We start from the raw sequence: 144179 nt of genomic DNA, 5'->3' as shown, positions 1-144179 counted from the left end.
CGCCAATGGGTACAAAGAGCTGTATGTTTGTTGGGTAATGCCAACGCTTCGCTCTGTACTGAGAGAAGGAAGAGCCTTTTGTTTAAAATTGACCCAAAATTGGCGGATCTGGCGAGTAGAGAGTCGGGCCATTCGGCCAATGGCTTACAGTTTGGTGAGGAATTTGTAAAAGAGATGGCCAAGTTTTCTGGGGCCTTTAATTCTATTCAGAAGGCACAGAAAGATATTAGGAGAGTTTTTGGCACGGCCGGGAGATTACGAGGTCGATTTCCCGGCCGAGGAATTGGCATTACTAGAGGCTCCTTTACCAGAGGTGGTTTCCGGTCGGGAAATTACCAATCAGGCTCCTATTCTCCTGGATTCTATCCACAGAGACAGAGAGGAGGAAGAGGCCGTTTTAGAGGCGAGAGGAGAACAAGATTTCAAGGTATGTTTGCAAAAAGACCCTTTTGTCTACGCAACCAAAGGTGGGTGGCAGACTTGCTCTATTCTTAGACAGATGGAAGGAAATCACTTCAGATCCTTGGGTCCTTCAGACAGTTGTGGGATATCAAATAGATTTGGAAGGAATTCCAATTCAGGAAAAGAGACCTCCTCTAATAAGGTTCGCCAAGGAGCAGGAGGATTTAGTAAGTCAGGAGGTTTTGGAATTAGAAACAAAAGGTGCCATAGAGAAGGCAGGGACTTCATCAGGTGGATTTATAAGCAATCTCTTCTTGGTAGAGAAAAAAGACAAAACTATGAGACCAGTAATAAATTTGAAAGAATTGAACGAGTGGGTGGAATACAACCATTTCAAGATGGAGGGTATTCACATGTTGAGAGATGTTTTGAGGAAAGGAGATTGGTTGACTCGCCTAGATTTAGCAGACGCTTATTTAACTATTCCGGTTTGTGTGAATCAAAGAGATCTTTTGAAATTCATTTGGAAAGGGACAATGTGGAGATTCAAGAGCCTTCCCTTTGGCTTGACATCCGCCCCTTGGTGCTTCACGACCGATAGCAGCCTGGCTTCGGTCAAGGGGAATAAGATTAATAATTTATTTGTACGACATTCTTATCCTGTCGGAGAACAAGGATCAAGCACAGGAACACACTACACTAGCGGTCAGAGTTATAGAGGACTTAGGTTTTATAGTGAACAGGAAGAAATCTTGTCTGGTTCCAAGTCAAGAGAGTGTATTTCTTGGCTTTCAAATCTCGACCTTGGATTGTGTCTTGAAGTTGCCGATGGAGAAAGTCAGGAAGATCCGCAGGGAAGTGAGGAGATTGTTGAAGAGCGGTTGGGTTCCTTTGAGACAAATAGCGAGGGTTATAGGGCTTCTCACAGCCTCAATCCAAGCAGTCTTCCCGGCCCCTCTTCACTATCGTGCCTTGCAGAGAATGAGAACTTTGTATTTAAAGAAAGGGGTGTCTTACTCTCAGGAAGTAGAGTTAGATTCAGCAGCAAAAGTGGAACTATCATGGTGGTTGGAGAATCTTGTGGCTTGGAACGGGAAAGCAATTTTCGGCCCTTCCCCAGATATGATTATAGAATCGGACACCAGCCTTCAGGGTTGGGGTGCGAGATGTGGGTCAATGACTACAGGGGGAAAATGGACAAGGGAAGAGAAGAATATGCATATCAACTATTTGGAGTTATTGGCAGGATCCTTTGCAGTGAAGAGTTTCACAAAGGATCATGTGAAATGTTGTGTGCTTTTGAAGATGGACAACATTTCTGCAGTAGGATATGTAAACAAACTCGGGGGACCTCGGTCGAGGGCATTGGCAGGCATTTTTGTCTGAGCAGAAACATTATGCTTCTTTCTCAATACTTACCCGGCGTGAGCAATTCAATTGCGGATTGGAACTCACGGCAACTGCAGGATTTCAGCGATTGGAGGTTGAAGGGAACAATGTTCTTGGCTCTGAACAAGATGTGGGGTCCAATTACATTAGATCTCTTTGCGAATCGTGTAAATGCTCAGGTTCGCAGGTTTTACAGTTGGAGGCCGGATCCGTCTGCGGAGGCGGTAGATGCTTTAATGCAAGTTTGGAACGAGCCAAGAAGCTTCGCTTTTCCCCCTTTCGCTCTCATTCAGAGGGTCCTGCTGAAGGTGAGGAAAGACAGGGCGGAGTTAATTCTCGTAACACCATTCTGGATGACTCAGGTCTGGTATCCAGATGTAATGGAGATGTTGATTGCCGACCCGGTACTTCTTCCCGATGTGCCGGATTTGTTAACCAACGCTTCAGGGCAGTTTCACGAGATGGTTATTCAGGGTCATTTAAAGCTCATAGCTTGGTTGATTTCGGAAGAGCCTGGGAAATGCAGGGCTTATCTTCGGAAGCTTCAAAGCTCATTAAGGAATCTTGGGCACCAGGGACCGCAAAGGCATACAGATTGGCATGGGGGAGATGGGTTCGTTGGTATTCTTCGAGGAGTTTGGATCCGGTATCAGCTTCTTTAGTTGAGGTGGTCAATTATTTATCGGAAGTTTTCCGTAACGGTAAATCATATAGTACTGTCAATATAGCAAGATCTGCAATCTCCTCAGGCCATGATTTAGTAGATAGCATCACTGTTGGACAACATGATGTAGTCAGGAGACTTTTGAGAAGTGTTAGAATTAAGGCTCCTCCTGGGGCTAAGTATTCTTCACTTTGGGATGTGGATCTTGTTTTGAGGATTTTGATGAGTTGGAATGAAAATGAGTTCCTTAGTCTTAAAGATCTTTCACTCAAATTGGTTATGCTTCTGTGTCTTATTTCTTTCAGAAGAGTATCAGATGTTAGGGCATTAGAAGTTACAGGGCGTCGTTTTGTACCAGAAGGTGTTTGTTTTTCTATCTCAAAAAGAACTAAAACTTTGTCTAGTACGATTTTCTATCCGAGTCTTGATGATTGTAGAAAGCTTTGTGTGGTGAGATGTATACGTGAATATGAAAGGAGGACAGATTCGTTGAGGAAGGATCAAACCCAACTGATTATTTCCTTCAAACCTCCTCATAAAGCTGTTTCTGCACCTACCTTGGCTCGCTGGTTCAGGGAGGTAATGTTTAAAGCAGGAATTGATTTGAAAAAGTTTGGTGCACATTCTGCAAGAGGGGCTATGGTTTCTAAAGCTTTTATTCTGGGTGGTGGGTTAACAGCTATTTTAGCTGCAGCTAATTGGTCTTCTGACTCTGTTTTTAAAAAGTTTTATTTTAAGCCTGTGGATTGTACAGTAGAGAATATTATGGCAAGGCTTTGAACATGCATAATATTGGCCTCTGTGCCTTGCCATAAAATTCAGATTTTCCACAGCCAGGGTGGGTAGAAAATCATGATTTTATTAAAGACACGGAGGCTGATATTATCCCTCCCTGTTTTTATCCCACCCTCTTTAATGTTTTGTTTTGACTCTTTCAGGTGGGGACGTTAAGAAATGAGCCATTTTGGAGAAGTGTCGCAGGATTTTTGGAGTTTACCCTTTGGCGTGACAGTTCTTTGGTTTGGATCGAATTTAAAGACTTGTTCGCAGCATTAAAGAAGGAATATGGCTGCCTCTCACAGGATTTTGTGAACTTTGGAATGTTAAAGTGATGTTCTAAATTCTTTACATTGTTTGGTGTTGCTGCTGTGAGTTTTGCAATTAAAGATACATGCATAATATCAGCCTCCGTGTCTTTAATAAAATCATGATTTTCTACCCACCCTGGCTGTGGAAAATCTGAATTTTCCCCACCTGTCTTCCCGCCGAAAAGGAGGGAAGACAGAATGGGGGCCAACTCCTGATAGCAGGAGAGGCTGGGGGTTGCTTTACAAAGGCGACAAGGCCTTTGAAGCTCCTCTGCCACAGATAGCTCTTCCTGGCCTGGGGGAGGTGTGACCACCTCCGCCCAGGAAAGGCTTTGTTTCTGGGCTCAGGGAGCATAGCTCCCACCCCAGGGGTCCAGAGACATGTCTCATGGTGGCAGGCGGGTGTGTACCAGTCAGGGAACCTATCAGAGGCTGGCTGGTTTTCAGCAGGCATCTCTCAGATGCCCCCTGAGTGCACTTTTCATTAAATCCCACACTGACATCAGTGTGGGTTTAATGTGCTGAGAGGCTTGATACCAAACTTCCCAGTTTTCAGTAGAGCCATTATGGTGCTGTGGAGTTAGTGATGACAAACTCCCAGCACCATATACTCTTAATGGCATTACTACACTTTCAAAGTCTAAGAAGTGGTCTAGACACTATAGGGGAACAGGGCTCATGCACCTAGACCCTCACTACTGGTATAGTGCACTCAGCTAGAGGGGTTGCTGACCTATGCCAAGGCAGTGGGTTGTAGGCGTGGCACACAGGGATGTGTGGCATGTCGACTCTTCACTTTGTTCTGCGCCAAAACACGCAGCCTGCAATGGCAGTGTGTGTGTGTGTGTGTGTGTGTAAAGGTACAGTGCCTCTAAGGGTGGCACAATAAGTGCTGCAGCCCTTAGGGACCTTTCCTGGCCATAGTGCCCTTGGTACCCATGGTACCTTTTACAAGGGGCTGACATGTCCAGAGAGGTGCCAATTGGGGGTGCAAGGTAAAGTTTTTGGAAAGAACACAGGTCCTGGGAGGCTGATTGGCAGGGAGCCAGGGCACATCAAGTCAAAGTGCATCAGCAGTCTGGCAAAAAGAGGGGGTTACTGCAACAGAAACCCAGCTTTCTACACTCTGCAGTTCATGTCAGGGATTCAACAGTCCATTGCTCTTTCTAACTGTATATTGCGAGGCGGTGTAATAGATGTGAGGGGGCAATGCAGGCACCGGGCCTTGCTTTACAGTAGCATAACCCATCTCTCTGAATTCTCCAAACCTTCTAGGAGCACTCCTGAGAATCTGTGCCGGTCATAGCTTGCAGGAGTATGTGCATGCTTAAGCCATTACACATACGAACATTTAGGCAGGTGTAAAACCTTGGTGTATATGGATCTACTAATATTTTTTTCTTTGGAGGGAAAATATTTTACTTTGTAAAGAAACCCCTTCCGCTCCACCCTCACAAATTTCCGGCATGTTTTCTGCCTATTCGCACTCTGGGTAGGGATTTACGTCAGCAGTTAGCGGGAGTAAATCTCTTGCTATGTCCAGGTATGGAAATGGTGTGAAGCTGTGAATGACCACAATCATAAAAGTGTGTGAATGTGCACTAACTTTGCATGCTCCGCCACCTTCCCACACACTCCCTGCCTGGAACGCTCAGCTCCTGCCCCTAGAAGCAAAATTAATCCCACATGATGTGTGAGTAAACCATGTTACAAGTGAAAATGTGTGTTCTGTGAATCCATAGGATAAATTTGCACTGCAAAACCAACGCACAAACGAAACAAGCATTGGCATAGCCAATAGGTCTCGCCTTTGGGACCTTATAAGTGTTTAGCCAGAGCGAATGGTTTTGCCAAAGTCTTTAAACTAGGTTGTAGAGCAGTGTGGCTGCTGTGCAGCATGTTGAAAAGTTATAATAAAAATGTGTTATAAGCATTTTTCTTACCTTATATATAACCAAGAAGACATTATGTACAACTGAAAGACCCTATTAAAAACATAATTAACATAAAAAGTATCTTCTATTTGTTTTGTCCTTGCAATGCTGGCAACTTCCTCCTGTCTGTTCTGATGTTAGTTAGTTTTAGTTTTTTTTTTAGGGTTCGGGACATAAACAAGAGGGTGGAGGTTGTGAAAAGGCACCTGAATTACAACACTAGAAGTGGACGGAGACTAGGGGAGAATCAACAGATGCCAGAGTCTGAAGGGAGACTCAGGGTGGTGCTGAGTGATGCTGAGGTGGTGGTGTGCTGGTGCAGAGGTGATGCTAAGTGATACTGAGGTGGTGCTGAGTTATGCCGTGGTGCTGAGTCAAGCTGAGGTTGTGCTTGGTGGTGCTGAGCTGGTGCTCAGGAGGCGCTGAGTGATGATGAGGTTGTGCTGCACTGATGCTGAAGTGGTGCTCCATTGCTGCTGAACTTCTGCTGAGGTGGGGCTGTGGTGGTGCACTAATGCGGAGGTGGTTCTGTGCTGATGCTGAGATGGTGCTGTGGTGGTGCTGAGGTGGTGATGCACTAGTGGTGGTGCACAGATGAGGAGGTGGTACTGTGCTGGTGCTATGCTGGTATTGCATTAGTGCTGTGCTGGTGCTGAAGTGGTGCTGCACTGGTGCTGAGGTAGTGCACTGATGAGGAGGTGGTGCTGTGCTGATGCTGAGATGATGCTGTGGTGGGGCTGTGCTGATGCTGAAGGCGGAGCTGAGCGATGCCGAGGGGGTGCTGAAATATGCTGCGGTGGTGGTGCTGTGCTGGTGCTCAGGTGGTGCTGAGTGATGTCGAATCGGTGCTGCGCTGGTGCTGAGGTGGTGCTGCTAGAGCAGAGTTTTCAGTTTGAAAATAACTGGGTTTTGAAGCTCTGGTATGTCTATTTGTTATATTAATTTACTAATTATTAATTATTAATTATTTGTCTTGTGTAAGTGTTTATACTTACTAATCAACTCGTTTGTTTTAACAAGAGAGAATTACACGTGGGAATGCATAAGTGTGCTATTTAACAATAATATGCATGTTTTCATGTTTAAACGTTGCTGAGTGCTGTTTATTTTTAAGCACGAAACGCTTTTCGAATTAATGCTTTTCTATGTCGCAAGAGCTAGATAATTGCATACACATAAGGGTATTAGTGGGGTTAACACTGTTCAATCACTATGCTGTGGTAACGTTGTTTTTGTCTCTTTTAATTAAGATGGTCTATTGTGGCCTATTGTGGCCTAAATAAAGATGGCCGATACGAAAAGCCTGGCCTCGAGTAGAATTCGTGACGAGAGAGAGCCTTGCTGAATATGGTCCTGAAGTCAGCTGACCACAGTCCTTGCTTTGCCTGATTGAAATTTTCCGTGAGGACAGCAGCAGTTTTGGGCGATCTCCAAATGAAATGAAGCGTCCTTGGCAGCTTTGGGAAACAAAGGAGCTTTAAAGAAAGACTCTGAACTGTGATCTCATTGCCGAGGAGACGTGGAATTACACGATACAAATGTATTTTTTGGTTCCTGTTCCGTTATGTTTATTTTGTGATTTTTCCTGAGCGGAGATTTTTAAATGTAGCGATGTTACATCCTTTCCTTCTCGCTTTGCTCAGAGGTTTGACGGAAGAAGTTAATACAAATTATGTTTTTCTTTGTTCGACTTGCTATAAGAATTGTTAGCCTAGAGAGGGCTTTGCTACTTGCTATTTGCCTTTTGCTGCGTTCCGAATCTGCGTTGGTGAGGATCGTTGCTGAGAGGACTTCGTCTTGAGAGACTTTACCGAGAGACTTGTCCTGACCCGTTCTGACATTTAGCTAGAATAGGTAACTATGAGAAAAATGATTTATTCTGATTGATTTCCTTTGACTAATTTAAGATAAAGCAATATAATTTGAACATGGTGTTGGTTATTATTACTTGTCAATTATTGAGTATCCTATTTTGATTATTATTGTATGGATTGTTTAGATTATGTTTAAGGGCAGTCTCAATAACCAGATCTTATCGACCCCGATATAGATGCAGGGTGTTTAGGAGTTTTTCTTTCCACAGGTTATTGCTGGTAGAGTATTTGAGCGTATGTTAGTGAAATGGGCCCTAGTGTATGAAGAATGTTTGTGCGTGTAACTGTGAGATTACTCTATCCGTGGATGTAGGGATATTATATACACCCTGATCTCTATCAATTTCCTGGTAGCAGAGGATGGTTATTGATGATTGTCTTGATCTGATTAGATTACATATTGATTATTGATTATTGATGTTGGTATATGTACTAATACTATATGTTGGAGTTGTCATGTTGAGTTATATGTAGTGCTTCTGGAATTTGGAAGCTGGTAGCAGTTCCGTAGTAGGGCAGAGGGAAGTATATGCTGCTCTCGGGAAAGACGGGATTGTTGGTCCTGTATGTATGCAGGAGAATTCACATTGTCTGGGTTCGGAATCAGTGACATTATTGTATGTTACTATTAGAATATATTTCTGGTATATAAGGAGTGTGTATGATAGTGAAGGTTATCTGTGAAACTCTGGTCTTAAGTCCCAGGGATCCGTAAGGTTTACAGTTAAAGCTTATCGCGGGAGGAGTAATAGGTATTCTCTGAGCTTGTTTGAGGAACTGGGCAGGGTAAACTGCTTGGTTAACGTGTGTTATAATTCTGTAGTGGAGCAGATTGTTTGCTGTTCTCGGGAAGCAGGATTCTGTGTGTATGTACTATATTTTCTTGTATGAATGTGCGTGAATGCATATACATTTAGTTGATTGTAAGACTCTTTGGATAAGTCCTAGAGGAAACAGTTAATGAATGTATGTTAGAAGGGCAGAGTAGAGGGAAGTGCTACTGTGTCAACGAGAGGTTCTTGTGAAATAGATTTCTTTTACTATTCTGTGGTTAGCGAAGCAGACAATGGAGATGTTTATATGTCGTAACTAATAGATTTTGTAGAAATTTTGACACGAAGTCTACTGAAAAGATTTTGTAAAGGAGGGGTAGACGAGTGACAGGAGACAGGAGACAAGCGACTGCAGCGACTGCTGACGTCAGGAAGACTGCGCTCTGATTGGATAATAGATCAGAATAGTGTTCGCGCTGGGATTGGTGCGTTGGTGTGAGCCGCGCAAGGATTGGAAGAGCTATTCTAGTGACGTAGACGCTCCAGGATTGGTGCGTTAGTGTGAGTCACGCTATTATTGGTTGAAAATCTGTATTGTATATTTAAAATACGGAAAAGAGTAGAGAGCTTTGGTAAAAACTAAAATGTATTACCAAGAAGAGAAAAAGAAGAAAACATTCTTTGGAAAAATTAAAAAGTGGTTTAACAAGGATAAAGATGTTAAGACGAGAGAGGGTGAATTGTTACCTCCACCGAAAACACCTGCATCCTACATGGCTGCAAGATATGGGTTTCATACCTGTATATGGTTGGAGAATTGGGTTAGGTATACTAAAGAGGATGGTGTTCTAGCATTTCCAGAACATGGTTCATTTAATTTGGCCGTGTTGAGAAATTTACGGGAAAAGATGTTATGTCTTGACCCGAAACCAAGACCTACACAGTTTGAGGCTTTAGTAGAATGGGAAGAGGAAGTACATGAGCAAGAAAAACAGAGATCTGGAGGACAGTACAGGTACATGTTTGGGAGGAGACATGATCGTGAGACTCATCATGATCGAATGAAAAGGTGGCGAGATGCTAGTATGTCAGAGGGATTATATCCAATGAGAACAGTTGAAGAAGGAGCGGAGAGGGTTCCTGAGTCAGAAATGAGAAGATATGGAGTTAATGAATATGAGGATGAAGTCTTGAATGACATGATTTACAAAAGACCACCTCCATATAGACCAGAACCAGAAGAGAGTACACCAGTTGTTTCTCCAATAAGAGATACAGTTTGTATCATTGAGACAGAAAATGTGACACCTGAATCAAGAAATGATAATTCTTTCAGGGAGAAAGTGAATCGAAGTGGTGACGAAAATGCAAGAGAATTAGCTAGAACTACAACAGAGCTGACTGAAAAGATTAGGGAGTTAACGAAAAATCTAGAAGCTGTTACGGTGCCTGTAACAATAGGTCCGGTTATGCCTGTGTTTGACAAGCAGAGAATAGGTGAAAATGGTTTGGTGATTCCATATGTTGGGAATAATTTGATAAGTTCGGTTGGTCCTTCAGGAGATTCAGGAAAAAGGACAGAAAGTAGTGACCTGAGACAGTCCAGACATGACACATGTAGTGAAATATTAGATGCTAGTGAAGCTAGTTGTTCAGGGATGCCAATTTTAGAACCGCAAAAGAGAGTGGTTCCAGTGAGGAAACCTACTGCAATAACAGCTGAAGATTTGAATGATTGGATGAAAGTTCTTCAGAAAAAGGATAAAGATTCACAAGCAATTGATGTGGCTAGGTTACGGGTAGAATTAGAAGAGCTTGTTACAGGGACAGTTCCAACAGAAATTCTTAAAAGTCATCATGATGGTGAGCTAATGTTTATGTGTAAAAATATTACCTGGAGAGCGAGAAATACACATGACAGGTTAAGAGCAATAGCGAATGAGCAGGGAGTTGACATTGATAAGGTTAAAGCTTTGCAAAAAACCTACAGGATGGATTTTTCAGAAAAGGACATTGAAAATTTGAATGCAACTGGTAGAACAGGACAGATTAAAGAAATGGTTGCATTATTGCGAAGATGGGGAGATGTAGAAAAATGGAAGGATAGGTGGTATAAGAAAAGAGAGGAATCTGAAGATAGAACAACTTATTCAGCTTTTCCAGTGAGAGAAAAAGAGAAATCAGTGGATAATTATCCTATGAGAGAAATACCTGGAGGAGGATATGTACATGTTCCATGGACCAGACAGGATATTTTATCATTTACGAATGATTTTCCTCGATTGAGAGAAAAGCCCGTCGAGTGGTATAGGCAGGTAGATAGGTTTGTGAAATTGTCAAAAGTGCTGTGGATTGACCTGAATAGTCTGTTTGATATAATTGTTCCAGCAGATTTGTGGACTGAGTGTAAAATAGTTGTGAGTTGGCCTACTGAGGAATATCCAAGAGATCCAAGAACAGGAGCACCAGATCCAGAGGTAATGAGAAAGTATGATCAGGTGATGGTATACCTGAAGAGTAAAGTACCTGCAAAAGAGACAGATTGGGTAAAAATAGATAGAACACAACAGGAAGCAAAAGAATCAGTTCATGCTTTTTACGAGAGGCTGATACTGGCGTTTAAACAATTCAGTGGAGATGAACACCTGGGTGACAAAGATTTGAGTCATTTTGTATACAGATTTGTATATGGTCTCAGACCTGAAATTGGTGAGAGAATTCGTGAGCATACAGTGGATTGGCAGAGTAAGAAAATAGATGAAATTTTGAGACATGCTAAATACTTCAGTGATGAAATTGAAGCAAAACAAAGAAAGCTGAAAGAGAAAGCAATGTGGGCACAAGTGAAAGTTGCAGAAAGACAGGAAGCACAGTTGATGGAACAGGCGAATAATTCAGGAAATAATGCAGGGAATAGACCTAGATATGCAGGGAAAGGAAAGGGGAATCTTGAGGAAGCGAAAAAAAAGTTTCCTTGTCACAACTGTGGCCAATTGGGACATTGGAGGAATGATTGTACGAATCCACCATTAGTGAATAATGAGGGTAAAACCTTGAATCAACAGGTGCAGAACGAGGGGAATAATCAACAGCAGCAACAGCAGAAAGTTGTGAGAAAGCAGAGTCAAGAGCCAAAACCGCCCTTGCCGCAGAATAGAGGAGCACAAAAGTATAATCAGGATTCGGGATTCTACAATGATGAGCAGGTAAACAAACCAAGGCGTTCTAATCAGGTACAACAGTACTTGTTAAAGAATGAAGGGAGTGAATCTGAGGGTGATTATTGACGGTGCCGAAGAGAGGAGGAAGAGTGCATACTTGGTGCAACTCTAGAAATAGACCAGGCAGGACCATTTGTGGATGGGAAAATAAATGAAGAAGGTGTTACTTTTTTAGTAGACACAGGTGCGACAAGATCAACTGTCAGGTCAACAGATATTAGAAATCTTCCTCTCTCGGATGAAGCAATCCAAGTAGTTGGTGTAGCCAATACACAAATCAGAACACGTCTTACGGAACCAGTAAGAGTACAGATAGGGAAATTTTCAGACATGCACAGATTTATTGTCTGTGACACGAGTCCAGTGAACCTGTTAGGTAGGGATCTGTTATGCAAGATGAATTGCACAATTTTCTGTACACCGGATGGAATAGCTTTTGAAACACCAGATGAGGATGTTTTGTACCGAGTGACTCTAGAAAACAGGGAAAGTGAGTTAATTGGTGCATGTGCTGTGTTTGATCCAGAGGATTTGCCTCGAGAGCTGAGGGACACAGTGAAAAGGACAGTTTGGGATTTTACTGGAGAGGATGTGGGATTGATGAATAATGTAGATCCAGTGAAAATTGCAGTGAAAGAGGGAATTACATATCCTAACATTCCTCAGTACAAAATGACACCAGAAATAATTGAGGGAATAACTCCTATAATTGAGAAAATGATTCAGCAGGGAGTCCTGAGAGAACTACTGAGTAGTCCGTGTAATTCACCGATAATGGGGCTAAAGAAGCCTAATGGGAAATTTAGGATCGTACAGGATCTGAGGAAAGTTAATCAAATTGTGGTGGCATGTTGTCCTATTGTGCCAAATCCATCAGTGATCCTGTATCAGATTCCACATGATGCTGAGTGGTATACAGTGATTGATTTGTGTTATGCGTTCTTTTCAATTCCATTGCATCATGACAGCCAGCCGATTTTTGCATTTAGGTTTGGCCAGCGTATTTTAGCATGGTGTCGAATCCCACAGGGGTATACAGAGAGTCCTTCGATATTTAATCAGTTGTTGAAAAAATCGTTGGAGAGTTTGATCATGCCTGAAAGTTCAGTACTAGTGCAATATATTGATGACCTACTTGTGGCATCAAAGACACGAGAAGCTTGTGAAGTAGATACCATAGCTTTACTGAATCATCTGGCAGATGGAGGGTTAAAGGTATCTCCAGCCAAATTGCAATTTTGCAAGAAAGAGGTGCATTATCTTGGACATAATATTGAAAAAGGTCTGAGAAAAGTGACTGATGACAGAATCAGAATCATCAGGGAAATGAAAGCTCCAAAGACCCAGAGAGAAGTGAGGATGTTTCTGGGGATGGTGGGTTATTGTCGTCAGTGGATAATTAATTTTTCGCTGATAGCAAAGCCACTGATTAAACTGACAAAAAGTGAGATGACAGACCCATTGGAACTAGATGGGGAACAAATGGCAGCATTTGAAGAGCTTAAAAATAAAATGTGTGAAGCTCCAGCTTTGGGTATGCCTGATTACGAAAAGGAGTTTGAATTGTACTGCAGTGAGAGAAATGGATGTGCACTTTCAGTGTTAATTCAGAAGCATGGATTACTGAGAAGGCCTATTGCGTACTTCTCATCGACACTTGACCCTGTAGCTGTGGGATTACCAGGTTGTCTAAAATCTGTGGCTGCAACATGCAGGAGTCTGGAACAGAGTGAGGGAATCATAATGGGATATCCTGTAAGGGTATTCGTACCTCACAATGTGGCAATTCTTTTGACAAGAAGCAGAACTCAGTACATGTCACATAGTCGGTTGACTAAATATGAGAAAGTGATTCTAGGAGCATCAAATGTGACTCTTGAGAGATGTGTAAATGTGAATCCAGCGACACTTTTGCCGGATATTGAAAATGTGGGTGTGAAAACAGAAGATGATCATGATTGTTTGGATGTGCTTGAGTACTGTACAAAACCGAGACCAGACATAAGGGATCTTCCCTTACATGAGAGTGATCATGTGTTGTTTGTGAATGGTTCATGCCTGAGAAATGATGATGGTGTGCTATGTGCAGCATATGCGGTGTGCAAAGTTTCAGAGGTTATGGAAGCATCACCATTGAAAGGAGTGAAATCTGCACAGGTAGCTGAATTGGTGGCATTGACAAGAGCTTGTGAAATTGGGAAAGATTTGAGGACGACTGTGATGACTGATAGTCAGTATGGATTTGGAGTGGTGCATGATTTTGGCCAGCTTTGGCTACAAAGAGGTTTCTTGACATCGAGTGGAACTCCAATAAAGAATGCTGAAGCAATTGGGAAATTACTTGAGGCGATACAGCTGCCTAAGGAGTTAGCAGTTGTAAAGTGTGCTGCCCATGGACAAGGGGAGGATTTTATCACGGTTGGAAACCGATATGCAAATGACATTGCTCAATACTGTGCAAAATCGAATCAGTCGATTAATAGGGAACGAGAGGGGGAAATGTCTTTTTGCTCTGTGATGTTTACTAATGCCTTAGAGACATGGGATGAAGTGAAGCAGTTGCAGGATGAGGCAGGAGAGGAAGAGAAAAAAGATTGGATTAAGGCAGGATGTGCCCCAAGAGAAAAAGACCATGTTTGGGTCTACAGGGATGGCAGACCAGTAATGCCCAACTCCATTTTGTCATCAATGGCAAGGATGTATCATGGCCAGGGACATTTGGGGAGGGATGCGATGATAAGGTCGTTCAAGCAGACCTGGTACAATGCAAAGTTCAGGACAATTGCAGAGAGCATCTGTCAAAGGTGTTTGATTTGTCAGCAATTTAACACTGGGAAAAAGACAGTGGTGAGTCTGGGAACAATAGGCAGAGAAGGAGGTCCTTTTACAAGAATGCAGATTGATTTCATTGAAATGCCCCAAGTGAACAGACTGAGATATGTACTAGTTGTAGTCTGTTTGTTTTCAAGATGGGTTGAGGCCTATCCGACTAGGAGAAATGATGGAGTGACAGTGGCAAAATTACTGTTAAGGGAGTTGATTCCTAGGTACGGGTTTCCAGTGACGATTGAGTCTGATAGAGGTGGACACTTCTATAATGAACTCATGAGTTTGATTTGTGAAGCATTAAGCATACAGCAGAAGCTACATTGTGCATACAGACCAGAGGCTTCTGGTGTGGTTGAGCAGATAAACGGCACAATCAAGAATAGGATTGGTAAAATGTGCTTAGCCACTGGCATGAAATGGCCGGATGTCTTGCCTCTAGTGCTAATGACTATTAGATCTACTCCAGATAGAACTACTGGTTTAAGTCCGCACGAGATAATCATGGGACGTGCAATGCACCATGCATTTGTACCTGTCAATAAGTTGATGACAATAACTGATGACATGATTTTGGATTACTGTAAAGGCCTGGCTGACGCAGTTCATTCTGTGTTTCACCAGGTTGGAGAAGAAGCTACCACACTTGAGAAGAAGCAAGCTCATGATCTGAGTCCAGGAGACTGGGTGAGGATTAAGGTGCACAGAAGAAGAAATTGCTTAGTTCCAAGGTGGGGAAGACCGAGACAAGTCGTTCTAACAACGACAACTGCAGTGAAGTGTGCTGGTGTGAAAAACTGGGTGCATGCGAGTCATACTCTGAGAGTTCCAAACCCAAAAGAGGGAACTGGTAAAGAGTATTTTGAAGAATCAGATTCCAGTGATGATGAAGACCCAGAACCAGTGAGAAAAGAAGCAGAAAAAACTCCAAGAGAACCATTGGGAGTCTCAGAAAAGAGATCAGATTCTGTAAGAGAGCCGGAAGTTTCAAAAAGCAGTGAAGAAAAAAGAAAAGAAAAGAGCAATTCCACGGAGATTACTCCTGAATCAGAAGAGGAGGAGACTGAAGAACCACTTGAGATTATACTTGAAGAAGCAGGGTCAGAAGAAGATAGAGAGGGACAGATTGCGGAAGACCCCCGAGGAGGTGTAGGGAACTCTTCTAATAAGCTAGGTGAAGGGACAAGTAGACAGCAAGAAGATTGCGTGTCGGAGACCCGAGGAGGGACAGGAGTAGGGAAGTCTCAAATAGTGGTGAAAGAAACTGTGGAGGAAAAGAAAACTGCTAGAAAACAAAAACAGAAGGCACTTGAAACAGAATTGGATGAGAATGAGAATGAAAAAACAGAGGGTCGAGTTCTGAGAAAGAGAACTTGGATTGGAGAAAGAAACAATAAAGAAATTAGGCCAAAGAAGGTGATAAAAGGAGATTGTTGGCCTAACAACAGAGTAAAGAGATTGAGATACAGAGTAATAAGAACAAATACATCAAATGCTGAACAAGTGAATGAAGTATCGAGTCAAAATGAAGTGAAAAGAAAGGAGCAAGAAGAATCAGGAGAACCTGAGGAAATAAAAAGAATAAGAAGACCCAACCAAAAGTACAGATTACCGGAATGGTCTTATGTGGCACTGTCTGAAGAAGGAGAAGAAGAAACAGTGACTCGAGATAATCCGGAGGGGATCTTGAGAAAAGTGGTTGAGGAAAAAGAAGGAATCTTAAAAGTTATTCTGACTGACATTGGAGAAGAGTCAGATGCACAAGATGTTGTTGATGATCTGATACAATTTGATGTTGCTGAAGAAGAAGGAGTGAAAACTGATGAATATCCAACTTGAGTGAACTGAAAAATCACTTGGAGGAAAAGTGAAAAGAGAAAGTCTGAAATTCAGTTGTCTGAAGTAATCCAAAGCATAATAGTAGTGGAGTAGTAGAGGCTAAGTCAAAAGACAAGGTCAAAGTAATAAAATGGCTAACATAGAGGATAATAAAAGTAGATGTGCCTTCTTTAAAAGATGGTGTAGAATGTGCTGCTGCTGTACTGGATTATTAATGCTACTATGGGGAGTTTTAGTTTTATTAGTTACTTTTAAAGTTACATTTGAGATGCATACAGAAAATATGACAGATATAGAGAAGAATTCGCAAAAAATAGTTTTGAATAGAATTAGTAATACTTACATACACAAAGATAGGTCAATAAATAATTTTTCTAGTAATGTTTTTTTGAAGTTGTTGTACGAATATGTGAAAACAATGGAAGTAAGGGATTGCTACGTTTGTATGCAATTACCTGCATCCGTTTCAGAGGGTGTTACTTATCATCATTTTCCAGCTACATATGGTATTTCATGTAGTATATTAAGTAGTGTTTTTTATTTGTTAGGGAAAGTAGATTATAAGATGTCTAACAGAGATAGTATTTTTGGGCATTTGCCAATGAACAAAGAGCTGAATCCAGCTAAAGAAGCTAACACTTTTGGTGAAATTTTTATTGAAGAAAAAGGATTAACATTAGATTATATTTTTAAGAATAATTTAACTTGCAGTCTGAAAGAAGAGGAGAAAGCTTTCCTGGATATGGTAGAGGAAAGGAGATTGAACATGCATGAGAAAGCAGGGAAATATGAAGTGAGTGAAACAATTTGGGACGTTGAGATGGGAAAAGAATTGAGAAATGGGGCTAGTCCAACTTTAGCTCTAGATGTACCACAAAAGGGTAAACTATGCATTACAAGAAGGAAATCCCAATATGATACATATTTTGTTGGGACTAGTGAGTGCCATGATACATACTTCATTGCACCAGGTTGGGGTTTCAGAGGTGGAGAAGATACAGTTTTCCCAGGAGTATATTATGTTTGTGGGAACAAGGCTTATTACAAGTTGCCTGACCATTGGTATGGCACATGTTATGTGGGTTTGGTCTTTCCAAAGATTTTTCATATAGATAAAATAACAGATGTAGAACATATTAATTTACTAATGCGTTTCAAGAGAGAAACCTGGTCTGAAATTGTGGGTGATATTTTTGGGGTTTTAATTCCAGCAGTGGGAATTTCTTTAAATGCTTATGGAATTCGGAAACTGTCAACAGTGGTGGATCGTTTATCGACAAATACCGCTGGGGGATTTCTTTTAGTGAATACGGAATTAAGTGCCGTACGTGCCATGTCAATGCAAAATCGACTTGCCCTTGATATTTTATTGGCCAAGGAGGGTGGAGTTTGCGGAATGCTGAAAGTTCAACATTGTTGCACTTACATTCCAGATGAAAGCAAAGACCTGAAGGTCTATATCAAAAATATTACTGATTTGCATGAAGAATTAGTACCACTTGAAGCTGAGAGTTTATGGACTAAAATAGCTAATAAAGTGATAGCTGTTAAAGATTTTATTGCAAAAATAGGTAGTACTATTATAGGTAAGATATTGTTTCCTTTAACTTGTATAATTGTTGCTTTACTGATATTGAGATTAGTGTGTGTGTGTTGTAAAAACAGGGGAGGGAGAAAGAAGTTAATTAAAAGAAACAATGAAAAGAGAAATAAAAAGTTGAAAAGAGAACCACAAGAAATTGAATTAGAAGAATTGAGGGAGAGTGTTTATTTGGAAACAAAGAGGGATGATGAAAGAGTGACTGGTGTGTAGTGTTGTGTAATGAGAAAAAGACATTTCCGATTTCTCCTAAAATGGGACTAAATTTTCACTAATTTTTTTTTTTGTGTTTATTTGGTGATAAAATCACCAAAGGGGGGATTGCTAGAGCAGAGTTTTCAGTTTGAAAATAACTGGGTTTTGAAGCTCTGGTATGTCTATTTGTTATATTAATTTACTAATTATTAATTATTAATTATTTGTCTTGTGTAAGTGTTTATACTTACTAATCAACTCGTTTGTTTTAACAAGAGAGAATTACACGTGGGAATGCATAAGTGTGCTATTTAATAATAATGTGCATGTTTTCATGTTTAAACGTTGCTGAGTGCTGTTTATTTTTAAGCACGAAACGCTTTTCGAATTAATGCTTTTCTATGTTGCAAGAGCTAGATAATTGCATACACATAAGGGTATTAGTGGGGTTAACACTGTTCAATCACTATGCTGTGGTAACGTTGTTTTTGTCTCTTTTAATTAAGATGGTCTATTGTGGCCTATTGTGGCCTAAATAAAGATGGCCGATACGAAAAGCCTGGCCTCGAGTAGAATTCGTGACGAGAGAGAGCCTTGCTGAATATGGTCCTGAAGTCAGCTGACCACAGTCCTTGCTTTGCCTGATTGAAATTTTCCGTGAGGACAGCAGCAGTTTTGGGCGATCTCCAAATGAAATGAAGCGTCCTTGGCAGCTTTGGGAAACAAAGGAGCTTTAAAGAAAGACTCTGAACTGTGATCTCATTGCCGAGGAGACGTGGAATTACACGATACAAATGTATTTTTTGGTTCCTGTTCCGTTATGTTTATTTTGTGATTTTTCCTGAGCGGAGATTTTTAAATGTAGCGATGTTACATCCTTTCCTTCTCGCTTTGCTCAGAGGTTTGACGGAAGAAGTTAATACAAATTATGTTTTTCTTTGTTCGACTTGCTATAAGAATTGTTAGCCTATGGAGGGCTTTGCTACTTGCTATTTGCCTTTTGCCGCGTTCCGAATCTGCGTTGGTGAGGATCGTTGCTGAGAGGACTTCGTCTTGAGAGACTTTACCGAGAGACTTGTCCTGACCCGTTCTGACATTTAGCTAGAATAGGTAACTATGAGAAAAATGATTTATTCTGATTGATTTCCTTTGACTAATTTAAGATAAAGCAATATAATTTGAACATGGTGTTGGTTATTATTACTTGTCAATTATTGAGTATCCTATTTTGATTATTATTGTATGGATTGTTTAGATTATGTTTAAGGGCAGTCTCAATAACCAGATCTTATCGACCCCGATATAGATGCAGGGTGTTTAGGAGTTTTTCTTTCCACAGGTTATTGCTGGTAGAGTATTTGAGCGTATGTTAGTGAAATGGGCCCTAGTGTATGAAGAATGTTTGTGCGTGTAACTGTGAGATTACTCTATCCGTGGAAGTAGGGATAATATATACACCCTGATCTCTATCAGTGCTACACTAAAGCTGAATTGGTGCTGAGTTGGTGCTGCGCTGTTGGTGGTGCATTGATGAGGACGTGGTGCTGTGCTGATGCTGAGATGGTACTGTGCTGATGTCAAGGTGGTGCTGAGTGATTCTGTTGTGGTGCTGCGCTGGTGTTTAGGTGGTGCTGAGTTGATGCAGTGGTGATGCGCTAATGTTGAAGGGGTGCTTTTCCATCTTTCTCTTCCTCTTTCCTTCTGTTGCTCTCAGGAAAAGTCTGATGAGGAGAATTAAGTGCCAGTGCCCCCCACCCCTCACTGGCTCAAATTAACCACTGGAAGCATGTAGTCATGGTCAGTGCTTGAAGCTGCACTGGTGGACAGTGTAGGAAGCATCTACTAGTGACCAGCACTAAGAGCTACACTAGTGGACAGTGCAAGAAAATGGCATTAGTGAGCATTGTGAAATGTAAACAGTGTGATGAAATGCCACTAGCTGACGAATTACTCAGTACTGAGGGGTAGGCTTGAAGTCCAGGGTTCTAAATAAGGCACTTGTAGGCGTATTAGGTATACCCCTAATACTTCATAGCGCCTAGCGGCGATTCTGTTACTGTGGGCGCTACAGAAGGGCACCAGATTACTCACAGGGTTCCGGCAAGGCATCAGTTTGCCCCTCGAGAAGCCACAGATCACTGCTGAGCACAAGGGGCTTAGCTGTTAGGAGAGTGTAGAGAGCGCGGAAACAAATGGGGAGCTACTCAGCTTCTGTTTATAGAGCACAGAGGAGAGCGGATGGGCCATGGGCAGGCCTCGGAGATTAATTACAGCTGCGAGCCCTGTGTACCCCGGACCCCCAGCCTCTCTACGCAGGCAGACACAAGAGCTGCCAACACCTTGCAGGGACAACTTCTCCAGATGAGGCATCCTGGGGGTGGGGGTAAGAGGGCGCCCTCTGCTTTCTGTGCCCCCTCGGAGAACTCACAATGGGAAAATAGACTTGTACATCTTTAGGTTTGTGCTTGCTTCGGCAGTGCACAGGGCAAAGAAGGTTATCTTAAAATATTGAGTTCCACGCTGCATTAACATAAGTCACTACAGAATGTGATGAATGGTAGTTGACTCGTATGCAGCACTAATATCTGAAGAAACCTCCACGTTGCCCGTAGAGCGTGCGAGGAGCAGAAAGCACAAGTAAGGAAACGGTGCAGTACCTTATCTCCATTACCCACATAAGGTACTGCACCCTTGATTCAGCGTACTAAAGGATATTGTTTTGGCACTGTTTGCTGCTGACTGCAGTCTGAAAGGTGTAATGCTGGTGGTAACTTTAAAAAAAAATCTTTTCATTGAGGTTGAAGGTGGCTCGATAAAAATCTTAACCTAACGGTAGTAAACTTAGTGTTTGCAAGACAGTTTGTGAGATAAAACGTATGCACAATCCGTAAACTATGCAAGACACAGAGCATTAGGACCTCCAATTGCCTTGCTGGTTCCTATCAGAGGAAGGAAGTGACGAGCTCCCCGAGTTGTTTCCTACTAGAAGCAGCTGTCCTTAACAGTGCCCTTGCTCCGTCATGAGATACCCAAGGCAGGGTTTCACGCCCATTATATTTCTCTAATATTTTTGCCGTAATTTTTTATTTGCATACCCATAGTGCACCTGTGCTGCAATTTCTATAATGGATGTTTATTGTTTCCAAGTCCAAATGTTTTTTTAAGAAGGCATAACTAGTCACTACAGAATGTGTCTAATGGTAGTCTTCTATGCGGGCGTGCGAGGAGCAAAGAAAATAAATAATGAAAACAAGCACTGACTGAGTGACCTGATGACAAGTTAGTACACTTTGTGGGAAGTTTAAGAACGGACAGCTAATGCAAGGTAAAGTGCGGAATGGGGCGTTTGAAATAACAAGTGTGCATTTGTGTCCCTAATTATAAACAAAAGCACTCGTGCTTGTGCTGGCCTCCGCCTTGCGGGAGCGAGCAGCGGTAACGCGAGAGCCATATGTTTTCAATTAGCACGCGTGCCCCTGCTCGCTCCCGCAAAGTGGATGCCAGCACAAGCACAAGTGTGGGGAAAAGGAGCAGACCGATTTTTAAAGGTCATCTCCTAGTGCGGCGCATGCGCGCTGCCTAGACGAGACCTAAAAATGAAAGTGTTATGTGAAAGTGAAATGTAGCGCAGCCTTTTTCCATCCACTCTTTTACGAGGCTGGTGTGTAAAGTTCAAATGTGGTATGTATGTTTCCCTGTGGACAGAAGCGGTGGTGTTTTGTCTGTTATCAGGTTTGGTGCAAGCAAAGACAGACAACCCTTGGACACAATGTGAAGGAATAAACTATATGAAGGAGAGAAAGAAGTGCTATAAATTCAAAAGGTCAAGAGCAAGTGGGGTAAAATTACAGTGAATTCGTTTTTGATACTCGGCTGATTTTTGGTGAATATTTTGAGTTTTGAAAAGTCCACACTTAGAAGAATTTCCAAGAAAAAGCCAGTCAATGTTACCCTATGAGGAAAATGAAGTTAGCGGTTTAAGGGTAAGTACTCGACTGGCAGAGTTGAAGTTCTGGGCATAGACTCAGGGGTCCCCCAGTGTCAGGTAAGTACAGTTAGTTCACTCTCAGCGGTTTCAGGACGGCCGGGTGCAGAGAGAGTTAGGCCCAATGTTATCCTATGAGGGATAAGGGGGCCTTGGTTGGTGGCTGCTGTCTGGCAAGCCACGCGGCTGTGGGAGCTGGGCTCCTGGTCACTTACTCAGGGCAAGTGGGGAAGTAGGTTAGAGTAGAGTCTTCACTGCCAGGGCCACTCGGGCGGCTGGGTGCAGGGTGCTTTTGAGCCTTCGGGCGCTCAATTGATTTCTATGGGAAATCTCCGGTTTGGAAAAAGACTGCAGGCTCGGGGACGAGGACTCTTCAGGTGCCACCACCACTTCGAGAGGTAATTTGGGTAGTTGGAGGATAGGTAGGTACCCCGGGACTGGACACAGAGGGCCGTGGGGCGCCGGGTGCAGGGGTGCCTTTAGGTGTCGGGAAATCTTACCCTCTGTTGATCGCGGTTGGGGTGGCACTCTGTTCTGAGGCTGCAGGCTTCTTCAGGATTGTCGAGGGGGGTCCTTGGGTGCCGGACTCGGGGTCACAGTCGCCGTGGGGTCGTCCTCGTGGGTTTAGTTCACTCCGGCACCGGCCAGGCTTGGCGGGTGCAGAGTGGGCTGGGATCACGGTTCCGGGCTGCTGCCAGGGGTGAAAGGTAGGTTCTGAGTAGAGCCTCTACTCATGGGAGTCCCAGGGGATCAGAGTTCAAAGGTAGCCAGGTCCTCCGGGGTTTCTGAGGTTGCTGGCCACAAGAGATGCCGGGTTTGGAGCAGGAGTAGGTTTGAGGTCGACAGGCCGGTAGGGCTGGGGCCAAAGCAGTTGGTGTCTCCCTCTCCTTCGCAGCTGCAGGGCAGGTCTTCTTTTCTTCTCGCTCTTCTTGTAGTTTCGGAATCTGGAATCTGGGGAAGGAAGGTTCAGGGTGCCTCTAAATACTAGATTTAGGGGCGTTACAGGTAGGTGAAGGCCAGGGACCAATGGGTCCTTGTCCTGGGGTGCGTACACCCCCTATCCTGCCTCTCTCCTGTGGGAGGGGGGCAGTAGCCTAATCCTGATAGGGTAGGCTTCCCATCTTCAAGATGGCGAGAGCCCGGAGATGTGCTTCACCTCGCCTCCCCCACCTGAGGGGTGGGGTGGGCAGGCTGGCACATCCCCAGTCATTGTATGGGGTTTCCGGCCAAGCTTCCCGCCAGAGTGGGGGGTTGCAGTGGCCTGGGGAAACTCCTAGAGGCAGCATGCCTTTGAAGATTCCCTTTGCTCATCCTGGGGGAGGAGATATATCACCTCACCCAGGATGTGCATTGTTGCAGGCCCGGGAGAGCAGGGGCTCTCCCACCCAGGGGTCCAGCAACGTGTCTGCTGTGTGGCAGCCTGGGCAGCCTCAGAGCAGACGTGGATTGTGGGTTAGTTGTAAGGGGGTATCTCTAAGATGCCCTCTGGGGTGCTTGGTACATTAAATCCCACACTGGCATCAGTGTGGGTTTAATGTGCTGAGAAGTTTGATACCAAACTTCCCAGTCTTCAGTGTTGCCATTATGGTGCTGTGGAGCTCGTGTTTGACGAGCTCTCAGCACCATGTACTCTTAAATGGCAGCACTGCACTTACAGTGCCCGGGAATGGACCTGGGTACTGTAGGGGCACAGGGCTCCTGCTCCTGTGCCCACACCATGGGCATAAGGCACCCAGCCAGAGGGGTGGCTGACATATGCCTTGGCAGTGTAGGTGATGAGCATGGCACACAGAGATGTGTGCCATGTCGACTCTTAATTTTGTCCTGCACCCAGACACTCAGCCTGGAAAGGCAGTGTGTGTGTGTAAGGGTACAGGGCCTCTAAGGGTGGCACAATGGGTGCTGCAGCCCTTAGAGGCCTTCCCTAGTCACAAGGCCCTGGGTACCTAGGGTACCATTTACCAGGGGCTGACATGTGGCCAGGGTTTGCCAATTTGGAGTTTGTGTGTTTTAAGGAAGGAACATAGGCCCTGGGCACCTGATTGGCAGGAGTCCAGGGTACACTCAGTAAAAGTACATTCAGCAATTTAGCAAAAAGTGGGGGCATACCAAGCAAGAAAGATGGCACTTTCTCACACAACCCCCCCCCCCCCAAACGAAAGGTGATGAGACTAACCTTGTCCTATGGAGTCTTCATTGTCTAAGTGGAAGAACCTGGAAAGTCCATCTGCATTGGACTATTTACCAGTTGGCAGTATTTGTCCTAGATGACACTAGATGTCACCTATTTCTTTAAAGTGACTTTCTTCTTTTTGTTTTACCATTTGTGTATGTTACAGCCATATATAATCTCAACCCTTATAAATAATACATACAACTTTTTTAAACTAACAGATTTCACATTTCCGGAGTGTTTCGATCTGTTTTGATTTTTAAATTTCTGTCTAGACTAATAATTAGACTGTTCCATGACATCTAGTGTCATCTGGGACAAATACTGCCAACTGGTCAATAGTTCTGCTAAGCAATTGTTCTTACCCCAGAAAACACACTGTAGTTTTTATGGTTTATTTACATCTCAGCGGATCGAATACTTAGTCACAAACGTGACAGACATCCTGTCCGCCGTATTACGATCTCCATAGGATATATTGGGATCGTAATACGGCAGACGGGATATCCGTCACTTTTGTAACAGAGTATTTCCTGCTACCAAGATCTAAATAAGGCCCTTAGTTTGAACACACTAACACAATAACAAGAGGCTAAAGAGTAGAGAGAAAAAGTATTAGCAAAGTAAAGGTCCACCAGACCTGGCCCTGAAGTGATCTTTTTAAGCAAATGTGCAAATGAGATCAGGAGAAATGCCATGGACGACAGTGCAAGAAAGTCTATGCCAGAATTCGGATGTCCCTCCACTGTCCCATGCTGTACACTGTGTAGGGTGAAAGCAAAATGTAAATGACAACTGAACAGACCAATGGCTGAAGAGAGTTGGTCCAAAGACCCTCGATATATGTTTTTTTTTTTTTTTTAGGATTTTTCTTTTAATGTAATATTACATGAAGTTGAAGAGATAACTGAAGCTCTCTGACCAGACCTAAAATTGACAATGTAACGCTGTGGCCAGAAAAAACACGAATTCTGAACTAAACTTAAGAAACCCATTGAATTCTAGTAAATCTGTTAAACTGCAGATGTTAGAACGCAGTCATACATTTAATTGTTATGTGAACTATTAACATTATACAATATCTTTAACTTCTCACTCATCTGTGTGAGGCAATGAAACCAAATAGTGGTTTCTTTGAACAAAAATAGCATAAAAATAAAGTATATTCTTGGCCAAATTCTATTTTAGTTTAAAAAGGGTGAGGCTTTTAGGGAACAGGAGGTGTGGGTTGGAGTACCTTTCCAGAACATTTTCGGGCTCCGGTGGGGGATTAAGAGGGGTGCAACTCTTTCAGTGTAGCAGAAGTGGTAGTCGCCATTTTCTCTTCTTCTGGCCTCTCTATTTGTTGTCACTTATCTTTAATGTGTCTCTGTCGTGTGCACGTTCATACAGTAATGCAAGTAACTGTTCACCAATACACTCTCCAACTTCCCAAACAGCAACTTGCTTTTGAATTTGTGAGCAGTTCACACAACAACATAAATAGGTGTTCAGGCTTTTTTCATTCATCACAGTCAAGTACTTTTAACCTCTTCAGTGCCCATGACGAGATAGTCTCGTCATGGAGCACGGTTGCGCTGTGCCCATGACGAGACTATCTCGTCATGAACCCCACCCACTAGTGCCACGCCCGGCACAGGAGGGGGAAAGGGCGTGGCACTGAAGGGGTTAAGTGTTTTTCAATGTAAAGTATTGAGCTGATGTTATTTACTGTTAATCACATGCTCTTTATTACCACTTTGTTTTTCCACACAATGTTTAAAGATGGATTCCACTGGATAGGTTCAGTGGGCTTTTGTATCATTGCATTCAATATTTCTGTAAGTGCTAATTATGGCTTAGAGCACAATGCTCCAACAATTGCTGCTGTTTGAAGGCCTGCTGGGAGATTTTGGGTCTCCATATCCTTTTGCTTTGGAATGCAGGAAATGTTCTCCCAGCATGCTGCATTGTTGCCCAGGGGCACTAATCAGCAGACGGTTTGCTGAGGTGAACCTCTTGCAGCCCTGGGAATGTTGAAGGCTTGGCTGCCGTGGACCCATGTGCCAGAGGTCCTCAGTGGCCCCTAGGATGGCTTAGATTTGCGCATGGGTGAGAGAGTCTCGTAGGCCTCCTGGATCTCAATGAAGCGCTGCTCCGCTTCCTGCACCCTGTGACGGTTGTGGTCCGGGTGCCACAGCTTCACCAGCTCCCGGTAGCTGTGCTGGATGTCCTCAGAGTTTGCGGTCCGGTCTACACCAAGCACCTACACAAAAATAAAAAAATAAAATGAGTGCCATGATAAGTAGAATGGTGCCCCCCCCACCCCCCCAGATTGCCCTCTCTGCATGCATGGCTCTGGTGAGTGTGGTCCAGTGCTTTCTGTTCCCCTGAAGGCAAAGTCAATGAATGCGGGCTAACTGACAAAGTCACCGCAGGGGACCCTCATAAGAGGGCGGCCCCTTTAGTGCCACAGGATGGCACACTGGGCAGTGTCCAGAGACCCCTTTGGGGTCCCGCTCGTCACTTCCGGCCCGGGTGGGGTTCGGGGAGAGGTATAAATTTCTCCCCCGCCCACCTTGCGGCCTCTTTGTTCCCTCGCCCTGACGCCGTTTGACCGCTGCCCGTCTCGCTGTTTAGGTCGTGCCACCCTGGTCTCCTCTGGTGCAGTTCTCCAGTGAGTGCGATTCTCCCCCCTCCCCCTTAGACCAAGCGGCAATGCCCAGCCATTGCCGGGGCAGTGGATGCCATGGGAGGGGGGGAGGACTGCTCCAAGGGTGCACCGGGCAGCGGCACCTCTCCTCCAGTCGGGCCAAGACCTGAAACAGGAGAGAGGCCATGTAGGGTGAATGGTGGTGAGCCTGACGGGTCTCCGCTCGCCTTTCAACACAACGGCGTTGGTCCCGGCTTGCCTACGGTGCCGCTACTCTGCGTGGGCACGGGTGCCGGGAAGCCCGCGGTGTCACCGCAATCTATGCTCTGGCGGTGTTGGTCCTGGTTGGGGAAGATAGAGTGGGGTGGAAGCTAGGTTGCGAGGTGCCCCAATACCCACAGAGCCCCACTTTAGAGATGACACGCCATCTGATCTTAAGCGGACCGTGCTCTCGCTTTAATTGGCAGCCATTCAAATAAAGCCAAGGAGGCCTCGAAGGAGACAGATAGTCCATTAACGTGGTTTTCCATCTGTTCACTTAATTTCCTTCTTCGTAATCTGATGTCACGCGCTGTCTCGGTGCAGAGGCCCGACCCTCGGCATTAGCATCGAGGGTCTGGGATGTTAGAGCGGAGCCAGGCACCATTGGGGAGGGGGGCGGGGGTGGCGAGTCACGTTGCCCCCCCACATTGTGTGCAGCCGAGCCCCCAGCAACAGCGCCGTGGGGCAGGGAGTTCAAGGCACAGCCAAGCTTGGGAACACCCGAAGCGTGCGGGGGGAGAGCAGCGAGTCGCGTTGCCTCCCACGCTGCATCTGGGCGGCAAAGCGCAGCTCTCCAACTAATATGTCCCTCATTAGCACGCTGCGGTTTCGTCTGCTTTATTTGTAATAGTATAGTTGGGCCGCTCTCCTGCTTAAATGATTAGCGCACATTTCGAAGGGGGAGGGGCAGGTGAGATACCGTGATGAGAGCACAGTATCGCTGTACCCTGTTGGTATTCTCTGCAGAGAGGCCAAGGATTATATGGGCAGTGTGAAGAGCTTGAAGGCTTGGGATACACTATGCCAATGAGCACACGTTGTATGATTAAACCTAACCTGGGGAGAGAGGCAAGACTTTTATCTTGTTTGCTGCTCACATGAGGCTGGGGCTCTGGGGTGATGTCGGGCAGGCAGTTGGGATGCCGATGCCCTCGCGGTCGGGGGGCAGCGCGGGCCCGTCGGCTACGCGGGTGTACAGATTTTCCTGTGTGTTGCCTCCCTCGCAGGCTGATGAGGAGACAGGCTCACGGTCGCGTCCACATCCTGGGATTCTGGGCAAATAACTGAATCTCCCCGTGCCTGTTCCTATGAAGGCGGCGCGGTGTGGGGCAGAGATTTGAGCCCCCGGCATCTCGCGGAGCGAGTCTGGCCGCTTGGCGGTGTATGGAGAGGCATGGCTTGTCCCCCATATATATATCAGCTGCAGTCTGTCCATCAATCAGTGCCACAAGGAGTCCATCAGGGCAGCAAAGTGGTATTCTCTGCAACGCCGTAAGGCACCCTCCGCGTGAATATATCTACTCTTTTCTGGCAGTAATACCAACCCTGCTACTGTACGACTCATGGTAGGTTAAGGCGTTTACTTCTGGTATTTCAGTGCCCTTGCAATCCTTGCACCGCGTTGCACGTGGGCATGCGTGCTAATTATGTGTAGGGCTTTCTTACGGATAGTTACGCGCACTGGACATCCGTTGGGGGAAGGGGCTGGGGGTTTAAAGAAAGTAGTGTTCTACCTGGCATCCACGAACACCCAGAAAAAGCGCATTGAAGTCTTCTCATGTCAGAAAACACACCCACAGACACTACATGACAGAGGCCGAAGGGACAGCTGCTTTCGGGCCCATTCTGTAAGTGTGGCCTTTACGAGAGAACCCTAGGCCTAAACGTGTTTGAGCTGGCACTTGCAGTGCGGGACTTCGAGTGCTGTAGGATTTTTATTTCCTCAGCAGCGGGAATAGGGGGCGGGGGCACCAGCCATGCGAGGGTCTGACTGGCACAGAGACCTAGGAGGTGGTACCAGCTTAACTGTGACGTCATAAGTGGGAAGCTGTGCTTCCCCATTAGATCACCAGACAGATACAGTGTACTGGAGGAGCATCTCTAGCATACCTCCGTGGGTGATATACAGCTTGCAGAGAGACCACATATAACTAGTTACGCTAACTCAGCTGACGCATGTCTCCCATAGCTCCGGTGCTCAGTACGATACCTCCAGCTTATTGCCTTGCTGCATGTGGGGATGAGGCCACCCCACGTCCTGTACCCCTGCTGCTGGGCAGACTATCCTGGCCTCCTTTTAGAATGCGCCCGGGTCTCCTCCATACATGTTCAAGCTGCACTTACCATGTGGTTAGGTCATGGTCACCTGATGAGTGCGTGACAGCCACATCTTGGTCACCCGGTGTAGCTGAGAATTTATGCACCTTAAGTCTATGCGGCACGCTACTTGCAGCTCTCAGACCGGCAGGCGTGCGCTATGATGGACTAGGTGAGGAATGTTCTTTGTAGAAAACGTCCATCAAATACCATGGCATGGGAATGGTTAGACGCAGTTAACACGCCACGGTATATAGCGATAAAATAGTACCTTTGTGTGGGCAACAAGGACACCTGTGAGTCAGCGCCAAGCTACCTATGGGTGTACGCGTGCAGTACTCATACACGTTATTTTACTGCTTGAGATTAGAGAGAAATGAGACTCACTTTAGTTCCTTTTAGTCTCGCAAGTCAGAAGGAAAGCTTGTACGGTATGTAATGCAAATAGTGAGTGAGTGTAACCCACCTTTAACTAGTATGCTCCTCCGCTGCTTTTTCACTCAGTGCTGTGCTCAATACCGCCTCTCAGAACCAGAGAATGTGGGGGTTGGGGGAGCCTGCAAGCGTACGGTGGGGGCGGCAAGGTTGCGTTGTTCCACCCGCTGGTTGATTCACTGCGGAGCAAACTGCGTTCACACAGTTCCCAGTTCCAATGGTCAGCACGCCGGAGCTCGCCATGGGAAGGGTGGCGGTGCATCCCCTGGTGCATCTATGAGTTGTGGTGGTAAACAACATATCTAATCTTGCCCACTTTGTCCTCGGCCCCAAGTAGTGGCAGACTGCACGACTATCTAGTTCTGTTTTCATTAACATTACACTGCAAGTTTTGCACTTAGGTCTTAGTGGTTGGCATGGGATAGTGAGCACGCAGGGTATGTTGCTGTTGGTAATTTTATATGGCACAACCTACTGTCAATATGCACGCGCAGTGCTCTACCAGGGTTAAATCTGTTATGTGTCAGTTGCAATTGGGCCAACCAGTGGGAGGACACCTCAGCAGGTTTCTTTATCGGATTGTTTTAATTTCGGTTGCCCAGAATGAAATTTTAACGTGGGTGATGTGTGAGAAGATATTCGTATCTTACAGAGTAATATTATGTGCTTGGTACAACATCCTAAACAGTATCTTAAAACATCTCAGGACCTCAAAATGAGGGGTTGGTGGTCATATATGATTGGCAGTAATATTAGGGAGCTGCTGCTGAGTTGCAATGTTGAAAACACGTGTCACTGTCCCTGAATATTGACGCAAACACTATTAGAACACAGGGGCCAGCAGGCGGGGAAGATTTCGGCAATAGGAGGAGCAGGCTTGATAACCTATACTTTGTTCGATCTGAAGTATTACATGTACTTGAATATGAACTGTCGGTTTTAATACTGCCCACATTTACATAAGTTGCTTGCATTTTACTTGGTTCAACATTGGAACTGGGGCCTACAATCTCCTCGCAATTTTCAGTTATAGAAAGAAAATAACTGTAAAGGAATAGCAGTGTATGAACTGCACTTGGCAGTAAAGCCAGGAATTATGAAGAATTGGAGGGTGTCAGATATTATTTGCATTAATATCAGGGAGCTCTAGCCATGGTCCAACAATGTGAGGTACGGGGATGACTGTCTTGCTTTATCCACAGGGTAGTAGACGTGTTATACGATAAGGTTTTGAACCTGCAGGGGGAAGGACTCAATCAACTTTCACCCCCCCAATAGAGTCACAGTGATACACACTTTACAGTCGAAATACACAGGTGCTTGAACTATGAATATTGATGTAAATACAATTAGAACACGGGGGCCAGCAGGCGGGGAAGATTTCAGCAATAGGAGGAGCAGGCTTGTTAACCTATACTCTGCTGGATCTGAAGTATTACATGTACTTGGAAATGAACTGTCAGTTTTTATACCGCACACATTTACATAAGTTGTATCACAGCATCGCCAGTTTTATACTCAGGCCAATTGGCACTAGGGGGATGCATTATCAATTTGCACAGATGTTTGGGCCTGCATTAGCCACACATACCTCCTCCAGTCTAACACTACTAAGACCATTCAGCTCTGGCTCCACTTCGGGTCTGGCTGATACAATAAAGCCTCTAACTTGTTTAATCTCATTAGCCAAATGTTGGCACATTAATGGTCATGTAGGTGATTGGTTTGGCTGGTTTTACTTGAAGGGTCCGGATGTGTTCAGGCAAAATTAACAGTTGAAAACTCAACAACAGGGGTTGACACGCAGTGTAGGGCCCTTGGCTAGGTGCACTTTTACCTAGACTGTATTTATTTAGTGGTTATTCAGGTACTAAGGTAGGGATACCTTTTGCAGTATTTACATGCCCGGAAGTACGTAGTGAGGAAGTAATAGTTCCCTAGTTGCGCAACATGTATATACATTTGTATAGGGTGCTTGTTAAACGCTTCTTTGGGTCCAACGAGTGCCAGGCAAACGGGGACAACTTGTACAAGAGATAAACATGAATAGTTATTCAACACGGTGTGTTAGACGGGATGTTGCCTAAGCAGAACTCAAACTGGCCTTAAACGCATGATGGAGACAATTAGTGACATGCCTAAAGAGGAAAAACCTGTGTTAAAGGGAGGGTATGCCAAGGGAGATAGCTTACATATTTCACGGAATTCCGTCAAACCAACATGCCTAAGTAAGCGAGGAATGCCCGAGTGATTGGTTGGACCTGTTATTAGTTTTATTAAACACACCAAGTACTGCGAAGTAGTGACATTTGAACTCATATCAATGGTACTTCCAGGACACATCTCCTTCAGTACACACACCGCCAGACAGGGCTGCTCTCCCCTGGAGCAAAGGGAAGCTAAACACCATAGCAGCATAACGCCAACGTTGGGAAGCAAGAAAGATGGTGATGGAGTGGGGAGCGATGAATCTTGGTCTGCTCGCACAGGCAGGTGATTTCCACAGTGGCTGAGGAGCTGTTGAAGTGAAAAGCGACTGAGGGGGATGGGTGAGCTATCCCTAGCGCCCAGGACAAATAAGAGATATAAGTCCTGCGTACAAAAGTTTTGTTCAGTGTCGGGGGCATGGGATGAAGGCAAACTATCTTTAGAAAGCAGAGTGCAGTCCTTCATATTGTGGGCTAAAGACAATGGGAAGAGTCATTTGTGGATATCGGGCCATCTTGCAGCAATCAGCCACCACACTAGACTAAAGGGCCAGTCAGATCCAACAAGATCCTTTGTGATCAGAGCTGCATTAAAAGGGTGGGCCAGGAGTGAACCAAAGGCACCGGACAATAGGTCCCCCATAGACTTTGAGACACTGCAGGGGATGTTAGATTGGATGCATAAGGCCACTCACTCGGCGTTTGAGGCTGTATTGTTTGCTGCCACGTTAAACCTGGCTTTCTTTGGGGCACTTCGAATTAGTGAGTTGGTGGCCAGAGCGAAGAATGATAAGTTTGGGGTGGCACTGAAAATACAAGTTGTGGTGCTCTCAAGGGATTCCCTCAAAATAACGCTAAGAAGGTCTAAGACTGATCAGAGCGGGGAGGGAAGGGTTTTCTGGCTGCGCAGTCTGGGGGATGCCAGGTATTGCCCAGTCAGTCTGTTCGCCGCCTATCTGGCCCTGCGCTCGGCAGCAGACGGTTACCTTTTTCTCCATGCAGACTCCACGCCCCTTACAAAGTACCAGGTGGAACACATTATGCACGCGTGCCTGGCACGGTCTGGCAACAGGGACTCTAGCAAGCGTTTCTGCAGCCACTCTTTCTGCATAGGGGCAGCAACTACAGCGTTTAAGGAATGCTTGCCAGCAGAGGGTATCAAACAGGTGGGGCGTTGGCAATCCCACTGTTTCAAGAGATACATACGGCCATGAGCCCATGAACTTTAATGGCCGTTCAGCAGCCGGGTCATGGCGACTGACGGATGTGTGGTATGAAGTTAATTTCCTGTTTACAATTGTGTATGGCCATGAGCCACGTAATTTGATTTGCTCGCAGGAACCGGTTTGCCGGGTACTGGCGGCAGTATGTTGTGTAGTGTAATTTTACTGTTTCATTTTGCGTGCTGTGTTGTTAATAAATGTTTTGCAACATCACATTTCTTTATTTACCAGGGACAAAGGTCTGGGTGATTGGCCACTCTGGTGTCAGCAGATTGGCACAGTGGGCTGAAAGCAGGAAGTGGAGGCATGGCTTTTCAACACCGAGATAACTTGGCTGGGGTACCCGGGCATGCGATGGAATGGGTTGTTGGACAAACTACAGCAGAGACTGGGGAGAGTCACCAGTCCCCCCAACGTGCTAGTTATACACCTGGGGGGTAACGACCTGATGGCCCTGGGCAAAAGGACTTTGCTTCAAAACATGAAAGCCACAATTTGCAAATTAAGCAATCAGTTAGGGACATGTGAACTGTGGTGGTCAGATCACTCCACCGCTCCTGTAGCAGGGAGCTCGATCAGGGGAAGCAATAGAGGCTGCGCGCAGGGGAGTCAATTGCGCGATGTGTAAATTCACCGAACAAATGGGGTTTGGATTCATAAGATATGGTTTGCTTCATGCTAAATCCACAGGGTGTTTCGAGGATGATGGGATACATCTCTCCAGAATAGGCATGGACTTGTTCCTCCTGGACCTAGGGGAGGCCCTGGAAATAGCGGGATGTAAGTAGGAGCGCCGGCCTTAGTGGGCGGCCCTGGCTTCGACGGTCGCCACACCCAGGGCTGTGGCGGAGTTACATGGCGATCCAGAGGCGGAAAGATACTCAGGGATACCCTCTTCAGGAGCACAAAGGGTGCTGAGGCCGAATATCCCCAGGAAGTCTGTGCGGTGGACCCTGGGGTGCGACGGCGCCCCATCTGTCCTACGGGCAGTTGGAAACCTGTACACCCGGGGGTCGCTTGAACGCTCCGCCCCTCGTAGGGGGGGGCGTAAGTTATATGGTGGACCAATGGTTCACCGGAAGTGGGAGGAGCTATCCCCTCACCACAACCGCTAAGCACCGATTGGCTAAGGCCACGATGCAAGTTGGCCATTCAGGTGGTAGGCCACGAGGGGCGGCTTGCCTTTGGATCGCCTGTAACATAACCCACCATGTTGGCATATTTGGTATGCTAATAAACCTGCAGCAATTTTCTCCACCAAAAAGTTGTCTTGTCTGCTTATTTATGCTACCTGTATGTTGCTGCGGGAGGGCTGGTGAGAGTGGCCGATATTTGCACTATGGCTCAATGGCTCATATTCACGGTTTCATGAAAGGCCTCCCCATCAAATGGATTGAGCATGGCTCAAAGATCAGGATTGTGCATGGAAATCCTTGTTGGAATTCGTTTGTCTACATCAAACCCAAAATGGAGGTCAGAGCTGGGAATGCCCAGCTCCCTGGTTTGACCTGCAAGGAGAATTTGAATCAGCCCTGGCTCTTCTCTATAGGTGTTACTGTACCTGGATTCTAGTAACTCGTGGGCGATGATAACAAGGATTCTGATTTATTAACATTGTGAGGCTATAGTTGAGAACATTTTGCACTACAATGAAAAAGCTGCAATTTGCATTACCATATTTTCCTGTGGCTGACTAAACTAGGTCCGATCTAGGACTATACTCCATCTTGAATTCTAAAACAGCCATGATATGATGTGTGTTTTAATTTCTCATGTCGTCATGCATAGCAAAATGTGCACTTCTAAAATGCTCTGTGTTGACATCCTGTAGTGGTGTAAGACAAAATGGTGCCCCCCCTTCAAATTATGAGGGACCCCTGAGTCTCCTGTATCCTAGACATATTCAGTGGCTTTTGGCTGAATAGGGCCCCCTGGAGATTTGGGGCCCCTCTGCGTCACAGAGGCTGACGGGCATACGTGATGCACCTGTTGACGTTCTCAAAGAACTTTGGAGGAAGCCTTTTACTTCTTTCAAGGCTGTAACTGTAGGCCTATTCAAAATATGCGACTGTCTTTTTTTTTTTTACTGTAAACAGATTTTTACTGTTATATTCGAAGACATTTGATCAAAAGGGGTTGTTTTAATATTAATTTCGGGGACGTGTTGGTTTGGTGCTAGGTGATGCTGTATTACATTCTGCATTCTGGTTTGTCAAAATGGGAAATGACACAACCACCTTATACTGACAATGACATTTGTCTGTGTATTTTCCTATTAAAGTTATTTTTCTGGAGGTGAGCTATGAGTCTAGAATCTAGACCCATGTCAGTCTGTCACTTACATTGGATTAAAAATATTTTACTCTGAGACTTGGCGTTTTGTAATTCTCTTTGTGGCATTTGATTGTGCCTTATGCTAATTCCTTATAATGATTTACAGTGCATTTGACAATTATTTTTGCCTTCTGCTTTGCACTTTAATTATTTAATAAAAAATTCATGGTTTCAAACTAAAAGAAGGCTCAAGTCTCTATTTGTTTCAAGACTTTTTTTAACAGACTATGGTGATTTATTAGCTGTTAATCTGATATCTGTAGGGACACATTGGCTTATGCAATTTGAAGTTAACGCCATGTCCGATCCTGAGTAAGAGCTTTACCTTAGATTATCAGGTAAGATAGCATCAACAGAGTCATGCTAAATCGTCTCCTTTGTGGTTTGGGAACAGCTATCAGACCTTCCTGCCCACTTCTTCAGATGTTTCACTGTGGCCATGTTTCAGTAGCTACAGGCGAGGATGGCATATCCTTCCTTTTGAAGCCAAGCCTCCCATAGGTATGCTGTCAGGGCAGTCTTGCCTTTTCCCCTCTTTCTACAGCATCTGCATAATAAAGGCTGTGCATAGTCAGCCTGAGTTCAATATACAAAAAGTCAGGAAAGGACCCAAACCGCTCGAAATAGAGTTCCTGGAAATAACACTCCGACTCATCATGCTATAATTGGGGGATCCCCCAAAATTTGAACATGGAGCAGAAACTGATTTGGCAGCCTGAGGATGAATTTTGGGTATATACCGTACGGATGATGAATGGAAATCTTGTTGACCAGGGCGAGGCTCCCGACACCTGTGTAGATAAGAAGACTACCTCTCTGATTGCGAGCTCCCCTGCCGGATTGGGAACTGAACCAGAGGTTCTGCGTTGTACCACAAGGACTGCGCGACGCAGCCTTGAACGTAGGAGACTCGCTTGCAGTGGACGGAAATACTGGAGGTGCCCTTGCAGAAGAAGACTACATAGAAGAAAAGCCCCAAATCCTAGCTGCTGTGTTTCAAAGGACTTATGCGGAAAGGAAATAGAATTATCACCACCATGAACACTGCATATGGCATAGAGGAAGAACTGGCCCTGATAGGATATCTGTGATGAGCTGCCTTTGTCCCTAAACACCAGACATCCCTTCCTTCTGGCCTGAGCTTGTTGATGTGGTGGCTAGACAAGGCTTTGCTGAATGGAACTCCATAAGCCACATGAAAATCCATGCAGTGGCAGCAGAAATATTCAACTTTAACAACCAGACACATGACTCATGAGTCCTTTTGCCTTTGCCCATGTGCTCCTGCTTCGTGGGTCCCATCGGCATAGGGAAAGTCAACCATGAGAATGACTTTTCCTGTTGGTTGTCTTTGGAACCGTATGATGCGAGACACCCCAATTGTTTTCAACGTTGCGAGACACCCCAATTTTTTTTCAACGGTTTCTCACTTTTGTTATTTCACCACAGAAGCTCAAGGACTCCATTGTGTTGGCACCTGAGAACATTTGTAATCCCCCATCAGACTCCTGCCCTACTCCTCTGTTGTGTCCTCCCCTTTTGACTCACTGCTTTGTGGTACAAGGATGAGTGGATGGTGGGCCTCTCACTCTTGGTGGCGGGTTGTGCCTGGGCTTGAGAAAAGACTAAAAGATCTGGTCAGCGGGGAGCAGGGTGCAGGGCTTGACCAAGCAGAGGGGACTTTCATAAGAAGCACAAATCCACAGCTGCAGTGTGACACCATGGAACTTGCCTGGCTAAGACTGTGACCACCAATCCTGATGGTGAACCTTATTTTTCCTGACCCCTTGAGGATCTGTGATATTCAGCAAGAATGGGACTTAGAACATAGGGAAGGACCTATGACAATGACAAGCAGGGTTTGAAAACTGCAAACATCCTGTGTTACTAACCGCAGGCAAGGGCTTGTAATATCATATAACCCTGTGCCTAAGACTGTAGGTACCGATAAACAGTGATAACCCTGTCTCAAATGCCATATGTGAATTATGTAAACTTTTGTTTCAAGAAACAGAAGGGGGTACATTGTTTTTTTCCTGTTGTTCCTTTTGTATTACTTCAGGTGTAGTGTTTAGCTGTATGTGTCCGTTAAAGTACTTTTCCAAATAAAAGCACTGGCTCCACGTTGATGTATTACTTATTATTGCGTGATGTTGGCGAGTTAGAAATTTGAGCCCATACCACCTCCCAGAGACAGCCTTGAGCTGCTTTGCTTTGCTGTCCTAAGGGTCAAGGGGGAAAAGGGAGTAGTTGATGCTCAATGGTTGGTCCAATAGAAAGGTGGGCCACAGCCAAAGAGTTCTATCTGCACCATTTAAGCCCAGTTTCCCCTGATTGCAGTATGACCCTTCAAACCATCTTACCACAACAAAATCATGTTTGCTTGTGGTTGTATCTTTGTAAATAGAGTGCCCTTCAAGAACTGTCAAGAGTCAAGTTCCTTATTACTTTATGCAGGACACTGAAGGTTTACTGTTACATCCTCTTTTCTTTAATTCATATAATTAATCAAATTGATTAACTTACGTTTGAATCCACGTTTTTAATTATGCCAATGACTGTCTACTTTTGTTGCAGCTGTCTTTTAACCTGCCAAAAGAAACTGCGGCTAACACTGGAGTTCCATTTGGTAATCCTGTCACTTTCTTTACTACCCCTAGTCTCATGGGTCAAGGCAGTGCCAAGAACAGAAAGTAACCAGAGTTCTTAGAGCCATGTTTACATATTGTAGTGTACACTCATTGTCTCCCGTTGTCCTTTCTGCAGCACGTGAGAGGCCGTAGAGGGCCTGAAGAAGGTATAAGATGTCAAACCTGTAATGTCATGGGGTCAAAGAGTACACAATGTCAATTCCGCTATGGCTGGTATTTTGGTAAATTGGCGTACCTGCTAGCAGAACTAAGAAAAAGTACAGCCCCATCAATATGGCCCCAGGTTGGTCAATAGGGGCCCAGATATCACATATACCCAAACAATTATTTTTCATCCATAATATATAGGGGAAACAATGGTATAGTAGCTGAGATTTGCAAAGACAGGGCTGTGTAAAAGTGTGGAAGGCAATACTGGAGGGGCTGGACTTACCTTGTAGGCCATCTCTTGCTTCTCCTGCTGAAAACTGTGCACAAACTGATAGATGTTCTCCCACTCGCGGAAGTAGCCTGTTCCGAAGCCCCTGCCCCCAGTTATCAGCGTCCAGCAATGGTAAGGCAGCAGGAGGACCCCCTCCAGCAGGGCACTAAGGGTAGGGAACACGCTAAGCCAGTCTAGGATTGCTCCAATACTCTCTGCGATGTAGTTGATGGTGACTGTGGTGTTATAGAATGCACTGTATGCTAGCGGGGTGGTGAACGCCAGGTATGCTAGGCCAAGGCGGTAGAGGCGGAGGCTTATGTTCTCCTCAGTGCCAGCTCTAGGACGTTTGTAGCGTCGGCACTGCTGGGCTGTGGCAGAGGCCACAATGGTGATGGGCAGCATGGCGATGATGCGGCCATAGAATATCGGTGATGTCAGAAATGCAGCCACCATGGTTTTCCACAGGTCAGAGGTTTGGTCACCTAGACAGGCCACTAAGTAAACACCAAGTCCCACCGCCAGGGGCAGAGCGATGAAATAGAAGCTGCCCAATGAGGATAGGCAGATGACCGCCACAATTCCAAAGTAGATGCCAACAACCATCTGGCCAAAAAGCCGTGTCACACTCATCTCTGGTACCACATTCTGTAGTTTGCTCTGGGGTGCAGACTTCCTGTTGGCTTGGGCCACAAAACCAGGAATACGCCAGAACTCCCACATCCAACCCATGCCAAAACCACCAAAGGTTAGCATCCAGAGCAGGGCATGACTGTCCCTGCCCAGGTATATGTGGTGCAGCCCGAAGGGTCCACCAAAGGACCAGAGGGCATAGGTCTTCAAGAGGCTCTTAGCCATATTGTATTCTTGAAGTAACTTAAATCATTAGCTTCCAGAGGCAAGGTTGGATATTATAGGTGCAACTGGTGGTTCCTGACTTCTAGTGCTTGAATGATCACATTTAGACCTCAATGGAACATCTATGGCTCTTGAGGGATTTCGTATTGCCTCGACAGAGTCCTGTGATCTCTGGTGGATCACCAATAGCTCTCAATGAATCACAGTAGACCTTGACAGATAACCTTTGGTTTTTGATGGAACATCAGTTGGCCTGACCAATAGTCTATGACGTCTGGTGGATCAATTATAGCCCTCAATAGATCACTAGTAGTCCATGAAATATCACCCAAGGCTCTTGCCGGATCAGCTATAGTCTCACCTGTAGTCTTGATGTATTATCAATGTCCACTGATTGCTAATATGCTGCTCTTGAAGTATCCCCTGTGCCGCCTATGTATCCTTATAGATGAGATATCATCCTTTGAATGAACAACTGTACCCTTTGATCACTTCAGATTGGAAACTCAGCAAAACTGTTTGTAGAACAAGGAGAATGAAGATACACTTTGAGGAGAAAGATCTACCAGGCTAGGACAAGACCCTGTGACCAGTGTTTTCAATAGACCCTGGGTATTTCCTAGGTTTGGAAGCTGGCTCAGGGGGCCCACTCTGCTCTGCCAGTCCTGTGTGGAATGTGTCTATCCAGGTGTTCAAGGCCTCATCAGCTTCTGTACAACCTGCAAGAGAAGGAAGGGTAGAATCCATGAGTGACTCAAGGTGTAAGATAGTCCACTTGATGGCATAGGCTATAGGTAACAGAGGCTAGCTTACAGGGTGAAAGGGTGAAAGAGGACTCAAGTACCATGGAAAGGTGCTGAAGAGTGGCAGAAGGAGGACTATGCCCTAGATTTTGCACAGTAGAGGAGGAAGATAAACAGTTACAGTTCAAACACATGGGGCACATATGGGATACCCTGTTATACAATAGTGGGGCAATTCATTATGTGCTATGGCTCGTGTCATATGTCACTTTTAGCAAAGCATTATCAAGTCTTAAGAGAAACCAAACTACTATGAAATTTAGAGTGATGCATTCATTATTCAAAAGCAAAGAAGAAACTGTGGCTAAATTCCGATTTGTGGCAGAGATGCATGGTGGTTGAGGTCGAACTGAGTCCCACACTTGCTTGAGGGAACAACGTCCATTGGACAAGTTAACAATATAAAGATAGGAGCAGCAAAAGTCACTAGCAAATAAGCAGACTCCAACTCCCAACTGACGCAATAAAATCTATGCATTCCACAATTAGGGCTGCCAGTTTTAGGGTATTTATATATTGACATTGTCGTCTGTATTTATACATATTTATTTTTTGCTGATTTTATCTGTTTTTATCCATATTTATTTTGTGATTAGTATTAGAAATTAAGCTGCAATTAGTATATTTCACATTCATTTCACCAACAAATGTTAATCATGTTTTGGTGTCCAACGGGTTTTAACCATTTATAGTACAATGTAGTCATCTGAAAACATTTACATTGTGGAACAGCTTATATAGCTGTACAGCTGTAGTTATGTAAGCTTCTCTAGGAAATATTTTTTTCTTTTTTAACTCCCCAACCTGTCAATTTGTACAACTATTGACTTGTCTCTCATGATTAATAGTAGTGAGAATTGTCCAAAAGAAAACCTATTTTCCATAGTGTTCCAGATTTTAAAATACATACAGATGGGAAAATAGATTGTTTTCTGTCTTTATTTATCTGTAACAATCAATAAAAACAAAAAGCTGGAAGCCTTATACATAACATCCCACTCTTGTCTTCAGAACACCTGACTTCATATGCCCATGGACTCCAATACACATCTACATGCCTCACGTCATACCCCATACACACACATGCCATGAATGATGTAATATGTGACGTCATGAGCAGTGCATTGCGGGGCCGCGAGTTATAGTTAGCTGAACTAACTATAACGGTGGAATTTCTCTGGTTTTGTACGTGTGAAATGTCCAGCTAACTATAACGCCCCTGAAACCTATGTTTTTTTTCAGTGAATTTCAATGGTTTTTTAAATGCAAATTTCTAACTATAACGTCTGTAAAACCTGCTAATTTCTAACTATAACATCTGTAAAACCTATGGTTTTTTCAGTGAATATAAATATCGGCTTGCAGAGGGAGAGCTACGGGCGGCGGCTCGCAAAGGCACAGCAGCGTACTGGCTCGCAGAGGGACAGCTGTGGTCTGACTCACAGAGGGAGAGGAACGGGCTGACGGGCCTGCTAGCAGAGACACAGCTACGAGCTAATGGGCTGGCTCGCAGAGGTAGAGCTGCGGGCCTGAGCTGCGAGCCGACGGGCTGACTCGCAGAGGAAGATCAACAGGCAGACGGGCCTGCTAGCAGAGACACAGCTACGAGCTAACGGGCTGGCTCACAGAGGTAGAGCTGCGGTCCCGAAGGCTTGCTGGCGCAGAGCTGCGAGCCGATGGACTGGTGTCTAAAGGCATAGCCGCGAGCTGCAATTGGTTTTGACCATGATATAACACAGATACATTATCCTGTACAATATCAACAACAGACGAAACAATGTTGTGTAATGGCAGTTATTTTTTGTGACTAATGAAAAATGCTGCGGCATCTTAAAAGGTATTCCGTACATTGTGACTGTGTCACAACTGTAGTTTGCTGTAAAAACAAGCTGTTTCCTCCCTCACAGGGGAGTTTCGATACCTCGATTTGGCCTTCCATTCTGACCTTGAAGGCAGAGTTCGACAAGCTGAGCCAAATAAGAGCCTTATTGTCCCAGAAAGAAGTTTCTCTCACTTCTGCCCATGAGACTTATGTCCTGCAGGTGGCCAACACGAGAACAGAAGTTCATAATCTTTTAAACACTGATCTCCCACAACATTTTGGTGAGCTAATTCATTCTATTTTCAATGCTTTGCATACAACAGGGCTGGCGCATTTTTTTAAGCTTGTGGGATCCGGCCTTGTAACATCTTTCCAAACTATTTTTGGTGTGATCCGTGCCTTCATTCATTCTATTTTCTCTAGTGTTTACGGCGGGTTGCCACTTCGACTAGCATTGGATGCTGGGCTTTTCCTCTTGATCTGCATGCTAAGAAATGGCTGCTCCACCTGTGCTCGTTCACAACCCAGCCCTACTACAGCTACTTTGCAACTGCATGCTTGACTGTTATGGTACCTTGCCGCTGGCCACTCTCAGCATGGCTTACAATTTGTCTTTCCGCTATCCCTGGTATACTTGTATCCAACCAGTGTTCTCATGCATGTCCTGTCCCTTCCAATGGGCGTTGGATCTATGCCTCACAAACACAGCGTCGCCTGACCCGGATTTTCCTTTCCTGATGAACCCTTTGCTGAATCATGAGTGTGAATGTTCCGGTATTGGTTTCATGGCATGGGCTGCTGCACTTGGTGTGCTAGCTCAGTGGGATGTATGTACGGCTGCACATGATTTCCTGCAACAGAGTTACATCGAGTACCACGCAAGTTGCCCTGCTATGGTGCTGGAAGCACCGATAATTAATGAGCAAGTTTGCTCCTTCGAATTGCTGAATTGGATGGCATCTACTTTTTCAGACGAAAATAATGATTTCCTGTTGGAAGCTGTTGCAGCTTACTGCTCTTACACACTGATGGATTAATTTTCCGCTCTCACCATGGTATTATTACATTTTTCTCTTTTCAACCCTGTTGACATTCTTCGCCCACTTCATTTTCCTATATTGGATATCTGCTCTTCTTGGCTCAGACTTTTTGAACTCTGTGTTCTACTTTGCTCACTGTGCGTAGGACCGCCCAAAGGGGAGGGTGTTGTGGCGGTTAGGAGGTGCCAACGAACGTTGCTAAGTTAGCATGAGTTCGTACCTTGCCTCACAGCCATTTTTGCCGCTTTTTCCACACAACTCTAAATGCATTGGTTCTCGTTAACACTTCTGTGTTTGCTGTCTCGCATGGGAACTGTCTAGCTTTCACTATTTCTGCTGTGCACTGAGTTCTTGTCTGTACGCCGCGTTCAAGAGCAGAAAACAACATTGCAGGTTATTCAGCTTTGGCCTGTCCCACGCACATATAGACATAACATGGAACAGACCTCCGCTTCTGAAATTTCGAGTGCTTTTAATATTGCACAGGATGCAAATTACACACACAGTTCCGCTGTCCAAGTCCAGAGGTCTTCCACTGATATAATAAACATAGCTCGTAGCATGGGGAGGGTGGTAAGCGCTATATGGCTTAATCCACTGACATTATAATATACTTTCCCCATTCGTACTTTATGCAATTGAAACTATGCTGATTGTATTGTTTACATGCCTTTCTTTCCTCACCTTAGCATGTGCACTACATTACAGAGCTCGTTAGTAGAAATAAACATTTTAAACTATACAAAGTCTCTGGTTACTCACATTGTGAATAGGTATGAGCGTCAAGGGAAAGAGTGTCTTGTTCCCACGAATTCTGAGAGGACCTGAGCCGCATTGTTCTAGGATACCTAATCATTCGTAGCTCCGCTCTAGTATGGAGAACGAATGAGCCAGAGGTCGTCCACTGATATAATAAACATAGCTCGTAGCATGGGGGAGGGTGGTAAGTGCTATATGGCCTAATCCACTGACATTATAATATACTTTCCCTATTCATACTTTATGCAATTGAAACTATGCTGATTGTATTGTTTACATGCATTTCTTTCCTCACCTTAGCACGTGTACTACATTACGGAGCTCGTTAGTTGAAATAAACATTTTAAACTACACAAAGTCTCTGGTTACTTACATTGTGAACAGGTATGAGTGTCTAAGCGAAAGAGTGTCTTGTTCCCACGAATTCTGAGAGGACCTGAGTCGCATTGTTCTAGGATATCTAATCATTCGTAGCTCCGCTGTAGTACGGAGAACGAATAAGATACTATAGCTAGCCGAATAGGGGTTTCTGTGCACTGAGGCGTGTTTTTGGTACACCACAACATACCTAGGTCCTGGTTTCCTGTGATGTGGAGAGCGAGCCGCGAGCCGGTGATGTGGGGAGAGGGACCGTGAAAGGGGTATCTCGCACAGACAGTGCTGCAGTATATTTTCAGTGTTGCCTCGCAGAGGTAGAACTACGAACCCGATGGCTTGTAGTTGGAGAGATGCGAGGTGATGGACTGAATCACAAAATGGCTGCCAACACTTCTAGTTTCAACCGTTCACAGCCGCAAGCTATTGCTCGTAACCCCTCAGCCAATCAGATGTCAGAATTCCCAAATATCGATATCTGTCAAATTTGATATTTCTCAAAAGCTACTGCATGGATTTACACCATTTAAACAAAAGCGTGCTTTCTGGACCAAGACCTTTCTCCCTGCCAAATTTGGCATAATTCCGTTCAGCAGTTTGACCTGTGGCCTTGTCTAAAGTTTCCTATAGAAAATCCATTGAGAAAACACGTTTTGGGACCCCCCTTTTTCTAAGCCCCCCTCAAGATAGAAGCTAGAAGCTGATCAAAAAGGAGAAACGTTTTGGAACATTTTGTAAAGATTCGTCAAACAACGCCAAAGTTATAAGCACATGAAAAAATGCGTTTCCTCTGGAAAAGTAGTCCTAACTATAACTATCTACTGGCGACCGCCAGTAGATAATATATATATATATATATATATAGTGACATAGAAACACGTATCAAAAAACATGAAGAAACCATCAAGGAACGCAAAATATACAAGTTTGCATGTGATCAAAATGATTACGCCACTGGTAGAATTTTTACGTTTGCACGTAAATATGATAATTACAAGAGACAAGCACTCACCAGTGGGAGCTCAACAAGTAAACAATGACTTGCTAGAAGTGAAGTCAGAGTCAATGAGGGGACTCTGATTCTGTCTCTTTAACATCTAATAGTGAATCCGACAATGGCCAACCAAGCACGTCGGGGGCCTCAGCATCAGGGCCTAATAATTTAACACCAGGAGAGGAACTAACTTTTCTCAGCGAGGACCGGCGGTATACCTTGCAGCCCCGCAAACCTCAGCAGTTGCAAGGGGAACAGTCAACAAATGCAGAAGGGAGAGGCGGACAAAGCACCGCAAAAACTACCTCGAGAGGAATTGCATGAAGGAATAGGAAAAAATAAAAAGTGAAAATTATAACAGTCATCAACCTTACGGACACTGTTTTATCCAAGTCTGAAACACAACTTTTATCGTTGGGTCTTTCATACTGTCCGAAAAATCGTTTTTCATACAACTTGACTAGGATTGATGTTTTTAAATTTATTAGGAAAATAAAACTAATAAAACACTTCCAACTTAACAAATCGCCCGGAGCAGTAACAATAGACACTCCCAATACTAACAACATAGATGGGAGCCTTTAAGTTAGAGATCTGCCCAATCTGCAAGTACTATACGATCTAGCAAAGGAGAAATCAGCTCCTAGTCTCTTTCGTCCTGTTTCCCTTAATGCCGAAAGATGCGGTCGATGTATTTAGTGACAGAGTAATAGCTGAACTAAAGGTTTTGAATAGAGCTGTGACAACCACTCAATAGTCGTAGAGACTATAAAGATACACAATATCATGCTCTGATCACTAAACTGCAAAAGAATCAAGACCTTATCATCAACAAGTCAGATAAGGGAGGCAATACGATTTTGTGGTCTCGAACGAAATATTTGGCAGAAGCTGATCGTCATCTGTCAGATACATCATGTTATAAAAAGTCGACCAAATTTGAAATGAGATCAGCTGAGGAAAAGACACGTAAACGTATCCATCATTGGAAAAGAAATGGTTTATTGACCAGGGAAGAAATTAATTTCCTAAATGTTGAACATTCGGTCACTCCAATGCTTTACTTTCTGCCGAACGTTCATAAAAAGACCACGACTATACCAGGACACCCAATAATTTCTGCCCAGAGAAGCATGAATGTAATCTTTCCAAATACGTGGACTATTTTTTGCAACCACATGTAGTCTCTTTACCATCCTACATAAGAGATACAACTGACAATTTAAATAAGATCGAAGATGTGATATGGCATACAAAATATTTGTTAGTGGTCATGGACATTGATTCGCTTTACACAAGTATAAACCATGTGAATGGTTTAAATGCAACCAAACATTTTTTAGAAAATAGAAACATTAATATGAAAGAACATAACTATATGCTGTTGGAAATGATTGAATTATGCTTATTGAACAACTATTTTTTATTTCAAAATGAAATGTACCAATAGGTGAGAGGTGTGGCGATGGGGGCATGCTTCTCCCCCAGCTACTCATGTTTACATGTTGGCTGGTGGGAGAGGCATGTCCTCATGGCTGAACACCAACATTGGTATAAGCATATAGTTCATTATTGGCGTTACATTGACGACATCTGTTTGATTTGGAACGGTTCAAGTGAGGAGGCTACATATTTTGTAGGAGCTATTAACTCCAATGATTTGAATTTGAAGTTTACTGCCACTATTGATAGTTCCAGTGTTGCGTTTCTAGATGTTTTACTGTATATCAACGAAGGGAAATGACACACTAAGCTTCACAGAAAAACCACCGCTGGAAACTCTATATTACATGCGGAAAGTTCGCACCCACGCCACTTGATCAACAGCATACCATACGGCGAATTTATCCGGATTCGCAGAATTTGTAGCTCAGAGGCAGTCTCTATTGAATGCCAACAGTAGGCATTAAGTAGGTTCCTGGATCGTGGTTATAAAAAAATCGCATTTGATCCAAGCTTTAACTAAAGCGAACAGTCTGTCTAGAGTAACACTACTAAAGCCCAAAGATAACACTGTTAGAGATATAGAATGTGGGTCTAACAATGAAGTACACACAATACGACTGATTACAACTTTCAGTCAACAGGAAGAAAAAATACGCAGGATTATATACTCAGAATGGCCAATTGTACTTACCGACATTACTTTGGGTCCCATTTTACCTACTTTGCCTGCTGTCACCTTCAGGAGGGCACCCTCGATGAGGGATGCCCTTGTCAAGCCTATGCCGGAGGTTAGAACCAAAAACACTTGGCTTACTAAAACAGGCTTTTTTAAGTGCAATTCATGTCGTGCTTGTATATTTGCTAAAAATACGACCCATTACAAGACAGCTTTTAGTGAGAAGGAGTTTGACATTGAAGAACATCTTACATGCCGCACTGAGTATGCTATATATAAACTAAAATGTACCTGCGATTTAGAATACGTTGGTAGTACCAAACTCCCTGTACATAAACGCATCCTTCAACATCTAAGGGCCATTGTATATTCCGACCCAAACTATCCGGTCGCCAGACATTTTAAATCAGTACATAACAACAAGCTGAAAGATCTGGAGTACACAGTTTTAGGGGCAGTTCCTATCCATGGACGGGGAGGGAATCGTGAGAGGCTATTACGGCAACGTGAATCCCATTTTATTCTAGACCTCGACACTAGAATCCCTAATGGCCTCAACATGAGCGAGGATTTGTATAATTTTCTCTGATGTCATTTGGTTTCGTCTGACCTATCTATGATATATGCACTGACTAATTTCCAATTAGATGGTTTGGATGGATAGTATATTCACTAGAAGAATATAGCAGTCTATATAGACACTTGTCTCTTAATGCGGTATACTTGTGCTCATATATGATATTTTGAATAATTTTAGATTTTGTATTTTTCTCTGAACTATGCATTGACATTTGCACTTGCACTTTATGATCATTTAGGCCTAAATGATACAAGTTTTTTTTAAAGCTGCTAAGTGAATTTGTAAGTTGCACAGCACTATTTTGCACTTTAATGTTTTCACCTTGCACTTTTTGTAATTTATTATTAACTTCAATAGACATGTGGATTTTATTAGGCAATTTTGATGAGATTTGCTTTTTTAATTCAGAATGGATTTTAGCAGCCGGAAAAGCTGACTTTGATTTGATAAGTCTATTTGCACTTGCACTTTATGTCTTCATGACCATTCGATCCATGACTTATTCCTATGCATTTGAGCTTATACCTCTTGTATAATTGAGCCGTTTTCAGCTTATAACCACTATAGATTACAAATTAAAAATTGGGTTTCTTTGCTGCTATTATGAACCTATTGTAGTTCTTAATTAGGCCCATTCTGTTTTTTTATATGACGTGTAACCTATTATATGGTTATTTTATTGCCTATTTTGCACAGTAAGTTTTGAGATTCAATATGTGCTATTCCCTGTTCCAACCAGTAGAGGCACTTGCCTCTCGTGGTTGAATAACAACAATGAGTATTATTGATGACTTTAACCCCTTCGATGCTCATGACGGATTGGTTCCGTCATGAGCATCGGTGCCCCTGTGCTCATGACGGAACCATACCGTCATGAGGCCCGGGGCAGGAAATCCCTCTGCTGCAGACAGCAGAGGGATTTCTATTTCACCCCTGTAACCTTGGGTGCGGTGGAAGAGCTTCCCCAGCTCCCGATGCCCCCTCCCTGGTTTCTGTGCCATGAAGATCAGCACGCACGTCGCGCTGTCGTCATTGCACAGAAACCGAAACTGAAATGAGCCTTTAGGCTCATTTCAGTTTCACTTTCTATGTGCTCAGGGGGCTATCTCAGCCCCCCGGGCACGTAGAAAGACGTGGGGGGGCAGATGGGGGGGGCAGATGGGGCAGTAGCCCCCAAACGTGGGGGGGGCAGATGGGGGGGGCAGATGGGGCAGTAGCCCCCAAACTGCCCCCCCGGGGAGGCTAAAAGCCCACTAGACGCCAGGGATTTTTTGGGGCAAATTTTAATTAGGGTGGGGGCTGCCCAAAATGGGCATGCCAATGCCCCCACCCGCAACAATTACAGCCTTTCTGCCCCCCCCTGGGGGGAAGATGGGGGCAGTGGCCCCCAATCTGCCCCCTCCCAGGGGGCAAAAAGCCCACTAGACGCCAATGTTTACGCTGGCTTTTTTATGTGTGGGGGTGGGGGCTGCCCAGAATGGGCATACCAATGCCCCCACCCCCCAAAAAAATAGCCACAGTGAGTCTGCACGCCCCGATATCCCCCCCCAGGGCAGCAGAAAGCCGACTAGGCACAGATTTGTTTTTAGCAATATGCCTACCTGTCGATTGTGGGCCCTAGCGCAGCGGGCACATAGGGACACCTAGCAAACCTGTACATTTTTACAAACTAGACACGCAGGGGGAATCCAGGAAGGGGTAACTAGACTGGTTCTCACCAGGTTCTGTTACCCAGAATCCCTTGCAAACCTAAAAAATTGTCCCAAAAAAACATATTTTCCTCACATTTCTGTGGTGGAAAGTTCTGGAATCTGCGTGGATCCGCAAAATTCCACCCACCCTGCGTTCTCCAAAGTCTTCCAAGAAAAATGGTACCGCACTTGCGTGGGTAGGCCTAGTGCCCGCGACAGGAAACGGCCCAAAACGCAACGTGGACACACCACATTTTCACAGTGAAAACTGACCCTTTTTTTGCAAAGTGCCTAGCTGTAGATTGTGAACCCTAGCTCTGCCGGCACCTAGAGAAATCTAGCAAACCTATACATTTTTGAAAACTAGACACCCAGGGGAATCCAGGATGGGGTGACTTGACTGGCTCTCACCAGGTTCTGTTACCCAGAATCCCTTGCAAACCTAAAACTTTGTCCAAAAAAACACATTTTCCTCACATTTCTGTGGTGGAATGTTCTGGAATCTGCGTGGATCCACAAAATTCCACCCACCCCACGTTCCCCAAAGCCTTCCAAGAAAAATGGCACCTCACTTGTGTGGATAGGCCTAGTGTCCGCTACAGGCAAGGGCCCAAAACCTATTGAGGCGACATCACAAAACAAACTGGTATTGCAAGGGGGGTCCCATGAGTTTTTGGCCCCGGGCTTGGCGGGCATCTAGGGAAATCTACCAAACCCAGACATTTCTGAAAACTAGACACCCCGGGGGTTCCAGGGAGGTATGGTTTATGTGGATCCCCCAACGTTTCCTTACCCAGAATCCCCTGCAAACCTCAATTTTAGCTGAAAAAATCACTTTTTACACACATTTTTGTGTGGGAAAGTTGTGGCATCACTGGGTTGACACAAATTTCCTACCACCCAGTGTTCCCCCGGGTCTCCCGATAAAAATGGTGCCTCACTCGTGCGGGAGGCCCAAGTACCCGCGACAGGCAGGGGCCCAAAACGTATTGAGGCGACATCAAAATTGCCTATCACCAAAAAACCTGGTTTTGCAAAGGGGGTCACCTGGGTCTTTGGCCCCGTGCTCGGCGGCCATCTAGGGAAACCTACCAAACCCACACATTTCTGAAAACTAGACACCCGGGGGATTCCAGGGAGGTATGGGTTGCATGGATGCCCCAACGTTTCCTTACCCAGAATCCCTTGCAAACCTCAATTTTAGCTGAAAAAATCACTTTTTTCACACGTTTTTGTGTGGGAAAGTTTTGGCCTCACCAGCCTGACACAAATTTCCCAGCATTCCCCCGGGTCTCCTGAAAAAAATGGTGCCTCACTTTGGGGAACGCGGGGTGAGTGGAAATTTGTGGATCCACGCAAATTCCAGAACTTTCTCCACAGAAATGTGAGGAAAATGTGTTAATTTTGGCAATTTGTAGGTTTGCAAGGGATTCTGGGTAACAGAACCTGGTGAGAGGCAGTCGAGTCACCCCATCCTGGATTCCCATGGGTGTCTATTTTTCAAAAATGTATAGGTTTGCTATGTTTCCCTAGGTGCCAGCAGAGCTAGGGTTCAAAAATAACAGCTAGGCACTTTGCCAAACAAGGATCATTTTTCAATGTGAAATTGTGGTGTGTCCACATTGCATTTTGGGCCATTTCATGTCTTGGGCACTAGGCCTACTCACGCAAGTAAGGTACCATTTTTCTCTGAAGACTTTGGGGAACACGGGGTGAGTGGAAATTTGTGGATCCATGCAGATTCCAGAACTTTCCACCACTGAAATGTGAGGAAAATGTGTTTTTTTGGTCAATTTTTTAGGTTTGCAAGGGATTCTGGGTAACAGAACCTGGTGGGAGGCAGTCAAGTCACCCGATCCTGGATTCCCCTGGGTGTCTAGTTTTAAAAAATGTATAGGTTTTCTAGGTTTCCCTAGGTGCCGTCAGAGCTAGGGTTAAAAAACTACAGCTAGGCACTTTGCAAAAAAAGGGTAATTTTTCATTGTGAAAATGTAGTGTGTTCATGTTGCGTTTTGAGCCATTTCCTGTCATGGGCACTATGCCTACCCACACAACTGAGGTACCATTTTTATCGGGAGACTTAGGGTAATTCAGATTTGTAAAGCAACTGTTATTACCTATTGACTTTCAATGCATTTCTCCCTTCCAAATGAAAGTCAATGTGTAAAAAAGAAGTCATTTTGAAAAATGACCGATAATTCTCATGCTAGTATGAGTGTTCCCAATTTCGGAAATGTGCAAATATCTACTGTTTCTAAACTCTATATTTTGTTCCCATTTCAGAAATACATAGGTGTCTTTCATACCAATTTTTCCATGTATACATTTTCCCAGAGTAATTGCTATATACTCGCTACATAATAAAAAACCATTTCAAGTCGCTGCTCAGTTTTTGGCTCTGGGTTCGTCGGATTCTTTTTTTTTTTTTTTTTTTTTAATTTTCAAAAACCTTTATTGGCAAAAAGGAGGATACACAGGGCAGTTGCCCGCCGTTCGATGGGCAAGGACGCGGGGCTGCCAACCAGGCAGAACCCCGCACAGTCGAAAACACAGCCATTCAGCCGACATCCCGGAGGACCGGCGGCGACGTAATTACCAAGTGCATGACAAATACACACTACAGAGCCTGACTGCGTGCAGCGGCTACGTCACGTCCAGCAAACCTAGTAGTCCGAGTGTCACCATAAGAGCTATAGACTGTCATCCAGAACGGGCAGACCTAACCGCTCCCAAATGAACTCCTAGCACAACTCAAACACCCGCCCCCCACCCACCCTACGCACGCACAGCATTCACTCTGGAAAATACCACCCAGCCCATGTGTGACCGCTGTCACGGGGGACCCGTTCAGCCAGCTGCGGCACTCCACCCCCATCAGACAGCTTGCCGCTCTGCTCCGTACCTCTACTCACACGGAACCCCCACTACGAAGCCCTCGTGAGGCCCGCTGTGGGCCCACTCAAAAGGCCCTCGGACCAACAACCAGCAAAAACTATCATATCCGCCCCTCACCACCACACATTCACCCAGGGTCGGGGTCAGTAACCGGGGCGCACTCCGCAGGAGCCCGCGCCACTAGGGCCTCCTCCTGGGAGCTCCCTCCACCTGCCTGGTCTGAGGCCTTGGCCTCAAGGTATGTTCTGTATAACCCCCAAAAATTTTTAGGACGACTCTTTGGCGGCAGCATGTCACTATATATCTCAGCCTGAGTGCTGCAGTACAGCATGTCGCTGGCCCAACGTTTCTTGGTGGGGAGAGGCCCCCTCATCCAACAGAGTGCAACAACTCGTCTAGCGACGAGCAACGCCATGTCAACTAGGCGTCGCAGAGCCACCGGAAGAGGCCGGGAATACCCCAGTAGCGCCAGGACAGGGCTGAGAGCAACCTCAGTACCCAGGACCCGGCTCAGCTCCGAGAACACCTCAGTCCAGAACTTGGCAACTCCCGGGCAGTGCCAAGCCATGTGGATAAAGTCAGCCACCGGGAAGTGGCAGCGCTCGCACTCCGCCGAAGTCCGGAGGCCATACCGATGGAGCCTCTTCGGGGTATAGTACACCCTCTGCAGGAACTTAAAGTGCACCAACCTGTGCCGACCATTGAGGGATATCGTCTTGGTGCTAAGACAGCAATATCTCCACATCTCGTCTGTAATCTCTAAATGCAGGTCCTCCTGCCAGGCGAGCCACGCCGTGTCGGGCTGGCGCGCCGGCTGCCGGTCTCCGATACGTTTAAGGTTCGAGATCAATTTGGGCGGCGCGGACGTTTTGATAACGTACGTGAGCTCCGGTACCTCCTGGGGCTCGTCCATGCCTGGGCCCAGCGCAACATATAGCGCCCGTCGGACCCTATGGAACTGAAAGCGTTGCAGAAGCGAGGAGGCGGATGGAGCCGGTCCCATCTGGTCCCACGTTTTGACAACTCCATCCACAAATAAATACTCCATCCGCGTAACGCCCAGTGCATTTAGTGCGTGGACCACTCCCCTGTCTCTGAGCGGGGGGAGCCAAATAGCCCATTCCACAGGTAGCAGAGGTGAATACAGCAATGCACCGCCGCGCGCCTTCATCAGCGCCTGCCATGCATGAGTCATGGTTTTGAGGGAGTCAAGCCGCCCCACCGAGCGGTCCACGGGTTGGAGGGCGACCGCCGGCAACGGAAGCGGGTCCGCGAACAGACGTTCAAGGATGACGTGGGGGACATCCGCTCCGGCATGAATCCACGCGTGTAGGTGCGCCGCCTGTGCGACCCTGTAATAACTCTCCAGGTCTGGGGCCCCCAGACCCCCCCTGTCGTACGGGAGAGTCAACACCTTCCATTGAACTCTGGGCTGTCTGCCCCCCCAGGCCAATTTGATCAGAGTTCCGGTTAGCTGCTTAAAAAAGGCCTTAGACAATACAATGGGGATGTTGGTGAACAGGAACAAGAATCTCGGTAAGATGACCATCTTCATGATAGCTATTCTGCCCATCAGGGATAAAGGCAGTCTATTCCACGACTCAACATCCTCCTCCAATTTGGTGTACGCCACACCATAGTTTTCTCTAAGGAGCACCTCAGGGTCCTTATGCATAAGATCCCTAGGTATCTGACCGAGTCTGTCGTCCATTGCAGTGGATATTCCATCGGGAACTGGGCCGTGGCCGGCGTCAGCGGGAACGCCAACGACTTGTTCCAATTCACCCTAAGGCCCGACAGCGCGCCGAACTGGACGACCTATCGCAATATTGACGAAAGGTTCTCCTCCGGGTCCCGAACGTAGAGCAGCGTGTCGTCAGCATATGTGGAAATACCAATTTGGTAAGTGGGAAAATTAATGCCCTCGTACCGGTGGTACTCCCTGATAGCGCATGCCAACGGTTCCGCCACCAGGGCATAGAGGATGGGAGAGAGAAGGCAGCCCTGCCTAGTCCCCCTGCTGATCTCGAAGGCATCTGTGAACCGGTCACCCATACGGAGCCTGGCCGTCGGCTGATAATATAGCGCTCCCAGCATCTGCAGAAAGGGCTCCCCAAGACCTACCTTCCGTAACACACGCACCATAAAGGGCCACTCCACCGAGTCAAACGCTTTTTCCATATCCAGGAAAATGGCCAAAGCCTTGTTCTCCGGTCGCACATGTTGCATTGTCCCCAGCACAGTACGAATGTTATATGTAAGATTTCTGGCAGGGATAAATCCCGCCTGCTCCGGCGCCACTAGTTCCGGCACCAGAAGCGCCAAACGCGTGGCTAGCACCTTAGCGTATAACTTTGCGTCAACGTTGAGGAGCGAGATTGGCCGGTAAGACCCACACACGTCAGGCGGCCTACCTGGTTTCAAAATGGTTACTAGAAGCGCTTCGCGCATAGAGAGCGGCAAGCATCCCTCCTGACATATACTGTCAAATAAGGTAATCAGATGGGGGAGGAGCAACTCCTTGAAAGTTTTATAAAATGTCACCGTCAGCCCATCTGTACCTGGGGCGCCACCAGCCTTCATTCCAGCTAGTGCTTCCAAAATCTCGTCTTGCTGTATGGGAAGCAACAGGAACTCCCGCTGGGAGTCAGTCAGGAAGGGCATTTTGATATAGCTGAGATAATCATCTATTTCCCCCTCCATCTGCGTTACCCTGGCCGTGTAGAGCCCCGCATAGTAGCTCCTGAACTCAGCGTCTATCTCCGCCTCCCCGGTGACCACAGCACCTTCCTCCGTCACCAACTTGTCAATGACCAGGGGTTTCCTGCTATTACGCAGAATCCTCGCAAGGAGTGCGCCCGGGCGCTCACTCTCCCCATAGGTACGGGCCGTGGCGTACTTGCCCATGTGTTGCACCTCCCTGTCGGCTTCCGTCTGGTATTCCGTGACTAACGCTTGGATCTGAGTCTCCACAGCGGGGTCGGAAGCCAACCGCTGCCTCTCCTCCAACTGCCCCAGCTGAGTCTCCAGGACTTTAAGCCGCCTCCGTATAGATTTCAGTACCCCGGAATGCTTGGCCATGGCCATGCCTCTGATGTAGACTTTAAACGAGTCCCAGACCGTATGGAAACTCTGAACAGAGCCCAGGTTGGTGTCAAAGAAGGACTCTATATCATCCGCCAACTCACCCCGGAACACCTCGTCCAAAAGCGAGTACGGCGGAAAACGCCACGTAAATGGCGGGATACGTTTACCTGAGGAGTCCAATATTAGGAGCAGCGGCGAGTGATCAGAAAGTGTACGCGGAAGGACCGCACATCCCTTGACTGACGCAAGTAACGACTGTGACAATAGCCAATAATCAATTCTAGTGTGGACGTCGTAGTGAGCGGAGTAGTGTGTATACCCCCCTCTATCCTGGTGTCTGTGTCTCCAGACGTCAATTAAATCAAGCCTGGTGAGCTCCGCCTGCATGCATAATGCTGCTGCCGCCGGGCGGCGAGTCGGGCCCGAGGAGCGATGGGTTCGTCGGATTCTTAGTGAACCTACAAATCCTATATATCCCCACAACCAGTAAGGTCCTGCAGATGTAACGGTATATTGCTTTCAAAGAGCTGTCATAAGTTACAGGTGAAAACGTTGACACAAAAAGCTTTCCAGGATCCATTATTGCTTTCATACCCATTTCTACCATTAACTGGAAGGAGGTTAAAAGCACACAAAATAGCAAAAATAGGCTATGTCCCAGAAAAATGCCAAAACTGTGTAAACATTTTTGGTTTTCTGACAAAAGTCTGTCATTCCCTAAAAGCTGGGACAATGGTTATTTCAGCCCCACAAACCCTTTTTTGATACCATTTGCAGGGAAAACCCAGACGCTTTCATTTGCAGCACTTTTTTCCCATTTCCCCCCCACCCAAAAAAAAAATTTGCTGTATTTTGGCTAATTTCTGGGACACCTCCAGGGGAATCCACAAACCCTGGGTACCTTTGGAATCCCCATGATGTTGGAAGAAAAGGACGCAAATTTGGCGTGGATACCTTATGTGTTCAAAAAGTGACAGGGGCCTTAGCGCGAACTACCCCAAATAGCCAAAAAAAGGCCTGGCAGCGAAGGGGTTAAATACAATACCATTTACAAGTTGTTTCATTGTACATTACTATTTTTTGTTACAATTTGAACAGTATTATTATTATTATTATTATTTTTAATCTAATCATCAGTTTACTCTGAATTTGACACATATTGTATGAAGAAACCTCGACTTACTTGAGTACAATGTAGTCTGTTCTTTATACACATGAACCGGGTGAGCTTGTTTTTACAGGCAAATGTGCACATTTGTTGGTTTTTAAGTGAGTTCCCGGAAAGGAGATGCATCATGTGACCAAGCTCGCTGTGTCGAGTGAAACGCATCATGGCAGGCATTATGCCTGTTTAAATTCTTGTGGACTATTTATTTAATAAATGTCACTGCTTCATCCACCAACATTGCGTGGGAATTCGCAAGTTCTTTGGGAGTGCCTGAGGTCCGTGCCTGGTGGCTGTCAGATCGAGTGGCAGACAGGAGTTTTCGTGTGATATATATATATATATATATATATATATATATATATATTCACTGAAAAAACCATAGGTTTCACACACGTTATAGTTAGGAATTAGCATTTAAAAAACCTTGCAAATTCACTGAAAAAACCATAGGTTTCACACATGTTATAGTTAGCGGAAATTTTACTGATAAAAAACCAGTGAAATTCCCCCGTTATAGTTAGTGCAGGCAACTATAACTCACGCGACCGCAATCCTCTGCTGATGCTAATACTGTATTTAGACACTTATTTGCCCATGTCTTCTTCCATACATTTTTAGCTATACATATATTACAAATATTTTTTTTTCATAAAGACACATATGTCATCAGCAGAAGATTGCGGTCGCGTGAGTTATAGTTGCCTGCACTAACTATAACGGGGGAATTTCACTGGTTTTTTATCAGTAAAATTTCCGCTAACTATAACATGTGTGAAACCTATGGTTTTTTCAGTGAATTTGCAAGGTTTTTTAAATGCTAATTCCTAACTATAACGTGTGTGAAACCTATGGTTTTTTCAGTGAATTTGTACGGTTTTTTAAATGCTAAGTTACTTTACGCCATTCGTGGCGTGCGCGCCCACTTAACGCAGTTCGTTCCGTGCGCGCACGGTGCGCTTCGCGCACCGTGCGCGCTCAGTAAGCACGCGGTGCGCTTCGCGCACCGCGCGCCCACTTTACGCAGTTTTTAGAGCTCCCTAATATCTAAACTCTTAAATCTGCTTTTCATTTATTTATTTTTATTTTTTTACCGTACGCTTACCGTAAGCTTACCGTACGCGTACCCCGTGATTTTTTTAAAAATCAATAAATGTTTTTTTTGTACTTTTCTGTCCTTCTTTGACCCCCTTACAAATGTTAGGGGGTCTGTAACTCTCCTCATTGCCCCCTTTTCTTGTTTTCACTCTTTTTTTTCAGAGTGAAATACACAAAATGGCGGCCGCCGCTTCCTGGTTTCGGCCGATTCGAATGTTTACTAAGATCTAAGAGCCAATCAGAATCGCGCTCGCGCACGCCACCGTACGCTTACGGTAAGCATACGGTAAGCGTACCGTAAGCGGGCTCAGATATATATATTGATTTAAAGGCTATTTTCTCAGAATCTACTGAACAGATTTACACCAAACCTACAAAAGGCACTTCCTTGACCTAGGGACTACCTCTCTGCCAAATTTCGAGTAATTCTGTTCAGCCGTTCGGGCTGTAGCTCGTTCTAAAGGTCCTATGGAAAAATGCATGGGAAAAACGCGTTTTGGGACCCCCCTTTTATCTCAGCCCCCGCTTGACGGATCCCCCCGAGACTTTCAGGGAAGGAGCGGAGCGTAGCGCCCCACCTATTTTGAGAAATTCACAAGGATTCATCGACCGGCGCCAAAGTTATTCAAAATAGAATGTTGAGGTTTTCCTATGGAAAAGGGGTCCTAACTATAACTACCTACTGGCGACCGCCAGTAGGTAATATATATATATATATATATATATATATATATATATATATATATATACTACTGGCGGTCGCCAGTAGATAGTTATAGTTAGGACCGTGTTTCCATAGGAAATCTGAAAATTCTATTTTGAATAACTTTGGCGCCGGTTGACGAATCCTCGCGAAATTTTCAAAAGTAATGGGGCGCTCCGCTCAGCTCCTACCCTGAAAGTCTCGGGGTGATTCGTCAAGCAGGGGCTGAGAAAAAAAGGGGGGTCCCAAAACGCGTTTTCCCCATGCATTTTCCCATAGGACCTTTAGTCGAAGGTACAGCCCGAACGGCTGAACAGAATTACTTGAAATTTGGCAAAGAGGTAGTCCTCAGGTCAGGGATGTGCCTTTTGCATATATGGTGTCAATCTGTTCAGTAGTTCCTGAGAAAATTGCATTTAAAAGCACATAAATATCTATAAGCGCGCACCGTGCGCGAGCGTAATTCTGATTGGTGGTTACATGTCGGTCAACATTCGAATCGGTCGAAATCAGGAAGTGTCGGCCGCCATTTTGTGTGTTTTGTGTGTGACAGTGAAAAAGAAAGGTGGAGAACGTGAAAAGGGGGCAGGGTAGAGAGTTCCTGACCCCCTAGCCTTTGTCAGGGGGTCCCTGAAGGACCCTGAAGGGTGAAAAAAACATTTTTTTTTTTTTTCAAAAAATCGCGGAGTGTGCGCACCGTGCACGCACGGTGAAAATCCTTAAAAAAAACAAAAACATTTTAAACGAGCCATTCCATATTACAGGATACAGTCAATCTATAACTATATACATAGGTAGGTACATGAAAAGGCAGTCACAGTGGAATAATTTGACACAGTTAGAACACACGTTTGTTGTACAAACTTAAACAGAATTATGACAACACCTATTGAGATACATAAATGACTGAATTTAATCAGTTGAACACAAAATAGGTCAACATATCAACCTTTCAACAGACAAAAACATGTCAAAATCATCATTTTCAGTTTATATAGGTGTAAGTGAAGTGATAAGGGCAAAATAAATAGGGATAAGTGCAAACGATGTGAAGGGGGAAGGTCGTGTGTTTAAGAACATCCAAAATCAATTTGAAGACCTAACCAGCCACTTAAATGGCAAGGAGCACAAATGCAACAACATGAACAAGGAAAGCAGTTGTATAATCACTGTCAGTCTCATGTATTAGGAACAAACAAGGAGAAAGTCGACGTTTCGACCCCTAATCGAGCCAGCAAATAGGAATTCTTGGAAGCGGGGTCTTCTTCAGGACCAAAAGGGGGATAAGCCTACACCTGAGGACAATGAATAAGATTAGTACGAGGTGTCTTTAAGACAACCAAATGTCAATTTGTAAAATTAAAATATTATTTACCAACATCAGCAGGAATGATTCATGCTGGACAATAGGAAGAATGGGCCCATATGGCTCCTAAAACGAAAAGAGACGAAAGAAGCAAGGAGTACACCTGCATAGGATCCTATTTATGGCATGATACTTAATCCACTGTCCATCGTGGTGTGGTACTCACCAATAGGTGTTAAGAACCGGTACTGGAATGAAGATATTTGTAGCTGTGTCTGAAGAATCAAAGTAGACAGTGGTTCAGACGTAACCAAAGCTGGGGGGGCAAGAGCACAAGTCTCAAACCTAGGATCCTATGCAGGTGTACTCCTTGCTTCTTTCGTCTCTTTTCGTTTTAGGAGCCATATGGGCCCATTCTTCCTATTGTCCAGCAGGAATCATTCCTGCTGATGTTGGTAAATAATATTTTAATTTTACAAATTGACATTTGGTTGTCTTAAAGACACCCCGTACTAATCTTATTCATTGTTCTCAGGTGTAGGCTTATCCCCCTTTTGGTCCTGAAGAAGACCCCGCTTCCAAGAATTCCTATTTGCTGGCTCGATTAGGGGTCGAAACGTCGACTTTCTCCTTGTTTGTTCCTAATACATGAGACTGACAGTGATTATACAACTGCTTTCCTTGTTCATGTTGTTGCATTTGTGCTCCTTGCCATTTAAGTGGCTGGTTAGGTCTTCAAATTGATTTTGGATGTTCGTAAACACACGACCTTCCCCCTTCACATCGTTTGCACTTATCCCTATTTATTTCGCACTTATCACTTCACTTACACCTATATAAACTGAAAATGATGATTTTGACATGTTTTCGTCTGTTGAAAGGTTGATATGTTGACCTATTTATGTGTTCAACTGATTAAATTCAGTCATTTATGTATCTCAATAGGTGTTGTCATAATTCTGTTTAAGTTTGTACAACAAACGTGTGTTCTAACTGTGTAAAATTATTCCACTGTGACTGCCTTTTCATGTACCAATATATACACCCGAGTCCAGTGGTCTATCGGGTCACCCCATTGATATACAACTATATACATAGGTAGCTTATTGTAAAATAAATATATAAAAAATTTAATAAAACATACATAACTTAGCATTTAAAAAACCTTACAAATTCACTTAAAAAACCATAGGTTTCACACACGTTATAGTTAGGAATTAGCATTTAAAAAACCTTGCAAATTCACTTAAAAAACCATAGGTTTCACACATGTTATAGTTAGCTGGACATTTGACTCGTAAAAAACCATTGAAATTCCCCCGTTATAGTTAGCTCAGATAACTATAACTCGCGCGACTGCCACTCTATCACAAGGATGATGTCATCAGTGATGTCATGAGTGATGCCACTGACCATGTCATGAGTGATGTAATATGTGACGTCATCAGCAGTGGATTGCGGTCGCGCGAGTTATAGTTATCTGAACTAACTATAATGGGGGAATTTCAATGTTTTTTTACGAGTGAAATGTCCAGCTAACTATAACATGTGTGAAACCTATAGTTTTTTAAGTGAATATATATATACATACACATATACACACACAGTTAGCTCTGCTTACTATAACTGGTGAATCTCTGTTTAATATACTTCAAAACATTAACATTGGCTCTGACAGTCACTTAACTATAACATTACTTTAAACTTCGTTTTGTAACTTGCGCCCCACCATGCACTGCTTGTGACCTCACATATTACATCACTCGACATGTTCTATGACGTAATTTGACATCACTGATGACACCTCAAATTACATCATTGATGACTTCATCCAATGAGTATGTTAGTTTGATTTGTAATTTACATAGTAGTGCATAGTTACCATAGTACTTCTGTATCTAATTTTGTACAGCCTGTGTCCAGCTAATGGGTATAAGTGTTCACAAAACCCATTTGATCCTATACATCATAGCTGTGTACAAGTATTGAACACGTTATAAATGTTTCCATTGAAGAGTAACCCACTGGTCCTTCTTAGGTCGAGCTTAGACAGTGCATGCGCTGCTCTGTGAGGCATGCTGTATCTGGAATAGGGGCTTCAAGCATCTCCCATCCTTTCCAGTGCCTCCTGTTCCTGCCGTTCATAAATGCATCGTTGTGTTTGATCAGTATGCTTAATTAGTCCCGCCATTTGGTCTGCCGGACCCTCCCAGGAGACTGCTCCTGTTCCATGTGAGCTTACTCTTTTTTTTAATTTTACGTTCTTTTGGGTGCACTCTTTATTTATTGTTTGCCTCAGCTCGTGTAGCAGCACAGAAAAGCACCCGGAAATTTGAAGACAACAAGAGTCTGGACCTTGGAGTTGCCATGGTTGTTTGCCTCCCATATTCTTTACTGACAGTGTCAAAACTAACTTGGGTGCCCAGGGGATTCAGCTCTGATACTAGGAGCTAACATGAACCTGCTGCCACACCTCGTAGAGGCTGCACAAGTGTCCTAATCCATCCAAAGTGCTTGAGACCCTTTTGTTGGCCCAGATTTGCTTCTCACTTAATGCAATCCTTCTAGATCTATTGCCTGGTGTTGCTGTCTGGATCCAGCTCATCTCAAGGCCTACCTCAGTAGGTGGGGGCAGAGCTAAACCTCTAGCATCTCAAGAAGGCTAGTGCTTCTTTTACCGACTATTTGACCCCATTGAAATTGTTCCAACCAAGGAAGAGGCCTTCCATAGTAACATCTGATGGGTGTGTGCTATGCTGCACTTTTGCAGCTTCCTAATGACCCCTCCACCCAGAACTCTCTCTCTCTAGGCAGACTCAAGCATTTTCCTCCACTCACTGTCCTACTCTTACTAATGTGTGCCACCGAAGCAGGATGGTCGAGGAAGTCACCCAGCTGTTCATACAGGAAGCTCCTGCATTTATCCCATGCCCTATAGCAGTGCTAGGTAGACTGCCTACAGGAAACATATACCCAGGCACTCTCGCCTGTCTGTGCAAAAGCTCACAAGTGGCCTAGCAGAGTCTGCGTCCTGCCTCTCCCTCACCCACCAAAGCAGAGGAGTTCAACATAATCAGATCTGCAGACTCAAGGCAGCGGAGTCTTGCCAAAGGACAAACAGTTAATTTTTCAGACATTTGTATATCATGATTCCCTAGGCTGACTAGGATGTATGTATTTAATTAGTCTAGGTTAAAGCTCACCTCATTTTTGGCTGTGAAGAGTAAAGTGCATGTGGTTATGCAGATGGTGAGGGACTTTATAACATACATCTTAAAAGTTAAAACGTATAGTATAGACACAAAGAATCTCTTTCGAGCGAGTAAGGTAAGTATGTGCTTTTGGTGTACTGAACTGATAGCAGGAAGTCTGCTCTCTTCTGCTCCCTCATACCATGTCTCACCTATAAAGTACTTGTGAACAATGCTACAGACCTCTGCAGACTGCTCTGATATTTGATTCTCCGTCCCTTTTGTGTTTTTAGGTCAAGCCCATGCAGTGCATGTAAATGTAAAAATGTAAATTTGATACTTGTATAGCGCTCTACTCACCCGCAAGGGTCTCAAGGTGCTTGTACGAATACCGCTGTGGAACCCATCCTGGCTTTCCATGTGAGGCGTCCACTCCTAGGCACCCCCAAGGTGGAGGCCAGGCATCCTTAGCGTTGTGGGGGCCGTTGTGGAGATTAAGCAAGCTATTGCCCAGAGTTGCAGAGTGGGACTCCATGATTGGAATAGGCACCGAGGCGAGAATGATCAGGTCCGTGGAATTTTTGAGCCCAAGACCCGCCGAGGCGGGGAATTGAACCCTGGTCCCGGGCTAGATCTCTGCATCAGGGTCTGCCGCTCTAATCATTGATCCACACTTCTCCACTGTTCTGAAAGGCATGCTGTATCTGGAATAGGAGCTTCAAGGACCTCCCATCTTTTCCATTGGCTCCTGTTCCTGCCATTCATAAATGCCTGCTTTTGTTTGGTCAGTATGCTTAATTAGTCCCGCCTTTTGGTCTTCTGGACCCTCCCAGGAGACTGACCCTGTTACATGTGTGTATAAATATATGTTCTCACTTACCGGACCTTGCCAGTGCCTTTGTCCCCTGGACCCCGCAGTGCTCTCGCCCTCAGCTCGTTCCCGTCTCCCGCCGCCGCTTCACCACCTATTGCGGCTGCGGAGTGGAGACGGGGACCACATATCCCAGCAGCCCCAGCGGCAGGAGAGCCGCCGATGCCGTTTCCGCGCCAGGAGGCGCATAAAAGATCGCATCAACCCCGGCAGAGCGGGCTTCTGTTCTCACTTACCGGACCTTGCCAGTGCCTTTGTCCCCTGGACCCCGCAGTGCTCTCGCCCTCAGCTCATTCCCGTCTCCCGCCGCCGCTTCACCACCTATTGCGGCCGCGGAGTGGAGACGGGGACCACATATCCCAGCAGCCCCAGCGGCACGACAGCCGCCGACCCCGTTTCCGCGCCAGGAGGCGCATAAAAGATCGCATCAACCCCGGCAGAGCGGGCTTCTGTTCTCACTTACCGGACCTTGCCAGTGCCTTTGTCCCCTGGACCCCGCAGTGCTCTCGCCCTCAGCTCATTCCCGTCTCCCGCCGCCGCTTCACCACCTATTGCGGCCGCGGAGTGGAGACGGGGACCACATATCCCAGCAGCCCCAGCGGCAGGAGAGCCGCCGACGCCGTTTCCGCGCCAGGAGGCGCATAAATATCGCATCAACCCCGGCAGAGCGGGCTTCTGTTCTCACTTACCGGACCTTGCCAGTGCCTTTGTCCCCTGGACCCCGCAGTGCTCTCGCCCTCAGCTCGTTCCCATCTCCCGCCGCCGCTTCACCACCTATTGCGGCCGCGGAGTGGAGACGGGGACCACATATCCCAGCAGCCACAGCGGCAGGAGAGCCGCCGACGCCGTTTCCGCGCCAGGAGGCGCATAAAAGATCGCATCAACCCCGGCAGAGCGGGCTTCTGTTCTCACTTACCGGACCTTGCCAGTGCCTTTGTCCCCTGGACCCCGCAGTGCTCTCGCCCTCAGCTCGTTCCCGTCTCCCGCCGCCGCTTCACCACCTATTGCGGCCGCGGAGTGGAGACGGGGACCACATATCCCAGGAGCCCCAGCGGCAGGAGAGCCGCTGACGCCGTTTCCGCGCCAGGAGGCGCATAAAAGATCGCATCAAACCCCGCGTCGCGAGCAGCGCCGGGCTAAGCCCGGGCAAAGGGCAGTCCGTCTGTGGCCGTCCGGGGCAGGAGGAGGCAGGGCTGGGCCCACTCTCTGAGACCTGTATATTGCCACGAAAGGTACTGTTTGTAAATTTTTCTTTGTGACTGTTACACCCCGCATTCTTTTTTGTTCATGATTGTTTATTCTGCATGAACTGGATATTGACAATCACATCTTCCAGCGCTGCTTAGAGCTACTCTATCCAATTACCATCATGTCGACATGTACTCCTAAAAGTAGATCCTCATTGCTGGGAGGCTCAGTGCGAGGCACATTGGATAACTTTATTACAAGGGCCGCTTCAGTCCTTGAGAAGGAGATTGCCCTGGTGGAGCGGCGCCTATCGGCCGAACATCTACATAGCAAACGCTCCTCGCTCGGATCTATTCAGGCGGCCATTTCACCGGCGCCTGCACCACCTGTTCCCTGTTTAATAAATGACTCTCAGAGTGCTGCCAGACTCTCTTCGCCTATGCGAGACTCTAATCTCCTGTTAAAACCTCACACCCATCTAACATCGTTTGTTTCTAACTCCCCTTCTGATCTTTCCTCTGATTGTATAACACTGGACTTACTGTCTCCCAGGGCCGTCGTCGTTAGTCCTCAGCAAAATAAGGGCAGGGGAACCATTAACGCAGGCCCTCCTCCGAAAAAAAGAAAGAGGGGAGGGAAGAAACATAATAAAATCAATCCACTTGGTAATAACAAGTGCAACCAAGTGGAAAACACTGCGATTCATGTTCCCCCAGCTGTTAAACAAACACAAGGCTCTGAAACCCACTCGGACCTTTATAACTATGACTCATTAATGAATGAAATTACGGGTCGATTGGAGTTACTTGTTAAATCACTTCTTCTTCCACTCCTTGAAAGAATGAAGGGAATGTCCAAACAACTTGGGTCAATGGAGAAGTTGATTTTAAATAACACTGATCAATTAAAAGAGCTATCGTCCAATAGACTGGTATCTTTAAATAGTCCCACTCATTCTAAACCATCCTCAACGATAGATGATAGACAACTTAATCTAGAGGCAAATAAAATTTTACCATCTTCATCAAGTTTAAAAAATCTGCCACCTAATCGAAAGAATAACATTGAGCTAGATTGTGGTCAGACAATTGCCAACTCCCAAATTAATGGGCCCGACTCCCAAACACGCAATGTATTTGCTGCCATTACCCCGGGAAAGATCGATGGCGCAAATTGGCATCACATAGATTTGCCCCGGAGGCGGTCCCTTATGTTGTAGTTTTGACAGGAGTCCCAACATTAGAAACAGGGAAAAAAGAGGGCTATTATGACCTAAAAAATAAGGTCATACACTGGTTTGGACAGAATAGACCCTTACCCCCTAACATCAATGGCGAAATTCTAAATGTCCGCAGACTTGGTTGGGTTGGCTCACGGCCGAAGGAAATTCAAGGCGATGTGATTATTATCAATTTCAGAGATCGCAGGGCAACTAGGCACATAATTAATTGGTTTCAAGGTCAAGATCAGAGTGTCATTAGAACCTATGACCTGACCTATTTTTATCCACAGATATTACTTAGGAACTCAACACAGCCCAGTACCTATTTACGGCCCCAATTAGGGTGCTCTAATTTTAATATCCCTACTTCCAATCGTTTCTCTTCTCTTAGAGGGTTAGAGGACGTCGATTGACTTTCTATTGGAGATTATACCCGGGTCCCTCTTGAAGGTGCATCGAATGTACAAGTAAATAGTGATCTCTGTTTTCCCCCTTCAACTCATACTGTACCTGATAATAAGAAGCCACTATTTTTGGCACTAAGCACCGACCCTCAATCGACGGATGAACCGTTGACATCTTCGATACCTCTATTAAATCCCATAACTACGTATGATCAAGAGACCAGCAAATCAAAAACAGCGGTTGTATTTTGGAACGTAGCTGGTCTACGCTCCAAATTAGGGACTGACGTTTGGATTAATTTTATCCCAAATTTTAACATCTTGTGCTTACAGGAGACATGGCTGACAACAGTGATTCATCTCGACGGTTACAGAACGTACTTTTCACCTGCCCAACCTTCTAAGTCTGGCAGGGCTAAGGGTGGATTAACTAGCTACATATCAAATCTGATCAAGATGGACGAGATGAGGGTCATAAAACTTGATCCTAGCTTTCAGCTTCTTAGCTTTAGTCTAAATGCGAAGAACTCTTTCCTCTTGGTCAATTATTATAACAATCTTTCTGACCCAGAAGCAGTGGAAATAGTTAATTCCATTTCTTCTTTAATATTATCTACTATTAAGAAATCAGTCAGAGAGGTGACTATTATATGGGGTGGCGATTTTAACCAGACTTCCTGTCGCGTTTCTAATCAATTTTTATGTGGTCTAAATGATGAGGATGATAACCCTATTTTCCACTTCACTCACTCGATTCTAGGCAGTTCCCTAAACGAAACTATGTTTAAGTTAGATCTGGGAACCGCCAATAACCTAGCCAATTCAAATACGACGCTGGCCCCTACCTACCATGGGAGAGGATATAATTCCACCATTGATTTCATTTTGATCTCAAATGGAGCTATTAAAAGGGATACCATTTTCCACACCCACCAGATCGTATTGAGTGACCATTATCCTCTTAGCATTACTTTTTATTTTTCCGACAGGCCCAACCCTAAAATCTCCAGTCTCTTGGACCAAAATAATTTAGAACTAACCAGACTTAATGGCTACTCTCTTAATTGGGCCCTAGTTGATCCCACTGAAATTGTTAACACTGTGGTCACTGACGTATACTCGTCCATTATGAAATGTCTGGACTTGACTACCACAGACGCTGACGTCATCATTAATTTTGGCACCGTGATTCAGGCCGTAAAAAAAGCCCTAACGGCAAAAAAGAATCATACCGCAAGGAATAGACAGGGCTGGTTCAATCACACGTGCACAGCAGCGTACTCTAAATTAAAATCTGCTTTACGTAAGACAGTCAGGGTCCCCGCAGAAATATCCGAACTGAGGAGGGCTTATAACTTCGCTATAAAGGAAAGAAAATCGGAGTTAAAAAAACAACTCTGGGACCAACTACATGAGAGTTGTTTCAGTAAAAATAGTGCCGTCTTTTGGAAAGTGGTAAAATCACCTTTTTTGATTGATAAGGGTGGCTTTCCAAAAGTAGAGGTTGCTATAGATGAAAGGGACTGGGTAGAGCATTTCTCTAAAATTTTTATGATCAACCCATTATCAATTAATGTCAGGGATAATGATTTTTATTGTCAACAGCCTTCGCCTTTTCCTATTGACTTGTCCATCTCACTTGACCAGGTTACTCGGGCTCTAAATGCAAGCAAGAAAGGGAAGGCCCCGGGCCCCGATGGGGTGCCAATAGACTTATTTAAAACCCATACTGAGCTTTGGATTCCTCTTTTGACCAGGGTCCTCAATGCACTGTGTACCATCGGCATTCCGGAATCCTGGAAAAAATCTATACTAGTCCCGATCTTCAAGAAAGGGGACAGGAGCTCAGTCTCCTGCTACCGCCCTATCTCCCTATTGGACTCCACGGGGAAAATGATGGGACGGATAATTCTTGACCATTTGCAGGAGTGGGCAGAGGAAAATAACATCTTATCCGACCTACAATATGGGTTCCGTGAAGGTTTGGGGACCATAGATCAAGCCTTGAACTTATCACTCTTGATCGATAAATATGTAAACATCAAGGCTGGAGCACTCTACATGGTTTATGTAGACCTGTCAGCTGTGTTTGACTGCGTTAGTCATTCTAAACTCTGGTCCATCTTATTAGATCTAGGGATGGATCGGACTGCAGTTACCTTTATGAGGGAACTTTATGCCAACGCAACTGCCAGGGTGAGATTTGGGACCAGTGGAGAACTCACTGTGTCGTTTGGGGTGGAGAAGGGCGTTAGACAAGGATGTGTCCTGGCTCCATTTCTATTCACCCTTTACACTAATGGTTTGGAGAGGGAGATGCTGAGAGGAGCCCAGGACCTTCTTATGGTTGCCAATCGCCGCATACCGGCTCTCTTGTATGCAGACGATGCGGTGATATTGGCTCGTACCCCAAACGAACTTCAGAGGGCTCTAAGTAGCTATGCACTTTTTATGGCCAGTCTGGATCTTAAAGTAACATTGGGAAAACCTTTGTTATGAAGGCGGGCGTTGGTAAGAAAAATAAAACCAGGTCCATTTATTTGAATAAGGAAAAACTATCGACCACTGACAAATATCCTTATTTAGGTGTCATGATCGATCAAAAATTAAGCTGGAAACCGGCAGTCGAAGTGAGAAAACTCCAATTTGCGAGAACCACTTCCGCACTTGTAAATTTCTCTAGGAAACTAGGGAGAAAATCACCTGTGGAAATGGTCAAAATCTATAAAGCCAAATGTATTTCAGTGGCTTTATATGGAGCGGGTGTATGGGGCCACGCAGCTGTGGGACCCATTCAGGCAGTAGAGAAATGTTTTTTGAGATACCTTCTCGCATTACCAACTACAGCCGCAAATTATTCCTGCCATCTGGAACTGGGTCTTCCGTATGTGACAGACCTGGCGAGAATCCAGCCATTGTTATTGTGGCACCGAATTTGGTCGTCAGAAAGAACAGTCTTTACCCAAAAAATCATCCAAGACTGTAAGGCCCTTGATAATGTACACAGATCTAGGTGGTTAGTCTATGTCAAAAAAAATTTAGGTGACCTAGGGTTAGTAAAATACTACCACGACCCTACTCTGATTCAGGAGTTAATGAGGAAGGTTTTCTATAAACTCTGTTTTAATCATCTTGAAGACCTACGACTTAACTCAGAGGTTATGAAGCAAACAGTTAGGCACAGTCTAACAGTCCAGACGGTATTTGGGATTCAGCCTTACCTAACTTATAGTATTACTTCTTATGAATTGTTTCTTTTAGTTAGGTTCAGGCTGAATCTTTTCCATCGTCTAGTAGTTTTTCCGTTGAGAAATAATTGGGCTAAAACACTATCACCTTGCCCTTGTGACGGGAGTTCCTCCCAGTCTACAATCCATACTATTCTTTTTTGTAAATATTTTATGGATCAAAGGAGAAAATTACTTATCCGCTTATTAAAACGTTTGGGCTTTCGTACTTGTCGCCCAGCTCTACTCTTTTTACAGTCACTGGAGGGGGAGGGGCTGGTTTATATTGTTTCGAATTTCCTACAGAATATCATGCGACATAGACCGAACTTAGGTTGATTTTATCCATCTGATTTTACTGTCAAACCGACTGTTAAAAACTAAATTGATGCTCTTCGCCCAGATACTTTGCATACATTGCCACTTTAAATTTGTGAATGAAATCACTGTGATCATTCTTGTCTGCGTTGAATTTTAAATTGACGGGATTTTTATGTGATATTTTACCATGTATTTTTACTTGTATCTTTTATGACCTTTCTTCGGAAGGCCGAATAAATAAAGTTTTGATTGATTGATTGATGTATTTGTGTATGTCTGCATGCATATATATTTGTATTTGCTCATATATGTATGCATATCTGTAAATATGTAAATACGCATGTATGTACTCATGTATGCATCTATATCTACATATGTGCCTATGTACATTTATGTTTGCATCAATGGATTGACAATCATAATTTATATAGTGCAAACTTGTGATAAGCACAAGTACACTGCACAAGCAAACATTGGTTATTTTTCAAAACTGGAGTTTGCACAAATGCTTTACACATTGGCTCTGTTATTTAGCCTGACAGCTCTGTGCCTAGCTACCAGAGGGTGAGCACAGGTAATCATAGGTGTGTACTTTACTCATCCTGACTAGAGTGATAGTTCCTGCTTATACAGAGTGCACACTGACTGACAACCAGAAACCCCATTTCTAACAACTCCAACGAAAAACACATGGGTATAGACAATGTCATTTAAAACGCCAATAGCTCAAAATCTCACATCTGTCCCCAGAGTGGCCAAAATAGGTGGATGAATAGCAATAATCTATAGAACAGAATACAAATTGAAATTTGAGTCAATACCCCTTGCTGGTGCTGAAACCATGTCATTTAACATTAAAATTAATAACAAGGTCAATTTTCCTGGTTTGCTTCTCTATAGACAACCAGGTCCCAAACTTCCATTCTTACAAGGTCTTTTTGACTTCATGGAGTCCTGTACAGACACCCCCTCCTTTACTGTACTCGGTGACTTTAATTTTCAACTTGAACTCCTCATCGATTCTATGACCATGTCATTATTAGATAGATTTGAAGCTCTTGGTTTATCTCAGCGAGTGGTTGCCCCACCCATAATGCACTACACACACTGGATGGAATTTTTACTAATTATCCCGCTATTCAGATCGATAAGGTTCTGCCACTGACCTGGACAGACCATAGGGCAATCACTTTCATTCCTTGTTGAATCCACCCCTGTCTCCCCTGCACAACGTCCACTTACAACTTTTGCACGGTCTTGGCACAATTTTAATCATGAGACCTTCACTGAGAAGCTAACTAATACCGTTCCCATGCTAATTTCTTATTCTAATTTGGATGCAGATAATTACGACAACTGGATTAGAGAAGCAATAGTCCAACTAGCTCCTTTAAGATCAGTTTCCCAACGCAGACACAAACCTACTGCCCCCTGGTATACTGCGGAGCTGAAAGACTTGAAATCAAAATGCAGGCGCACCGAACGTGAATGGAGGGTGCACTACACCACAGAAGGCAAGCTCAGCTATAATAAGTTTCTTACAGAGTACAAAGAAGCTATTTGTAGAGCCAAAACTGAATTTTATACTGGCAAGATAGAGAAGGCAAAAAATTCTACCAGAGAACTCTTTAAGACTGTCTCCTCTCTTTCTAAGCTCCAACAAGGAGACTTGTTTTACCCCGACCAAAATGTATGTGACCAAATGGCCGGGTTCTTCCAGTCAAAAGTGCAAACAATTTACAATGAACTGGAGGGATCGGACTCTGGCTCCCATAATCCACCCGCTCAGGATGGTGAGAAGGGGTCAGAAATTTCTAACCATCTATCTAATTTCTCCTTAGTTACACAGTACTCGGTAAATGATCTCATATTGTCCATAAAGTCTGGCTCACCAGAGGACCCCTGCCCACCGAATATAATTCATGAGGCCTCTAGACTAACAAGCTCGCTCCTGACCCCTCTTTTAAACACCATTGTAGGATCTGGAGATTTTCCTACAGCTTGGAAGAAGGCTTGCATTAGACCTATTTTAAAGAAGCCCTCCATGGACACTAGGGATGTTAAGAGCTATAGACCTATTTCCTGCCTTCCTTTGGTTGCCAAGGTTCTGGAGAAAGCTATTAACCAGGAACTAAATGACTTTCTCATCTCCAACAATACGCTTTACATCTCACAACATGGTTTCCGTGCAGACCACACTACAGAGTCCGCACTTGTAATGGCCGCGGAAGAACTTTGCACGCAAATTGATAATGGTGGAAGGGCGGTCCTGATCCTACTTGACCTGTCGGCCGCGTTTGACACGGTGAATCATCTAATTCGTACGCAACAGCTCAAGGCAAGTGGGATCCGGGACAAGGCACTGGCTCCTCTTTTATCATTCCTGACAAACAGAGAACATAGGGTTTGTTGGTACAATCTCAAATCGGACATATTCCATCTCCCCTGTGGAGTCCCACAATGGTCGGCACTTTCACCCACCCTTTTCAATATTTATGTGACTCCACTGGCCAAACTAGTTAGAGACTTTGGCTTTTCTCTTGTGTCTTATGCCGACGACACTTAAATCACAGTTTCAATATCTATAGTTAATGAGGTGCCGTCAGCAAGGTTTCATAGTTGTCTTGATGGCATCATACAATGGATGCACACCAACTATTTGCAACTAAATACACAGAAGACCGAAATCATGGAGTTTGGTAATGGTCCTCCAATTTAAAATACAGCCTGGCGGTAAACGGGGGCAGGAGAGTGTCCGTCATTAATGAATAAGATTAGAAATCTGGGTGTGGTCTGGGACACACAGCTTAATTTCTCTGCTCAGATTAGTCAAGTTACTTAAGCCTGTTATTTTACACTAAAGATCCTACGGAAGATCCTACCATTTCTTCCAATGGAGCTGAGGAAAACTGTGGTGGTTGCTCTTGCATTGTCTTGCATCAATTATTGTAATGCCCTCTTTTTAGGGGTTGACAAACTGTAGCTTACTAAAATACAATCCTTTCAGAATACTGCTGCCCGGACATTACTCAACATTCCTAAATTCAATCACATCTCTAGGGCCATTAGGAGTCTTCACTGGCTCCCTGTTAAGCAGCGTATTTAATTTAAGGCTCTTTGCCTGGTCCACAAAACCTGTATGGTGACGGTCTTTTAGCGTACCGCAATTTATTTTGATGGTACTGTCCAGGGTGTTTACTACGGTCTGCCAATCAGGCCTTGGTTAAAATCCCGAAATGGAGGAAGGCCAGATGGGTTGGTAGATGCCTCTCATACTTGGCTCCCGAACTCTAGAATAGGCTGCCTTTGGATATCAGATATCAATCAGTTCTTTCCAAATTCCGAGGCCTCTTAAAAACCTGGCTCTTCCAGGTCTAGTAGTGGATCATATACCTGTGGACTTATCCTTCTTTCTGTTTTTCTCCAGCGCCAAGACGCCTCGGCAATCGAGCAATATATAAAGCCCCTATTTACTAACTTACAAATGTGAGACCTATTGCATTGTAAATGCCTGTTTTCTGTATAGGGGAAAGTAACCACTCACCCTGAACCTTATTAGGCCCTGGGGACCCTATCCCCCAGGGCCTTCCTTCACAAAAGGGGAGGTGGGGGCTGCGTGGCCCCCCTCCTTGAGTCTTCTCACACCCTTTGAACCCCATCTCCCTAGGCCATTTTTTTTAAAGAGGAGGGGGCTGTGTAGCCCCTCTCCTGAACCTTATTAGGCCCTAGGGACCCTGTCCCCCTGTGTGTTTTTTTCAATTAAAGGGGTGGGTGCGCTGTGTGGCCCCTCTCCCAAAGCCTTATTAGGCCCTGGGGCCCCCAGGGCAGTTTTTTTTAATAATTAAAGGGGAGGGGACCACCTCCCTATGTCTTTTTAAGCCCTGGGCACCCATCACTCAGGGCCACTGTTTAAAGTTAAAGGGAGGAGGCTGCGTGCCCCCCCAAGCCTTGTTAGGCCCTGAGGACCCCATACTCTGGGCTGTTTTTTTAAATTAAAGGGGAGGGAGGCACATGGCTGTGCACCCCCCCCCCCTCCTTGAGACTTGTTAGGCTCTGGGGACCCTATCCATCATTGCCCATAGGCCTCCAAGACCCTAGCTGGTTCCCTGCATGCAGGGAGTAGCTACTAATGCTGCTCCCTCTGGGCAGGAGCAATATTTTGATCTGTTTCCTTGCCTGCATCAGTGCGGGTAGGGAAACAGATCAAAAGTCTGCTCCCAGCTGGCAGGTGTTCTTTTAAAGCCCCCATCCCACCCCCGCTGGGCGCAGACTTTGTGTTTCCGGTGCAGGCAGGAAAAACGCTATGTCCCGGGGGTGGGCTCCCTGGCACATAACATGTGAGCCAGCCTTGGAGGATGGGGTCCACTGGGACATTAATGGCTCAGAGAGGGGGGCCGTGTGGCCCCACTCCCCATTTTTTGAAATTTCGGCCACCGGGGTGGGCTCCCTAGGGCCACTGATGACTCATGGAGGGGGGGCAGGGCTCCCCTACCCGTATTTATTAATTTTACCCCTGGGGTGGATTCCCTCTGGCCTGTCATGGTTCAGCGTGTGAGCCCCCCTCCCCTTTGTTACTGAAATCGGCCCCGGGGGATGGGGTCACTGGAGTCTCTGGAGGCTCAGGGGAGGGGTGGGCACACAGCCCCCTCCCCTTATATGCAAATTTCAGCTCTGGAAGTGGGCTTCCGAGGCCTTTTAATGGCTCAGGGAAAGGGTACCATCTTCGACCCAACCAAGCGAGGTCATCTCATTTGAAGGATTTTCTGAAGCATTAAATATGTAAATGTGGATGTCTGATCCCTCTATTTTGTTTCTCTCTTCTGTTTCTTTTTGTTTCTTCTATTCCTGCCTATTTTGTCTTCGTTGGTTAAGTAGGGATGATATGTTTAAACTGGTGGTTTAATCCCACAGTGATAATCCCCAGAGGGGTGTTTTGAATTATCCCCCTCCCTTTTGGTTCCCGACTGTCACGGCTGTGACGTATGGATGAGGTGTATAAATAAATGGACCCGCTTGTTAAAGTACATGTTGGTGTGACCACCCAACTCCAGGCTGCAGTGCTGGCCTTTACACACAACACATTGTAGGTACAATTTGAGTCGATCCGTTCAACCACTCAGGTATGGGGCCCGTTGATTGACCCAGAAACCATTAACCCAATTCCTGAAGACAGTCACCATCTACTCAGTGCATGGGTCATTGTAATCGGGCCACTGTAGAGTAAGAGTAATAGTTTAGGTCATCTGGCATATAGCTTGGAGACAGCAACCCAACCTGTGCCCCTTATAAGTGCAATCAGTTGAGATTATAGTTTCTTATAGAAAATCTCCCCAGGTAACATGGCAATTGCTGAGAAAAAGTAACAACAGTTAGGAAAGTACCAATATCTTGGAGACTGCAATGCATTATATGCGGGATAATTGCAGCTTGCAACCATAAGGAGGTTGTGGTCCTTATGGCAATCAATGTAATTCCAAGGTTGCCAGCTATCACATTGCCTTCTGAATTATAAATATGTACCCCTAGTTATTTAATGGTCTTAAATTGCAATGGGAGATGTGTATGTGGTAGCACTGTGTGTTGGGCCTCAGTCAAAAAAGTCAGAAAGAAAAGACAGAATTTGTTCCAATTGATCCAAAGGCCCAAGACCCTGCTGAAGTCCCCCAATAGAGTGCCCATGTGCTCCACGCTATCTCCGCCCTCATGGAGATAAATCAGGGCATCATCCGCATACAGAGATACTTTGTGCCACCTTCTGTCAATCTGTAACCCCAGTCATGTCCTCTGGTTAGTAGTGCACATGCCAGTTGCATGACAAGAACAAATATTATCAGTGAGAGAGGGCAGCCTCGATGGATGCCCCCCTCTATTAGAAAGGGGTCAGAGATTACATCCCAATTTCACTCTGGCAGTTGGGATAGAGTAAAGTAGCCTGACCCAGGAGAGTAACTCCTTCCTCATGCAGAACCTGCCAAATACCCCCATGAGGTATGGCCATCCAAGAGTGTCAAAGGCCTTCTCGATATCAAGTGATGCCACCCACAGCAAGTTCCAGAGGAGTGCGCCCAGTCCATGGCCATAAACAAGCGATGTAGTTTTAAGAAAGTGTTTCTGCCCAAGTGTACCAGTGTCTTTGCTATGGGACCAGGCGGTTGACCAGTACTTTACCCTGTATTTTATAATTTAAGTTTAGAAGGGACAGCAGATGCTAAGACCCGCCATCAGTGTGTCTCTGTAGGGTTTTGGAATGACCATGATTATTGCCTCACCATCAAACTCAGGATTCACCCGTGTTTGCACTGTCTCATATATCTGCAGTTAGTTGGGGGCCAGTTGTTGCGCATAGGTTGCATACAATTTGACGGGGAATTCATCGATTCCCGGGGATTTACCGCTTTCCATTTGTTTTATAGTTTAATGTATCTCCACTGCCAGCGGCGATTATAAGTACACCCGCTGTAGGGGGGATACCCTTTGCATATGCAGGGTATCTAGATATCTCTCTAGAGAGGGTGCAATGTATGACCCTGCTTAGTAGGAGGTGAATGTCTTGTTGATCTCATCTTGCACATTTAATAATGTCCTCTGCTAGGTTCATATTGCTACTATTGTGAGCCAGGGGTTCTCTGATCACAAAAGCCATGCAAGCAGTCATCCTGGCCTGCGTGTGTTGATGGGCCACATATTCCCTATAGTCGAGTTTGCATAGGCGAGACAGAGCAGCAATGTAGTTCTCCTTCACTTGTGTCAGATGGGAAAGGGCATCGGATTCTTGGATACCAGTGATCTTGTGTGTGTGCATCTCAGTCTCTAACACTCTGAGCTCCAGATGAAGCATCTGTCTATTGCCATTGGTTGATTTAATTTATAGTCCCTTTAGAACAACTTTAAAGGCCTCCCATTCCACAAGGGCGTCTGATGCAGTCCCAGCATTCTCTAGGAAGTATTGATCTACTGCCTCTGCCAATGAAGTTCGAAATGCATTGCTGGGTAGTACCTCTAAATGAAGGCACCTTGTTGGGACGGGAGCTCCAAACCCCACCTAAGAGACACTTAAAGAGGGTTATGATCAGACAGCATGGGACCCAGATACTCCACCGTCTCCATCTTTTTGGCCACTACTTGGGTACAGTAAAAGAGATTTATGCGATTTTGTAGGTCATGAACCCCTGAGTAATCTGAGTATTCTCTCATTTCTGAATAAAGCAGCTGCCAGAGATTCCACTACTTGTGTGTGTGTGTGTTGTGCATTGCTGAGGGCACTTCGTCATGGTTATAAATTGAGTTCCCTGAACAGGGGGGCCTGATCTGCCTCTGCTTGAGTCCAGGGCTATGTTGAAATCTCCACTCCAAATACAGGTGGAGATCGCATTTGCGAGAATGGAGGGTATGAGGGAATCCATAAAAAATGTTTGAATGGGGTTGGGGGCATATAGTGCAATCAGTGGTAATGGTGCTCCATCTAAGATGGATCCCAGCACTATGTGTCTGACATCAGGGTCTATGGAGGTGGTCTGCGCTGTTAAGGGAACTCCCGCGGCTATCCATATTAGAACCCTCACGGCATACCTAGAATATGTGACGCCCGCCACTGTGCCCTCCAACGATTATGAGAGTTTCAGTACCTCCTCCCGGTTGAAGTGAGCCTCCAATAAAAAGGCAGCGTGCATGTGGCGGTGCTCCCAGAAGTAATGGGCTTTGTAGCATTTAACATAATTAGCCATACCCCTGATATTTCACATGAGGAAATGATATCCTGGTCTAGTAGTGCCAGTGGTATCTCTGATAGAGCGCCACGTTATTCTGAAATTTGTAGGGGTGCATCATATTCACTGTTAGTCCGCACCCACATATTAACCGAAGTAGTTTAGGTGTGACATAGAAATGTATTACTAGAATTGTTTAGCATAGGTGTGATTAGAAATGTAACCATGCTTTTTATGAAGAGTAATGTCGTAGATCATTGCAAATGTATTTTTTGTAAACGCATAATTTTTGGTTTTATGTAATGCAATGTATTAGGTTAAATGTGCACCATATTAAAGTTACACGTGTAGTCTGCTAACTCACGTATAAAGGAGTAATGGAACTAATGCTTAAAGTGTGATTTTGGAGTGTGTTTAACAATGTAAAGGCCTGATCGTATATACGTTTAAAGAGAAAGGCCTGTTAATTTCTTATATTAGCTGAGTCTTGTAGGCCGAAAATGATTTCCCTTGGTAAAGGCTTTGGGTTTCAGGAAGATGGAAAATCTTAGAGAAGTGAAAAGTTTTTCGTTCCCATGTTTCTGTTGCAGGTGCAAGGACATTTAGCTCGTTAGAGAGACTAGGTCTTTGTTTTAGGAGTTAGGATGGTACGAGAAGCCAACAGGGGAGTACATTGGAATTTACGGATGATACTTTCAGCAGAGATGGTGCCTGGGACCCAAGGTCAAGCTAACCGTCATTGGATGAAGTACAAGTTTCGCTGGAAAAGTACTGGAAGAAGACCTGGCAGAAGAGGTGTGCCGAAGGGCGTGTTCTATGTTTTTGGGATTTTGTATTAGGGACAGTGCCCCGAGGGTGGAGCAGTTGAGGTTTAGATGGGAAGCTAGAAGGAGCATCTTAGAACAAGATCTGACTAAGTGAATGTATTTCTAAGGAAGTCTTCACTTCTGACACCTTTTTACTCTCTTGCCTGGGAGGGAAATGTTAAGTAGGGATGTCACCTTAGAGATAGAGTAGGGATAGACTAACTATTTTTTTTCCTTTTAGGCTAATTACATCAAATGTAGAGATTGGACTAACTATTGCATTTCTGATGATTTTAGAATTGATTCTTCTTATTCTGAGTCGAATGAGACTTTTGCGTAGACCTTCCTTTGTACTAGTGCCCATTCATTTCCAACACCTTGTATTGAGGTGCTTGTATGTGCAGTTATTCTTGGTTGTAATAAAATCTTTAAAATTTTAGATTCAGAGTCAGTGGTCCTTTGGAACTGAGATTTGATTCTGTTGATTATGTACTGAGAATTGAATTTCCTCCCCTCCACACTATTTAGCAGATAAAAAGATCCTGGCGACCTGAGAGGATTCTTGGAGAAGATAAGGTAGGCAAGAATCCGGTTCTATCAGTTGGTAGCAGAGTAGGATGGTTATCTCTGATAGTGAGGGGAGATCTAGATGAAGATAAGCGATTCTAGAGGCCCATAGAGGTCAAGTGATGATGACCCATCGGATGGTGAGCGGCGGACGACGGCAGTTGATGGAGATTGATAGAGAGTAGCGGTGCGGCGGAAAGCAGCAGTTCGTGGAGGAGTGAGTATGAATAGGGTGATATGTTTCGTAGATTGCGGTGTTGATTTGATTGTGTGATGTCTTGCGGAGTTGAAGTGAGTGTTGAGTGATTGTGAGATCAGGCTGTGAGCGCGCGCAGCCAGGGAAAATCTTAGGCTCGACGAGTAGCTTAAGTGATTGTGGTGTAGAAGACACCCAAGGTAGATTTTGTTGACCATTGAAAGGGGATCGTGAGACGTCATCGATTACCCAGACCGAGATAGGGGGAGCGAATGTGTGAGTAACCGACGCTGGTCGTGGGTTGTTGTATGTGAAACATTGAGTGATTGAAACCTATCAGTGAGGCGATTGTCCGGTCGATTCATGGACAGACAGTTGACAGTTGAGGTCAACAATTTCGAGAGACTGACGGAGGCAGTCAGAGAAGTGATTGTCTGGTCGTTTCGTGGACAGATAATTACTTCAGAGTGTGAATGGGACGAATGCAAGGGTGAGACGTGAATTGTGAAGGAGGGGAACTGCTGCGAGCGGAGGAAGTGTGACGTCAGAAGGTATTGCACTGCGATAGGTCTGTTGGTGTGAGTCACGCTGCTATTGGTGGATTGACATCAGGAAGTGAATAAAAATATTGTGTGCGATCAAAAATTTGATATCATGAAATGTTTTAAGAGTTTCCGAGAATTATGTAGAGGTGACAAACATGTGCTTACTCGAGGGGGAGAAGAAGGCCCTCCTGAGGATACTCTGGCGCATTATATGGCAAGGAATGTGGGTTTGCATACTATAATTTGGCTTGAAAATTGGCATTAAATGACTCATGGCGAGGGAGAACTGGCTTTCCCACAATGTGGTACTTTCAGGTTGGAGGTGTTGTATCAGTTGAAATCTGCAATGTCTTTGTTGCGACCCCTGCTGAGACCAACTCAGTTTGAGGCATTGCATGCCTGGATCAGAGCAGCGTATGACAGGAAAAGAGATCGAAGACAAGAAAGGCTGAAGAAGTCAATTAAGGCATTCCAGGATGTGAGGTGGGATGCACAAGAGATGAGGGGGAGAGTAGAAACGATAGAGGGAGACAGGTTGTACCCGCTACTAGAGAAGACAGACAGTGCTAAGGCAAAGAGTGTGGATGACGATGACAATCTAGGGGAGAGGTTACTGTCTGAGAGACCATCTCCATTCAATCCAGATTTCTATGAAGGGAAGTCGGCTCAAGCAGAAGGGACTAGCGGATTACAGACTCAGTCAGAGGTGAGAGTAGTAGGGAAAATCTCGACAGGAACTGAGGACATGAAAAATCAGTCTGTAGCAAGCTCAGAGGTTGGGAGAGGTGTACGGTTACCGGATGCTCTAATGGTACCGGTTACCATTGGACCCATTGTTTCAGTTTACGACCCAAGTCAAGAGAAGGTTGGTAGTCTAGCACAGTCGACCGCAGGATCAAGGAGTGTAGTTGAGGGAAATGGATCACTGAGTGGAATGGAGCAGACTCCAAAACCTATAGAATGGAGTACGCCATTGCCAGCCACAGCAGACTGTTCTAGGGTACAGGTGGATGCGAGATCAGTAAGACCAAGGTCTTTGGCTGAGTCAAGATCAGATCTGAGGATGTGGGTACCTCCTGTAAGGAATCAGTGTGAAAGAACGGTAGAGAGTGAGGAGCAAGGTAATTCAGGGAACCGATCAGTCTCTAGGGATATGACAGGAGAAAATAGACTTCGAGAACAGGACTGCTAGCATGACGAACGGAATGGGGCAGCTTGTCGAGAAAGGGGAACAACCTTTACAACGCAACTTTTACAACGCACTACCTTTACAACGCATTTTTTACAACGCATAATCCATTACAACGCATGACATTACAACGCATGACACTACAACGCATTTTTAAAAACTACCTTTACAACGCATTCCATTACAACGCATACTACCATTACAACGCATACCATTACAACGCATAATATTACACTACACTATCCAACACTTACCCTACTGTTGCACCCCCTGGAGTTAGAATAGTAATTTTTACCCCTATACTATCCAACACTTACCCTACTATTGCACCCCCTGGAGTTAGAATAGTAATTTTTACCCCTATACTATCCAACACTTACCCTACTGATGCACCCCCTGGAGTTAGAATAGTAATTTTTACTCCTATACTATCCAACACTTACCCTACTGTTGCACCCCCTGGAGTTAGAATAGTAATTTTTACCCCTATACTATCCAACACTTACCCTACTGTTGCACCCCCTGGAGTTAGAATAGTAATTTTTACCCCTATACTATCCAACACTTACCCTACTGTTGCACCCCCTGGAGTTAGAATAGTAATTTTTACCCCTATACTATCCAACACTTACCCTACTGTTGCACCCCCTGGAGTTAGAATAGCAATTTTTACCCCTATACTATCCAACACTTACCCTACTGTTGCACCCCCTGGAGTTAGAATAGTAATTTTTACCCCTATACTATCCAACACTTACCCTACTGTTGCACCCCCTGGAGTTAGAATAGTAATTTTTACCCCTATACTATCCAACACTTACCCTACTGTTGCACCCCCTGGAGTTAGAATAGCTATTTGTACCCCTATACTATCCAACACTTACCCTACTGTTGCACCCCCTGGAGTTAGAATAGCAATTTTTACCCCTACACTATCCAACATTTACCCTACTGTTGCACCCCCTGGAGTTAGAATAGTAATTGTTACCCCTATACTATCCAACACTTACCCTACTGTTGCACCCCCTGGAGTTAGAATAGTAATTTTTACCCCTATACTATCCAACACTTACCCTACTGTTGCACCCCCTGGAGTTAGAATAGTAATTTTTACCCTTATACTATCCAACACTTACCCTACTGTTGCACCCCCTGGAGTTAGAATAGTAATTTTTACCCCTATACTATCCAACACTTACCCTACTGTTGCACCCCCTGGAGTTAGAATAGCAATTTTTACCCCTATACTATCCAACACTTACCCTACTGTTGCACCCCCTGGAGTTAGAATAGCAATTTTTACCCCTACACTATCCAACACTTACCCTACTGTTGCACCCCCTGGAGTTAGAATAGTAATTTTTACCCCTATACTATCCAACACTTACCCTACTGTTGCACCCCCTGGAGTTAGAAAAGTAACTTTTACCCCTATACTATCTAATACTTACCTTAAATGCAATTTAATATTATGCGTTGTAATGGTATGCGTTGTAAAGGTATTATGCGTTGTAATGGAAAGGCGTTGTAAAGGTAGTTTTTAAAAATGCGTTGTAGTGTCATGCGTTGTAATGTCATGCGTTGTAATGGATTATGCGTTGTAAAAAATGCGTTGTAAGTGCATGCGTTGTAAAAGTGTGCGTTGTAACGTCATACATCCGTCGAGAAATACTGAGGGGAGCCTTGAAAGGGAGAATGTAAGATGTAGTAAGGTTGAAAGCAGAAGTAGATGAAATAATAAGTGGAAATTTGCCTCGACAGGATATACATGTATGAACAAGATGAGTTACTTTTTGTAGCGAAGGATGTGACTCGCAAGGCAAGAACTGCACATGAGAAGTTGTCAGAATTGGCTAAAAGGTATGAGGTGGATCTGTCTAAAACAAAGTCATTGCAGGAAGCCATAGATTGCAGTATAGCGACCAAGAATTGGAAGAGAAGAGGGTCATGGGGTTGAGGACTCACATCAAGGATTTGATTATAGCAATGCGTGCATGGATCATGCTTGATAAATGGGAAGAAAGATGGTCCAAGAAGAAGAGTTCCAAAAAGATGGTAGGAGAGACGCCTCCTCCAGGTGGGGGATGGTGGATGGTGGATGTAAGAAATTTCCCTTTACAAGAGGTACAGAATGGAGGATACGTGCATGCGCCTTGGAGTAGGGGTGATTTGGCTGCATTTACGAACGATTTCCCTCACTTGCGGGAGAAGCCCGTCGAGTGGTACAAGCAGGTTGATCATTTTGTTAAGATCTCGAAGGTGTTATGGATTGATCTGAACACGTTGTTTGACATTGTGGTTCCAGGCGATTTATGGTCTGCATGTAAAATTGTTGTTGAATGGCCGACTTCAGAGCCCGAAAGGGATCCTGTTTCAAATGGTCCGTCACCTATAGTCATGAAGAAGTTTGAGCAAGTGATTACGTGGCTGAAGTCGAAAATTTCACCTCAGGTTACTGATTGGGTTAAGATAGTCCAAGACAGTCCAAGAACCAAAAGAGGCAGTGCATGAGTACTATGAAAGACTCTTGCAGGCCTTCAAGCAGTACAGTGGATTAGATGCCTTGGATACAAAAGACATGGGACAGTTTGTTTCAAAGTTTGTGTTGGGGTTGAGAGCAGAGGTTAGTCTCATGATACAGCAACATTTAATTTGCTGGCAGAATAAGCCGGTGGACGAGATTTTGCGGTATGCCAGGTACTGTAGAGATGAGATAGAATCGAAGCACAGAAAGTTGAAGGACAAGTTGACGCTTGTTCAGATGCAAACGGCTCAAGCTCAGCCTAGTGGAGGGACGTTAGGAAGGAGGCAGGGAAATAACCAAGGAGGGAATCAGAATGTCCAAGGTCAGGGAAAACCTAAGTCAGTTGAGCCCAAGACAGGAATGGATGTGGCGATATTGAAGAGGACCACTGCGTGTCATCTTTGTCTCCAGGTTGGACATTGGAAACGCGAGTGTCCCTTGAACCCAATAACTCAGGGGCAGCAGGAAGTAGAGATAGCTCAGGTACCTGTACCTGAGATAGTTCCCACAGTGACTAGACCAAGGTTGGTGAAAGGGAGGACTATTAGTCCGCAGGTGCAAGTTCCCCAGCCACCTAGAGTTCAATGTGTTCAGCAGGGAGCTCGGACTTATCAACAGATGCCCTTGTTCGAAAGGTATGAGGAGTTCAGACCAGACCTGTTGGCATGACGGGGCCTGAGAGGGGAGGAAGACTGCACGCTTGGAGCAGTCTTGGTGGTAGACCAGAGGGGACCATTTGTAGAAGCAGATGTTGATGGTCACCCTACCACCTTTTTGGTTGACACTGGTGCTACCCGGTCTACTGTAAGATCAGCAGTAGTCCCTAACCTACCCCTCTCGGACAATCAATCCAAGTTCTTGGTGTAGCAAATAAGAAATTGACCAGTCCATTGACAGAGCCAATTCCTGTGAGAATAGGAACTTTCCGGGATCGACACCAGTTCATAGTGTGTGACTCAAGTCCAGTTTGCCTGTTAGGAAGGGATTTGTTGTGCAAACTGAATTGCACCATTTATTGTACACCGAAGGGAGTTGAAGTACAAACAAAGGATGATGATGCGACCTTCAAGGTTGCAAATCAGCACATGTGCATAGAAATGTACCCAGTGCTGACAGTGGAGGAACTTCCACTTGACTTGAGGGATTCTGTGTCACTTGATGTGTGGGATTTCACTGGAGAGGAGATTGGACTGATCAAAGGTGTAGAGCCAGTGAAGATTCAGGTCAAGCCGAACGCAGAATTCCCTAGGACACCCCAGTACAATTTGTCACCCGAGACTATTGCAGGGATCAAACCAGTAATCGAATCTATGATCAAGCAGGGGATTCTGAAAGAGATCATGGGTAGCCCATGTAATTCACCTTTCATGGGACTAAAAAAACCGAGTGGGAAATTCAGGATCGTGCAGGACCTGCGAAGATCAACGCAATAGTTGTTACATGTTGTCCGGTGGTACCGAATCCATCTGTGATCCTGTTTCAAATTCCATGCGAAGCTGAGTGGTTTACAGTGATTGATCTGTGCCAAGCATTCTTCTCGATCCCACTCCATGAGGAAAGCCAATTTCTTTTTGCTTTCCGGCTGGAAAACCATGTGTTAACGTGGTGTCGTATCCCCCAGGGGTACACAGAGAGTCCATCGGTCTTTAATCAAATCCTGAAGAAGAATCTTGAAAGTCTTGTGTTGCTGCAGAACTCTGTTCTGGTGCAATACATAGATGATTTGCTCATTGCTTCAGAAACCGAAGACGCTTGCAGAATTGATACCATTGCTTTATTGAATCATTTGGCAGAGAATGGACACAAGGTGTCCCCAAATAAATTGCAGTACTGTCTGAGTGAAGTGCAGTAATTGGGTCACAGAATTGAGAAGGGCAAGAGAAAGGTGTCACCAGATCGCATTGAGGCCATTATGAACATGCCTGTGCCTACCACCCAGAGAGGAGTCAGAATGTTCTTGGGGATGGTTGGCTACTGTCGCCAATGGATTCACAACTTCTCCTTTGAAGCGAAGCCTTTCCAACGGCTGACGCACAAAGATGTGAGTGATCCGGTACCATGGGACAATGACTGTTTGATGTCATTTTTAAGGCTGAGAGAAGCCATGTGTCGCGCTCCAGCTTTGGGAGTGCCTGATTACAACAAGGCTTTCACTTTGTTCTGTTGCGAGAGAGAAGGTTGTGCATTGTCAGTTCTGACTCAGAATCACGGAGGTGTCCGTAGACCAGTTGCCTACTTTTCAGCTACTTTAGATCCAGTAGCTTCTGCGTTGCCCGGATGTCTTAAATCCGTTGCTGCAACAGGTGCCAGCATTGAAAGGTGTGAGAGTATTGTAATGGGACATCCACTTACTGTTTATGTGTCACATTCTGTTGAACTGTTGATGACAAGGACCAAAACACAGCACCTCACGAACAACAGGTTAACACGTTATGAGCAAGTTATACTTGCTGCAGAAAATGTGAATTTGAAGAGGTGTTCTGTTTTGAATCCCGCAACATTGATGCCTATCCAGAATGCAGATGGTGAAGATTGTGAGGATCATGATTGTCTCGATGTGACTGAACTATGCACCAAACCAAGACCAGACATTGTTGATGAACCGCTCCCTGACCCTTTGAAATTTTCTTTGTGGACGGTTCATGTTTAAGAGACGATGTTGGTCAATTAAGAGCAGCATTTGCTGTATGTACCATCACAGGAGTGGTTGAGGCTGCTTGTTTAGAGGGAGTACACTCCGCACAGGTAGCTGAAATCATTGCTTTGACTCACGCCTGTTTGGCTGCTGATCAGATCCGGATAACGATTTACACTGACAGTCAGCACGGGTTTGGTGTGGTTCACGACTTCGGGCAGTTATGGTCACAGAGAGGATTCATGACATCTTCTGGTTCGCCCATTAGAAATAGGGAATATGTGAGACAATTGTTGGAAGCATTACAATGTCCCAAAGAAATTGCCGTTGTTAAATGTTCTGCTCATTGTAAAGGGAATGATTTAGTTTCACTGGGAAATAATTACGCAGACGAGGTTGCCCGTTTCTGTGCAGAGCAAGGATGCATATTTACCGGAGGGTACACTGGAGAAAGCCAAGAAAGAACCGATCTCAGCATGATGTTAACCATGGCCGATACATGGGAGGAAAAAAAACGATTGCAGGATGAGGTTACTGATCAAGAACGAGATGGCTGGATAAGATTAGGATGTGAGAAGGGAGACGTGGATGTGTGGGTTTCAAGGGATGGTCGAGCTGTGCTACCGGAAAGTCTGTTGAACCCAATGGCAAGATTGATACATGGTGCAGTACACCTTGGCAGAGATGCAATGGTGCGAGTGTTCAGACAGACATGGTACAATCTGCAGTTTTGTGCATTTTCTGAAGCTGTATGTCAGAGGTGTGTTACATGTCAACAGATGAATGCGGGAAAGAAAACTGCTGTTACTTTGAATCACATTGGGAGGTCAGGAGGGCCTTTCAATAGGATGCAGTTGGATTTTATTGAGATGCCGAAGTGTAATGGGCTGAGGTACAGCCTAGTTGTGGTGTGTGTCTTTTCAAGGTGGGTGGAGGCTTACCCAACACGTAGGTGTGACACACTCACTGTAGCTAAGCTGTTGTTGAGGGAAATTATCCCTAGGTTCGGCTTTCCAACCTCTTTGGAGTCGGACAGAGGGACGCACTTCCACAGTGAGATCATGAAATTGCTCTGTGCTGCCTTGAATGTGGATCAGAGGTTACATTGCAGTTACCGACCAGAGGCTTCTGGGATTGTTAAGCAAGTTAATGGGACTTTGAAAGCACGGATGGCAAAAGTGTGTTCATTGACGTCCCTGAAATCGCCTGACGCACTGCCCTTGGTCCTCATGAGCCTTCGTAGTGTTCCTGATAGGAGAACGGGGTTGTCACCTCACGAGATCCTGATGGGCAGGGCAATGCGATTACCAGTGATACCTGCTATTGCTCTGATTAGCATCACTGATGACTTAATTCTCGACTACTGTAAGGGACTGGCTGACGTAGTCCGTTCTGTGTCCCAGCAGGTACAAGCAGCAACTGTTCCAGCTGCAAGTGACCTGTGCCACGACCTGTGCCCAGGAGATTGGGTGCTTGTTCACAAACATGTGAGGAAGAGTTGCCTGGATGTTCATTGGCGTGGCCCATACCAGGGAATACTGGTCACGAATACGGCAGTGAAGTGTGGAGGGTTGCCGAACTGGGTGCATGCCTCCCATACCCGCAGAGATCCAGCACCCTTGGAAGATACAGCCCCTCTCGTGAATGAAAATCCAGCTGAGGTGGCAGGGCCATCTGAGAGGGCAAGTCAAGCTGTGAAGGTTGCTGACGCAGTTGGTTGTGCACTAGATCGAGCTGAAAGGGTTTGTGTCAATCAAAGCCCCGAATTTGACTCGGACGGAGAAAGTATTGCTGTGGGTGGAGTAGAGTCAAATTCTGCCGAAGAAGGAAGTAGTGGACAGGGTACCCAAAGGGAGAGCAGAAGTGCCACAGAAGCAGAAGAGGTTTGGCCTGTAAGTCAGAGGCGGCTGAACCTGAGGTTGGCACCTGAAAGAGATCTTGCCCCAGTTTCTGAAACCTCTGAATCTGAACAGAGTGACGAAGAGCAAGCTCGAGGTAGTTTGAGGAGGTCCAGGAGAACAAGAGTGCTGTGTCAAAGGTACGCCTCACCAGAGTGGACATATGCTGTGACTGATGCCAGGAGTGTTGAGCTCGGGGAGGCTGAAGTCTTTGACGCTGGTCAACGATTTCCCGAACCTGAAAGTGGATGTGCTGCTGCTGGTTCCAGGAGTGGAGATCGAAGGAATACTGACTCTCACTGTTCCGAATCCACCACTTCTAAGCAAAATCCGTGAACTAATTCTGGAGACGCTGGTTTTTCCAACCTTTGGTTATGTACCACCGCATCAGGAATTAGTGTTGCTTCGTCTTGAATTTCTGCAGCATGTTTTAGAGATTTGGGGAGCTGATCTTATTTTGGACTGAAGGTGAACTTGTTGTATATAAAAGTCTATAAAGAAGATAACCTAGGCCCGAGTGGAAGAAGAATACATTTAGGGACTTTCCGTCAAGATGACAAAAGAGTGCTAGGGAAGTCTTTTTATGGACTGTGTAAATAATGAACTGAAAGTTGCAAGGGGATTTCCAGCTCTTGAAGTGTTGTTCGAACTGGTTAGCAAGTGACACCCATAGGAGAAATAGACTCTTAATTGTTGCTGCAACCAAGAACTTTGAGAACTTTGCAAAATCATGGATGCTGGAAATACTCACCGCAGGTCTAAATCAGTGATAGGTACACTTATAGGGTTGGTGTTAGTTTCTATAATCATAATAGTTGTAGCCTCATATATCGTTTCACATGAGCAGGAAGTGAAGGTACAGAGAACACCTACGCCTACCACTTCTAGCCAAAAGGAGGTCACTATAGGAGCTAAAAGAGCTTTACTAATCGAAGAGAGTTGTAGATTTCACATAGATATGTCTAGAAGTGATTTTAAGCTTAATGCGTATGCGAAGCTGCTATATGAATATGTGGATGCAATGGATGCGAAAGACTGTTATGTGTGCATGCAGTTACCTTCCTCCGTGGATGAGGGTATCAGATACCATCATCTTCCACTGATGTATGTAATTTCTTGTAGTTTGTTGCTTAGTATCTTCTATGAAAGAGGTCAGTTTGAGTATTTCTTTTCCAGTTACGATGCTGTACTTCCTGAAGTTCCAGCTTGCAAGCATTTGAATAAGTACGATTATTACAAGTCAGAGGACAGACTTCGGAAGTATTTCATACCGTCTTTGGAACTGGATACGGCTTATGCTCATCAGCATAATTTAACTTGTTTGTTGTCAGACACAGAGAAAAATTTTATAGGTCAAGTAGAAGATAGATATAGAAAACTAACTGAAACACGAAATACAGGGGATAGTCCAGTAGATTGGACTGATGAGGAAAGAATACACAGATCTAAGGGGAGTTATGGACCCATCGCATTGGACCAGGAGCAGAAGGGGAAGTTGTGTGTGAGACGTTATCAGACTTATTGTGATCATATTTTCACTATGAAAGATTCCGCTAAGAACTTTTTGCAAGGCTCGGTGCAAGTGATTACAACTGTTTATTATGAGTGTGGAAGGAATGCTTATGTGCGGTTGCCTGCGAATTGGTATGGTACATGTTATTTGGGAATAATTTTTCCGAAAATCTATCATGCAGAAGATTTGGAGCTTTTGGAAACTGGACACCATTCTAGAGCAAAAAGAGCTGCGAGTGCAGGGACGGTGATTGGAGATATTTTTGGAGCAATGATACCGAGTCTGGCTGTGGCCTTGAATGATGTGAAAATCAGAAGTCTGGCGACTGTGGTTGATGAGTTGTCGATGAATACAGCAAGGTCTTTGATACTGGTGGATGGAGAGATGTTATCGATAAGGACAATGGTTTTGCAGAATCACCTTGCTTTAGATGTATTATTACCAAAAGAGGGCGGAGTCTGTAAATTATTGAAATTTCAGGAATGTTGTACTTATATTCCAGACAACAGCAAGGATTTGGAGAGATATATAGATAATATTACCACAATTCATCAAGAGATTGAGGATTTGACCGAAGAGGGGGTGTGGGAAAAGATTGGTAAAGGATTTGGTCGTGTGGGAAGTTGGTTTGCGAATTTGGGGAAGGGGTTCCTTGGGTTTGTGCTAAATCCCCTCATTATTGTTGTGGTCTGTGTATTCTTCTTGTGGGGATTCATCAGAGCTTATAAGTGGTGCAGAGGAAACAGAGTTGAAAGAGCTCTCAGAGCGAGTGAAATGCGAATGGCCAGACTGCAGGACAGTCAATATCAGAATATTAAGAACATGGAGAGATTCCGACGGGGGAGGATGACGACAAGTACTGTTTAGTTCGGTTCTTTCTCCAAGGGAATTATGTGATGGTGTGATGACATTTGTCATCAAAGGGGGGAACTGATAGAGCGCCACGTTATTCTGAAATTTGTAGGGATGCATCATATTCACTGTTAGTCCGCACCCACATGTTAACCGAAGTAGTTTAGGTGTGACATAGAAATGTATTACTAGAATTGTTTAACATAGGTGTGATTTGAAATGTAACCTTGCTTTTTATGAAGAGTAATGTCGTAGATCATTAGTAACATATGTTTTTTGTTGCATTTTCTACTTAAAACTTCAAAAATTAATATTTAGTTGACCTTATTGGATTTTTGTGATTTAGTGTAATTTTGGTTATTAAACTTTACTCTATTTTCTAATTTAGTTTCGTATTTTTATTGCATGGTGTTTTGACTTGTTACTGTTTTGGTATACATAAATACTTTACAAATTTCACTATGTTACGCCTGTCTGCTCTGTGCCATAGCTACCTAGGGATTGAACTTAGATTCATTTAGTGACTTTGATGGTTCACCCTGAAAAGAGTTGTCATTGTTCTTTGAAGTAGGGAGTTGCCCACCCCAAATAATAATTCAACGTCTTACAGTTTACAACTGGAATTCTGGTCCCAAACCATTGAAATGTTACCAGCTCCAAAGTTGGGGTGGTAACGTATTCTGAAAAGGGATGGGGTCAGTCAGTCAGAAAAACTTTATTCGGTTTTTGCTTTCAAACCATAAAAGTTGCATTGACATAAAACAATTTAAGTAGAAGTGCATAAGTTAAAATGACAACCAACACAGCAGTTGAAATTACATGAAATAAATAAAAAAGCCTGAGAAAACACTCTTTACACATCCATATAACCCCTAGATTTAATAGTGGCTTTTAAAAACCCTACTATAAAAAATATACAGTCCTCTTTCAATAATTGCAGGTACACAAGTGCCGGGCGAGCCTGTCTAAAATTAATTCTTTTTAAAATAGGAACCATAAAGCGTTTACGAGGAATTTTATATAATTTACATAGAAACAGGAAGTGCTGCATATCCTGCGGAGACTGTCCATCGCAGCCGCAGGGCGCTAGCTCTTGACCTCTATTAAAACCCTTGGGTCTGGCGAGCAAAAGGTGAAAAAGATTCAACCGCAACCTGGTTAACAAAAATTTCTCGTGTGTGGACAAAGTCCCCATGAGGTAGGGTTTTGTCATGGTGGTTGTTTTAAGCATTATATACGTCCGCACGCTAGGTTTCAGCACCTTCTTGGCTTCCCTTTCCATATTCCTTAGTGACAAAAAGGCTAATTTGGTCGAATCCACATCTTTCTTTGTAATAACATCAGGGTTGGCAAATAAGTCCCCCCGCCCTAACCCATCAAAGCTTTTTTTAATATATCTCAGCCACAGAATACGAGCCGAGTTGTCAAGAGACATGCATTCTCTTAGGATCAGGTGGATGAGAGAAAGATCTTTATTCAACCAACATTTTAGCCAAAATATCAGGGGTCGCAAAGCAAGTGCGTCACTTAAATAGGGAACCCCCATTTCCTCGTGGACCGCTAAATTAGATGTGCCACGGGGAACACATAGTAAGCGTTTCAAAAAATCATTTTCCGCTATCTGGAAGGTTTCTGCAACAGTGTATCCCCAAATTTCACTGCCATAAGAAGCTATGGCCAGGCTTTTGGCCTGATACACTTGCAGCATGGCTCCTGTTGGTTTCTTCCCTATTTTAGATGCAAATTTAAAAATTGCTGAATTAACTCTGGCCAGATCCCCTTTTTTTCTGTGATAGGGGGCCCCATTTGAGCTGGTCATCAAAGAGGACCCCTAAATAGGAAAATATATTCGTACGGGGGATCTTGAAATCACCTACACTAAACTGGAAGTTCTTTTCCCCCGATTGCCCCACTTGCATGACATACGACTTGGAATGATTAATTGCCAAATCCTGGTCAGTCATGAATCTGGAGACGGTAGTTAAAAGCGATTGCAGACCCAGTTCAGTCCTGGATATGAGGACGGCGTCGTCCGCATATAACAGGACGGGAATCCCTCACCGTCCTACACTTGGGTAATCAACTCCTGTTGCCCTTAGTACGCTATCCAGTTAATTGATATAAAAATGTAATAAAAAAGGGGCCAAAATACAGCCCTGCCGGACTCCCTTTTTGATATTAAAATCCCTTGTGACCTTCAAATCCTGTGAGAACCTGACATTGGCTTTAGGTGACATGTGCAGGTCCTCCAGAAAATTGACAATACTGTTCTCCACTCCCATTGTCCTCATGGACTGCCATAGCTTGTTCCTGTTGACACAGTCAAACGCAGATGACAAGCCCATGAAGGCAAGGTGAATGGTCCCAGTACGAGCAACAGTATATTTGCTCAGTATCATAAATAAATTAAGACACTGAGCAACGGTGGAACGTCCCGGTTGAAAACCATACTGGACTTCCGACAAAATCTTATTGTCCTCCGCCCAAGTTGATAATCTCTGTAGGAGGACCCGTCCCACCACTTTTACCACTGAGTAAATGAGCGAAGTTGGTCTATAGCAGTGGGTACTATTTCTATCGCCCTTTTTAAAAACAGGAACTATAGTAGAGGTTGCCCAAGACTGGGGACAACCATTCTTTGCTGCAGCATTAAAAACTGCCTCCAGTATCGGCGCCCAAAAGGAGGGGTCTGACTTAAATAAGTCAGGGGGGATCCCATCAGGACCAGGCGCTTTACCAACAGATAATCCTGTGATACCTTCCAGGATCTCACCCCTCTCAAATGTTATTTCTGGGACCTTTCTGTCCTGGGAGTTCCTGCAGTTAAGCACAGGCGGGCAATTAAACATAGTTTTAAAATTAAGTACCCCCTCCTCCTCAGTGATGTGTGAGTCAAGCCCCCCCTCCCTTCATGGTCAAACAGGGGCCTATTCACAACACTCCAGAACCTCGAGCTATTTCTGAGTGCTGGAATCGATCAACTCCTTCCACGCTTCTTCCTTCAATGCTCCCTTCCGCTTGGCAAGGGCTGCCTTGTATTCCCTACGACAGTTGGAGACTTCCAATTGTATTCTAGGTTTGGATGACAGGACTTCCCTCAACCTCTTGGCTGCTTTAGAGCAATGGGAATCAAACCATCTAAGACCAGACAAGGTTTGTCCTCTGGCTGGAGCGCATAGCAATTCAGCCACTTTTTGTGAAATAGACTCGAATGCACCAAGGATCTCTTTTGAAGGAGACCACTCCATTGTACATAGGGACAGTTCATCAGCACATGCTATTTTAACCTTGTTATAAAATATTTCTGGGGATACCTGAGACCATTTTAGTGTGCGCTTCCCATCTGTTGGTCTCAGTACGTCCTTACTTGGAACATCCCCAAATTTTGCTGACAGTGGACCTGTCATGTGAAGTGTTAAGGGGTTATGATCACAAAATTCACTTTCTGCAATATTAAAATTTTTGGTAAAAAATTGTAAGGAGGATGAAATTAAAATAAAGTCGATAAAAGACCCCCTCCCGTGTCCATTGAAGGTAAGCACAGGAAAGTAAGTGCGCGGGTCAGTTAAAGTCATTGTAGCCACCAAATCTAGTTAATTTATCATGGTATTTAACAGCTCCCCTTGAGCGGTATGTTCAAAGTGAAAACCCTTTATACGGGGACAACCCAGCTCAGAAATACACGATGTTGTTGGCTCACCACAGGGATGTATATTAAAATCGCCAGAGACCAAAAGGTTATGAAGACTTGGGCCCAGGGATTGTTTTATGGTTACTCCCAGGGCAGTTATGTTACTAGCCTCATGCGGGGAGGAGAATGAGTTGTAAAAGTTAACAATTCCCCAGCTGATGTCCCCCTTCGGGCCAATAATGCCAGAATTCCTGGATGTGTGGTGGACATCACCTGCAACTTACGAACAATAGCCACAGAAATAAATGTGACTAGTCCTCCCTTTGGTCTCCCACTCACAGATGGTCTGGCTGGGACGAAAAAGGCCTTGTAGCCCTCCAGGAATAGGTCGCAATCCACCAACCATGTTTCCTGGAGGCTAATTACCATACATTGCTTGACATAAGACACCCACCGTGGATCCTGAAGCTTAGTTGCCAGCCCTGCTATATTCCAGGATAGGAAATTATTCGAACTCAACACTGGGAGCCCCACAACTACCTCCCCTAGAGCCTGAAGAGGTACGATCGGCTCGGGCCCAAGGAGTACGGGGCCCCGCAGTCAATCGCATTCCTCCATGCCTGTTAAGGCAGCAAATCTATTGTTTGACGCCACTATATGGCCGTTACCAAATTTCCTATCTAATTCTAGCAGTGGTTGGACCAAGGGAATGGACTGGTGTCTAGGGAATGGTCTTGTTGAGCAGCCCCCATGGTGGGGTACCCCATGGGCATCTGCGGTCATGTCCCCATAGGAAAGTGGCCTGTAAAAATATCCCAAAGGTAATGCCTTAATGACAGAACCCACTAAGGGGGTGAGACTGCGGTCCCTAGAGAGAATACAGCCTGCGGTGAAAGGGTTGTCAAAATTTATGATAATACAGTCACCTGTCCCCTGTTTGCGTGAGCTCCCAATCCAGCTAACCCTGCGTGCCATGAGTATGTTTCAAGCATGCCCCAAAAGTCCCCCTCCAACGTTCTGACAGTTAGTGGCCCTGCCCTGTTCTGATTCGGGGAAGTAGGATTGCCCTCACTACCAGCACTTGTAGTAGGAGCAACTAGCTCTTTCCTACCAGATGTTCTTCCTTATTACAGCAGGGGATTCGTTAATGCGGATAGATTTTGTTTTTGCTTTCTGCCCTCTAGTTCTCGATTTCGTTTTAACAGGGCTAGATTCCTGCTCCAGAGATGTGCAGGAGACAGAATTAATCAGTGTTGCTGGGACGAGTGGCGACTGCCTCAGCCGTGATGGGGATATGTCCTGATTAGACCCCGACAGAGCATCAGGAAAAGTAGGAGTTGGGGAGAGCCTGCCTTGCGAGATGTGAGGCTCCAGGGATAACCTGCGCTCTGTCGATTTAATTTCATTAATGAGGACAAATTTGGCCCTCGTTAAAAAGGCATCTAAAGTTACCGCCACACTTTTCCCTGGATTTAGTTTCCGCTTGTTCATGTTTAGCAGCTTATGGGCATTCAGGGTTATTTACTCAAGTCCCTTATAAAGTGCAGATTTGCTTATAAAGATAAAGTGACTAGTGCAATATGGAATGTGCAAAATACAAAAAAGTTACAACAAGCAGAACAAATAACAAATTAAAAATATTCCTCAGGACTTTGAAAAATGCTAGATACTTATCATGTGAGTGATTATCATATTAAAGAAACAGTTGGTCACAGTAGGGGCGCTAAGGTGCAATGTGCAATGCAAAATCCTGGCTCTTACGATAGAGTCTTGGCCAGATTTTATATAAGTAATATGAGCACTCTTAAATCGTCAGGGCAGATGACACTTAGAGTGTACAAGTAACAATACAATCCTTGAGCTTGAGTCCATCTAAGGAAATAAGAGCGGATAAATCCCAAGACCAACAGTACCTGCACACAAGCTCCACAGCCTGCACAAGGGTCCTCACTTGCAGATGAAAGGGGGGGTGGCCCTGCCCTGCCTCTTCCTGGCGATGGACGGGCGCAGGGCAGGCCCGCCCTTGGCCCGGGCGCGTCCCGCGCTGCGGGAGGCTGGGGGCGCTGAGGTACTGCCTCCTGGCGCGCTGCGCGGCGTCAGAGGCAGGCGCCAGGCAAAGGCTGCTGGATCCTGTAGTCCCCGTCTCTGGACGCCGTTCCCCTCATGGCTGGAGAGACCGGGAAGCTGGATTGATGGCCGTTGCCCTCACGGCGGGTAAACAGGAGCGCCTGAGGCTGCAAGCTCCCTTCTGTATAGCACCAGGTAAGTTGAATTGAAGAGCGCGTCCCTGTCTGCTCGTCTCCCCACAGCCCGGAGAGCATTCCTCGGACAGCCACCTACACGCCGGGCAGGATGACTTACAAGGACCTAGTGAATGGCTGGCACGAGGGAGTCTTGGTCCTAGACAACAACGACCCAGACACGGTCTTAAAAATCTTCACCGGCGTTGTGGAGCCTCACTCCAAGATCTGGTTCAACATCGGCTGCGTCCACCTCATGAAAGGGAGTCTACGGGAGGCGGTGCAAGTAAGAAGCGACGTGCAGGCACCAGGGATTGGGTCACTTTTGGGAACTTTCCCATTGTTAACTTTGTGTAAAAGTATTAGGGAGAATGGGCAGTGGTCCAGGAAAACCACTGGCAAATGTAAATGAAACGTTTAAAAAACAATTTTTTTCAAAAGTAGCCCTATTTCCTTTAAGGCTGCTTTAAAACAAAAGGTTTTCTTTATTTAAAAACACTCAGAGGCACGGTAGTCTGATGGCCCTTGCAGGCCACCATCCCTAGTTGGAGTGAGTCTCAGAGTGAATACTAATTAAACAGGTCAGACTACGACCCATTCTGATTATTTTGAGGACAAGACAATTAGTACATAGGTTGATTTGCAAAATAATTTCTAGCTGCAAAAAGAAGACAAAAACGGTGACTAGTGTTTTCGACCTGAAGCTTAGTACTTCTAGCCCCAGATCTCCCCAAAACCCTGTTATCTTTTTTTGCCTGCTCCTCCACACATCCTCAAGACCTGCCCATGTTTCTTCCTGGCCCTCCCATATACATAATTGTGGATGATAGCACAGGAACCACTGGGGTGAGAGGGACCACTACAGGAGGTTGTTGTGGGGAGACAGAAAAGTACAAACTCGCAGCTGTGGGTGACAGCAAGGAGAAGAGACATCACCAGGTGTACAGGGTCGAATGTTGACTGCTCATGTGGGCCAGGAGTCGGATCCAATACAGATAGTTCTTTGGGGGGGGGGGGACACTAGATAGCTCTGTGGGTACTGGTACAGACGCCTTTGGGGAGGTATTGGCGGTAGGGCCAGGTGCAGATTTGTATTGGGAACTTCGGTAGACAGGACGCAATAAAGTCAGGTCTAGAGAGACAGAGTCTGAATACCCAAGTCTAGGAGAACAGAGACCCCTACCTGTAGTGTCTGGCTGGACACATTCTAGTGTTTCACCCTGTCAAACACACACTAACACCCACCTATCACAGGTGTCACCAGTCAGGTGACCCTGTTAATAAAAGAGGCTGGGCGCACGTGCCCTGGGCCAGTTCTAGTACCCTACTACAGTGTCTGTGTACCCTCATTGCTAGGCATGTGGGCCTAGGGCCCAAGACTTCACAATGGCGACAAGTGGGTCTTGTCCCATGCGTGAGGAGGAGGCCGCATCCCAGTCCCGTGTGGGGGAAAGTGTCGTTCGCACAGAGGGCCCCCCCCGCACCTGCTGCTGAGCGACTGCAGCAGTGGAGCTGTGGCACGCTTGGACACACGCCATCCAGTTCGTCCTGCATCCGACCGCATACTGACCCGGCTGCAGCCCGCTGCACTGACCAGCCCAGCAGCGGACCCGAGGTGACCGCAGGCAATGCAATCGGCACCATAGGAGGTGAGACTCCACCCCAGCATCGCCCGCGTGAGGGGAGAGAACTGTGACCGTCCGATAACGGACGGACTGCCCAGGTGAGAGGAGCCGAGAGTGGCCCTGTCTCGACCTCCACACACCTGCTGTCGGCGGGCGAGAGCTAGGAATCTGGGGGATGTGTCATAGCTAGGTCTGCTCCCGAAGCGCTCTCCTACTGCCAACCCACCTCCACATGGCGGGATGAAGACTGTGCCAACATTGAGGCAGATGGAACACCTATAGTGCACCCCTGTACCCGCCAGAAGCTTGGCCAGCTGCCAAATGCCGGCTGGTAAGGTGGAGTTCATTCTAGCCATGGAGGTCCAAGAGGTATGACCCCCCCCCCCCGTAATGGAGGAGTGAATTTGCGCCCATGTCTGCAGCCCCAGCAGAACCAGACAAGCTGTTACGGCCAGAGAGGGTTGCGGTAGCGCGCCGGAGCATTGCCTGCCCCACCGCTCCAAGGCCAAGAAGACGTGCAGTACGAATGCCGGAACCTTGCACCCCATATGCGCGTGCCCCAGTGCTCCCACAGCCTCCCAGCATGACCCGACCAGCAGCGCTCCCGCAGGCCGTTCCGCATGCTGTCATCCTCCCTGCGGTAGGGCATGCTCGACCTAGAGCTGAAAAGACAACTGCCAGGGTATGCGGAAGTCCTACATAAACCCCGTGACACCGCCTGTAACAGGCATCGAGACTGGAGAGGCCTGTGGCGCACTCAAGGAGAAGGCTGCCGAAGCCTGTGTTGGAAGGAAACTCGGCGCTACTGCGCCTTAGCAGCGACAACCCCTGCCCCTCCAGCAAGCAAACCGCTCTTCCACACCAGCGTGCCCGCTCAGCTAGATGGGCTAAAGGAGGGCTAAAGCATTTGTGACAGCAGAGCCTGAGAGCAGCCCCAGGTGACTGAATGGCTGCCCTCAAACCTACCTGGAAATTGTCAAAAGCTCTGCCGTACAGCATGAAGTATGCAGTGCAAGCACATACCTCTGCAACAGCCCACTGCAGCAATGATGACCTACCGCTCTGCCTGCGCAAGCTGCGACCTGTAGTTGCACGAAGCTAGGAATGGTACCTGCAGCGCCACCGGGTGGTGTCTCGCCGTCATCGCTTCTTAAGTGGAATAACCAGCTGTCGACTAAAGCAAAGTCCCCGTGCCACAGGGAAGGCACACGAGGCACCACAGAGACTACACAGGAGAAGGACCACAAGCTTCTTCCATGCAAAAGGGTAGGCTGTATGTGAAGGAAGGAGAGGTTACCCCGTGAGAGACACATCTGTAAGCCTGTATGGCAACAAGTGGTAAGGCAGCATTGCCAAAAGTACCGCTGATCGGCCTGAGGATGAAGATGTCGGCCACACGTGCCCTACACTGGGCATGAAAGAGAACGAGCAATGCCCCAACACATAGCCACAAACACTTAAGCACAGACTAGGAAAGTGGGGCACACCAATCACATTGCCAGCGCAAACAAAACTGTATATATGCTGAGCTTTACAGCTATTCTGCCACACATAACTTGGAGAGTACCCCCCTGCCAGGGGACCCCTGCTGTGACTGCAGTACTGACAGAAATATGCATCTGGACACACTCGCCGTACTGTGCCACGGAGAAGTCAAGAGAGGAACTCAGCAAAAGTACCATTCACGCTCAAGTGAGTTACCTATCCGTTGCAGGTCAAGAGACTGTAACTCCGCGCACAAGGGGAAGATCAAAGAAGAAAAGGAGCAGCATAGCCCACAACGTCAGCGAAATTGCCCTGCCCCCAGAGGACGTAATAGGAATTCACCAGAGACTGTAAATGCCCACTAATTCCGCTGCCGGCAGCCAGAGATCTGCTTTCCCTGTGAAGGCGCACTATGTGCCGGCCAGAGAGAAGAGGCCACACAACAAGAAAGAATCACACCCAAGGAGAGAAGTGAGCAATACGCAACCCCAGTGGCTGTCTGCTACCACTGCAAGTGAGGAAACAGCGCCACTCACTCCTAATGGTGAACAGCCACCACTGCAAGAAAGGGAGAGTCAGAGAAAAGCAACGTTGAAAACCGCAGGGAGATCATCTACATCTCCACCATGCCAGCGAATCTCGCAGTGGGCTAAACACAGCAGTGTGTCCTCCCTCACACTGCCTCAAGACGGACTCGCCAGAGATCCACAACAGGCAAGAGGAGAGTCGCACACCCCATGTGGCAAGCCGCCACCACGACGTATGTTCTGATATCAGGCGACACATGCCCGGACGCCACAGTCGCACCACCTGCATGGAGCACGTCACTCGAAGTGACCAACTCCACCAAGCATGCCCGAAGGGAGGCAGGATTATGGGCCACGACAGTGCAAGCACGACACTCTCAAGTAAAGAGAAGAGGAGCACCGCGAAATCCCTGAGGAGGGGATGGTGCCCGTGAAAGGTCCCCAAGAGGAAGAAGCAAGTACTACTGACAGGACAGCCCGGCGACAGGTCCGCAGAAGAGTAAAGACTGTCCCAAGAACTTGCTGCGACAAGCGAGATGTCCACGTGGCGCAAACATGAGACATGTGGCAGGACGCCACATCCAAGTGAGGACCTGGTCGGAAGGAGGAGAAGAGAGTGGCAGGACGCCACTCCGCGAAGAAAGGAAGAAAAGTGGAACAAAGCCACAGGGCAGACAACCACCACAGGTGCTCAGGAGAAAAAGGAACAGAGCAACAGGACAGAGGACTCGTACCACCACAAGATGAGCGCACCCAGAAACACCAGACAGCCATCAAGATGGACCAACGTCCCTGGAGACAGTCCAATGGGAGAACCAAATGTAAGCCGCAGCCAGTGCAAACCGCGTCTCTGTCCGACACTTCCCAGCACGACTGTCCAGTCACAAGCATCTGCAGTCCAAGTCGGACGGCATCCCTGCTCCTCACCGCAGATGGCCACGGGTGAAGAACAGCCTCCGCAAGATGAAGACATGGGCTGCGAAGTCCCTCTAGTCGTCCTCACTCCGTAAGGTCACCCAAGACCATAGATCACTGCCTGTTTGCTCAACTGAAGGAAAATCGCTGTTTTGTCATCGTCATCCAGGTGCATCATCACCCAGGAGCATCGCACCGCCAGAGTGGATCCCCACACTCCAGGCAACCAGAGTTCGAGGCGAGCCACCCAGGAACCTTCTGTGTGCCCCCGTCAACCTGAAGCCTGCCGAAGTAGAGCATACCCGAACATTGGAATATCCACCCTTGAGGTTACACAAGACTTGCCGTGGCCCTGTTGGGAGTTCCGCAGCGACCCCTCAGCGTGGCCTACGAAAAGGCCCGCACAGCCCACGAGGTCACGTGGCAATCCAGGGGCAAGGGCCTCGACAGAGTTCCTGTGAGAGGGGAATCCAAATAGGAGAGATGCGTCAGCAGCAGCTCCACGACGGGCACGGGAAGCATGGAGGTCACAGTTGAAGACTGGTCAACCAAAGACCACCGGAGGAAGGCACAGAACCTGAGTCCTAACGACGAGAACGTCCAGACCGAGACACCACTCTCTGCGGCTACATGAGCGACTTGGCTGTGAGTCCTGTTGGCAGTTCCTCAGTTACGCCTTTGCACGGCTTACACGAAGCCCGCACAGTCCACACGGTCCCATGACAGCCCAGCAGGAAGACCCTCCAGGAGGCTCCAGTGAGAGAGGAGTCCAGTCAAGATAGGCAAGTCTGAAGTTGCTCGGCTGTCAGGAGCTAGAAGGACTATCAACATGTCGCCTCCAAGGGAAGGCCTGATACACTGAGATCATCCCCAACAGCTGTAAGTTTGTCGTCCACCGGAACCTCAGCACTGGCGAGATCTCCAGAGTGGACTCCACCACCGCTCCAGATGCACTGATACTTGAACTTTGTAAATAGACTCCAACACCGCGAGACCAGGCCGGTCTGAAGTGCATCACCAAGGCGGACCAAAGCATCCTGACCATGTGGTCCAAAGCTCCAGCGCTGCCTGGCTGACGACCTGTAGAGACTCATTTGGTGCTATGAGTTGTTTATTTGTCTTCTTCCAGGTTGGACTTTTGTTTGTTTCTTTTCATTAAAGTTTGGGAGGGATGTAGTGTCCAGCTGGACACGTTCTAATGTTTCACCCTGTCAAACACACACTAACACCCACCCATCACAGGTGTTACCAGTCAGGTGACCCTGTTAATAAAAGGGACCAGTTCTAATACAGTGTCTGTGTACCCTCATTGCTAGGCATGTGGGCCTAAGGCCCAAGACTCCACACTACCGGCACCCGCAGTAGTTCAGGGCCTGGTACACACAGCTCTGCTGGGAAGGAGGTGGCGCAGAATGATGTAGAGAGGAGTCTACAGCGCCACTGCTCACGTGCAAGCAACGCTGGGGCTCGGACCAGGACGGCTCCGAATGAGAGACACATTACAGGGCGGGGGGCGACAGGGTTCAAAAGACACATCTGCGCGGGGAGCAGTCTCGTGCAGAGACGTAGGGGCAGCACTTAAGTACAGACCGCTTTGGGCGGATAGAACCTCCCACAGTCTGGGCGTATGGGACAGGCAGGCCGGTAGGACATTACTCGGTGGATACAGCTCGAGGCAGAAAAGGTCCATGCACGGGAGCACTATGGGGAAATGCACTGTCTTAGAAACAGGGCCCGCTCTAAAACTCAGGACAGGTTATGAGAAACTCAAGGCACGTCATGGGCACCTGGCACAGACATCTCTGGTGAGACAGAGCCCAGAACAGACAACGGACAGGGCAGGACACCGTACCAAAGGTCTGGGACGTCAGTGCTCGGTATATACACTCCTGGAGGAAAGGGGCCCAAAAATCCTTGGGAGACAAGGTTCAGTATATAAAATCTGGGAGGGGAGGCGTGGGCAGTACAGTCAGGTCTAGGGAGACAGGTCCCAGTACAGACGGGAAAGGGGACGGACGAGTCAGTGGGATACTGTCTGACACAGAGTGACATCTTTGGGGGCATAGTGTCCAGAACAGGGAGTTCTGGGGCTCAGAGCCTGGTATAGGTAGCCCTAGGAGGACGGTGTCCAGTACAGATGGAGGGACAGTGAGCTGTATTGACAGAGAGCCCGGTTCAGACAGGGAAACAGGAGCAGTGCCGACAGTTCTGTGCTGCGGATCTGGGGGATAGCGGTTGATACAAAAATGGTGGCGTGGCAAGACTCGGTACAGTCACCATGCTGTGAACCACTTACTTTGCCCTCCTGTGCTCCGTCCTCTCCGCCATGCCACCTTACAGTACAGGTGAGAGTCTGCTGAGGTGTGCGCGCTCTGGCCCCTCCCAGCAGGCATCTCTCAGCAGACTTTGCCCATCTCTAGATTTCAACATCGCAAGCAGGGATTGGGTCGAAGGGCGCCGGCATCAGGCACCACACAACTCCCAGCCCCCCACCCCTTCCCCCTCGCTCTTCTGCACTAGAGACTGAGAGCTCCCTGTCTGTGCTCGCGCCAGCTCCACTGTACTATTCATTCGCAGCCCCTCCAGTCCTCCGTACCCTCCTATCAACCCCGTGTTTCTGTACTGACTCGAGCCCCTCTGTGCTCCCTCTGCCGCTGTTGCCTTGAGCTTCTCTGTATCTCCTGTGCCTCTCTATGCTCACGGTGCCTCTCGGTGCTGCTGCCTGAAGCCCATATGTAGTCCCTGTCCCTCAACGTAATAACTCTACCTCTCCATACCGTCTCGAGGCCCTCTGTACTTCCTGCGCCTCTCCGTGCTTCCTCTGCCTCGAGTTCCTATGTACTTCCTGCGCCTATGTGCTCCATCTGACTCTCCGTACTGCCTTGAGTCCCACTGTACTTCCTGTGCTTCTCTGTGCTCCCTCTGACTCTCCAACTGCCTCTAGCCCCTCTGTACCTCCTGTGCTCCCTCGACCCTCCCTACCGCCTCGAGTTCCTCTGTACTTCCTGAGCCTCTCTGTGATCCCTCTGACTCTCCGTACTGCCTTGAGTCCCACTGTTCTTCCTGTGCTTCTCTGTGCTCCCTCTGACTCTCCAACTGCCTCTAGCCCCTTTGTACCTCCTGTGCCTCTCTGTGCTCCCTCGACCCTCCCTACCGCCTCGAGTTCCTCTGTACTTCCTGAGCCTCTCTGTGCTCCCTCTGACTCTCCGTACTGCTTTGAGTCTCTGTACTTCCCGTGATTCTCTGTGCTCCCTCTATCTCTCCATATTGCCTCTATCCCCTTTGTACCTCCTGTGCCTTTCTGTGCTCCCTCGACCCTCCCTACCGCCTCGAGTTCCTCTGTACTTCCTGAGCCTCTCTGTGCTCCCTCGACCCTCTCTACCGCCTCGAGTTCCTCTGTACTTCCTGAGCCTCTCTGTGCCCCTCGACCCTCTCTACCGCCTCGAGTTCCTCTGTACTTCATGCGTGTCACTGTGCTCCCTCTGACTCTCCGTACTGCCTTGAGTCCCACTGTACTTCCTGTGCTTCTATGTGCTCCCTCTACCTCTCCATACTGCCTCTAGCCCCTTTGTATCTCCTGTGCCTCTCTGTGCTCCCTCGACCCTCCCTACCGCCTCGAGTTCCTCTGTTCTTCCTGTGCCTTCCTGTACTTCCTGTGCCTCTCTGTACTTCCTGTGCCTCTCTGTACTTCATGTGCCTCTATGTACTGTGCCTCTCTGTACCCCATCTGACTCTATGCCCAGGGCAGTTGTGTCGTGCTCAGTACAGTTAGATCTTGCACCAGACTTTTGGGTCTGGCTCCTGCACAGAGAAGCTTTGCTCATGAGATGTACGTCATACACTGGAGAGCTGGGCCGCCAATTGGGTCAAACTCTGGAAAGTTGAGTCTAGATTTGTACAGTTGGGTCTTGCCCTGGACATTTGGGTCTGGTCAGAAAGGGCTATTGGGTCTGGCTCTGCAACCCTTGAGCCTTACCCGGATAGTTGGATCTTGTTCCGCTCTATTGGGGCTTGCCCCAGAGAGCCTCTTACCTCAGAGAGTGGGGTCATTCCCCACACAGCTCAGTCGCACTGCATACAGCGTGGTCTTGCTCAGGGCAACTGGGCCTTGCTTTCCACAGCTTGGCCCTGTCCCAACATTTGGGTTTAGCTCCAGGATTGGGTTGATCTCTGGAAAGCTCACTTTTGCTGTGAAAAGGCAGATTTGCCCAATTTGATTTTTCCAAAGACAAAATGTCACCGGAAATTTGAGATTCGACCAGGATAATTGCCTTTTCCATTATGATTTTGCCCGGGATAGTACCATCATGATTTGGCGGTTTGGTCTTTAGCCAGGCAGTTGGTGGGTTTGGGCCAGGACAGTTGTGTTCTAGGGTGACGTCACGTGTTCAGACAGGTCAGTCAGGGGCCGTTGTTGTCTTTTTTTGAGAAAATGTCTTTTGTGGGAACCAACACAGCCTTTGATTGGACTTAGAACACGCCTTTCACACAAGGATAAACCCAACAGACCCCATCCAATGCCGGGAAGATTCAGGGCTTTGATTGAGAGCAAAGCTTCAATTGAGGCTTCGATCGGGAATTTATCTCCGGCCTGGGAACTGCGCAACGTGACTATAGATTTATGGGATGTGAACACAGCGGGCTTAAAGGGACCGGAGCCCGATCGATAACCCGATCTACGGGCCTTGTTAATCAACCACTTTACAAACAGCACAGACAACACAGCGATCAGCCCCCGGGGGGTGTGAGGATTGATCTCAGCGCTCCCAGGCCTAGCAGCCTCTGCGGCCTGTGCTCAGGCCCTGGAGCCCAGGGCGCCTCTATGGGTGCCGCCCCCGAGGTTTGAGCCAGGGCCGGACTAGGAACTCAAAGCAGCCCTGGCAGTTTTGTCGGACGAGAACCTGGGGAGGAGGGGGGGGGGGGGGCAGGTGTGAAGCACTGATGCTTTTATCACTGGCAGCCGATAAAGCAGCACAACTACCAGTAACAAAACCGGCCCCACTGCTGAAAACCGGCCCCCACCATTCCAACCTTCTGGGGAAACACCCGATGCCCGCTATGGCCAGTCGGCCCTGGTTGGGACAGAGCCCTGAAAACCCACAGTTCCTCTTGGTGTACAGTGTCTGGAGTCCGGACACGGCGCTCAAAGTTCCTCTCAGAGCGCGCAGTCTAGCAGGAGGCACTCTAACCCCCAGTGTGTCCAAGGAATACGCTGGGTTTACCGCCTGAAGACGCACATACATGGTTTGAATGATGATATACCTGGGCTATAGATTGGTTAGCTGTGGCCTCTTGCCCTTCATGTTATGGGCAGGCGCTTATTGTACATGGTAGCACACACAGCCCTCTATTAAGGCAGCCCTCTCTATCCCATGCAGGGTCTTATGAAGCCCTGAGCCCCTTTGCACAGAGCCTTGGGATGAGATAACAAGAGATAAGGCTAGGCAGGGCTTTAAGTGGGATGAAACATCTGGGGTCTCTCCTTGGGGCGTGGATGTTGTAATTAAGGGCGTGGCTTAAAAACACATAAGCTAATAATCTGTGCTTAACATAGTGCGCCACCCAAATGGTATTTTGTTGTTCCTGTCATTGCATCCAGATATATGATACAACAAGTATCTTTACACCTACAACATGCCAGGACTATTGGCTTTGTCAATGGTTGTTAGTTGCATAAGAAAAATAAGCAACAACTATGGCTTTGTTGTATATAATATTGAACATGCTTCAGTCTGAAATTATGAGACTGTGATAGAACTAAAATGAGTCTCTTTGAAGTTACATCAAAGGCTTTGAGCAGTTGTACAGCTGCAAAGTTGAGATTTTTTTTTCCACCTGATTTTAAGAACTGCTGGTGCTCAGCACCAGCAGGACTCGGCCCACTTAAAACCCTGGGGCTAGGTATTATTAGGATTTAACTTATTTGTGATACTTTTTCGCCCAGATGTATCTTCACAAGTATCTATAAATATATTGATTCCACTCTTGGGTAGGTCCCCTGAATAGAGACAATTGAGGTAAAATTTCGCATGTACTCCTTTGTTTTAAAAAAAAAAACAACACAGAGCTGTTTATACACATGGCCATACACCTAGAGAAATCCCTAACACGGTGGGAATGACCGCGTAATTACAAATTACTTCAATACCCAACCGCCCTTGCCATGCGCATAGTTATGTCATCACACACAACACAGTCACCTCCACAAGCACTCAGGAATAAACTAGAACGGGGCTCAATCCATTCTGGCCCATTCCAAGTCTACTGATCCGTACTGGATACCGGTATTCACAATGGATCCCTTCATGCTGTACATACGTCACAGGACTTTCAATAACTAAATTTCCCAGTCGCCCACGCGGGGCACATAGTGATGCTGCTCAAACGCCATGTTGCAGCGTACTCTAAAATAGTCGAAGCATACAGGGCCAGACTAGCCATAGCAAGCACCGGGCATTTCCACCGTGGGCCGGTTTTTATCACTATGGGCCGGTTTTGCAGCAGTGGTGCAATATCGGCCCTCTATAACAAAAGCGGGAGTGGTGCTTCTGCCAAGCGCGACCCTAGGAGCGTGCGCACTTAGGACCCGGCCCCCCGTACCCGCGACACTCCCCCCTTAGCCCGGCCAGCAGCCTAATTGGTTGCTGGCCGGATGTAGTACTTCCGGGGCACCACGACGTGGGCCCAACGCACACAACATACAGGGGTGGTGGAGCCAGGGTGTGGGCTATTTAGGCCCCGTACTCACCTCCATTCCTTCTCTGTTCCTGCATTCCTACTCCTGCCTGGACCTCCTGGAAGACTGTTCTATTTCTTCTCCCTTGCTACTAGTATGTCCTCAAAAGCGATTTGGGTGTTGGGACACTCGTTTGTGCGGCGCGCCACAGTTCGGCTATGGCAGAAGCGAGTGTCGAAACCACCGGGTTTAAAAGGAACGTCGTTCCTATGGCGAGGCGTCGGCGACCTGCGAATCCGGCGGTTTAATTATCCTGCACTTGGGCGGAAACGACATGGTAAAATTGGGTCGCATGGCAGTAATGTAGGAATTACTGACCGAATTCGCTTGGCTTGGGAGAAGATTTCCACGGGCCTGGATTGCTTGGTCCTGCATGATCCCTCGCTGGACTTTGGCAACGGGGGTCAGATCCCGGGCCTTGAATGTATCAGTGAGACGTCGAAACGGGGAGTTGGCCAAGCTGTGCTCAGGTCCGGGCCGCTTGTGTCATATCCCCCACAGATTAATCGCTGGGGACCTGATGTTTCATCAAGACGGCGTTCACTTGTCGGACATTGGCACAGACATGTGGATTAAAGGGATCTGGTCGTTCGTGCAAAATCTGTTTTTCGGTGGGGAGGGTAAAGGACCTGTGGGCCCTGGTCACCCTAGTGGCGGAAAAGACGCCACAGAACAGTGATTTTCAGGGTAACAGGAGGCCCGCTGGCATACTCCCGAGGCCAGCACTGAGGGGAGAGACGGTAAGCTCTCCGCAGGGAGAATGGGGACAGCGGCTGGAAAGGCAAGGGCGACAGGTCACACGAGCCTCCTTGGAAGCCTGGTGGTGAGGGGTGGGCCCCCCGGGAAAAGACGGACAAGGACCGAGGGCTAGGGGGCTCACCGCTCAAGGACGCAGGTGGGTTGCGCCTTGCGTGGTTCTCAGTTAGGGGATGCGAGCCAGGAGGCCCCTCAGTGCTGGAGTATTTAGTTATCATAAATAGGGATTATGAATTATGAACGCTTGTAAATATTAAAAGTGTGATTAAGTAAATTTGTAATTTTGAAAGATAATAATGCTTTGCTTGTCATGTTTATGAATGTTTTGTTTGATTAAACATGGCCGTTTTTTACCCACACCTTTGGACTGATTAATGGTTTGTGGGTTCACTACTGGTTGAAGCGGGGTTCCCTGGGGGGTCCGGGCCCTATGCCAAGCGCGACCCTAGGAGAGCGGGCACTTAGGACCCGGCCTCCCGTACCCGCGACACACCCCCCTTAGCCTGGCCAGCAGCCTAATTGGCTGCTGGCCGGAGGTAGTACTTCCTGGGCACCACGACGTGGGCCCAACGCACACAACATAAGGGGGAGGTGGAGCCAGGGTGAGGGCTATTTAGGCCAAGTACTCACCTCCATTCCTTCTCTGTTCCTGCATTCCTGCTCCTGCCTGGACATCCTGGAAGACTGTTGCGATCTCCCACCCACCCGTTCCTAAGATATATGGTTTGGAGATAGGTTAGGAGCGGGGTTTTTTTGCGGAAAAGAGGCCACAGAACAGTGATTTTCAGGGTAACGGGAGGCCCGCTGGCAACCTCCCGAGGCCAGCTCTGAGGGGAGAGACGGTAAGCTCTCCGCAGGGAGAATGGGGACACCGGCTGGAGAGGCAAGGGCGACAGGTCACACAAGCCTCCTTGGCAGCTTGGTGGTGAGGGGTGGCCCCCCCGGGAAAAGACGGACAAGGACCGAGGGCTGGGGGGCTCACCGCTCAAGGACGCAAGTGGGTTGCGCCTTGCGTGGTTCTCAGTTAGGGGATGCGAGCCAGGAGGCCCCTTAGTGCTGGAGTATTTAGTTATCATAAATAGGGATTATGAATTATGAACGCTTGTAAATATTAAAAGTGTGATTAAGTACATTTGTAATTTTGAAAGATAATAATGTTTTGCTTGTCATGTTTATGAAATGTTTTGTTTGATTAAACATGGCCGTTTTTTTACCCACACCTTTGGACTGATTAATGGTTTGTGGGTTCACTACTGGTTGGAGCGGGGTTCCCTGGGGGGTCCGGGCCCTATTACTAGTGATCCCCTCTCACCCGCTCCAAAGGCTGGTCGATCAGCAATCTGCCAGGGCTGGCTGCTGTTCCCAGTCCGGCCCTGGAACCATACCGGCTTCAGTGATCATCAGGAGGAGAACACAAGCACAAGTAGGTCGGCAAACAGGGAGAGAACTTTGACAAAGTAAGTGGGTACATCCCAGGTGCGCAACACCCATTGGACTCAAAGGGCTTCAGCCCCTCCCCGTCGTGTGTGGCAGCCCGGGATGAGACAGCTTCCCGGGCACTCACACAGCCGCACCCAAGCACTTCACAGGTCTTTAAAAGACAATATGCATGTTAATGAGGCCTTGCTCTTGTTTCACCCCTTCTAAGAGCCCCTGCAGCTCCACTCTGCCTATTGCTTAAAGATTCAGCCCCCCCGAAATTCTTTCTTAGCCCCCCCCGAAATTTGGCTCTAGTTGCGCCTCTGGTTCATCCAAAACATAATATCCATGTTTAACTACCTACATTGCTCTGTCTGGGACTAAGGCACTAATAGAACCTTTTCTACATTGTGTGATTGCAAGGCTCACCTCGTTATCTCCTTCATAAGGCGTGAAAATCCCAAAGTGTAAGGAAACATGTGGAATGAGTGGCATGGTGTTTACACGCTTTGTTTTTTTAAGCTTTGTTTATACTTTTTTAAGTTATAACAGCCAGTCAAGCAGTACATATTACACATTGCTATCAGTGCAGTTACTATTTCTGAAATCGAACAGTCCAACACATTTGAGATAATTTTAATTATGCTAGATTATATTTCCACATCTCTTTCTCCCCTCTGGGTGCAACTTGAGTGTCAATTTTGTGCTCCCCCTCCTGTTGCCTGTGCACCTGTCTGTGCAATGGATATATTTTGTAGTGGGTTTATTACCTGCGCGTTGTTCTCCTAGTTATACTCTCTAACCTATTCCAGGTCTGTTTGTTTCCTCAACCTCAGCCATCTGTCATGCCAAATATGCCTGAAGTGGTCCCCAGGTATCTTTAGGTCTACAACGGACTGGAATGAGCGCATTGTAGTTGTCTGACTATGTGGAACATTAGGCCAGATCCTTGCGCCACTCAGCCAGCGCTGGCAGTGGGCCCCGCATCCAGCGCATTGCTATTCTTCGTTTTGCTAGTAGCAGTCGGATTGCCACCAGTGTGCGACCTGACTTATGTATTTCCTTATCATACCCAAGCAGTGCTACCAGTGGGGTCTCTAGTATAGGTGTTTACACACTTACACGAGTGTTCACTCTTGGGAGGGATTGTTACTCAGAACCCACTGTGTTACCTTATTTGCAGTGTGTTCACATGTTTGCAACACGCACGAAGCTGGCACAGCATGTTTAAAGGAAGAGACACAGGCTTCGCCTGTTTTTGTTTGTCTACATGTTCCTTCTGTCATTTATTAGTATTTCTGTCTCAATGTCTCCATTTTATTTTTATTTTTATGTTTTATGTAACAGGCCTTCATGAATACTTATTGATGAGCGGATGTCCACTCCCTAGCAGAACTTTCTCTTTGGTACTATATGTATGTTTGCTGGTGATGTATGCTTGTAGCTAGGGTCTCAGTTTGGGAAAGTAGGATTCAGGTCCTGATGAAAGCTCTAGACCCTTGGTGGGCCACTATGAGGGCTGAAACATGTTGATCCAGTTGGATGTAAGGACCAGTAATGTCGTTTACACTTCCCATATCCCATTTTTAACAGTCTCTTCACCACTCGCCTAATAAAATAGAACAGCTTTACGGTATGTGAGCAGGATTTTTATTCTCTATCTGGATCCTTTTGCCTCTTCTTCCTTACAAGTACCCTCAACGCAGTTGAGAGTTGACTGTCATTCGAGGATTCTTTGGTGAGCGCGGGATGACTGATGATGAAGCATGACATTTTTTATATAAATATGCTAGGGTGCTGTATTTTAGTACTGGGGCATAGGAGCTTCCTCGAGTAAAGTGATGTTATCCTATAATGAGGAGATTGAGGCAAATAATTTAGCCTCATACTGGATACGTTTGCCTGTTGTGATAATGATATTCATTTGGGATAATTCAAATGTAGTAAGTCTAGACGTCCTCTCTCATTCCCTCTACCCTTTGATTGTACGGGTTTGTTGTAAATTGAACAGAACCAGTAAAGCTCACAGTATGTCTCAGTGCATAGCGTAGTAGTCCTGGGCAGTCAAATTAGAGTAGCAAGTGCTTCTCAGAGCGCACTCTCTGAGGTCCGTCCAGAGTCATTATATACCTCAGTGTGTTTCACTGCATAGTGTCTGAGGCCTGGCCAGTCTCCTGAAAATGCACTGTGCCTCTCAGAGTGCACTGTCTGAGGCCTAAGCAGAGTCATTAGAGTGCAAAATGTGTCTCAATGCATAGTGTCTGAGTCCTGGGCAGTCTCATTAGAGTACATAGTTTCTCTCAGAGCACGCTGTCTGAGCCTAGCCAGAGCCATTAAAGCCTATAGTGCCGCTCAAAGTAGAATGTCTGAGGCCTGTAGAACTCGTTCCTGTGACAGCAACCCCCTCCCCCGACCCTTCAATGGCCATCATGTACACTGCATAATGCCTGAACAGAACCCGTTCAAATCTGCAGTACACCCTGGTGACTTTCATGTTTTTTCATTTCAGGTGCAATAAGAAACAGGCATTGGCAAAGTCAATAGGTCTCGCTTATGCAAGAACTTTTTTCTTTGCCATTGTATTTCAGCTATGTTGCATAACTGCATGGCTGCTGTTCAGCATGGTTAAAAGTTAGTCGCATAGAGAAGTGTGGCATGGAGAGCCATAGGGTGTAATGGCGAAGAGTGGAGTAGAGTGTGGTAAAGTGGAGTAGCATAGAGTGTTGTGTACTGGAGTGGCATAGAGGGGAGTTACGTAGAGTGGTGTCCAGTGGAGAGGCATGGAGTACAGTGGACTGGTGTCAAGTGCATTGGCGCAGAGTGTTGCAGAGCATAGTGGCATGGAATGCAGTGGTGTAGAGTGCAGCTGCATAGAATTAAATGGCATGCAATGCAGCCTCATAGAATGCAGTGGTGTATATTAGTGTTGCACAGTTGCGGCCTGTGCAAGTAAGCGCAGTGGAGCGGGACAGGAGTGGGGGGGTGGAAGAGACAAATGACGGAATAGTGAAAATAAAATAAATAAATAAAACAACTTACCTTGCGCTCTCTGATTCATCGATGAAGCAAGTGCAGGGTGATTAGTTTTATTTATTTTATTTTTACAATTCCGTCATTTGTCACTTCCACCCCTCAGCCCCGCCCCACTGAATTTACCTGCACGGGCCGCCACTGGTGTTGCATAGTAGAGTGTAGTGGTACAGAGCAGAGTAGAGTGGCGTAGAGTAGAGCTTACAAAGAGTGCATTGGCGTAGAGTACAGTTTAGGGGCATAGAGTGCAGTGTCATACAGGGGGGCAGAGTAGAGTGGCATAGAGTGAGCTATGTGAAGTAGAGTGCAGAGGCATAGAGTGTGGTGTTGTAGCGTGGAGTGCTGCAGAGTGCAGTGCTGTAGAGTGGAGTGATGCGGAGTCGAGTGGCGTTGAGTACAGTGGCATAGAGTGCATTGGCATAAAATGCAGTAGTGCAGAGTAGATTGGTGTATAATTCAGTACCATAGTGTGCAGTGTTGCAGAGTAGTGTGTCATAGAGTGCAGTAATGTAGAGTGGCAAAGGGTGCATTGGCATAGAGTGCATTGGTTCAGAGTGCAGTTGCGTAGAGTGGTGTTGAGTAGAGTGGCATAGAGTGCATTGGTGTTGAGTACAGTGGTGCAGAGTAGAGTGCAGTGGCATATACAGCAATGACATAGAGTGCAGTGGCATAGAGTGCAGTGGTCTGTAGTGCAGTGGTGCAGAGTAGAGTGCAGTGACATGGAGAGGAGGAGAGTAGAGTGGACTGATGTAGAGTGCATTGGCACAGAGTGTTACAGAATATAGGGAAATAGAGTCCAGTAGCATAGAGTGAAGTGTTATAGAATTCAGAGGTATACTATGTAGCATGGTAGAATGCAGATCTGTTATTAGAGTGGTGCATATTAGAGTGCAATGGTGCAGAGTGGAGTGGTTCAGAGTAGAGTAGAGTGGCAAAGAGTGCAGTGGCGAAGGGTACAGTGGCTTAGAGTACAGTGGTGTAGAGTAGAGTGGCATATAGTAGAGTGGCAGAGAGTGCAGTGGCATAGAGAGGAGCAGAGTGCAGTGGCCTAGAGTGCAGTGGCGTAGAGTGGAGTGATGCATAGTGCAGTAGCGCAGAGTACAGTGGCATAGAGTGGTGTTGAGTAGAGTGGCGTACAGTGCAGTGGCATTGAGTACAGTGATGTAGAGTGCAGTGGCATAGAGTGCAGTAGTGTAGAGTAGAGTGCAGTGGCGTGAAGTGGTGTAGAGTAGAGTGGACTGGTGAAGAGTGCATTGGTGTAAAGTGTTACAGAGTATAGGGATGTAGAATGCAGTGGACTAGAATGGAGAGGCATAGAATTTAGAAGTGTACTATGCAGCATCGTAGAATGTAGAAGAGTAGATCAGAGTGATGCATAGTAGAGTACAATGGCTCTGAGTGGAGCGGTGCAGAGCAGAGTGACATAGAGTGCAGTAGCATAGAGTACAGTGGTGTGGAATACAGTTGTCTAGAGTACAATGGCATAGAGTACAGTAGAATGGCAAATAGTGCAGTGGCATAGAGTGGTGCAGAGTGGTGTGACATAGGGTGCAGTGGCATAGAGTGGTATGATACAAAGTGCATTGGCATAGAGTACAGTAGTGCAGAGTGGCATAGAGTTTAGTGGCGGACGGCGCAGTGTAGAGTGTCGTAGAGTGTAGAGGTGTAGAGTGGAGTAGAGTGCAGTGGCATGCAGTGGTGTAGAATAGAGTGGATTGGTGTAGAGTGCATTGGCGTAGAGTGCTACAAATTACAGTGACATAGAGTGCAGTGGCATAGAGTCGAGCGGCATAGAATTCAGATGTGAACTCTGTAGCGAGGTAGAATTCAGTGGCGGGATTTAGAGAGGTGTATAGTAGAGTGGTGCAGAGTAGAGTGGCATAGAGTGCAGTGGTGCAGAGTAGAGTGGCCTAGAGTAAAGTGGTGTAGAGCAGAGTAGAGTGGTAGAGAGTACAGTAGAGTGGCAAAGAGTGCGGCGCCATAGATTGGTGCAGATTGGAGTGGAGTGTAGTTGCTTAGAGTGGAGTGATGCAGATTGCAGTGATGTAGAGGGCAGTGATGCAGAGCAGAGTGGCCTAGAGTGCATTGGCTGAGAGAGCACTAGTGCAGAATAGAGTGGTGTAGAGTTCAGTGGTGGAAAGTGCAAAGTTCCATCGTAGAGTGTCATAGATGACAGTGTTGTAGAGCGTAGTGGCATAGAGTGCAGTGGTGCAGAGTAGATTAGAGGTGCATACAGTGGATTGGCGTAGAGTGCCGGGGCATAGAGTTGAGTGTTACAGAGCAAATTTTATTGATGTAGAGTGTATTTGCATAGAGTGCAGTTGTAGGAAGGTGGAATCTGACTAATGGTTGCCCCCAACTTTTTGCCTGGTATTTGAATGGTTTTTGACTAGTCTTGATGGGATCCTGCTATCCAGGACCCCAGCCTATCTGCTTTCTCCCTAAAACTAATGTGAAGTACCCTAGGTACAAACCAATTGGTTACTGAGGTTACCCTGGCAGTCTCTTGTAGTTGTAGATGGTACCCTAGGTACCCAGGGCATGGGTCCCTCTGTGGGCCTACCAGGGCTGCTGCACTTATTGTGCCACCCTGGGACAGCCATACAAACTGACACCACCAGACCACTACTGTGGGGACGCTTTTGTCGGGCACTTCGTAAGGTGCCGATCACTCCACCAGCCGTGAGGGGAACGGTGTTTCAAGCCGGAACTTTTGCCCGGGTAGCAGCAGTGCCGTGAGGGGAACGGCGGAAAGAAGCAACGAACTACAGCCCCCAGCACTCCCTCTCCCGGGCGCCTGCCTATCACGTCATCAGGCAGCGCCGGGGAGGGTTAAAGCCGCGGAGGAAGACCCGCAGCGCGGGACGCTTTTGTCGGGCACTTCGTAAGGTGCCGATCACTCCACCAGCCGTGAGGGGAACGGCGTTTCAAGCCGGAACTTTTGCCCGGGTAGCAGCAGTGCCGTGAGGGGAACGGCGGAAAGAAGCAACGAACTACAGCCCCCAGCACTCCCTCTCCCGGGCGCCTGCCTATCACGTCATCAGGCAGCGCCGGGGAGGGTTAAAGCCGCGGAGGAAGACCCGCAACTACAGCCCCCAGCACTCCCTCTCCCGGGCGCCTGTCTATCACGTCATCAGGCAGCGCCGGGGAGGGTTAAAGCCGCGGAGGAAGACCCGCAGCGCGGGACGCGCGCGGGCCGCGCCCGGGCGAAGCCCGGGCCAAGGGCGGGCCCGTCCTTGCCCGTCACTGCCTGAACCTGACAGGACTGGGCCACCCCTCTAATACTTCTACGTGTGCATCATCAGGAAGGTAGATTCGCACATTGTTTTGGCTCTGGTGACACGAGTAGAGTGTACTGCATATGTTTATTGAGGCTAGTGATCCTTTTGGTTGGTTATGTGAAAAGCAGTACTGTGACTCAACACTCGGATCACCGTTACATTACATCGCCAATATTGTCCTGGGACTGCATCTTTTGATAGGGGTGTATACAGTGCATGATGGCAGGCAAGGGGAAGCGTTTGGGAGGAGGTGGGTCTGTGTCTGGCACTTTGGATCATTTTATTACGAGAGCAGTTTCGGTTTTAGAACAAGAACTAGCAATTACTGAGCGCCGGTTATCCGCCGAGCTAATTCAAGCTAGGCGCTCGTCATTAGGAATACTTGCCTTAGCAAAATCCCCTAAGGACTCAGTATTGCAGGGCGTGGAAGATGTTGTGCAGCAGCGGGATATAGTGGATAGCACCATTACATCAGCCGACCGAAATGACACAAATGATGCCCCGAGAGAGGTTCCCCCCGTAGTCACTAGTGCTTCGATTCACTCTCAACCTGTCCCTACTCATCCACAGACAAGAGCCCATAAAAAGGGTGTTAATAGTGCAGCTTTTAAGAGGAAGAGAGATGGGCTGTCTCAGGGCGGGAGACTGGCAAAGCACTCTAACATTACGATTTGCCCACCATCGAAGCCTGGCGTGGTTCAGCTTGCCGATAACTCTCCATTGGATGAGACTTCTAATAGGCATTTGGACCAGCCCCAACATAGTGATTTGATCCCCCAGATTGAACAAGTAGTCCGTTCCCTATTATTACCACTTCTGGAAAGGGTAAAGGTGGTTTCTGACAAAGTAGATCGACTTGAGCAAACTATTTTAGATAATTTTTGCTCATTAAAAAATGTCATTAAATTAGCCACCAAGGACAGTGTTAACTCTATTAAGGTGAACCCTACCCTTCCTGCTCCGCCACTTTCTCCTCCCATCACCAACATACCCCCTATAGCTGACTCTAGGGTAATTCCTCCTAGAACCTCGACAGTAGACATCACCAGTACTCAAGGTGGTAGTCATGACAGGGTTGGTTTAAGGGATTTACCTGGAATTAAATCTGCTAGTAGGACCTCACATAAAGGTTTAAACATAGATCCTGGGGACAGAACAATTAAACCCTCTAATATTTGCATCCACCTACCCCCTGAATCTATTCCTTACGTTGTTGTTTTGTCCGGCGTTCCGGAATTGAAAATTGACACAGAGGAATCTTATCAACAACTCAAAAATAAAGTTATTTTCTGGCTCAATCAAAAGAGACCCATCCCGAACTTTTTGGACGGGAAAATTCTCTTTGCCAGAAGAGTCCGCTGGGTGGGTCATAGACCAAAAAATGTCCAAGAGGATTGCATTATCATTAACTTTAAGGACAGTCGAGTGGTGCGTTTTATTTGTGACCATCCACCTAGTTGGGATAGGTCAGAAATAAGGGTTCATGATTTAAGGTATTTTTATAATCCTTATCCTAACACCCCTGGAAGCCTTGGTCAAACCCAGGAAAGAAGTGGAACCAACCCAAATTTTCTTATATTTCCCACTCAGCGTACTGATAACATATACCACCTGGAAGCCTCAGCCTGACCGGGCTTGGAGGGGCCTTCTTCTAGCATGTCTCCCTCTGTTAACAACTCGAGAACTAGATCTGAGGGAAAGGGTGTAGTAGTTAGTGAGTCGCATGACTTAATCCCAAAAAATACCTGCAAAATTCTAAGCTGGAATATTGCTGGTATTAGACTCAAAAGCCAGGATGAGCTATGGGTTGGTTATGTTGTGTCCCATGATATTATCGCATTGCAGGAAACCTGGGACACAGCAAATAACCTTTTTTTGGACGGTTATGTTCATTTTTATATCCCAGCCACACCCAGCTTGGCGGGGAGGGCAAAGGGGGGCCTTGCTTTGCTGGTTTCTTTGAACCTGAAAGGATCTGCTAAACAGGTAGATTCTGGCTCCCAACACTGCTTAGCTGTAGAACTAGTGGTGGCAAATTCACCTTCTTTGCTTTTGATTAATTTTTATAACTCTAAAGATAGTGTCAGTTTAAATTACCATCTAGAATCTCTGGGGGAGGTTCTGGATAAATACAGGGCGTCACATAATAGTTTTGAGGTCATTCTAATGGGCGATTTCAATATCCATCCTTGCAGCCTAGGTTGTATTTTGGATGACGAGGAGGGTTCTTCCTACTCATCATCCACACATTTTGAACATACCAAACTAGGCGAGGCCTTGGAGAGCCTATTGGCTTCCTCAGACCTCTCTGAACCTGGTTGCTGCACGGAAGGGCAGAGACCGTGTACCTTTAAAGGCCCTGACTCAGGGTCAGTCATCGATTACATTTTTGTTTCTTCTTTGATTTTTCCCTTGATTTTAAATTACAGGGTGGAGGACTCCGCATTTAGTGACCACAACCCGGTGATAGCCGAGGTTGCCACGGATGGGTTCTTGGTCTTTAAAGACTCTAGTAATCTGGGAACCAGAGCCCTGGTAGTAAAAGACCAGGGCAGGAGGTTAAAATGGGCTCAGGTGTCCCCGATTTCTTTCCTTCAAGAAGTCCTGTCTAAGGTCGAACCAGAGATGGGTATATGCCTAGATCACGCTAACACCAACTCTAGCATAGTTGAGGCTTTTACTACCATTTGCCTACATATAAATGCGGCCCTCCTGGTTAAATCCAAGTCAGGCTGTGTTACAGGTAAAAAATGGTTTAATACCAATTGTACCAAGGCTCATTCTGCTCTTTTGAAGGCAATAAAGGGTAAACCGAGAAACAGATCTCTGATCATTTCTTTGAGGAAACAGTATAAATTGGCTATTAAAGCTCGTAAAAACGAGATCCAGGAAGAAGCCTGGAATAACTTACTGTTACCGGATACCCTGCGGGATAGCTCCAAATTTTGGGGATTGATAAACCACCCCTTTTTTTCCGGTAGCGAGAATCAGGCCATGGAATGTAGTATTCCTGACGAGCAGTGGTTAGCCCACTTCGAAAAAATTTATAGTTTTGTCTCGCCTGGGAATTCAGAGGGGCTGTCACCCTTGAATCAGGTTGGTCCAGTTTCGGCCTTCAAGGAGGAGGATGTAGAAAAAGCCATTCTAGAGACATCTAAGAGTAAGGCGCCAGGCCCTGACGGCGTCCCTGCTGACCTATATAGGTCTGCTCCTAAACTGTGGGCCAAAATACTAACTAATGTCTTCAATGCCGCGAGACATAAGAATATCCCCGAGTCTTGGGCGATATCTACAATCATTCCAATTTTTAAAAAAGGCCAGAGGGATGACCCGGCCTGTTATAGGCCTATCTCCCTAATTGACTCTGCCGTTAAAATCTTAGGCAGAGTCATTCTGGGTAGATTGAACACTTGGCTCGAGGGTAGCAGCATATTATCTGACGCCCAATATGGTTTTAGGGCTAACAGGAGCACGCAGGATCAATGTTTAAATCTCCACTTACTTATTTGCAAATACACTATTGCAAAGGAGGGGTCTCTGTATATGGCCTTCATGGACCTCTCCTCAGCCTTTGACCTGGTTAACAGGTCAAAATTGTGGAGTATTCTCCTGGATATTGGGGTTGATCCCCCTCTGGTTGGATTTTTGGCGGATCTCCATCGTGGCTTATCAGCCTCGGTGAGAGTTACCCAGGGGGGAAGGTGCACCAGTTGCTTCAAGTCAGAGAGGGGCGTGAGGCAGGGGTGCATATTGGCACCTCTCCTTTTCACACTTTATATAAATGCCCTGGACCCAGCCCTGGCCAACGCAGTGGTGGATGTACCTCGTGCAGGAGACACCAAGATCCCAGTTCTCCTATACGCGGATGACGCCGTGCTTTTGGCGCGTTCAGGGGTGGCTCTTGACAGACTATTGGCCTCTTTCGGTGACTTTATGACATCATTAGACCTGAAAATTAATACCCAAAAATCACAGGTCATGATCACTGGCCAGGCCAGTAGGAAAAAGAAATCTAAATCCTTTTTTTGTTTAGGCCATGAGGTCAAAAGGGTTCCAATTTTTACCTATTTAGGGGTCATTTTCGACGAGAAAGGCACGTGGGGCCCTCAACATAAACTAAAAGGCAATTCAATGGCAAGATCTGCCGCAGCTATACTTGGCTTTGCCAAACGGTTGGGTACTCGCCCCCTGGAGGCCATCTTGAAAGTTTATAAAGCTAAATCTTTGGCAATAGCCACCTATGGCTCTGCCATATGGGGCTATACTAATAATGACACCATTCAGAGGGTGGAAAACAAGTTTTTAAGATCCTTGTTGTCTGTTCCCCAGTCCACACCCACTTTTACAACACATTCAGAATTGGGTTTGGGGTTTGTTGTCGACTTAATCAAAGTGGCACCTGTTATATGTTGGTTAAAAACCTGGCTTAACCAAGAAATTCTTTTAACCCATCTAATACTCAAGGATTGCCTCGCCCTGGATAGAGCCCACACAATTCCATGGCTAGTATATGTTAAAAAGATGTTGATCACAGTGGGTCGACCAGAGTTATTTAATTCCCCTGACCGTATCAATAAGAAGGACATCATGGGGATTAAGACCGCACTATTGACACGATTAATGGCCGAGAGGGAGGACATTGAATTAAACAAGCCGGTAGTGAGAAGGAACTATGGGTTAATCACCGTTCCTGGTCTTGAACCCTACCTGGCATTTGTAACCAGCCCATTGCACAGGTCTCTCCTGATCAAATTCCGTTTAAATTTGATACATTTTGTGCTAGGTTTTTATCCCACATGGGCTACCCCTGATAATGCTACCCCATGTGATTGTGATAATTTTTCTTGCCAAGACACACTACACTTTATTATGTTTTGTGAGCATTTTGCACAGATTAGGACAAAATACTTGTTACCTCTACTTAAAGGGGCTGGCTATGTTCAGGTTCGGCCAGCGCTTCTGTTCTTGCAACTCCTGCCTAACATTACTATTGCTTTTTATGTAGCAAACTTTTTAGTCGCAGCTGTTCGCATCAGCAAGAAGCGTGCCAGAGAGCGGCCTACTTTTAACATAATTGATGCGGTTGTGACGGACGGTGGTCCGTAGTTATGGAGTATTCCATCCCTGTTAGTCTTTTAGATGGAAATTTTATCTTTACACTTTATTTATTCTTTTTAACTTAGAATTGAACCTATGAAATATGTTCTCTTCACATTTTTAAATTTTGATCATGTTTTCCATAACCAGATTTGTAATTGATGTATTTTTGCCCTGTATTTTATGTATTGTGATTATATGTTTGTTTTGTCTCTTTTTATGATCTTTCACTGATCGAATAAAAGTAATTGACTGACTGACTGACACTACTGTAGTCTGGGTAAGGTGGTGCTAGCACCCCTTACAGGGATATAGGTACTCTACATCCCACCCCATTACAACACATGTACTCTCATGGGTCACCCCTATGGCAGGCCTTGCTAATCCTACAAGGCAGGGTGCTGAGGTATGTGTGAGGGGGGACCCCTACATGAGTAGGACCTCCCTGCAACCTTCGTAAAATCATTGCTGGGTTGTTTGTAGTGTAGCCATACCATATACTCTTAACCGCATTATAAGTCTATCGCGATAACGCGATAACTCGAGAATGGCTACACAGAACCATATCGTGTTTGGTGTCAAACATGTAGGAATCATACCCCCAGTCCAGCCATGGGCATGAGGGTACGATTCCCCCCTGCTAGAGGGGCGATATGGGAAAAGCGGCAGAATTTAGACACCAATTTAAAAGTGCACAAATAACACAAAATGGCTACTACCCGCCACCTACACGACCCTGGCTGGCTGTTGCTGGGGAAAAATCCCAGCCTCGCCAGCTGGACAATAGGGCTCCTGTGGCTGGGAGGTGCTAGCATCTCCCCAGACAGGATAATGTGGATTGGAACAGGGTGGGTGCACCAAATGTCCTTTCAGAGTTGCACGTGGGCAGCTGCAGAGTCCTCATTCTGCCTACACCGCTTGGAACCGGTTCAGGGGCATCCTGCCCCTCGCCCAGGTGGGAAACACACAAAGGGGAGAGGGTGTAGCCACCCTTTCCCACCTCACCAGCCATTGGTGGACACTACTCTAGACACTCCCCTAATCTTGGGGATAAAGGTGAATAACGTGGCCCCAGAGCCTCAGATTAATCTTGGTCTTCAAAGACTTGACCTTCGACGAGCTGCTGCCCAGCTGACTGAAGAAATCTCCCTTGGGATAAAGGAGTTATCCCCCTGTTTGGCAGGCACCTGAAACACTGCAAGTGACCCGGTTGGAACTTCACTGCTCCTGCGGACTTCGACGACTTCCAGCACCCTTGAGGTGGGGTTCCAGCGCATCCCAGAGGCCAGTGAGTGTGCTCAACGAGTTTGGGCACCGTGGACCGCGTGGGTGCCGAGATCTCCAATACCCCAGAACACCAGCCACCTCTTTCGTAGCACACGACCCTGACCAGTGGGGGAGTTGTGCTTTGGCCTGTTTACGAGCCAACCACTCTACAACAATTGTGCCAAAGACCAGCACCCTAGCCCCCTCCGGTGGCCCGTGGGTGCCCTTTTACGCACTCCAATTTGATGCCTTCCGCGGTCCCTTGTCTCTCAACTTGTGGGCCCTAGCGGAGGTCTATCTCAACAATCAAGAGTTCCCCTGGTTGCCCCAGGCCTGCTCTACAGTCTCCCCGAAGGAGACCTCTCTCAGACCTCATGGGTCTGCACCGTAGCAGATTTGTTCATCTTGCGTGGGTTGCAGTTGCCAAGGCTTAGTGGATCCAATCCGGACACTAACACCGCAGCGACCCTTATCCGACGTGGGACAGTCGCCCTCCAGAAGCTGGCCTTCCTTGAAGCCTTCTGGAGCCCGTGGCTGTAGATCCAAGCTACACCACCTTCCACCTGAAGCACCCGACATCGAAGGGCTCTTTGCTTTGAGCCTCCTGGTCACTTTGCCGTGACCCAGACTCTGTCCCCTCTGCTTTCAGGTTCTTCTCTACAATCTTCACATCTTTGATCTTCACGGAACCATCAACGCTTTTGGCTAGCAGAACTTTTGACTCTTTTCCCATTGAAAATCAGCCCGCGACCCGACATCGAAATCAACCTATGCACCCGGCTTCCCTGGGGCAGGTAACAGTGGTACCTCGGTACTCTCGGGGTAGTGGGCTCCTCAAAAGCTTAACTCTAAAGTTTTAACTTTGAACTCCTGCTAGAAGTATTTTAAAACTGTTTATTTCCAACCGCGACATTCTCCATAGGCTATAATAGAGATCCCGATAGCAGCTACTTCCACTGCACGCGGGTCTCCTTCCTCATAACCTGGGGTGGATTCTTAAGGGACCAGCGATCCTAAATGCCCTAGGCATTGTCTGTAGAATTGTCGTGGTTCTTATACCACTATTTTAGTATATGGTTTGGTCCCCCCTGGGGCCCAATGTTAACAGTGCTATTTATTTGTATCTATCAATGCTTGTTTGATGTGTAACTTTGCCTCAGCCTCATAAAGAGACTGTGGGATTCTGTTTAGAATAAATACATATATTTTATATATATACCTGTGTGGAATACTCTTTCATTTGGTTATTCAAGAGGTTATCTATGGTAAAACAATAAGCTTAACACTCCTTCAAGACTTAGCCTGAAGGCTGCTCTCCACAGCTACCACTAGGATAGCTTTCTTTAAAGGTTGTCTTAAACCTATCATCAATAAGAGTCGAATTGGACTGGTGCAAGGTGTCCCTATAACTAGGAGACAGCATATGCCAGGCCAACTTCTCACAAGAGTGGAGTAGGTTGCAGAGTAGAGTGCAGTGGTGTGGAGTGGTGCACAGTACAGTGGAATGGACTAGAGTGGAGTATGCACTGTGTGGTAGCACACTGTCATTACAGATAACACATTTTCAACTAAAATTACCATTATATTTGCATACACAATTTTACTAATAAAGCTAAACAGCGCACAAATGATAATGTGTGGAATTGGCATCACCTAGTGTACTGATTTGTTTTGATCACATTAAAGTATTTGTTACCAACACACTTCGGAATTAACAAAAACTGTTCTTCATGTGTGTTCCCAATTCAGATATATTCTGAAATACTTTCACATTCATTTAAATGTTGTTGCGTGCTCAAAAAACACCCTTTCCTATCCCCTGTATCCAGCAAGATTGACACATAAATCCTCTCACTTAGTCAGAGTAGGAAAAGTAAATACCAAGCTCCCATGGAAGACAGAGCCTGACATTTGACCTTGGTCTCTGAAAGCACAGCAAATGTGACAAGATCAGAACAAGATTTACAGGTCCGTTAACAGAAAGACACATTCAGTGGTAGAATACAAGGGGAGCTAGTGTGAAAATGGTGTTTGCTCCCTGGGAGGGACAAACTTACCCTGGAAAGCCTAAAACAAATAAAGCCAGCAAATAGAAAGCCAGAAAATGTGAGTTACAAACTACAAATCCAATGGTAAGCAAGGGACGGAATGCATTCCCAGGAAAGCTTTCTGAATGTCCCCAAGATGTCTTTAGCAAACCACACAGTTGCACTGCCTGGTAGGCTTTGACCTCAAAAAGACAGCCAACAAATATATGAATACACAGAACGGTAAAACACTTTTATATAACGTCATTAAAATATCCGCCTAGTAAAAACAAACAATAGAGGTAGAAGAAGATAGAATTTAACAAAGTACATATCCTCCTGTGGTACCCACCATATCAATCAACGCCCAGCTGCCCTTATATTTTTATAAAGGGAATTAGCGCTTGAAGCTTTGAGATACTTCATCTGCCTGACCTGTATTATTTTATTTTTCCAAACGTTGAATGTCAGATGGTGGGGATGTTTGACTAATGAGCGCGCCACCAGCAGCACCACTCTGTACGCTAGGCGCTTGATAACTGCCCAGCAACTGTTATCAGAAAGTTCGACGCCGTGCACAGCAATCTTAGGGACTAAAGAAAGGACTCAATATTTTCCCTTAAATAAGAAAAAAAAATCTAAAAAAATTCTATAAATGAGAACGTGCCCAAAACAGAGGCACTAAGTCCTCTGAAACAGAGTTATGCACCTAGTGAATTCATCACAGCTTTATGAAGTGTAGTGGGGATAACATATAACATCCATATATTATAGAGCGACATTTGTGGAAATTAGCTCTGCGGATGCTTTTTTGGTATCTGACATTGCACTTTCTGGGAAACACCGCTGTAGTGTTTGTTGCTGCTCCTGGCCTACTTTCAATCAATCAGTGCTCCATCATAGACTACCTACACGCTTGCACTCACATTCATATTAAGCTAGACCATGTCACAAACACTTCTTAAATCAGTACTACCATTTTTTTTTATTTCTCCATATTTTATTGAAAGTTCACCATGGACCAGTCAATACTAAAATATGTGAGCAGATGGGCTCAATGCATTACAAGGTCTGGGTAAAATATATGACTAGTTCAATTAACATATTGTGGAAGGACAAAATATAATTGTATTATCTCAGAGTGAATAGTAATGGGAGAAAGAGAGAGGGGCAGAGACAGGAAGAAGGGAGAGAAGATCTTTCTCATCAGTAAACTGCTGCCAATACTGTTATATTGGGTTGGTTGAGTCTCTTAGTATAAACATGTATAAATTGCCAACATGCCATATGGTGGCTTTATTTTCTCCAGGTAGAGGTCACGGCTGTTCCATAAAAGTCTGGAAGAAGATGAGGGGAAGTTATTGTGTAAGACGTCATCTTCATCTCTGATGTAACAGACCGAAGCCCACCATGTGTGGTAAGAGATGTTATGATAGTTTTTCCATCCCAACAAGATGGTTTTGATACCAATTGTGAGTAGAAAGTCCAATAGGGAAAGATCTCAGTTGTTGAGGGCCAGCTTTGGTGTGATTGTTGAGGGGTCCAGTGAGACAATAATATGGTTCAGTTTGATGCTGAATATTGCGTTAATGGTGTACTATATTGTTCAAGTAGGGGTGAATATGTTTACAGCAAAAAAAGGAGGTGGTTTCATGATCTAGGACAGTGGCTGTTAACGTGTGGTCTGAGGACCCATGGGAGTTCATGAGGTCTACTGAGTGAGTAGGTCTGCAACTGTTTTACAAAATTAAATAATATTAAAATTAATAAAGTATATATAAAAAGGAAGCAGCATTGAACATTTTAAAACGTTTCTATATTTCATTCTAAATTATGCAATATGTTTCAATATTTGAGCATTTGTTACTTGCTTTTGTACTTTTGTGTATTGTTTTGAGGTCCAAATAATAGAAATCGCTTAGGCCGTGGCTTCCAATAATGATTCAGTGGGGGGTCTCCATATTACAGAAATGATTCAGAGCGGGTACACAGAAGTCAAAATATTAAGAACTGCTGATCTAGGAGGCCTATGCCCTCATTACATACATTTCTGGGAAATGGGCCAGATTCTCACCCCCACCTCCCACCCGATATGTCGATATCGGCGGTACCAGTAACTTTGCAGGTAGGGAAAATCTAATCCATTATGAGTTAGACTGAGAGGGTCCCCTACGAAACAGAGATTTATAAGGGGATTCTCTCATTTTTATTCAGATTCTCCCGGTGATACCTCATTTTGGGCTGGACTTTAACCTGGGCTTTCACTCTGGCATTCAGTAGCAAAAGATCTAGTTGAAATTAAAAAAGCTTGTAACTCTGAATGGGCCTGTAACTACTGTTACCAGCTCCATAAGAATTTAGATACCATGTAGTAGCTAGTTCATATTTGCTTATTTGTAATGCTTATTTATAATGCCATGTTAATTGTCCCTGTGTTTTATTGCCTCATGCAGGTCCCTGTAGATAATATAGAATATTTTGCTTTGTGTCAAATTGGGGGCCTAAAGCAACTGGAACTTATTTGAAGCCTGTGTGTGGCTCCTGTTGGATTTCTTGTTTTGATGCTGAATTAACTTCACCTACTCTCAGTCTTTGTTGCCAGTGAAGTCATTAACTAGATCGAATGCAACAAGGATGGGATACGAACCCACCCGTACAGACCACTTGATAAGGGATTTAAGTTTTCTACACTCAAAAATCTACTCCTTGCTCAACTACATGAACCAGCTGCATGGATCCGCTTAAAGGAAGGCGTCTTCAATTCTAACAACAAGCTAAGTGCATTGAGCCCATCTGCTCACATATTTTAGTATTGACTGGTCCATGGTGAGGTGAAGGGCCAGTTTGAACACCTTGGCAGAAATGGAAATATGAAAGCCCTCAGACCCCCTAAAATGATATGTAATATGTCACTGTCCTTTAAAGGATACCCAGTGTACTTGTTGTTTAGCGCCAATTGTCCAATATAGCTAAGTCATATCCAGCATGTTCACCTTATCAAACAAATGTCTAAAAGCATTGCCCCTACAGGTGCTTGTACAAGACAAGAAATCTAAGGGTGAAATGTGTATGTGAGCAAGACCCAGGCAGCCCATACATTGATCATGAGCCTTGCTCTGACACCCCAACAGGCCTGCTTGGCTCTGAACAAAATGTTTCAATAAAGTCTTAAATATTTAAGGGTTGTAACGTTTGATGAGGCTGAAGTAAGTTGTAGAAAAGAGTTCATTATATCAATCAGCATCAAAACCGTGACCCAGCACCTACTTTTCAAACTGTCAAAGAATCCCCAGTCGGATCTTCCTCAGAGTTTCCAATGCTGGCAGTCAGAAGAACCCAAACTAAGGACCACGTGGGAAGGAGCAGGAACCATGTGATAGAGGAAGGGAGCCTAAGGAGGTGACCAGAGGTGATACTTAATCACAAATGAGAAGATAAGAAAACAATTACAATAATAAAAAAAAGTCAGAAGTATAAAATCCACATAGTGTCTTTTGCTTGTGTGTTTGCCAGTCGGTGGTAGAAGCCATGCAGGGCAGTCTACGTTGCAGAGATGACAGAGAGGTTTCACAACTTGCGACAATCTGCCACCATGCAATGCTGAGTCGCACACGGCACCAAAGAGAGGGTGGATCCTCAATTTGCGATGTATAAGTTATAAAAGTGTCTCGATCACTCATACAAGCTGCTAATATGTGGATGAGAATCCGAATGCTCTCTTCGATATCCCACTTCACTCACTGTCTTCTTGAGGGTTGGAGCAGTCTAAGGGCCCCTGTCAATAGTGACATTCCTAATTACAACTGTAGCCTCAACAAAATAGGAGATGTCTCCTTTAGGCAGATGTTAGGAACCTTGTAAGAGGACAAGTAGGGTACATTTCTGAGAGAACTTCCCTCTGCCTATACCTCAAAACATGCCCAATAGTAACTGGATCTGCAGTTACGTGTACATTCTCTGCACCTTTGTTGCCTTCCACACACAGGCATTGCTGAGCTTAATTAGTGGGTTTTAGTGACTGAAGAGTTTTTCGAATCGCTCTCAAGACCTCAACATAAGTTTCATAGTGCTCTACAAAGCATGCAATGTATGACACCTTTATATTGATTACTATAAAAAGTACAAGAGACTAAATTTAGTTATAAGGTGAACCTTGGACAAGTAGAACTAGTCATCGAAACAAATACATACATGAATTTGCAATGTTCCGCAGGTCACTTCACCATTTTGAGTGACATTGTCTCCATTTTAAGTGCTATTGTCATCTTGCTAAGGGATCCCTTAAATTCTCCCTCCTACCTTCTTCAAGTGGAGCAGCCGTATCTCACTAGGTTCTTCCCTGTAAGTGTGTCCAGCATTATTACACTTCCCCTCAATTACTGTTACTCAACTCATGTCATTGGAGTTTTTCCCTCTGAGTGGTCTGCCCTTAGGAAGATCTGTCAATGCTTCTATCATTGCGGTCCATTCTTGCAGATCCTTCCTCAGCTTGTCCCTTCTGGAGACCGTCCCTTGTCCCTACTAAGCCACTGCCCATTGTATCATGGCTATCCTCTGGGCATGCTTTGATGGTCCTTGTGGCTTCAATCAAGGTATTGCCAGTCGTCTTTTTATAAGGAGTGATCCCAGTGAGGCAAATTTATTTTTCAATTTCTTTTTTTGTAATTATTTTGGAAGTACCCCAATAAGCACTGCTTGATAATGAGAATGGATACTTCAACTATTAATGAATGCAAGGTGGCAAGTGCATCTACCCAGACTTCCATAGTACCCATATGGCCACACCATATTAAACAAATGGCCCCCGGCTTCCTATAGTGCAGACAGGAAGATGGTATCTTGGGTTAAATTTCATTGGGGTTAAATATGTCCTGTGGGGACAATCTAATTGTATGAGCTTAAAACTGGAATTGCTCGAAACCCTCCACATGTGCGCAAAAGCTTTCTTCCAGTAACTATCTTCAAGGTGCTCCAGGTAGTCTGTGTGTCATTTGACTCTGGATTTTAAGGGCTTACTACGATTATCCTGCTGTAGGTTCTTATATAAATTGGTCAATCATTTTCTGCACTGTGACAGAACAACACGACTAGCGTCTCCGTCACCTGTGGGAGTCTGGGACCACAGTCTAGGTCTCTATTGCAGACTGTGCTAGCTTAGCATACTGCAGAAAGTGACCCGGCTGCACTCCGAAAGTTTCTTACACCTTTGCAAAGGTGAGCATCGTATCCCTTGGGTACAGGTCACCTATATTCTCACTTCCTCTTTACTTACGTTGCTCTAACAGAATGTTTTTGCTGATGCGTTTAAAGTACTGCGACCGACACAGATCCATTTCTTTGACCTAAGTGGGCCCTCCAATACTTTTTTACTTATTCCTTCTCATGGGTTTCCCACTTGCCTCACTGTGAATGGTTGTTGGCGCGATATGCTGCCATCCATCGCAAGAGGTTCCTGTTTGGGCACCTGCATGCTTTCCCATCAGCAGCTTTTCTCCCAGTTGTCCTCTTCCTCTAAACTCTTTACCACATGTTGGAGCTAGGCAGCTAAGAGGTATAGCTCCCTCATAGGTACCTCAGCTGTGTGTCATTTCACATCCCTTTCAGTGTTTTTAGCTGTAGTCTGCTACAATAACCGGCCCTGACCAGTGAGATCAACGAACAGGTTTGCTGGTCGTGTCCCTATTACATTTGGCATTATATAAACCTTTCAGCAGGAATATTTAGCCATGGAAACCCATCCCATGACAAAGAGGGGGAAGGTGTTCCAAAACTGCAGTCAACCTTCTAAACTAGTGAGTACTCTAATCAAGTTATATTGAAACTGATCTGTCGTATGCACCACCTGCATACCTAGACAACAGACGCGATCCACATCCATTGCTTGCCCGCCCCTAGTATAGCTCTCTGGCCTGCGAGTCCAGTTGTGCTCTCTCCACACACCCCAGAGGACCAACTAGTTAAGTGCAATTTCTAACCTAAAGGAAAGTTAGTTGTTAACTGTTGTTATTGATGTAGAGGCTTTAGTTATGTATCAACTCACGTCCTAAATGTGTCTCTGTGATTAAAGGGGATCGAGGGAAAGTCTACTATTGTGAGGGAAAGGCTACTATTGTGTAGTTTGGTATAACCTTTCCCTCAATCCCAAAAGTAGCATCTCACCTCTAATCATCAAACTGCACCAATCCTACTTTCGTAGATTTGAGATCAGTAAACATTCTAATCCATTCAATCCTACAGGCGAATAGTTCCATACATTGCAATAAGAAAACCGAATCAAAGAAGCCATGTGTCAGATAAACAGTAAGTAGCTCTGCTAAATATCTATTCAATGAAGAGTACCTCAGTCCGGCTAAGGACCTAAAATAGGTGTTGTAGCTTATGATCAGCAATCCATTAAAATTGTAATGTATCCAAATAGTCCACAACTAGTACCACCAATAGTGTCTCCAGTGCGAATGCGTCCTCTATAGTGCCATGTGTTTGAGGCACCCTACATGACCGCCATCTTGACTTGCGTTTAAATACAAAGCAAAGGCGACGGCTTTACTAGGTACTGGTGTCTATTCTGCTCAAGACTATGGGCACCACCTTCGAGTGGTGTCTCAAAACCATTTGCTGTAGAAAGTAATTGCATTATCTATTTTCTCATTATGTCACTACCAGAAAAAAGCACAATTTGCTCACATAGCCTACCACGATAATTCCAAAACGTCATCATGATAAACACATCTTTGCACAAGGGCTTTGGACTAATGTAGATAACCTTCGTGATTAATTTGATCTTCCATGCCACATAACACTGATGGACACACACTGGTATAGAGCTGCATAGGGGTTTGGGGGCTGTCATTGTGATGACGATGTCCATATTTCACAGCAAACCGTGAAATCCTTTCTATAAATGTTTTCTATATTTCACAGTTCTGTGTGAAATATGGATGTAATGCCACTGCATTTTCTGCCAAATGATTCACACATGAATATATTGGAATGCAATACTCTAGTCACTCATTTTGACTCAGCCCTGACCTTTGGCATCACCTGGGCCTTACCTCTTCTTTTTAAGATTCATCCTCTGTATACACATCTCCCTCTTATGCATCTCTACTTTGGCTTCTTTTTACTGATTATCTCAAATCTTTCTTCTGAACTGTTTTAAATTGAATCACGACCTTGGTCCTTTCCCTCCCTGATCTCTCATCAATATCTAGCTCCCACTCTGCAGTCTTCACACTGCATGCTAGTGCCATGCAGTTGTCCTTTGCCCTCCTTAATCACAGTCTGGCATTAGCTAAGACTGTTTAAATGTACTCAAATTACACATATAATATACTACTCATCAGTCAGACACTTCAACCATTGGTGTGTTGTGTAATCCACAATTTCCTTCTTCCCACCACACTTCATTATGCAGCATGAGGCAGTGAGTCAGCCCACCTCAGCCATTGATCAACTTCACTGTGAGTGCTGGCATTCTACTCTTTCACTTAGAGCCCATCACATAAAGTAGTTCCCTTCAGTATCAGGGACTGATATGGTAAAGCGTACTTTGTGTAGCTAAAAAACATATTTCTATGTTTAGCAAATTTATTTTATATGTATTGCCAATGGGCTGGCAGTTCCTCAAAAATTAAGTTTTACTAAAACAAAGACAAAACAAAACAAGCTTTGACAAACCCAAAAGACTGTCAACCAACGCCTTCTCATCCCCAGTCTCTTTTCTTGCTAGCTCTCTCCCTTGTGCTCCTGTTATTCACGCCTTAAAGATACTTCAAATCATGCTTCTTTTTCCATGGTTAATCCTGGGCCGTGTTCATGGTTCATCCTGGGCCCTGGTCTTGTTAGTATTTCATGCCTCATTTATGTATCATTTTATATATGAGCATGAACAGAGGTTTGTGTGAAACCACTTTACAAAATTCAGTCATAAAAGAAATAAAAAAGGTCTCCGAATTCACTTGTAAGTCAATAATTTGTCTTATATGAACAGGAAATGTAATATAAAAACCATAAAGGGGTGTAAATGCGTGACACTCTTGTGGCTCAAGTACTTTGAATGCGCTTCTATTTACATTACAGAGGCAACTTAAGCAAAGAGTGTAAAGAAGGAATTTTAAGAAAAATTAAATGCACAATAATGATCAGGCAATTGTCTTTTATCCTTTATATTCTTTTGTATTCTTCAATGTAAACAAGGGCGCAGCCAACGCGTTTTGCTCTATCATGATCTTCCTCAGTGCATGAATCAATTCAGATAATGTCATAAAACGGACTATAGTCATGAGTTTCCGCAAGAACGGCAACCATCCAAGGTACACTTATTCAAAAATAGAACCTCTCATTATGATAAAGGTTTCGCAATAATGGTGAGTACTTCAATCGTCCAGGCTGTATTTGGCAACCGTGAACGTGTCTGGAAGATGCTGCCTAATGTAAATAAATGTATTTAATGTTGGGCCATCTGGTAGCTGGTCTATAGAGGTGGGCAATAATAAATGTATACTCGTTGGATACTACAGGTGGAGCAGTAACACGTTCCTAGCTGCCAATATTTGTTTAATACTTTGAATGTGCTGAGGGGGATATGTTGTGAGCTGCACGAAGATCACAGAGCAAGGACTTTAAATATTTTCTTTTTATATAATTTTTTAAAATTATTTTTGGCATGGTTGGGACTACTTTTCATGCCACGTGGTAAAAACAACAGTACTGGTATTACAAGAAAAGTGGGGCCTAGGGCGAAAAGTGATAAATTGCAGCATCTATCATAGCTTCTGAAAAAGATGCCTGCACTCGTGTGTATCACACTGAAGTGCACATCAGTGTGACTATGGGCACACTGAGGCTGTTTTATGAAAATCGAAGCTTAAGCAAACTAGGAAATTAGTTTAGCTCTGCTGTTCTTGTAGCATCAACAATCTTTAAGTGAAAATATGTTTATATCCCAATTGTTCTTCCCAAAAATTTAAAGAGACTATATTTGTGAAAGATAAATGAAAGTAGGGTTGGTTATGTATTAGCAGACAAGCAACTGATGCAAACGCATTGACATAAAACTTAGGGAGAAGACATTTATTGCTTCCAGTTCAGGAGGTCATAGACCATAAAATGCAGAAATAACGTTATTAACGCGCCACTTTAATTGATGTTGGACGCTAGACATACATTCTGATATCTGTCTGAACCTTACACCATGTTGTTGAGGAAAGGACATGCTCATTTCATGATATTCAACCTAATTTACTTGGTGGCTCTCAGACTTCCTGTGTGTACAACCCATGGTTTGCATGAACCTCGTGAGTGAATATGGGCAGTGTTTGAAATAGAAGTGCAGGTACTCTTTGTCACGGAGTACCTCTTTGCTGATGAAAAGTGCAGGTACTCTCCCATAAAAAGCATTAGAGCAGTGCTGAAAAGTGCCAGCACCATCCCTTCCAAATTAAAGAAGTGCAGGTAGTGAGTAACTGATACTACCTGCCCATTTAAAGCACGTCATTTGGGTCTGTTCGAATATGCTAAAATGAAATTGCCGGAGGTTCAAGTCACATCACAGTAAACTCCTTCCAAACGCCATGGCACCAGCTCCAAAATGTTCAGCAGTGACAGGTTCTTACATTGCCCACCGTGGCCTTTCGGATAAAAGTAGGGTTTTGTTTAGTTTTTCTGAATAAAACACTTACCAGGGTTTTACGCTCGCGTTTCTTTCAAGCGGTCCTGCTTAGGGTGTGAATGAATGGCCATGTTTCCTGTTAGCAGGTCAGTTGCAGTGTCGAGACAACAGGGGGCGCCCCTGCTCCATACTCAAAGACGCTCCGACCAAAAACATGCAGCGAAGGATGTAGTGTTGGAAGAGGAAGACCCTGCTTGGAACGAAGGGACCCTGTCAGATATGTGAATCTGTTAACTACGACAAGTAAGGGAACCGACAAATTAACAGAGAGCCGAGACAAGCTTCTACTACCCTGTACACGAGCCGAGCCAAGCCAAGAAAATGTTTGGCATACAAATCGTGCAACAATCGTGTAAATATGATATAGTCGATTCAAAAAAGTGTATTTCCCATGTGGGAGCGTTTCATGTGAGTGCATCTGATTATACACTTAATTGTGAGGTATTTATACAAAGGGGTAGCTTTTAAACATGATCGTAGAAACATTAATTCTTCCTCTCACACTGACGACAATGCCAATAGTGAACTGAGGCAAGAAGACAATTGTCATGTGCACCCTAGGCTATATGTGCCCTAGATTCTAACATTTTAGCTATTAATTCAAACATGAGCGGTTTTTGCACGGTGCACAACCTGAGCTCACGTATGTCAAGGTGCTCAGCCTCTCGCATGCAATAACGAAGAAAAAAGGAGGCACTGTGAAATAAAAAATGTGACTAGGATCACACATACTGGTCAAGCAAGGAAGCCTTGTGCAATTCAACCACCAGACGTGTGTCTCTTTTTCTCTCTAGGTTTACATCAAAGATTAAAGCTTTGTCTTAGACCATTGATGGGAGGCAGACGCCAGATGAAAGCTCGGCTCGTTTTATGGTTGAGGGCTCAAGACGAACTATCCAGAGCCAGACAACTGGCTCAGGCTCCTGGGGAGAGGATGTGGCCGAACGACTAGGGTGGTCGACCTCAAACCAGGTTTGAGTCTCGGCGACGACGCTGAACATACAGTGATTCTGGGCAAATCACTTAATCTCCCATGCCTAACAAAAATGAATGTCCTTACGTAACGTAACTGGTGCTCATGTAAAGCGCTGTGATACCTGATACCTGCAGGTCAAGTTCGCACTATATAAAAAGCCTTCAGTGACACACCCACTGCTAATGTTAACTAACTCTGGTCTCAACACCCCTCATTCATTACGGCATGCTTTATGACACAGAGACAGGCCTTTCAATGTGCTGGTCTTACACTGGAACTTTTTTGGGCAGCATTAGCTCTAAAAGAGGGAGATAGAACGGGCTATTTCTGGAGTACATGGGGCACAGAACAGGCTTGTGGGAACTTTTTCATGAGAAACAATTAGAGGTTACTGGACTCAGATAATGTCAATAAGACAAGTTCACCACTGTGTCCTGGGGTTTACTATTAACACCACAACTGAGCAAGTGCAGCCCTTTCAAACTTGACCCTCAGGGTAGAGAGGGCGAGCAGTCCAAGGCTTACTTTGGGAGGGGGTGTGGGTTACGGACTCAGAACTCAACAAATCAAGAAATATCTGCTAATCACTCAATGTCCAGCCAGTGCTTACCATATGAAAAAGAACTTAACACTAAATCACATACAATGTACTAATGTACATCATATATTAAAAGGCAACCATTTATGCTGGGTATGCCTATGTTCCAATGCGTTTAAGTGGAACGCAGACTAGGCTGTGCCCATAGGTTAACCTTAACCCCTTGGATGCGTCGGATGCACGGGAGCCGTCCGACGCATCAGTGCTCATGTGCGTCGGACGGCTCCTGCGCGTCTGACGCCTTGGCACAGGGAGTCACTCTGGTGCGGGCACCAGAGAGATTCCCTTTACCCCCCAAGAGCCTCGGGAGCTGGGGAAGAGCTTCCCCAGCTCCCGAGGCCCTCACCCGGTTTCCCTGAAATGACGATCAGCGCGCACATCGTGCTGACGTCCTTTCAGTGAAACCGAAACTGAAATGAGGCAAAAGGCTCATTTCAGTTTCTCTTTCTACGTGCTCAGGGGAGTATCCCAGCCCCCTGAGCACGTAGAAAGTCAGGAGAGGTATAGTGGTACCCCTCACTAGTGGATCCCTGTTTAGGGATCGCCCCAGGAGGGCTATCCCCAAGCAGAAACCCACCCACTAGGAACCAGAGAGGGGGGAGCGGCCCCTTAGGCAAGGGCCTTTGCTCCCCCATATTAATTTGGGCACATTTATTCTTTCTGCCCCCCCCCCCCCGGGTATAGATGGGGCAGTAGCTCCCAATCTGCCCCCTCGGGGGACAGAAAGCCCACTAGATACCAGGGATTTTTTTTTACATTATAATTAGGGGTGGAGCCTGCCCTATATGGGCATGCCAATGCCCCCATCCCCCCGTCGGAAAGGTACAGTCTTTCTGACCGCCTGGGGGGCAGAAAGCCCAATAGATACCAGGGATTAAAAAAAAATTATAATTAGGGGTGGGGGCTGCACAATATGGGCATGCCAATGCCCCCACCCCCCTGCCGCAAAGGTACAGTCTTTCTGACCGCCTGGGGGGCAGAAAGCCCACTAGACACCAGGGATTTAAAAAAAAATTATAATTGGGGGTGGGAGCTGCACAATATGGGCATGCCAATGCCCCCTGCCGCAAAGGTAGTCTTTCTGCCCCCTCTGGGGGGCAGATTGGGGCAGTAGCCCTCAACCTGCCCCGCGGGGCGGGGGGGCAGAAAGTCCACTAGACACCAGTTTTTTCCCCCAACGTTTCTCTACCCAGAATCCCCTGCAAACCTCAAATTTTGATGAAAAAATCACTTTTTTCTCAAATTTCTATGTGGGAAAGTTCTGGAATCTACGTATATCCACAAATTTCCTACCACCCAGCGTTCCCCCAGGTCTCCCGATAAAAATTGTACCTCACTCGTGTGGGTGGGTTAAGGACTTGCGACAGGCAAGGGCCGAAAACCTATTGAGGCGACACCAAAATTACCTATTACAAAACAACCTGCTTTTGCAAGGGGGTCCCAATGAGATTTTGGCCCTGGGCTCGGCAGCCATCTTGGGAAACTACCAAACCCACACATTTCTGAAAACTAGACACACAAGGGAGTCCAGCGAGGTATGGCTTACATGGATCCCCCAACACTTTCCTACCCAGAATGCCCTGCAAACCTCAAATTTAGCAGAAAAAATCACTTTTTCTCAAATTTTTGTGTGGGAAAGTTCTGGAATTTATGTGGATCCACAAACTTCCTACCACCCAGCGTTCCCCCAGGTCTCCAGATAAAAATGATACCTGACTCGTGTTGGTGGGTCAAGTACCCGCAACAGGCAGGGCCCAAAACGTATTTAGGAGACATCAAAATGACCTATCACAAAACAATCTGGTTTTGCAAGGGGGATCACCTGGGTTTTTGGCCCCGGGCTCGGCTGCCATCTTGGGAAACTACCAAACCCACACATTTATGAAAACTAGACAACTGGTGGAGTCCAGTGAGGTATGGCTTGAGTGGATCCCCCAATGTTTTTCTACCCAGAATGCCCTGCAAACCTCAAATTTAGCTGAACAAAAACACGTTTTCCACATATGTTTGGATGGAATCACCATGCCGGCACAAATGTCCTACCTCACTGTGAAAATGTGGTGTGTCCACATTGCGTTTCGGGCAGTTTCCTGTCGCGGGCACTAGGCCTACCCACACAAGTAGGTACCATTTTTTTGGAAGTCTTTGGGAAACGCGAGGTGGGTGGAATTTTATGGATCCACGCAGATTCCAGAACTTTCCACCACAGAAATGTGAGGAAAATGTGTTTTTTTAAACAAATTTTTAGGGTTTGCAAGGGATTCTGGGTAACAGAACCTGGTGAAAGCCAGTCAAGTCACCCCATCCTGGAATCCCCTGGGTATCTAGTTTTCAAAAATGTATAGCTTTGCTAGGTTTCCCTAGGTGCCGGCAGAGATAGGGTTCATAATCTACAGCTAGGCACTTTGCAAAAAAAGTGTCAGTTTTCACTGTGAAAATGTGGTCTTACCATGTTGCGTTTTGGGCCATTTCTTGTGGCGGGCACTAGGCCTACCCACACAAGTGAGGTACCATTTGTATCGGGAGACTTAGGGTAACACAGAATCGTAGAGCAACTGTTATTACCTATTGACTTTCGATGCATTTCTGCCTTCCAAATGAAAGACAATGTGTAAAAAAGAAGTCATTTTGAAAAATGACCTATAATTCTCATGCTAGAATGGGTACTTACAATTTTGGAAATGTGCAAATATCTATTGTTTCTTAACTCTATATTTTGTTCCAATTTTATAAATACATAGGTGTCTCTCATACCCATTTTTCAATGTATATATTTTCCCAAATTACTTGCTATATACCCGGTACATAATAAAAAAACATTGCAAGACGCTACTCAGTTATTGGCTCTGGGTTCGTCGGGTTCTTGGTAAACCTACAAGCCCTATATATCCCCACAACCAGAAAGGTACTGCAGATGTAACGGTATATTGCTTTCAAACAGCTGTCATAATTAGAAGAAGTTACAGGTGAAAACGTAGTCACAAATGGTGTTTTTTTTCAACTAATTTTCAATTTTCCTATATTCAACTGTTAGGTTCTAAAATAAACCTTGAAGGATGTACACAAATGACCCTTGCTGAATTCAGAATTTTGTCTACTTTTCTAAAATGTATAGCTTTCCACGATACATTATTGCTTTTATACCCATTTCTACTATTAACTGGAAGGAGGTTGAAAGCACAAAAAATAGCAAAAATAGGCTATGTCCCAGACAAATGCCAAAACTGTGTAAAAAAATGTTGGTTTTCTGACAAAAGTCTGCCATTGTGTGACACCATCAGCCTATAGTCCATTTGCTGCTTGAACCTGCAACCAGGAAAGATAATGAGCACTTGTCTTCATTTTAATTGATATATACCAAAACTGACTATGAAGTTCTCAACTATAAGAGAAATATTGTAAATATTGTTATTTCACACTTTTAAGACCCTTTTACCACCACGAAGAAGCCCAGCAATCTAATGTGGGCTGAAACGCACCAGAAATGTGTGGAGGACAATTAAATGGATTTGAAGAGAAAATGCGATTTTCTAGAAGAAAATAAATAATATACTCCTCAGTGATATAAAATAACCTCCCAGTTCAAGTAATACATACAAGGATGGTATTTTGCTCTGATAATAAGAAATGAGACAAAAACAGGCTTTAGAGTAGCTTCGACAGCAAACACATACTTTGTGGCTTCAGGGATATATTACAGAATCAGAAAATAAATATACATCAAATACTCAAAAAAAGGATATATTTACAATTAAGTATACAGACTAACTCATCATTCAAACAAACAATACATAATGCAACACAATCATAACCCTACAAAAATCTGTGAATGGTTATACAGTCATAGTTAAAACATTTTGACTCGTAATTATAAAATATTGACATTTCTGCCTAATGTCACTTGAATTTCGGTCGTATTATACCAAAAACTATTCTAGTTTCATATTTGCACAACTTTCTAATTCACCTACCACATATATTTGAACTGTAAAGTCATATATGATTAAATAGGTGATTACTTATGTTTAAAAAAAAATAGATATGATTTATTAAATAGTAAAAACTCTTTTTTAAACTTTGGCGAGTTGAGAGTTGATTGTGAAACGCAGCAGTGTAAATATATAAAGTAGTTGTGTATGAGTAATTTTAGGGAACCTCTTGGTTGAGTCATAGTGTACCGCTGATAGATATTTTGTGATTTGTTCCTACAAGGGGAATCTTCTACAGAGTGTTAATGCACTCTTCAGTGAGACAGCCCCGCTCCAAGTGGTGTGCATGGCATCACCTGATTAGAAGAAAGCGGCGGCGATCAGTGTCTTTCTCAGTTGACTTGTGCACGGTCAGCACCTATCTCGTGTGTGAACCAGGTAAAGCAGAAGTAGCACCAGTGTCAATTGAAAAGGCTGTGTTCAAGTTGCAGTACAAGCGGCTAGGTGGATCTCGCAGCTTGGGTTCTTCTTCAGGCGTAACCACAAAGCCCAAAACCCAAACACACTAGGTGCACACCTCTCAGAATAGTGCTGAATACTCAGGTCTTGGTGCCCCGCTACATTGCTGTGAGCTTACTTCTGGCACTTGGGTTCTTCCTTCAGGTTGTTTGTGGATTGCAATTCGTATTCTTCTAGCGCCTTGATACTTTTTGGTAGACAGCTTCTCAGTAGAACTCGGGTGGAATCACGGCGCCCTCAAATAGGGGGAAAAGGCAATCACTTCTGTCTTTGCTGAGGGGACACTTCTGGTCTCCTGGACTTCACCCTCAAAGACCAGTGCAGGTCCTTCCAAGTGCCCCATGGGACGGCTTTGTCTCGTTCCTCCCAGGCTCCTTTGCAACACCTCTGTTTCTTAGAAGCATCTTCCTTGTGCAAGGGCACCCTCAATGTCCCTCCTAAGTGGCTAACCAGCTCTCTTCCTCAAAGCTGGCTGAGTCCAGGTAACCTCTTCTGGCAGTCTACATTAAAGTTCCCAAGTTTCTGGTCCCAGACCTAGCAAGGGGTGTTGGCTTGGAGGCCCCAGAATTTTGGTAGAGTAATCTTGGCACACTGGCAAAAAGTTTCTGTCCCATCTTTACATCAAAGTAAGCAGATCACAGTTGTGCATTCCACCAGTCAGCTGTGAAACCAGTTCCAGGTGCTTCTGCCTCTTTGCTTATGGTACTGGGACTAGTTCAGCCACGGTCTTTGTTGCACTGTTCTAGTAGGATGGTTGTGGGTACAAGAGGGTGGTGCTGGTAGTTATCGGTCAGAGAAACTCAAAGCAAGGCTACAAAACAAAATAATGTTGCCACACTTAACTCCTTGTTAGCCTATGGGGGTAGTCCTTCAAGTAAACAATGGGCCAGGAAAGGGCAGTGGAACCTTAATAAGCTTTAAAGGGCCTCTGTTTTCTTTACTCTATGCCCACCAATTTGACCCACTACAAAGGTTCCTGGAATGTCCTGGAGGAGCCCTGAACTTCACGGTCCGTTATCTGGGCTCTCCATTTTAGATACAACATGAATGATGGAAACAAAATGGATTCCAGTGTGGTTATGGCCACATGTATCATACATAATCTGGACACGTCTTGTACTTGCAGCAGTGAAGTATACACATGCAACATCCGTGTTTCATATAGAAGGGCCAAAGACCAGGTTGTAGGAAACTAGCAAATCAAATTTAAAACGATGGGAGGGTGCACTGGACAACTCTTCCTGAATGTGTCATGTAAAAAGGCCCGCCTTGCCCCTACAATCATTATTGCCTATACCACTGCAAGCCTTTTACAGCCTGGCTAGCTGACTATAGTCAAGCCTCGTAAAAAGGGATGCAGATGATGTGCCCCTACAGAACACAGGCCCCGCTCTGGGTCTCCATTCAAGGTGCTGAAAAGGCCTCTGGGCATATGCATGATTGTCATGTAAGCCGAGGTTGGGTCAAATGTCTACAGCTTGCTATGATGAACTCGAAGCTGGGGCGCACACTTTCCAGAACCTTGCAGGGGACATTTCTTGTTGCAGCAAAAGCCATGTTTTCAATAACTAGTAGAGCAGATGACACAAAGACTAATGAGGCGGGAGCGCAGAACAGCCCAGAGGCTGAAATCTCATCGCAGACATTCAACGAGTATATAGTTCTACATGCGCAGTAACAAAACGCTGTGCCCATAAGCATACTTATCCACTGAGGAACGTTTAGCAACTTTTTACTGGGGTTGGGAGGAACTTTCAGAGTTACATAAAAACTGTGTGAGATTCTGCAGAGTTTGGAGAGCGGTAGGACTTAGGCACGTTGTGTGCGTGCGCTGATTTTTAGGGCTAGTAGCTTGCTCCACGCTATAAAATCCTCACAAACTGCACCATGCGAGGGCACTGCTTCTTTCTGCCTCTCGATTAGATTTTCTACTTGAGTGGCAGCTTTCTCAACGCAAACAGTGGTGAACTGCTGCGACCACCCGCATTGAGATATCTTGCCAGGAGGCGTTCTACACCCAAAAATTGCGCAGGGGAAGCAAATTCTCGCTTGCCAACCTAACGCTGGCAAGCCACATGTGAGAAAAAACTCTGACATGCAATGGTTGGTAGAGTTTTGCCGGAACTTGGAACGCAGAGTGGGCAAAACTCTGCGAAGTCCGCCAGCAGAGCGGAATTATTTGCCCACCCCCTACTTTATACATACATTCAAACCTGTGGGCCACAGGTTTGAATCCAGGAGGAGGCCAAGTCAGTTGTTCATCTGTCAAAGGTTGAAACAATTTATTTGTTTTTGTAAAGCGCTATAGCAACCAAAGTGCTCTTCTGGGTATTGAGGTGGGTAATTGAAACATCTGTTATTAACAGCCCAATACTGTAGAAGGAAGTATAAAACTTTAAAAAAATGCACAGATGGAGGCAATCTGGGAAATGGGAAGAAAGGTGAAATGCAAACAAAAAAAAACATTCTGGAGATCATCAAGAAGGGCTGTTCAAGCCCATAATCGAAATTTCGGGGACCCAATGGTATACTACTTTGTAACAAGTAATATTCCAAGCGTATAAGTGATGAAGTAGACGTAGCCGAGTAGTGTCTTTTAGGTCATTTATTAAGTCCATAGGAACAGTGGTAGCAGCCCAACCAGTAGTAGCCTACCTGCTGCTCAGCCCATCTTCCAACTGTCAACACTCACACCAGGCACCCAAGCATTCCACTTATGTCCATCACACCTACATTCCACACAGAACACTCACACTGGCTGAGCAGCTGGGAACTAGGTAAAAAGGAACATCATAAACATAACAAGAAGATACTACATTATCTTCTCCCCTGAAAATTGAAAAATTATAAAACCATACTAAAATGAAAACAACTATACACAACAATGTAAAAATGAAATCAATAGAGCATGACCTCAGGGATGAATGGGAAAAACCACATCACGAGAGGGAACAAAGACTAAACAAAAGAGGAAAGAAGAATTAAAAGATACACATGAAATATCACACATCCTCCTCCTTTAATATAGAAACAACTAGAAAGTATAGAGAACTATAAGCTCACAGACAAATAGCGCATTCCACTATGTCCATCACACCAACATTCCACACAGAACACTCACACTGGCTGAGCAGCTAGGAATTAGGTAAAAGGGAACATCATAAACATAACAAGAAGATACTTGTCTAAGTACTGTGGGGTGCTTGTATCAGAACGTGCCTGACAGAGGGTAGATATAGGATAACATTAGGATAATACCTGGGCGCCCTATGTGTTACCTTTAGCAAATACGGAATATGTGTCCATTACAGTACTAGACACTTGGGCCACTATTACGAATTTCCTAGATTTACGTGTGGAATTGCAAGCATGCCAGAATCTCCGGATGATATCCCTGCACTTAAATCTGGGGATTACAAATCATTTCTCCCGGAATCGGTAATAATGTAACACAAACCCGGAAATACCATGTCTAAATTTGAATGTTTTTCCTCCTTACAGGGGAAATAATGGGTTCAAATGTACACACATTTACCATCTGCTTGCAGCAGCTGATACATGAGTGACAGGTCTTTTAGGAGCACATTGTGGGAGGTGGGCAATGGAGAACAGCAGAACAGGTGAGAGGAGGCCATTTGCAGCTCTCCTTATCCTGCAATTACAACTCAAGTGTGAGCTAGGAGCAGCAGCGGCTTCCCCACCATTTCCACTCTAAAGTTAGTGTCCGCTGTGCCTACGCCTGTAATGATCAGGCCCGCAGTTTGTGGATCCAGTTATCCCAAGCCGAGAGACACCCGGGGCCATATTAAACATAAAGCACATTTTAATTGTTTGCATCGGGTGCAACTTTAAAAAGGTGCACCGGACGCAAATAGTGAAAATGAGCCCTATTACGATTAATGCGCTGCCCCCAGGGCAGCCGCAAACTCGCAGCGCATTCAGGTGAGAAACAGAGCGGCTGCTTACAGCTGCTCTGTGTTTTCACAGTGTAGGCGGCAGCCCGCCAGCACTTTTGAAGGGGATTATAGATCCCCTTGCAGGCAGGTGCCGTCAGTGACTGCACCCACTTGCACAG

The 144179-nt window shown here is 45.7% G+C and overlaps 1 protein-coding gene across 1 annotated transcript; it reads right to left on the bottom strand.

Annotated features, from left to right (window-relative positions):
• Positions 1-25669: 25669 nt before the first annotated feature.
• On the bottom strand, positions 25670-103243 carry DNAJC22 (DnaJ heat shock protein family (Hsp40) member C22). Its single transcript, XM_085600258.1, has 3 exons — positions 103097-103243; positions 38237-39801; positions 25670-26208 (listed from the first exon to the last, which is right to left on the bottom strand). The coding sequence occupies exons 2-3, from the start codon at positions 39080-39082 to the stop codon at positions 26029-26031; spliced, it is 1026 nt and encodes a 341-aa protein (XP_085456384.1). The 5' UTR covers positions 39083-39801; positions 103097-103243; the 3' UTR covers positions 25670-26028.
• Positions 103244-144179: the final 40936 nt, after the last annotated feature.

Source organism: Triturus cristatus, chromosome 4_2 (assembly GCF_964204655.1).
Source record: "Triturus cristatus chromosome 4_2, aTriCri1.1, whole genome shotgun sequence".
NCBI classification, from domain to species: domain Eukaryota; kingdom Metazoa; phylum Chordata; class Amphibia; order Caudata; family Salamandridae; genus Triturus; species Triturus cristatus.
Note: the sequence above shows the minus strand (reverse complement) of the source record. Positions and strands in the feature narration are given on the sequence as shown.

Coding starts and splice junctions, on each gene's coding strand:
- DNAJC22 (XM_085600258.1), bottom strand. CDS start 39,082: ATGGCTAAGAGCCTCTTGAAGACCTATGCCCTCTGGTCCTTTGGTGGA. Junction 26,209..38,236: donor AGCAAGAGATGGCCTACAAG/GTAAGTCCAGCC, acceptor ATTTTTGTGTAG/GTGCTTGGTGTAGACCGGAC.